Source organism: Chionomys nivalis, chromosome 8, assembly GCF_950005125.1.
Source record: "Chionomys nivalis chromosome 8, mChiNiv1.1, whole genome shotgun sequence".
In the NCBI taxonomy this organism is placed as follows: domain Eukaryota; kingdom Metazoa; phylum Chordata; class Mammalia; order Rodentia; family Cricetidae; genus Chionomys; species Chionomys nivalis.
In genome coordinates this window covers 68,443,033-68,587,211 of record NC_080093.1, presented here as the reverse complement: position 1 = coordinate 68,587,211, position 144,179 = coordinate 68,443,033, and the positions used below count along the sequence as shown (strand labels likewise).

The following is a 144,179-nucleotide window of genomic DNA, read 5'->3' as shown; positions in this document are numbered from 1 at the left end:
GGGTATTATGAAAACTCTTTACAGAGATATGATGTCAAGTCCAGAGACCAGTGGTTAGGCAGAAACCCACGAGGGACCTTCCTGAGAGAGAATTCTGGAAACCAGAGAAGTGAGGTAGAGATGGGAAGACACCAGGACCAAGGAGGTTAGGGATATAAAATGCAGACAAGTTGGTTTTGAGTGGAACTGATGAGGCCAAATCTGTTTTTTTCCCCCCATGAAACTGGACCAGAGTTCATGAGGCTCAGTTTCACAGGCTGCTTAGATGGCTCTTCGCCCTGCCACGAGCCAACATCGACACACGAGGGGTTTATTCTTTCAGCGAGTCCCAAGGGGGTTTTCCTTGGAGGGCTGCCTCTGAACTTCCCTCCCTATCTGTACATATGGTGTATTTTTTAGATGGCTCAGAGATGTCAGAGGACAGTTGATGACCACTGAGGAGAGAGGGGCTGAGAGGAGTCTGAGGATCTAAGGGCGCCTGATACAACTGATCTGCTTTCCACTCTGACCTCTTCAGACAAGAGAACTTGATGCAGGGACAAAGCACCAGCTATGAGAGCCGGTGACATCCAGACCTTCTCAGACTTAAAACAGGAGTCCTTTCCTCCTCCTGTCACTCACGGTGCAGGGGGAGACAATGCCCAGGAGGCAGGTGCCACTGCTGAAGCCATTGGTGGCACTGCCTTAAGGGTCCCTGCAGGCTGATGTCTACATGGTCTAGACTGGACCTGCCGAGCAACCCCAGGCCCTCACCACGCACTCCCTTTTTAGCCCATAAATCCTCTGTCTCTCTAGAGGTCCAGCTCTCATCTTACACTGCTCAGGCCTCCCTCTCCAACCGGTCTGTTATTCTCCCCTTCCGCTGTCAAGGCCACACTGTGGGGATGGAAGTGACCTACAGTGACTGTTCAAGTGGCTCCTCCGGCCTCCCATACTTTAGGACACAAGGCTGGCCCTGTGGGGTATCATCACCCTCTTCTTGGCAAGCAGTGCCAGAGGAACTCAATTTCTCCACTTCATGGGCTGCCTGCCAGACTGTTGGCCTTGGCTGAAGGGTGGAGGCTGAGCTGGGACCTGGCTTCCAGCTGCCCTCGGGTTTGGAGTCATCTGTAAGGTCATCAGGGGTGGGTGTGCAATTGTCAATGAGGCTGTGGGTGTGGGGAGCATCCTCATATGCTTCCTGGGTGGAATGCTGAGTAAGGGTCCCTGCAAGTGGCCTTATCCCAGGACACACCCCCCCCAACCTGCCTCAGTTCCCAAAATTCCCAGGCTTATCCTGTTTGAATTAAGCAATGAAGACTCTGTGAGACCATAGGCAGGGCTCAGGAGGGCCACGCAGTGCACAGTGCTGTGCCCAGGACACTGAGAGGATCACAACCCTTCCACATAGACTCTTGCAGCCACCAGCCCTTCCCCCCAAGCCAAGTGTGCACTCACCCCAGATCCATCGTTTTACCAGCACGCTTTGGGATCCCCTAAACTCTCACACAACCAGACTGCTACCATAACCATCTCCTCTGCACATTCTAAGGCCCGTTCACGGTGATTGCATCATACGTGACTGGCCACTAGCACCATGACTAAGCAGTTCAATGGCTGTGTTCCTAGTTGGCATGCTGAAGCTTAGGGTACATAGCGGACATCATAGGAGATAAGGATGAAAGAGGAGAGAGGCCTGGACAGAAATGAAGGGACTTTGGCCACACATTTTCAGGAACCTGCCCTGCTTGGTATGGCATAAGGGTTTGTGTTCTCTCTCTCTCTCTCTCTCTCTCTCTCTCTCTCTCTCTCTCTCTCTCTCTCTGCCTAGGGAGGTGTGCTCCCATAAACTCAGACTTTGGTAGCTATTAGGATCCCGCAGAATCTGGAGAAACCTCAGGAAGAGTAATGGATAAGGCAGAAAAGGCCGTAACAAGGACAGCAGGAGGGGACCCCAGGTGAGAGGCACAATGCCCTGGCATCTCTGACTCTCCTGAAGGGCTCAAGTTTTCCATCCAGGCCTATGCTGACCAGAAGCTTCTTGGCCCCTTCGTGTTGCCGTAGCTCTCCCTCCCTGGAGTCACTGGGGAAAGGATCTGGTTGGAGTCACCTAACCTCTTCATGTAGAACCAGAGGCTGAATTCAAAGCTGTGGTTGCCAAGCCAGAGGACATCATTATCTGTCCTTTCTGTGACTTCCCTGCCTGGGCTCTCTATCTGTGGACAGTCAACCCTGAGTGTGAGGATGCCCTACTGTTGTGAACACAGGTGTGTTACCTCCAGACTCTGGGTAGACCTGTTGTCCCTGAGCAGAGAACTCTTAGCTGCCCTCACCTACAGGGCTAAAGAGGATGAGAAGCCTCCAGCTAGGTCCTGCTTTGCCTCTCACTCCATCTTCCCAGGTGGCTTCAGTATATCCTGGATTTTTTTCCATCAACCTCTGACAGACTTCACAGAGACTTGGTCTCCACACTGACAAAATCTCAAGCAAGGGCTGAGGTCACACCTAGGGACCGCCTAGGAGATGGGCGAAGAGACCAGATAAACCATTACTTCCAGTCAGATCTCAACCCAGAATAACCCAGCTTGAGTTCAAATCCCTTCTCTACCACCCCTTGGCTAGGTGGTCTTGAGAAAACTACTTAATCTTTCTGAACTTTCTTTTTCTGCAGGATGTAGACACAGAGCCTCAATGTAGATTAAGCAGGATAATGTGTCAGGTGTTCCATTCAGTGCTGACCAGTGTTCGGTTTTAACATATGTAAAACGCTGTTAAAGGTTATTTTATTGCTTTTCAATGTTGGGTCTCTAGGTAAATTTCATTTGGAAGTAGAAAAAAAGCCAGGGGTTAAGAAAATGTGGAGACCATCAGCTCTGATCTTAGCCCATTTTGTAAATATCAAGGGACACTGGAATGTTTCCAGGCAGGGGGCGTCACCTGTGAGTCTCCCTGGAGAAAAGCCCTTGAGATCAAGACCAGACTGGCTCTATTTACCTTTTCCTCTCCCACCCTGCCCATGCCAGCTGCTGGAATAAGCTGGTCTTGTGTGGGAGACAAGAGACGGATCCTGACAGAACTCTGCACCCAGTTCAGACAGGTGGGCAGCGCAGGCCTCTGTGGAACCCAGAACTGTCTCGCTCTCCCCCTCTGTGGAACCCAGAACTGTCTCGCTCTCCCCCTCTGTGGAACCCAGAACTGTCTCGCTCTCCCCCTCTGTGGAACCCAGAGCTGTCTCGCTCTCTCCCTCTGTGGAACCCAGAACTGTCTCGCTCTCCCCCTCTGTGGAACCCAGAACTGTCTCGCTCTCTCCCTCTGTGGAACCCAGAACTGTCTCGCTCTCTGTGGAACCCAGAGCTGTCTCGCTCTAGCTCTCTGTGGAACCCAGAACTGTCTCGCTCTCCCTCAGCTCCCACTCTCAGAATCTCCACGCTGACTTTGTAACTCACACCTGACACTTCCACCTCTGTGACTGACACACACACCACGAGCAGCCATTGCGACAGGCACAGGCCCTCTCGTCCAGGTAACCCACCAGCCAGCTCTCTTCTCCTGAGGAAGACTTCCCTACAGCCAATGGTGTGTGCTCATGTTTCATTGCTCCAAGAGAGCCTGCAGTTTCTGGATCCATAAAGACTAAACTGCCAGACCCCCCCAAAGTTATTAATTCTTAGTGGGAAATTAAAAAAAAATCCATCAAATTTCAGAGTTCAAAGGCATCTTCAACATCTCGGGAGTAGCCCCCTCCTGCCACAGGAGAGGGTGGAGCCCCAGGATGGCCATGGTTCTGCTACAGTCTCCAGTGGAGGGAAAATATCCTTGTAGGACAGCAGTTGTAGGTTCTTAGAGAACATGGGGAAGACAGGGGTGGACCAAGCAGAGCGAACAGATTGCAGAGCGAACTGCCATGACCCAGGAGAGTCCACAGTGGAAAATGTGCTCCAGCTGGTGCTTAGTAAAAACAGCTTTGCGGTCACAGGCCACCCCCCTCAGGCTGGAGTGTCACAGGCTACCCCCCTCAGGCTGGGGTGTCACAGGCCACTCCTATCAGGGCTGGGGTGTCCCCAGTCATCAAAGGAGGGAGTCCCCAAGAGGAACGAGCCACACAGAGGGCATGGGTTGGAAAGGAGGTGTCTCAGCATTCAAAACTGTGGGGATCAGAAGGGGAGTCACTGACTCATCTCAGCAGGGCTGTGCCCCCCTTCAGTCACTTGTCAGGAGATCTGAGCACTTTCAGTGGCTACGAGGGGCAAAAGGTGGGATTGGGAGAGGCTATCTGGGGACAGGGAGAAGTGTGAGTCATTCTTGATATAGAGATGAATAATTTACATTGGTATGGATCTTGGTTTATTGATATAAATTTAAGATCAATTTTGTTATATGTATATGTATTTCTGATCTTGATTAAGGTATTGTGTTTGTGTAGCTCATTTAAAAATGTAATTTATAATTAAGAAATATAAGTTAATAGATATTCATCTATAATAGTCAAGCTTGTAATCATGTTAGTTAGATTTTTCTAGATGTATAGAGATATATTTCAGTTAGATAGGTATTCTTCAAATCTTTCAGAGACCTTCAGAATATGGCATTTAAAATGTTTAAGAACTTAAGACTTTTTATGACAGTGAGACACATCTGCTCCTGGCAGCACCAAGCTACTTCAAGAGGATGATGGGCATTGAAAAGGCTCCTTATGGAGTTGGTTAGCCATTTGGGCAAGAAATTGCTCTTGCCTGGACTGCTTGATTGGACATGCAGAACCCACAGAGAAATGACTGCTGAACTTACCTAAAGGTGAGATGGTCCTTCAGGGTTCCTGCTTCATAAAAGACCCTACAAGACATTCTGCAGGATACAAAAGAAAATGACTGACAAACTGCCAATATAGGAGTAACTGTCTTTAAAATTTCCTGCTTCATGCAAAAGTCTGATGGATACTATGAGCCTGTAGGCTGAAGATGGATGCCCCAACAGTGCAGAAGAACTTTGGGTGACTTTCTGGGCAGCGAAATGTCTCTATCAGTTCTAGAGTTTTAGAAGTTGCTTACAATGTACTTCCTATTTACTTAGGTGATATTATATCCTTCTTGAGTCTTTGATGGAGTTGAAGAATTTATAGTTATAGTTTTTCTTAGTTATGGTAAAAGATAAAGTAGATATAAATATTGTAACTGTAATTCTTGTTTGATACCTGTTTTGTTATATGTAATTTTACTATGTTAAAGTTAAAACCTTTTTTAAAAAAATTTAAACAGAAAAGGGGAGGTGATGTGGGAATCCTCTCTGTGTGATGTGATTACCATTAATGAACATAGAAACTGCTTTGAACCTATAGCAAGGCAGAACTTTGGTAGGTGGGGAAAACTAGACTGAATGCTGAGAGAAGGAAGGCAGAGGGAGAGATGCAAAAGAGAGGCGCCATGGAGCCTCCACTGGAAATAGATGCACTGAAACTTTGCTGGTAGGCCACGACCTTGTGGTGATGCACAGATTAATAGAAATGGGTTAAATTAATATGTAAGAGTTAGCCAATAAGAAGCTAGAGCTAATGGATCAAGCAGTGATTTAACTAATACAGTTTCTTTATGATTATTTTGGGTCTAAACTAACCAGGCTGCCGGGAACCAACAAGCAGCTCTTCCCCAACACATTCTGTCTCCTCCTCTCTATATCACAGTTTTAAGATCCTGAAGGAGGGAGCAGGAGTCAGTGGCAGTCACTATGACCTGACCATGGTGCTGCTCTTGTGCTCTCAGGGCAACCTGGCCTGTGCCTATGAGACCAACGATGTGCTCTTACTGACTGTTATAAATGGGAGTGACCTGAGGTTTCGCATCTACATGGGGAGCCCTGGCTTTGACGAAGAGTTAGCCTTGTTTTACGTGGCTGAGATCCTATGTGTACTAGAAGACCCGCACAATGAAAACATTGTCTATAGTGTTCCTAGCATCTGGCTAGGCCCTGGCACCATCTCCAGCAAGAGCTCAGGGCTCCCAGGAACCCAGCAAGGAAGACAAGCCACCCTCCTGAAGTATCACTGTCCTCTGATTAGGAAAGTCAAGCTCGGGAAAGCTATTTTCCAAACTCTCCCTCCACGTCCTGCGGGGTGAACTACACTGCCACCACGTCCTGCACCCAGCCACCATCGGCAGAGCCTGGTAGCCACCCTCTGGAGTCAGCCCCAGGAGATGTGGGGAAGGTCACTGTGCCAAGGCATCCCAATGCCATATGCCCTGACCCACCCCATCTTGAGCCTTCTCCCTCCGCTCCTCTCGCCTCAATGCCACCGTGACCAGACCTCCAGAGATCCCATTCCTAGGTGCTTCTCACAGAGAACGGGGCTTCACGTTGTCTTCAGAGCCTTCCACACAGGACTTTGAAAAGTTCTGTGTCTTTTCTGCTTTTTAAAAAGTATTCTATTATTAATTTTTAAAACTCTTGTGGGTATGTGTTTGTGGGTTTGTCTGAATGAGTGCATTGCCTGCTGAGGCCAGAATAGGGCAATGGATCTCTTGAAGCTAGGCTTACAGGTAGTTAGTTGTGAACCACCTTGAAGTGAATAATGGCAGTTAACCTCTGGTCCTCTAGAAGAACAGTGAGTGCTCTCAATCCTGAGACATCTCTTCTGCCTCCCTTCCTGCATTTTGAGTGAACACTGAGCTATTCCCTGATGTGTTCAAGAGAAGGGGTCAATGGTTTTGATATCACATTTCTGAAGGCACCCAGTGGAATCGAATCGCTGTAGCAAATACATCTCCACTACCATCTGTAAAAAGCTGTGCGGGGGAGGGGGAGAGTTCTTGAAAGGTAAAGGATGACGTCAGGGACTCCACACTGGACACTGAGCATCTGTGCAACCCTGTCAGCTCCCTAGGCACCCACCAAGGTCACCATGATCCTCTGAGTCCCTTGAGAAATGTGATGTCACTGGCCAATATCAAAATATGGTGACCTCAGACATCAATGGGCACCATACAATGAACTGTTGACTTTGTATGACTCTCTGGGTAGAGATTGTCTTGGAACCTCAAGACGTTTTAGAAACAAGAAAGAATGTTCCTGAGAGCCTCTATTCCAAATTCCAGCACCCCCCCCTCCCCCCCCCCCCCCCCCCCCCGTCTGTGTTTCTGTTCTCCCCTAAGGGCTGTAAACAAAGAACCTCCCTGATTGTCTTGATTGCCTATCAGTTAAAAGAGAAAGGATTGGGAACCCTGGAGGACTATTTCCTCGGCATCCTGACCACCTTGCTCTGGACTCCCTTTGGATTTGATTTTGGCGAGCTGTCATATCCAACCCACAGCCAATGGTTTCTTGAGAGGAGAGTTTTTGCCCTTATTTGGAGTTGTTAGCATATCAAAAGAAGCCCATGTAAATAACAAAGAACAGCAAAGCTGGTTTGTAATCAGGATGGGAATGAAAACACTCCTCTTATTTGATGAGACTGTCCAGGATTTGGGTGCATGAACTAATCCTCGAAAAGGTAGATGCTGTCTTAGGGTTTCTGTTGCTTCAACAAAACACCATGATCAAAAGGGAAGTTGGAGAGGAAAGGGTTTATTAGGTTTGCATTTTAGCACTGCTGTTCCTCACTGAAGGAAGTCAGGACAGGAACTCAGACAGGGCAGGATCCCAGAGGCTGGAGCTGATGCAGAGGCCATGGAGGGGAACTGCTTACTGGCTTGCTTCCCACGGCTTGCTCATCCCGCCTTCTTGTAGAACCCAGGACTGGCAGCCCAGGAATGGCACCACCGCCCCCATGGGCTGGGCCCTCCCCCAATGATCCCTAAATGAGAAAATGCCTTACAGCTGGATCTCATGGAGGCATTTCCTCAATTGAGGCTCCTTTTCTGATGACTCTAGCTTGTGTCAAGTTGGCACACACAACCAGCCATACAGATGGCATCTGTTAAAACCAACAGAACTAGCCGGTGCTGAACTGCATCTAGGTGTCAGCATTGTTAGCCCTGGGCACATTTTACCTTTACCCAATTTCCTCTGGGAAATTCAGTCTTCCGCCTGCCCCCTCCCCCCCAGAAAGACAGACAGTCCCCTTCGTGATCAACAGCCTGTCACTAAAGAGAGGAGATAGTGGGGACAGGGTGAGCCCCGCCGGCAACTGTGCCTTCTGCCTGAGCTTCTTCCTAGGCTGTGGCACAGCGGGACTTGGGTGATGTGACAAGCCTCTTGGGATATCATCCATTGGGGTCTCTCCTTTGGCCCATCCTTCCCTTAAGCAATGGTTGTCAACCTTTGTAATGCTGTGACCCTTTAATACAGTGGTGACCCCAACCACAAAAATTATTCTCATTGCTACTTCATAACTGTAATTTTGCTACTGATATTAATCATAATGTAAGTATCTGTGTTTTCTGATGGGCTGAGGCATTGTTTTTCCTCTGTGAGAAGATTGTTTGGCCCTCAGTGGGGTCGAGACCCACAGGTTGAGAATCACTGCTTTACAGCCTTCTTCCCAATTGTGAGATTGATGTTCTGGTCTTGGCGACTTTTCTTTATTTGTTTCCAGGGCTTGCTCTGCCTACAGGGAATTCTGTGATGTCAGGTCCTCCCAGACCCCCTGGGAGTCCCTGACCACAGTAGCCTGTCCTCTACCATCCGTGTGAGGACAGGGACCAGAACTGGCCTTTCCTAACCTCCTAGCCAAGAGCCATTTGTGTCCAATCTCTATGAGGATAGAAACTAACTCATAATGACCTTGGCCCAGAGAGACCAGACAACCTGAGCCCAGAGGTGGAGGCAGACATCCATGATATTTGTCTCACGGGTCTCCTGTGTGCTCCTCACCCCACCATCCCCAGCCTTGACAACCTATGTGTGAAGAAGCAGGGAACACAGGGTGTTTTGAGGGGTCTAGGCTATGGTGTGTTCACAGAACTACCCACACCGAGGTCCCGTGGCCCACTGTGGTTCACAGAACTACCCACACCGAGGTCCCGTGGCCCACTGTGGTACACACGTGCTCTTTTCCCCTTTCCTGTCAAGCATCCATGACCACCCAAACTGGGCAGGTGTCTAAGACCCAGGGCCATGTGGAAAGGCCTGTGCTCCTTCCTGAGTGTGAAATGTAGTCTTGACCCTTCCTAGGGGTGTGACAGAGGCAGAGGCATGACCTTCAGAGCAATGCAGTCTGGGCGTTGGGGTCACGTTGGACTCTAAGCCCAGATTCCAGAGCAAGCCTTTGCCCTTCTCATTTCTTTGAAGAAGAAAAAATAAACCACCTCCAAAGCCAATCCCTCAGGAAAGGAATGGCTTCCCAAACCACTTTACAAATTTTTCTCCTTAAGCAAATGGTTGCAAAATGTCAAGAACTTCATATTTTTCCTGTGAAACAATCCCACAATCCTCCAGGACATTTTAAATTGGGTGACCCCGGCCTTCCAAGGAGCCCACTGGGCATTAAATGTTGCAGGCCAGCCAGCGACCAGCCTCACCCAGGCACCCCTCTCTATCTTTATTGGCAACCCTCTCTAATGTGCAATTTCCACCCGTCTCACCTGCTGTCTCCCAGAGTCACACAGTTACCCTGAGAGGACAAACTGAGGTCACATCTTCAGACAGAAGCCTGTGTACCGGGGGCCCTGACCTGGTGGATTGTTTCTTTAGCTGCACGGATGCTTTTTTGTTTTATGAAGTCCCACTTGTCAGCTGTTGGCTTTAATTCTTGTGCAAATGGAGTCCTGTTGAGAAAGACCTTTCCTGCGCCTGTATCATAGGTTTTTTTGTTTGTTTGTTTGTTTGTGTTTGTTTGTTTGTTTTGTTTGTTTCTAGGAAGATGGGGATTTTGGATAGGAATTGCACTGACTCTGTAAACAGCTTTGGGCAGAACGCTCATTTTACAGTGGTAATTGCACCAATCCATTAGCATGGGAGTTTTCCATTGTAGGGTCTCTATCCCTTTCTCCAGTTTTCATTGTGGAGGTATGTGGTTGGTTTTTCTAACTCTTTAGTCTTAGCCCTTTGGGGGACCTGCCACACAGCTCCCCAATAAGCCACGCCCAGGCTTTTTCTTTCTTATAAATGACCAGCCATAGTTTGGCTTTTTCTAGCCATTTTTTCTTAACTTAAATTATCCTGTTTATCTTTTGCCTCAAGGCTTTTGTCTTTTTTTACTTCTTACTGCACAGCTGGCTGTGCAGCTGGGTGGCTACCCACCCCAATTCTTCCTTTCCTCCTTTTCTTACTCCTCAATCTTTTCTTTCCAGATTTCTCCTCTTCTTTATTCTCTCTGCCTGTTGGCACCACCTATCCTTTCTCCTGCCTTGCTATTGGCTGTTCAGCTCTTTATTAGACCAATGAGGTGTTTAGACAGGCAAAGTAACACAGCACGACAGAGTTAAACAAATGCAACATAAAAGAATGCAAAACATCATTGCATCATTAAAACTAATGTTTTACAGCATAAACAAATGTAACACATCTTAAAATAATATTCCACAACACAGGTCCTTAACTTCTTTGATTAGGTTTTTTTCTAAATATTTTATTTTCTATGGGGCTGTTGTGAATAAGATTGTGTTCATGATCTCCTCCTCTCTATGTTTATTGTTGTTTCACAGAAACTATTGATTTATACAAGTTGATTCTGCATCCTGCCATATTGCTGAAATTTCTATCATTATTAACCAACCTCAGCATTACATTATAAGGATAGAGAGGAACAGCACAAAGTTATCAAGCAACCAACCTTAATTTATCCATTTGCCTTACAGGAACAACTGCCAAAGGACAAATATCCCCAAAACTATGTAAGAGCTGATGGGATTCCTGTGGGAATGTTAGATCTAAGGAGATTTAAGGAAGTGATGGTCTCATATGGTGTGCATTCACCTTTTGTGAAGCAGATGTCAAATCCATGGTCAACTAGTAATAGAATTATCCCACAAGACTGGAGAGTCTTGGTTACAGTAGTATTGGAGGCTGGTCCTCAATTGCAGTGGAGGACCTGGTGAAAAGATGAGGCTAGGACCACTGAACAATGAAACATAACTAGAGGTATTGAAATTTCCCAAGATCAACTTCTTGGAGAGGGTGATTAAACTGATGTACAAAGACAATCTGTATATGATGATCACATGTTGGCTCTATGCTGTGCAACAGCTTTGAATGCTTGGGACAGAACTGAAGAAGTCAGAAAGAGAACTGAGTCATTTACTAAAGTTGTATAGGACCTAAAAGAAAAGTTCTCTGTTTTGTTTGTTTGTTTTTTTACAAAGACTGACTTCAGCAGTAAATGGAACAATATCAAATTTAGAAATTAGACAAATAATAATTAACTCTTTGGCTTTTGAAAATGCTAATTCACAATGCAAAGGGGTAATTAGACCATTAAAGGCAGGATCAGCACCCATTCAAGAACGGATCTGAGATGCAGTTAATATTGAATCTCATAACCATGATGATGCTTGGGTAGGAGAGGTGATTTCCAGAGGCATGAGGAAAAATAAGAATGTCAGGTGTTTTAATTGTGGCAAACAGTGTCACCTAAAAAGGGATTGTAGGCAGGGCATTTCTAGAAACAATATTTTTTTCTAAGAATAATCCAAACAGAAGACCCCTCCCTTCTGGAATATGCAGAAAGTGTGGTAAAGGTCAACATTGGACCAATAAATGCAAATCAACAAGGGTCAGGGTAGGTAACTCTTTGCCATCTGTAAATGCCTTGGGAGCCTCTCACAGGCCCCCATGTCAAATTTGGTTCACTCCTTCATCATGGGGGAAACTTCTCCCCAGAGCAATTAAAAGACCTAATGCCTATTGAAAAAACCATACTGCTCTGAATGACAGAACAGCTTTAGAAGATAAAGCAAAATTTCAGGAGAACCCATAAAGCAAATATTATAAAGATTAGATCTGAACAAGAGAGACTTCTTAATTAGAAGAGATGATATATCATCAAACAGCATGGCCATTCAATCTAAACTAACTTATAATACTAACAAATGCTTTCCATTGGGTCAGGTATAACTTGCCAAAAGGGAACCTCCCCAAAGTTAGGGTTGAGGCAGGGTTTTGTTTTTGTATTTCCAGGAGAATGAAGGCAGCTATGGAATCTGGAGACCACTGGACAAGTGAGACATCTGAAGAAAAAGGATGAATCATCCAGAGAAAATGTCCCAAGAAAGAGAGTAAATTGGCCTGTTGGTATATTACATCTCCAAGATAAAATTTCATAAATCTTCCCAAATGTTTGCTTCCGTTGTTCACTATAGACACTAGGGCAAATGGTCTTTTTGTAGTTAGTCCCAGTTTAATTAAAAATTAAAGCTGGCTTTGGAGTCGGAGTATGGTTCTCTCCTTCTCTAAACCCAAGTATGCTTGTCGAAGGAAAATTTGAAATCTCTATATCATGTTAGAAGAGCCACCTGATATGGGACAGAACGAAAGCTAGAATTTAGGGACTATTCTAAATCCACTAATCTTGTAATTCTTTCATCTTATTTTGACTCTATAATACTTTTATTAAGGTATAAATATTATCTCAAAATTTAAAATATTAATATATTTTTTAAACCTTTTGTCATGATATTAATGGTCATATAGAGTACTAACTAATTCTAGAATAAGGCTTTATCTAGTTTCCTGTACGTGATTTCAGGTTTTAATCTCTATTAGGTAACTAGGAATTAAGTTTTGTAATCTGGATGTGCATAACAAAGTATGGTCCTTTAACCTCTTGAGATCAGTGGCATATGACATTCAAAATGCTTAAGTTTTCTGCAGTGAACTCTTTGAAGTCTCCAAAAGGAGGATGGGATCCCACAATGACAATTCTACCCGGATTGTGGTAACACCACTAAACTGACAAACGCCACCTAAAGATTGACTTTGGACTACAAACTGCTCAGAACACTTTCAAGGTGGCTAGCTGTGAAGCTCCAGCCTCACAGACTACTCTCACCAGGACCCGGGACAAACCCTGCACTTTCCCATTACACAGAGACTGGACAACACATGATACAGCTACCTCTCCCAGGACTTGACAACTATCCCAATCTTTTTCAGGGTTTACTAAAGATGCTATCACCCCCATTCCCAAGAGATGGGGTGGGCAGCTTTTGGTTATGGATATTTATCATTATTTAGGGGGGGGGGTGACTACAAGTTGTTATTGTAATGGTTAATGGTCAGAAAAAAAAAAGCTGAACAAAGGAGATTAGATTCAGGGTTCCTGTTCTAAAAAGAAAAAGGAGGGATACAGATATGATAGGATAAAAGAATAGATTATTGAATCTACTTTTAAACCCAAAAGAGCAACTACTAGTCTTAATAGTATAGGTTCTTTTTTTTTTTAAGTGACAATGAGACATGTCTGCTCCTGGCAGCACCAATCTACTCCAGAGAAGATGATGGGCATCAAAAAAATTCCATATGGAGTTTACTCTCTTTGTGTCAAAAGCTAGCCACTGGCCAAGAAAGTGTCCTTTCCTTGACTACCGACAGTATGCTGTCCTAACTGGACAAGAAAGACACAAAAGAAAGTGACTGCCAAACACTGTTATGACAAGGAGGGACAGTCTTTCAGAATAGCTTACTTCACAGAAAAGTCTGTCATGTATTTTAGGCCTGTAGGCTGAAGATGGATGTCCCAACATTACAGAGGGCCCTTGGGTGACTGTCCAGGTAGCTAGCTGTTTCTGTCATTTCTCACATATTTTTGGAAGTTACTTGTTTGTACTTCTTGCTTACTTAGGTAATATGCCCATCTTGTGTCTCTGATGAAGTTGAAAACTAGATAGTTATAGTTTTTCCTTGTGCACAAATTCAGAAAATAAACTCATGTGAAGAGGTATAAGGTGTACAGGGTTGAGAGACATCAAAGGGTGGCGTTGCTCTGTCCCCGGTTTCCTTTTTGAGTAGTTTAAGAAGATTAACTGTATATCTTCTTTGAATGTCTGTTTGGATTCTTCTGATCTTGTCCTAGACTTTTTTTTTTAAGATAGAAGGCTTTTTATTACTATTTCAATTTCCTCATTTGTTATCCAACTAAATGGAGTAGAGGCTTTAAAAAATATTCCATTATACTATTCTGAATGTCTTTGATGTCTGTTGTAATATTTCCCTGTTCATTTCTTACCTTCGTTAATTTGGGCTTTCTCTTTTGGCTGGTTGGGCCAAGGGTCTGTCAATCCTGTTTCTCTCCTTAAAGAACCAGCTCTTGGATTCATTGATTCTTTGAGTTGTTTCTTTGTTTCTATTTCATTGGTTTCAGTTCTGATTTTTATTGTTCCTTGCTGTTGACTGGGTTCAGAATTAACTTATTCTTGGTTTTCCAACTTTTGAGTTGCATCACTAAACCATTTATTTGTGTCCTTTCTGAGTTTTTAGTGTAGACACTTAGAGCTATAAATCTCTCTCGTAGGACTGTTTTCAATTGGCCCTAGAGGTTTTGTTGTATTGTGTTTTCACTTAGTTCTGTGAAGACATTTTTATTTCTTTCTTGATATTATTTTACCCATTCATCATTCAGTAATGAGTTGTTTAATCTCCATGAATTTGTATGTTTCCTAGAGTTTGCCGTCAATGTTAGGTTTTATTGCACTATGGTCAGGTAGGATACAAGGAGTGATCTCAATCTTCTTGAATTTGTAAAGCTTTGTTTTGTATCCCAGGATGTGACCTGTTTTAGAAAAGCTTCTCTGTGTTGCTGAGTAGAATGTGTATTCTTTGCTTTTTGTGTTGAATATTCTGTGAATATCTACTGGGTTCATCCACTTGATGTGTGGTGTTAATTAACTCTGTCTCTCTGTTTAATTTTTGTCCAGAGGACCTGTCAACTGGGAAAAGTGGGGTAGTGAAATCACTTAATATAAATGGATTGTTGTCCCTCTCTGTCTTTAACTCTAAATGAACTGGGTGCTCCAGAGTCTGGTGCATGTATATTTAGTATAGTGTTGTCTTCTTGGTTAACAGTTTCCTTGGTTACAATGAAGTGTCCCTCTTTATTTTCTCTGATTAGTTTTAGTTTAAAGCTCATTTTGCTTCCTAGTCCCATTTGATTGGAGTACTTTTGCCCATCCTTTTACTCCAAAGTGACCTCTATCTTTAAAAGTAAGATGTGTTTTGTAGGCAGCAGATCAATAGATTTTCTTGATACATTCTGTCAGTCTCTTTTATTTGGAAAATTGAAACCATTGATATTTAAAGCTATGACTGAGTTTTGTGTTGATCCTGGTTATCTCAATACATGCAGTTCTCCTTTTTGTACTTCTGTGGTAAATCTATAAGTCATTTTGTTAAAGCGGTGGGAAAGATGAAGTAAGATTTTTTTAAAACGTATTTTTGTTTTTTATGTATATAGGTATTTTGTGTGTGTGTTTTTATGTATATGCATGCATCTGTGCATCATGTCTGCAGTGCTCACAGAAGCCTAAAAAGGGTGTTGGATCCCCTGAAACGGGGGCTCCCTACGGTTGTGAGCTTTCATGTGGCTGCTGGGAATCAAACCCTGGTTCTCTGGAAGAACAGTCAGTGAGGTGATCACGGGCCAGCTGCCATTCCAAAGCCATAAGGAGAAGGCAAGCTAGAAGGAGGTGGACTGCCAGGTGCTGGCGACTGCTTGGGCCTCCTGTTTCAACACTGGCTAAGGCCAAAGACTGCAGGAGGGTGGCGACATCCTTGGAGTCTTTGAGCATCTTCTAATTTTCCATTCACTGGGAAGATCAGTGAACAGCAGAACATTCATGCGAGGAGAATTGGACTGGCGGCGGGGGGGGGGGGGGGGGGGAGGGGCGGGGGGGCGGGGGGGGGCGCGGGGATGGACCAGGTCTGGATACAGGTCAGCCAGAGGGAGGAAGGAGTAGTAGTGACCGGCAAGTCCTCCCTGGAGTGCTGCACCTCTCCCAGCCTGGATGGCTGCTGCTGCCCCGGTGCTGGTCCTTGGGTCCTCCCTTTGATGCCATATGAAGTCAGCCACTTCCTGCTCCTGCCTGTCACCACAGGCATCTGTCCACTGATATCAATCACAACCACACGGAGACAGGGAGGCTCTGGGGCCCAGTTCCACCCCTGAGCAAGGCCATAGGCTACTTTTCCTTGGAGCCCCTACTGTATCTGGAGCAGCAGGTGAGCGGTCCAGCCTGAAAGGGACCCTCATCTTCCACCTCTGCATGCCCAAATGGCATAGGGCAGATCCAAGCCCAGGCTGGAACTTAGGGAGGGTCGGGGCTGAAAGTCTGCAGGGAAGCAGCTAAGCTTCTACACCAGAGAGCCAGAGAACCTGGGGCTTGGCTCCCTCATCCCCAGAGGCCTCTTTCATGCAGCCACCCCTGCCTGACCATTTCCTCTCACCAGCTTCATCCCAGGGTCATAGAGACACAGGAAGGATTTGGGGCTGGATCTGCCATCCGATTAAGTCTAGAAGAAGAGGAAGAGTCGCTCTGCCAGTGACGACGTAAAGGCATGGTGAAGAACGGCATGGAACTCATAACCCAAACCCCACCACCTCCGCGCCTTCAGACTGTCACTGCGGTACAGTCAAGGCAGGAAACGGAAGAACAGGCTGCAGAAGTCAGGGGAGTGGAGAGATGGCTGCAGCAATACTCGATTCTGTCATGGCCAGCTGTCTATGAAGTGTGACAAGCCTGAAGAACAGTGCCCCACAGCCACGATCGAGTGTATCGCGGATGTCTTAGGTCAGGGTCTCAAGAGACCTCAACACGGACATAGACATGGTGAGAGAATTAAAGGAAGATGACCCCACACACCTTCCTGTCTCTGCACCTCCCCAGGCCCTCCAACCCTCCCCTTCAATGCCAGGATTTGAGATGGAGTAGTGGGGCCAACAGAGACACTACTGTCTCTCTGCTGCCACCTTGTGGCCACTACGGGAATGGCAGAGGCCAGGTCTGGTGCTTTGGCACAGAGAAAGAACCACCGGAAGCCTCAAGCCTTGCTCTGCCTTTGGGGACTGTGGTCTGGACCTCCTCACCACAGCATCTTAATTGTACCTCCCTTCCTTGACCACCCCGCCGCCGCAGCCCCAGAGCCCGCAGTGCTGACAAATAGGTAGCGTCATCAAGGATGATAAGGTAAGAGGTACGTTGAGAAGCGGGACTGAGTTGGGTTAGACCCAGGCTACTGCTGTACCTGACCCATGAACCATGGCAGCAGCTACACAAGATCCATCTTGGCAACCTTGCCCCTTGAGGTCCAGAAGGTCACACATCTAACGGCCATCTTCCCAGGATCCAACCCTGAGACCCAGGCATGTTCCATCCTTAGGTCCCGGTTGAGCCCATCTCTGACCCCCATCCACATTTGATCCCACCCAACATCTGAGTCTCCCAGTCATTCCAGCTCGCATGTAATCCCCCACCTCCTGCTTCTCAACCTGCCTCCACCTTTTTCATCCTTGATGAGGCTACTGATTTGCCGGCACTGCGGGCGCTGGGGCTGAAGTGGCGGGCCAGCCACTGCAGTCTTGCATTGCTTGTGTTTGGGGAACACAACCCAGTTCCTCACATCTGGGAAAGATTAGCCCAGGGCTGAAGAGATGGCTCCATGGGTCAAGCACTTCTCTCATACCTGGTAACCTGCATTCAGCTCCTGGAACCCATGTGTAAGGTAGAGGGACAAAAGCAACCCCACGAAGCTGTCTTCCAACCTCCACATACATGCCGTGACACATACAGCCACGCATAACAATAAGTAAACATTAAAACAAAATAGAAAAGAGAAGCCCAGATGTGGGCACCAGCCTGAGCCGCTGACCTGTCAGGGCACCGTGGGGTGACTGAAGGTGTGACTTGGCATTTTACAAGGATGGGAGCTGGTGTTTGCCCCACTGGCCACCTCAGTTCTCCTATCTGGGGAGATGTCCCTCTCCAGACTGGGAGTTCTAGAAGGTGACGCTGGGGAAGCTAGAGGGGGACACCTGGAGGGTCACAGCCACCGGTGTTCCTTTGCCCTTCTGGCCTCTAGGCAGATGGAGAGGCCCAATCGCATGGTCTCATGGACTCTCCTGTCACAGCTGCTCACCAAAGACTCAAAGCAGAAGGCTGGACTGCCAGGAGGAAGGGGCTGCTGAGGTCAAGATGCACCTCTTCTTTGGGAACTTGAACTTGAGGTGCCTGGAGGCCAGGATGCTGGATTCTCCATTCATCACTGTGATGATGTCAGTAGCCACCGCTGCTACAGGAGCTTTAAAGTCATTGCTCCCGGCCCTGCTTGCCCACTACCCAGTGCTGGGCCTCCCCTGGCACCTAGATCAGCTAGCCCTGCTGTTGTGGGGTACCAACAACACCCACTGCCCCTCCTATACTCTGGTTCCTTTGTGGCAGAGCTATAGATCATGATATCAGAAAGAACAGGCGGGGTGTGAGCTCTGGAGGCCAGCATTGGTTGTGCGGAGACTTGGGTACTATCTCATGTATGGGGGACCTGGAGAAGTCCCCACTAACCTTCAGCTTCCGCATCTGCCAATGAAGCCCAAGACACCTCCTTCCCTGAGCCTGCGAGAGACATTGGAGGGTGAAATGAGACCTAAATGGAAAATGCTATTGGGAAGACCGAGGACCTCCACATTAGGTTCAGTTTAAATGAGCATCTACTGTCCAGTCAAATCAAGATGCTCCTCACTGGGTCTGTGTACCCCAGGTTCACAATCAGAGGTGCAAAAGAGCATCACCCATCGAGGGCTGTTTGTGCTTCTGGACCTCAAGTTCCCAGCAGATTGAGAACCCCTGGCCGGGGTTGGCAGATGGAGCCAAGCAATGGCCGTAGAAACCACATGAGCATGGGGAATTGGAAGTGACTTGTTGCTCATCAAAGTAGGAGGATGTGGTGCTCGTCTCTTTCCAGCCCTTGGCTCAGTCACTGGAGGACAAGAGCCTGCCACAGACCAGGATGGGGGTATTGACACCACGGCCATTGTCAGATAATGACAGTCAGATTTCCAAGACCCTTTGGTCCAGCTGCTAATCTGTTGTTAGAGCAGCACCGAGGACGTGAGGCCGGGTCCCTGCATCTCTTGCATGCTCTCATAGGTTAGTGATCTCTGATCATCAGGGTAGGAGACCGCAGCAAATGTGGGGAGCCAGGACTTCGGGCTGGTCCTGACCAGAGAAGCCACATCATGGGGCTGACCAGAGATTGCTTCCCGGCACTAGGAAGATTAAGTCAGTAAATACCGCAAACGCCACCTGAGAGGAGGCCCAGCAGGTGCTGCTGGGAATGCCAGTCAGAGCAGCGGCTCTCAAAACTGGCTGCTCATTTGCAATCGTCTCGAGAGAAAGAGAAGTACAGGTCCTGGGCTAGGGCTGCTCAGCTGGCAGAATGCTTCTGTAGCATGCATGGGGTCCTGGGTTTGGTCCCCAGCACCCTAGGAGCTGGGTGAGTGGAACACACCTGTAATCCCAGAATTTATGATGTGGAAGCAAAAGGATCAGAAACTCAAGGTCATCCTCACACACAGCGTGTTTGAAAGGTTAGTCTAGGCTACATGAAGCCCTGTCTCAAGTGGGGGAGGCAAGGCACAGCCAAGGAGACAGCCAGTAGAAGAGTGTTTGCAAGGCTGACATGTGCTTCTGAGTCCAGAACTCAACTCCCACAGAAAACCAGATGTGCCGGTGTGTGCGTGTAATTCCAGCACTGAGAAGGCAGACAAAGGAGGACCCCTGGGGCTCCCTGGCCGGCCAGTCTCACCTACTTGGGAGCTCCAAACCAATGAGAGGTCCTGTCTCGAGGTGAATAGTGTTCCTGAGGATGACACTCAAAACTGTCTCTGAGTACCTACACATACAGACATACTCACAGACAGGCAGACAGACAGACAGACAGACACATACACAGTACTAATCTTGTACCCAGGCCCCAGTAGTCTTGAACCAAGCCTGGGCACCAGGATTTGTCAAACTTCAGGTGATTCTAAGATGCAGCTGGGGTAGACAGCCACTGACTTAAAACACAGACCATCAGTTGGATGTTTGTTGTTCGACGGTTATTTTTTAAAATTTGTTGAGAGCTATGGGATGGACGCTGCTCTGTCTAGACTGACAGCGAGGGCACAACAGTGGTTTCACAGTTTGTGTGCTGTGCTGCAGTTTAGTTGGGCACCCAGTCTGAGGTTTGTCAAGGACCAGAGACATCCTCCTGGCCTTTGGGCTATCTGTTGCTATGGTGATCGGATGAGATCATGCATGACACAGGATGTATTTCTCAACCTCTCCACAGGCTCCAGGCTCTGTGCCAAGCCCCTGGGGATGATGAATAGGACTCTGGGTTATTTCAATCATGGAAATCTCGGCCTATAATCCAAGTGCCAGCAAGCATCCCGTAAGTAAAAGTGGGACCAGGAGCCACGGGGAAAGAACAGGCGGCTGTGGAAGGACGTGAGGTCGCAAGGCACCTTGGGGATACAGGGCTGGAAAAAGAACCCAGGTCATGGAAGGGAATATCTCTTGTCATCGATGCTCCTAGCCATTCAGACCTGGCCTGGCTTTAGCACTGAAAGTCTTAAGTCCTGATCAAAAAGAGACAGTTGGTCACCCTTAGTATGACCAATGCCTGCCAGGCGGACGAGCCCCTCAGCTGCTAAAGCCAGGGATTTCCAAGAGGTTTTTGAGGTATTTGGGGATTTCTTATGTTTTGGAGCTGCATACTGATGATAAGAACTTGGCATGGGTGCTGTCTGTCCCACACCATGGGACCACAGAGAAATGAGAGTCAGGGCCCATCCTGAGTGGACACCTCCATGTCTACAGAGAGGAAGGGAGTCTCGTCCAGGCACCGGCTGGGTGCTGAAGTGCTCACCAGATCGTGACAACTTCATGGGGCCCCACAGATGTGTTGGCCCATGTAACATGAAGGAAGCCATCTCTCTAGGCAAATGGAATGTCTGAGGAGAAACCCAGCTACCTGTGGAGTGTGAAACAAACTCACTGACATGTCCCCAGGAGAGATGGGCCAGAGGCAGGTTCTAATTGGGGTTCTCAACATATCAGACACAAGTCACCCCTGGAAATGGGCTTAACTGAACAGTGCTTGGGAGCTGCTGCACAAGCCCTAAAGACCCAGGAGGTGACAGGGCAGGTCTGCCATCAGCCCCTCACCAGGACGGGATCAGCCCCTAGTCTCGCCGTTTCCCTAGGCAGCTGGGGCCCTGAGCATGATTTTACCTCAACACTGGCCTTAGCAGTCAGGGTTCTCTAGAGGAACAGAACGTATAGAATATATATGTGAGATTTATTAGAATGGCTTACCGGCTGGTGTCCAGATAATCCAACCATTCAGAAAGGTGTCCATTCTGTCAGTGGAAGGTCCGAGAATCCAATAATTGTTCAGTTCCTGAGGCTGGATGTCTCAGCTGTCTTCATTATACACCAGAATCCTGAAGAAGCAGGCCCTAGTGCCTGTGGAGGAATGCGCCTGCCGGTGAGAGCAAGAGCAAGCAGGCAGAGAGCTAAACTCCCTTCTCCCATATCCTTAGAGAGGCTGCCACCAGAAGGCACGGCCCAGATTAAAGGTGGATCTCCCCACCTCAAAAGATCTGGATTAAAAGTGGGGTTTTCCACTTCAAATGATTTAATTAAGAAAAAAATCCCTCACAGGTGTTCCCAGCTGTTTGGGTTTTAGTTAATTCCAGATGTAGTCAAGCTGATGCCAAGAACAGCCACCACAGCCACCAAATATCCGGGTTTCTCATGGGGTGAGCCAGGTAATGCCTGGATCCACTCCTATTAAAATGCAGAGTCCTGGTCCACACCCCACACTACTTCTTGGTGATCTCATTATGTAGTCCAGGCTGGTCTCATACTCAAAATTCTCCTGCCTCAGCCTCCTGAGTGCAAACTGTATTGCTCCTCAGGGCCTCCTGAAGCTCCGCAGTGTGAGAGCCAGACCTATGGGGACGGTTATCCCAAGCATGCTTTTCTGAAGAATCTGAGAGCTTTGGCCCCAAACCCACCAGCCTCATAGCTTTGACTGCAAGCTCTCCCACAGACTTTGCTGGGATCCCCGGGGTCATTGCTAGAAAGGGACCTAGCCTTTGGGACTAGTCCTGGTGAGGCATTTAACCTTGGAAGAGTGGAAACAGCCAGGGCAGGTAACTTGAAGCCCTGTCCCCAGGGGACTGCCACACCTTTCTTGGGCTGAACACAATCAAAAGCAAATGTAGGAAGATAGGGGCTACAAGACCTAGAGATAAGTCAACCTGGAGTCAGCCTGAGGGCCTAGCAACAGGTGCTGTCCTGGTCCTGATCGTGCCTAACCAATGAGAAGCGACCCTACAATGTTAAGGAAGCAGTAAGCAGCCTGGGTGTTGGGAGGAGGGTACATTAGGCTCTTCCTATAGCTGAATAAACAAGTCTGCTGTGTACCTTTTACCTGACTAGTGGTGTCTATACCATTGCTGCCCTGCCTTCTCACCTTGTCCCCCAAGAGAGCCATTAGGACCTAGCAATACTTGTCCAAGTTCTACTGGGGAGCAGAACACTTGGCGCGTGGAGATCTTCACACTTTTGCTGATGCTTCTTCCGTGAGGAAAAGGACCATTCTCCTTCTGGGATAGTCTCCTCCCCACCACATATAACCTGGCCTCCTGCTCACAGGTGTGTTTCTTCTTCCCCATCCCATCCATTAGCCACTGTCCAGTGGGTAGCTGCTGGAAAACAGCTTCTCCTTTGGCTTCCAAGACAAGGCATGGTCCACATGCAGCAGAGAAGCCCCATTGAGTCAAGAGAGCATAAGTCCGGCTGCCTTGTGTTCCCGTCATGAGGTCCCGGCACAGCGCTGTGCTCAGATGAGAACCTGAGTGCCCATGGGAGGTAGAGGCAGTCATGTGATCAGTTCAGTTCTTCAGTTCCTTTTAATCCACTCATAACATCATAACAAGAGAACAGACCATGAAATCTGACCCTCCTCCCCCAGCGAGTCTTCCCCCACCTTTGTTTCTATAGTTGTACTTTTAAATGATATTTTATAATAATAATTTTAAAAACCCTCTCTGCCCATTCACCTGTCCAGCACAAGGCATCTGTGGATGGTGGATAGCACTGTGCCATGCATTTGAGCTCTTTGTAGAAGATCCTGTCTTGCTTCAAGTGGTTGGATCATACATCCATGGTAGATGATGGACAGATAGAGGGATGGAGGGATGAGCAAATGGATATTGCATGCATGAATGAATGGGTAGGTTGATGATACATGAATGAATGGATAGTGGATGATGCCTGCAAGGATGGATTGTGGATGTATGGATGAATGCATGAGTGTGTGGTTAGGTGGATGAGTGGATGATTCGAGCATGGATTGGTGGGTGGGTAGGTGGCCATGGTCCTAAGAACAAGACCTGTCCTAGCTGCACTCACCGTGGGGAACCTGTTGTTGGAAAAGCAGTGCAGACTTTCATCAAAGACTGTCCAAAATTTAATCTGACATCTTGCGACCCTACTAGTGGCACTGGTCCAGCAGAATCAGTGTGGGGATGGTCAGTTAATTCTGGTCCACAGTCATGGTGTGGGAGCCCGCACTTCCAAGCGCCTCTGTTTAGTTCTCTTCATCTCTAACATTTCAGCATTTATTCCACAAACAGTTAAGCCTTGATTGCCTTCCTCCTTATCATCTGTGTAACTGTGGACAAGTTTCTTAATCTCTCTGAGTCTGGGTCCTCATCATCTGGCTGCTCTCACAGATGTTCCTTTTCTAATGTGAGAAGTGTGAAGTCTTGGGCATGTGTGGTGGGCACCCCTAATCAGAGGCAGCACTGGTGTAGATGTGGGGCCCTTCAGCTCGCCAAGGAAACCCCAAGGTTCTCTCTGGGGTCACTCACATGGTCCTGGGCCCAAAGAAGACCCTTGCTGTGCATTTAGATGTGGAAGAAACTCAGAGAATTAGTGAAGGCCTGGAGGTTGGCACTTGTCTTCTGTGAAAGTGTACAAGGCCACCAGAGAAAATGCTACCCTCAATCATTTGCTTCCTCCTGGGATGCACTAGGGAGTGTGTTTCATAGTGAGTGGTACAGATAACTGAACCAGAGTGGCTGGCATCCCTGGACCTCTGAAACTGAAACCCTCACTGCCAGTAGCCTCTGGGGAAGACATAGGACAGGCAGGGAACCTCTTCCTTTTTCCTAGTGTGGACAGCTATTCATGCTCCAACCTGCCTCCTTAGGCTGATTCTGGGAAGAACATGGCCCAGAAGGACAGCTCAAGGGACTTATCCTCAGCACCTTTTTCCTCAGCTTGCTTGCACTCTCTCCTTCCCAGTTGCTGACTGTGTCCCTGTCTCTGTCTCCCTGGGGCTCTCAGACTCTGTGTCCTTCCTCCCTAGATAAACTTCCTTCACTAGCCCCCTTCACCTTGGAATTCTTCTCTCTGAAAAGACATCCATCCGCTGTGGGGTAATGTTCTTGTACTCTGTAAAAATGTATTATTCGTATTGGTTTAATAAAATGCTGATTGGCCAGTATCTAGGCAGAAAGTATCGGTGGGATGATCAGACTAAGAGAATTCTGGGAAGAGGAAAAGCAGAGAAGAAGTCACCATCCAGACACAGAGGAAACAAGATGAAAATACTGCACTGAGAAAAGGTATCAAGCCACATGGATAAACATAGATAAGAATTATGGGTTAATTTAAGTGTAAGAGCTAGTTAATAATAAGCCTAAGCAATAGGTCAAACAGTTTATAATTAATATATGCCTCTGTGTGTTTCTTTGGGACTGAACAGTCATGGGACTGGGTGGGACAAAAACTTTTGTCTACAAATGCCACCCAACGTGGGACAAAATTTTCCACATAAAACCTGAAAAGCTTTAAAAAAAAAAAGGATTCTATATGTTCAGCTATGTTCATAGCAGCATTATTTGTCATAGTCAGAACCTGGAAACAACCTACATGCTCCTTGACTGAAGAATGGATAAAGATGTGTTACTTTGGAGAAGAGGTTTTGCTTTTATTTCCACAGGAAATGAGAGGCTGTGGATTCATTCTGGGTTAACAAAAATAAGGTTTGATTGAGGAAGACTCCTGAAAAATCTCCAATGGGAATGGGTGGCTTAGATGAGCCAACATTCTAGAGCACCTCTGTTGCAGTTTCTTCTGAGTTCTGCATCCAGAACAGCTTCAAGACAGATGGCTGAGATGATCCAACCTCACAGAATACTCCAGTCAGGACTTGACCATAATTCTAAATTTTCTTTCAGTCCCCATAAGATTATCGGCACCCCCAATCAGCAGGAAATAGCCTAAAAAACTATACCCACATTTCAAAAAAAATGGATTATGGATGTTTGTCTTTGTTTAGCATGTTGGTTACAAGTTGTCATAGACAATGGTCAGGAAAAATAACAACATTTGTAGACAGAAGTTTCTGTCTCACCCCATCCTGCAGCTATTCAGTCCCAAATAAAAACACTGAGGCTTATATAATTATAAACTGTTTGACCTATTGCTCGGGCTTATTATTAACTAGCTCTTACACTTAAATTAACCCATAATCTTATCTATGTTTAGCCACGTGACCTTTTCTCAGTGCAGTATTTTCATCTTGTTTCCTTTGTATCTTGATGGTGACTATTTCTCTGCCTTCCTCTTCCCAGAATTCTCCTAGTCTGGTCACCCCAGTGATAGTTTTTGCCTGACTACTGGCCAACCAGCATTTCATTAAGCCAATACAAATGACAAATTTTTACAGTGTACAAGAGCATGACATCCATCCCCACCATATGCCAAGACGCAGCCCTTAGAGATGCCCAGGAAGGCCGTCTGGGAACCCAGAGGTCAAGGTCAAAGCATAGAGCTGCTAGTGAAGCTATCTGGGACCTCAGTTTGCCACAGCTCTGCTGACTCCCTTTGGACACTGAATGGATTTTCTCCTAAGATTCACTGCATGGTGTTAGTATGTGCTGCTGACAGCACCCAGCACCCTCCCCTCTCCTCCAACGTGCCTTCCTTCCTGCCTGCAGGATCTGGAGGAAGGCTGCTGTGTTTGGTGCACATTGCAGAGCTTAAATGTGTCATGGGGGATGAATTATCCAGGGACACAAGGGTGGTGGCCCTCGGGAGACCCTTCTCATCTATAGAAATGTCCAGACTTCTGCTGGGCTGGGGGCAAAAGCAGGATTTCTACCCAAGTGAGCTTGAGGCCAGCCTGGGCTACATGAGACACTAAAAAATAGGGAGGCATACATCCTTCCCTGTGAAGGCTTTGACATTTATTATAGGTCAAAATTCCTTCTACAGGACACAACACCAGTGGTGGTGGAGGGGATGGCCCCTGGAAAGTGCACGGCCTGATTTAGACAACAGCTGAGCAACAGCAGAAGAACATGGAGGGCTGCAGACAGGCACCAGCAGGCAGTTTTGGAGACAAACCCATTGAACTGGTGATACAGGAAAGCCTTGAACAAAGAGTACATGAGATTGAAGTGAGGGGTTTCAGAATCGCATGTCAGGGCCACACGATCACTGCAGGTCTCTTTTGAGGTAGAGAGACATGTCACATGACCTCTGCCCCTCAGCATCTGTCCTGAAAGAATGATGAGCTGGCCCACCCGAAACCTCCAGAACTAGAGACACAGTAACCTTTGCACGGCTAACGGCGTCTTGTGTTTTGTTCCTAATGGCATCTTGCGTTTTGTTCCTACGCCATGAGAGGAAAGGGCCCAGCAGACTGGTTTGATCTCTTAAGGAGTTGTGGTTCTACAGCCTGAACTTGAGCAAAACCAGCACAGCAGTCCATCCTTTCCTTTCGTCTCAGTTCACAAGGTCACCCAAAGAATGCTTAAAAATAAGCAAAGAGTGGTTATTTCCCTACGCTGATTTCACACAGAGTCTGAGGACACAGGTTAGTTCCTCACAAGGCTGTCTCAAAAACTGTTTTTAATGTACCCATTCCTCCCTTCAGCCTGTTCCATCACTCTGGCTTCCTTGGGTCAGTCAAGGGGTTCTTGTCAGACCGATTTCAGCCAGTCTTGCTCAGATGAACTTCCAAGTCAGTTTATCGGATTTTTCCTTTTCATCTAGACCCCAAATACTCCAGAACTGCACTTGCGACTTTTCCAAACCCATTCTTGAACAGGCCACAAGGTAAACCGTTGGCTTCATTTCTTAGTTGCAATTCAGGCTGCCTTCCTCCCCGCTGCTTGCTTCCAAGGGGCACCCCAGTCCTCCCCTCCAACACAACCAACACTGAAAGTGGAACTCCACAACACCACCCTTCCCCAGCTTGGGGTTCACACCGTGGAGAGAATCAGGGCTCGGCTGCCTCACCCTCCTCCCTCACGTCTGAGCTTGGAACACCCTCAGCAGCGACCATGCTGAGGCAGACAGCCGGGTACATGAGGACGGGACAGATGTAATTAGCAGCAGCGTCTCTTTGTGTGTGCAGAATAGAGAGCAGGATGCCACCACCCACACTATGTTTTGGCAGATGTACCATCACTCATTCTCACAAACAGTTCAATGGAGCTCTGAAAACTGTAACAAGCAAATGAAAGCGTGGAAAAAAACCAGACTGACGATTCAGCCCGAGTCCTAAAGTTACTTGAGAGTTTCTCTGAGGATAGCGCAGCCAGACCAATTGCTGGCAGACGGAGGCCGGTGTTCACAGCGCTGTAGCTGGGCATGATGGGAAGAGCACCAGGTGCCGAGTCAGAAAAGGGAAGCGCAGTGTGGGCGTCTTCTGCAGCTTCGCCCTTGGGAATCCTTTTCCCGGTCCACTCAGTGATCGAAGGGTCCCTGGGCTTGTAGTGGGTCTCGAAGGAGAGAGATAGTGGAAGCATTTGTGACAGGTAGACAGGGGTTCTCAGAAAACTGCTTAGGCGGCCTGCCACTCAGGGGACAAACGAATGAAACAAGATAGTCCACTCTGGTCCACACTCCACGGCAGCCCGGATCCATCTCTTGTGCAGCCCAAGGGCAAACAGTAATCATAAAACCCAGGACCAGTCTAGTATCTGACACCGAACAAACCTAGTCTGACATATTCTGCTCTCTCTTTCTCTCTCTCTCTCTCTCTCCCTCTCCCTCTCTCTCTCTCTCTCTCTCTCTCTCTCTCTCTCTCTCTCTCTCTCCCTCCCTCCCTCCCTCCCTCCCTCCCTCCCTCCCTCCCTCCCTCCCTCCCTCTCTCTCTCTCTCTCTCTCTCTCTCTCTCTCTCTTGCATGCGCGCGTATACACACATACACACACACACACACACATATCCCATCGCTGAGAAAAGTCAAATACCAAGTTCTGGGAACTAATTAGCAGCCCTTTTGTTTGTTTGTTTTTGTTGTTGTTTTTCCACAGTAACCCTCACCCAGGCAGTCGCCGTGATATCTCCTGCTGCCTCTGCAAACAAGATTTACTTTACTATTTTTATTCACGTTTATGCCTCTGTGTACACACACACACACACACACACACACACACGCACACAAGTAACACCAAGCCCAGAAGAGGGTGTTGGATCCCCTGGAGCCAGAGTTGCAGCAGTTCTGAGTCTCTGTGAGTGCTGGGATCCACACCCCGATCCTCGGCAGGAACAGCGGCACCGCATCACTGAGCCCTTTCTCCAGCCACACCCACCATCCATCACTTTCTCCTTCTTCCTGTGCAGCAGAGCTGAACCTGGCCTTTTGGGGTCATGCAGAGTCCTTCCACGGTAGTGAGACAGGTGGAGCAGCCAGCAATGGGGAACTTCAAAGCTGCTGGGAACCAGGAGACTGGTTCATATTTATCACCCCACTGCAGTTGTTTTGACTGATGCGCCCTCAAAAGCTCTCCAGAGCTCACGCTAAGAAATTGAGCCAAGACTGAAATAAATCAGGTCTTCAAGGGTGTTTTTTTTTTCTTTCATCAGTCTCCCTACTTAGTTCATTCTTTTCTTTTGTGTAAAATGAAAGTGTGGATTCCTATGTTTGAAAAATGTTTTTTTTTTTTTTGATGTTATGTGTATGGCTGTTTGGCCTGTATGGCTATGCAGCACATGCGTGCCTGGGGTCTGCAGAGGCCAGAGAGAGTGTTGGAATTCCCTGGACTGGAGTTACAGATGGCTGTGACCCACCATATGAGTGCAGAAAACGGAACTTGGAGCCTCTGGAAGATCAGCTAATATACTCTTAATTGTTGACCCATCTCCAGCCTGCCCCACCCCCCTTCAGAAAGGGTTTCCTGTAGCCCAGGTTAACAGAAAATAGAATATGTGGTTGAAGTTGCTCTTGGCCCCTGATTCTCCTGCTTCCATCTCCCAGGTATTAGGATCACAAGCACACACCATTTGCCTGGTTTATGCATAGCTTGTGCAAGCTAGGTAAACACACAAACTGAACTACCTGAGTTCCTGTCTTTCTTGAAAAGCATCTTCCATAAGTCACCTCTCAGAGTGGGAGAAGCCTCAGATCTGGAGCCTTTGGGGTGATGGACAGCTGGTGGTCCAGCCCTGTGTGGATGCTCTGGGTAGCTGGAGCCTTTGGGGTGATGGACAGCTGGTGGTCCAGCCCTGCACGGATGCTCTGGGCAGCTGGGACTCTGCTGCATCTTGAGGCTGAGCAGACAATGCATGACTTCCTCCTGAGTAAACGTCTTGGAAGGGTACTTGCCTCTGTGCCCCTGCCCCTGTCCCTACCTTTTCCCACCTTGACCCCTGTTCCCAGTGGGGGCTGCAGATGATCTAAGAGACGAAGAACAAGCATTCCCACACCATCTTACACAGAGCAAGTACCCAGACTGTGAGTGATAGAAACTGTTACAGAAAGATACTTTAACCTGATCGCCAGCTTCTTTGCAGATTAGACTTTGACACAGGTTTCTGAAAAGCACCACAGCTAAGGGTGTGAAGGCAGCAAGGGTCACACTAGACCAGGGCACAACTCTGCAGTTACGCACCACAAAGGGAAGTGAAGCAGCTCTCTGCCTTGGATCCACGCCAGCTAGAGGAGGGGGCTGCTCTGCAGGCCTCACCAGACACTTTTAGATCTGGGGCAAATGTGTGTGGAGTGGGGGAGTACTTCATACAAATGAATTATTATTAACTATTAAAGGATAATAAAACTGGAAATAACCCAACATTCTAAACTAGAATTTTAACAATTCATCAAAGAAATACTGGTATTTTCGTTGAAAAAAGAGCTCCAAACTCCTTCTACCTAATGAGATTTGACAAAAAAGGGCCTCATTAAATATGGGATTGGAAGGGGGCCTCATAAAATGACATCCCTGGAAAACTGCAATAACACTGTGAGATCCACCCCAGCTCAAGTTGGCTCTCATAAACACTCCATACCGGGGACTGAACCTACAGCCAGCCTCCTGCACGCAAATAGAGCTTAGCTTGCTACTGCTGAGCTCATCTTCAGTCTGGGGGACACTATTCCTGTCCACGCAGCTGCAGGATGAACTCACGGGCAGGACTGGGCTTGCTCAATTCCAGCAGCTCAGCTGGAGTTCAGTGCCTGTCCCATGCCCCCCATTTCAGCCAGAGTGCATTACAGCAAGCAAGTTAGCCAAGGTCGGGACAGCTGCTAAGCTCCAGGCTGGCACGGGGAGAGTGGGCTTTGTCACAGCTTTTTTCTTGTTTTCTTCCCCACAGTGACTTCTGTCTGAGGCGACCTAGAGGAATTGTCCTCATGCATCATGGGGACAGAAAAGATTCTGGATGGGGGTCTGGGAAAGTGGTTCTGTCAGTAAGGTGTTTTCCATGCAACCATGAAGACCCCAGTTTGATCACCAGAACCCAAATAGAGTTGGGCACAGAAGCACATATGCATAACCCTAGCACTGGGGGCAAGGAGACAGGAGAGACCTTGTCTCAAAAGCAAGGTGGAAAGCAACTGAGGAAAATATCCAAGAACTGCTGCCCACCCCCCTGCATTCACACACACACACACACACACACGAGGGGGTGGGGATCACAGATAATGCCTTGACATTCTAATGACCTCTCCCCCGCACACAAGATTTCTGTGTTACAGTGTGTATACAGAAAGGGACCGGACCTGAGCATGGGACTCCTGGCCAAGCAAAAGGCAATAGATCTGTGAGGCCTGATCTCCGTTGTCAACTTCACTACATCTGGAATTAACTAAAACCCACGCGACCGGGTACAGCGGTAGGGATCTTTTTCTTAATTACGTCATTTGAAGTGGGCTGATCCAGTTTTAATCTGAATCTTTTGGGGTGGAAAAATATACCTTTAATTCAGACCTTTTGAAGCGGGATGACCCAGCTTCTGCCGGCAGCCTGTTCTAGAGTACACGGATAAAGGGAACTTGCTGTCTTGGTCTGCTTGCCCCTGCTCTCTCTCTTCCAGCAAGTCCATTCCTTCACTGGCATTGGCCCTACATTCCTTCAGACGGAGTCATAGCTTTGAAAAGTTAAATTTTCATGTTGCTGTGACTGAAAGGAAGCACAACACAAAAGTATGTTATGTTTATGTATAAAATTGGCACAATGAAGACTGTTGGCCTGTATAATTAAAATCCATTAGTCTGTATAATTAAAATGCTGTAACAATAAAAAAGAAGCTATGAAACCGGAAATGAGCTGGTGATCTCTTTCTAGCTCTGAGGGTTTGAAAGGTTTTTTGGATGTTTCATCTATTCAATAAAATTACCCCAGCGAGCAGGAGTAGAAACAACCAAATTTTAGCCTCTTGTCTCTGAAGTTTATGAAATAACTATAGCTAGAAGGAACACTCAAAGCAAAAAAAAATTATTTATTATGTGTGCACCTGTATGTATGTATGGGAGGGCAGTATGGCCTTGGCGCCATGGTGTGTGTGTGGAGGTCAGAATATAGCCTGTCTCTTTCCACCGTGTGGGACCCTGAGATCCAACTCAGGTCTTCAGCATGGCGGCAACAACTTTATTTGCTGAGTCATCTCTTTGGCTCAAGATGAGGATTTAAATATTTGCTTTTCAAGTCAAGTAATGGGTAAGAGAGAAGTTTAATATCTCAACCATTTTAAGCCTTTAAACTTCTGTATACCCAGCCGGTCATTTCTTGATCTTTGTTAATGTAGCTTTAGGGTCAGGCAGTTTATTGTAAAATAAAATAAAATTAAAATCCTGCAGTTCTTTTAAGTAATAAACTTTATTGAAACAATGCTTCTGTTGTGTTTGATGATATATGTTTGTTATCTCAGCACTTGGGAGACTGAAGGAGGACGGTCATGAGTTCAAGGCCAGCCTGGGCTACTTGTGTAAGACCCAGTACCAAAAAGCAACAAAAAAAAAAAAAAATGCCATAAAATGTTGCTAACACACACACACCCCATTAAGAAATTAACATAAGCATCCTGCTGAAGGACTTCTGGGACTATGTGGGGTCTTTTGAGAGTAGCAGAGACCAAAACAGAGGACGAAATTAAAATCAAAACCAAGAGTTGTCATCATTCTGAGTGAGGTAACCCAGACCCAGACAGACATTATCACATGTACTCAATCATAAGTGGTCTTTAAACATAAAGCAAAGAAAATCAGCCTACAAATCACAATCTCAGAGAACCTAGACAACAATGAGGACTCTAAGAGAAACATACATGGGAAGTAGAAAAAGACAAGATCTCTTGAGTAAATTGGAAGCATGGGAACCATGGAAGAGGGTTGAAGGGAGGGAAGAGGAAGGGAACCGAGCAGAGAAAAATATAGAGCTCAATAAAAATCAATAAAAAAAGATGTGTGTGTGTGTGTGTGTTAATAAGAAGCCTGAGCTAGCTGAAGGGTGATGGCGCACGCCTTTAATCCCAGCACTTGGGAGGCAGAGGCAGGAGGATCTCTGTGAGTTCGAGGCCAGCCTGGCCTACAAGAGCTATTTTCAGGACAGGCTTCAAAAGCTACAGAGAAACTGTCTCAAAAAACCAAACCAACCAAACAAACAAAAAAAACCCTGAGCTAATAGGCCAATCAGTTTATTAAACAAACAAGAGTTGCAGGAAATCTCAGCATGCCAGAAAGTGCTTTGAGTCTTTCCCCTGTTCAGGCAGCACTGGACCTGGGGATGCAGCTGCTTGTCTTTTAGTCTGCATCTCAGCCTCTGCCACCTGCATTTGGTTGCCAGATCAGTGGCCCTGGTCACCTGGCACCGGACCTGGCAGGTCTTTGAAGATTAGTACATGAGCCTTCAGAGCCAGACCTGGGGAAGGGGCCTCTCACACCCTCTGATATAAAAGAATCCATCCAGGATGGTGACCCAGACTTGAGGGTCCTCTTTCCTCAAAAACTTCCTCTGCCAGGAGCCAAGCGGCTCTCTTCCTCCATAGCTCACTATCGCCCTCCTGAGGTAGAGCTGTGAACTGCAGGAAACATTCTGCAACCTTCCCTTCATGGGAGAGCGCTCATGTGGGGGCCAGAGACCATTGTCAGGTATCTTCTGTCACCCTCCACCTTACTTTCCGAGACAGGGTCCCTCACTGAACATGGAGCTCACTGATTGGCTAGGCTAGCTGGCCAGTGAACCCCAGGGGTCCCTTCTGACTCCTCAGCACTGGGATTTCAGGTATGACTACCGCACGAGGCTTGTCTTCATGTGGGTACTGTGTGCCCCACTCAGGTCTTCCTGCCAAGTGACACGGAGACCCCAGGGTCCCCTCTTCTTCCTTCGGATGCAGAATGTCTAGAGACTTCCTACTACAACCTTCCTAGCTACTTCCCATGGTCCTCCAAGCCCCTCCCACTCCCTTGTCTCGGCCTAAGGCCTTACCGCGCTATTTGATGAGGAAGCTGGCTTCAGGCTGGAAACTGAGCTATGTTGTCCCAGCTTTGGGAGCTCTGCCATTAGCTCGCTCTCCCCGCGGCCCCCCCTCCCCCCATTGCTCCTTCACTGGCTCTGCTCTGGGCCTCAGCAGATCCTGCTCTGAAGATGTGTTTGATTAGGACACTAATCATTTGAGTGACAGGCAGACCCAGCTCTGGCCCTGGGGCGCTTCCTGTGGCTGCTCAAACCACACCGGGAGTGGCTTTGTTAAGACTGCGGACTGCGCCGGTGACACCGGGAGTGGCGTGTGTTCGGGCTGCACAGGTGACACCGGGAGTGGCGTGTGTTCAGTCTGCACAGGTGACACCGGGAGTGGCGTGTGTTCGGGCTGCGCCGGTGACACCGGGAGTGGCGTGTGTTCGGGCTGCGCTGGTGGCAGTGACAGGAGCCAGACCAGTTACCTCTGTCCTTCCTCGTGTGGCCTCAGACAAACCAGGCGACCTCTGTAGCTCCATGATTCCCCAGTACACTAATACTTGTTAACCCCCTGTGTACCAGACACTGACTGTGTCTGGCACATGACATACATGCTCTTCTGAGCCATATGCAGTGCCAGGAACCTTTATGTCCCTGCAAAAGTCATGTGTTGGAACCTCGTCCCCAGTGTGTTCTGATTAAGAGGGATAGGTAGTCTTTGGGAAGGGAACTTAAGTCTTGAGAGTTCTGATCTAAGAAAGGAATTGGTGCCCTTATGAAAAGGACCGAGGGAGTCAACTTGCCAGGTCAGCATGTGGAAACACAGTAAGGAGGCATCCTGTGTGAGGAAGCCGGCCCCACCACCAGCGACCACATCGGCTTAACCTCGGGCTTCCAGCCTCTGCAGCGAATCTCTGTTGTCCGTAAGCTACTCAGCCTAGGGTGTTCTGTTAGAGGAGCTGAAACAGACTGAAGCATAGGTACCATGGTACCAACCGCCATCTAACAAGAGATGAGATGGGCTTAAAAAGATGTGGGACCCAAGACCACAGCTAGGATGTGACAGAGCTGGGTTAGAATTTAAGCAGTGGAACATCACAACTTGAGTGATCCAGAATTCTCACTGTCAGAGGGACAATGACATCTACAATGGTGGTGATAATGATGATGATGGCGGCGGTGGTGGTGGTGGTGGGGACCATGATGCCAATTATAATGATGGTGGTAGTGATAATCGATAGACTCTGGGGAAACTTGCAGATTTAGTAAAAGTACACACACATTTTGGTGTCTCTGTGTCATGACCTTGCTCACCTAGGAGATTTAAGAAGCGTCCTTCCTCTAAGATGGAGGGACAAGATCAGCCTCTTGTCTGTGTCTGTCTCCATCTGGAAGTGCAGCCCGAGGCCCCGTGTTTGCTCCCTCCATTAAGAGGGTGAGAGGGTGAGAAGATGCATATTTGCACAGTCACCCTCTGGAGACCAGAAGGCAACCAGCTATTTTCCTGGGAAACAGCTCTATCAAGCAGACATCTGTTATTCTGAGGAGATCTGTATGCCATAACAGTTTAAAACACAGAGTTTAGATGCTTAAATAAGAAGAAAACAGTTTGCCTACGTTGCAAAACAGTAATATAAACTGAGCTAGAATTAGCACAAGGGAAACATTTATCCCCTATCTAATCTCCAAACAAGACTTTGGGGGAATGGGGTATAATTACATTTATTGGCACGGAAAGGAATTCACTATATATCAGTAAAGAAAAGATCGGTTGTAAACACAAAACTGAACTTTTTGAAGGAGCATTGGTTTTGCCACTGGGCAGGGGTCAGGACCCCTCTGCATGTCCTGGAGACCAAAAGGAAGACAAGACCAAGACTGCTTGTCCTATAACCTTTTTCTTCTTGAGAAACAAGACGTGTGTGTGTGTGTGTGTGTGTGTGTGTGTGCAGAGGCCAAAGAAATAGGACATATTTTCTTTTTCATGTGTGTCCATGTGTAGAGGTCAGGGGACAGCTTTAGGTGACATTCTTCGGGAGCCATTTTTTGGTAGAGTCTTTCATTGTCTTGGAATTCCCCAGGTAGGCTAGGACCAGCTTTCCAGTCAGCCCAGGAATCTTCCTGTCTCCCTCCCTAGCATTAGGGTTACAAACATGCACTGAACCTGGATTTTTGAGGTGAGTTCTGGGAATCAAGCTCTGGTTCTCATGCTTGAGGGGGAAGCACTTAGGGAACAGAACCATTGCCCCAGCCTTTGGAGACATGCTTCCTGGACAACATAGGCCAAGATTTGTTCCAGCCGGAAGCTGCTCTGTTTTGGTGCAGGGAAAGGTCTTGAACTATCAAGGATTAGAAAAGCCAATTCTGGCTCTGGTGCTGCTGAGAACAGCCCCAGTGACCCGTGATGGTTTCAGTAACCCTGAAGGTCAGTGCCCCACAGGACCCTGGAGAATCACACCTGCTATGGCAGGTAGCGCCCCCTGTGGCGGGGGAGGAGAATGTGGGAGGCACAACTTTGTGGAACTGCTACACCAATGGCATGGGCTATGCATAAGACTAGCTGAGGATGTCAGCTTCCAGTCCTTCCCACACTCACACACTCAGCACACAGAGTGCTTTTCAAGTGTCTTCTGTGTGGCTTCTCTAGCCGAGCACCACTGTGCTCACCAGGAAACAGAGCGGTCCCCGGCCCTGGGAAAACAGAACCAGCAAAAGTAAAGAGAAGCCAGGAGAGGCCCCAAGCGAGGGCTGATTCAAGGGGTCTTCAGCACATGTTCTCCCTGGAACTAGCCATCAGTCTGAGGCTTGGTGCATGGGGAGGGACGGGCTCTGAGGTCAGGAGGAGGCTATCCTAAGCAGACAGCACACTAAGCAGAGGTGGCCAAATGTAGCCTGGTGCCTGCTTACAGAGTTGACTCCAGGTCCCAGAAGCTGTTAAGAGAGAGGCTGGGAGATTACAGGAACTGAGGTAAGCTGAACCCGGATCTCTCTGGCCCTGTAGACCCAAGACAACAGGTGTGACCTGAATCTTCATTCTGAGAAGGAAGGGGATCTGGAGGAGGAGGGGGATCTGGAGGAGGAGGGGGAGATGGAGGAGGGGAGATGGAGAAGGAGGGGAAGACAACAGAGTGAGTGCATCTGGCCAAGTCTGTGTTTCTAACAGATGCTGGGCGGAATGAGGGCGAGGGGACATTAGTGCAGTCACTGGTAGGAAGCAAGTCGCTTGATGGGAGCAGTGGCAGTGCAGGTGGAAGCAGGATGCGGCACTGTTGTGTGATTCTAGCTGAGGATGCGCTACATTCGTTTACATTTGTTTAGTGATGCAAAGATGTGCTGCATTCTTTTGTTTCATTTGCTGAACTCTGTGAAACTGTGTTACTTTGCCTACCTAAAACACCTGATTGGTCTAATAAAGAGCTGACTGGTCAATAGCGAGGCAGGAGAGGAATAGGCGGGGCTGCCAGGCAGAGAGAATAAATAGGAGGAGGAATCTAGGCTCAAGAAAGAGAGAAGAGGAGAGGAGGGAGGAACAATAAAAGAGAGAAGAGGAGGAAGACACCAGGGGCTAGCCACACAGCCAGCATGAAGCAAGAAGGAAAGAAAGACATAAAGAATAAAGAAAGGCAAAAAGCCCAGAAGCAAAAGGTAGAAGAGAAACGGGTTAATTTAAGCTAGAACAGCTGGCTAGAAACAAGCCAGGCTAAGACTAGGCATCCATAAGTAAGAATAAGTTTCTGTGTATTTATTTGAGAGTTGGGTGGCAGACTCCAAAGAGTAAAGGGGAAAAAAAAAAAAAGCAAAACCTTGAGCTGCAGAGACGGTTCAGTGGGTAAAGTGTTTGCCATGCAAGCATGAGAACCTGAGTTCAGATCCTCAGCACCCACACAAATGCCAAACATGATGGCTGTACCTGCAACCCTAGATCAGGGGAAGCAGGGACAAAAAAGACAATGTGGGGAACAATTGAGGCAGAATTTAATACACACATGCATGCACACATGAGCACATACACCCCCCCCAAAAAAAACCCTCAGAACTCAAGGTGAGTGGTGTGTCACATGGTACAGGTGGGAAAGAAGAGATGCTGCGAACACCCGGCTGCCTCTGTCTGGCTTTGTGAGAGTCTGCAAAGGGCCACCTTTCTCCCGGTGGCCACAGCTTTGGGATCACTGCTCCAGCCCAGCCCCCAGCAGTTACCACCTGCAAGACCCTCGCCCACAGGCTCCTACAGCTTTCCCCTGACTCTGGGCTGGCAGCATGGGTGGGAATCCTGTGAGAGGTCACAATGCCTGCTCAAGGGTTAGCGCTGATTTCAGCAGTGAAGTTTCTTCGTGCCCTGGCTAGCCATCGGCCTCTTTATAGCTTTCGCTGCCTTGTACTGAGCTAACCTTGTGGAGAAAGACAATTGGGAACAGAATCCCTGGAAGCTAACGGTACACGACCGTGGAGCACACTTAAACAAACGAGCAACCACAGGCAAAATGAAAGTAAACAGTAGCGGATATGAACCCAGACTGTGCTCGCCGGATAGCTTGCAGAGCTTATAAACAAAGAGTCCTCCCCAAGGCAGAGCTGGGGCCTGCGTGCTGGCTGTCAATTAATCAGCTTCTAACTCTGTGACATATGACACAATGCATGTCCGTGGCCCAGTCACCACGGCCATCGGAAGAAGCTTAGCTCAGGCCCAGCTCTTCTCCTCAGAGGCTGAAATGAAAGCTCACCCCCAGAAGAACAGAGCTCACCCACCATTGCCTGTCGCGGACTAGCACCCCCAGTACAGCCTAGCCTGCGAGCCTCAGGGCTGAACACAATCGCTCAGTCATGTCCATCCGTCCCTCTTTGGGACCATCACATCACCGCCTGCCCAGCTGCTTCCCCAAGACAGGATTCATGCAGCACTTTCCCCGGGGGCCGTTGTCATTACAGCCACTCCCCCACAGGGAACCCACAGCCCAGGATGTGATGTGTGTAGTTGGTGCTCATTTAATACCTGCTGGGTGAGAAATGAGCATGCCTGCTTAAAGACCAGCATTCACCCCAGTGTGGCCTTGCAAAGGTTCTATCCGATAAGGGCCAAAGGGTAGCTGGGTCAGAAGACAGGTGTGGCTCCAGCCTCGGATCCCCACTCACAAGTGTGCCTTTGTATTTACCATTCAATCTGGTGACCTCACCCCAATCTCTTTGGGTAGGAGGCTAAGAGAAAGAGCCCCAGTGGTTCCTGTCACCTCTAGAGAGGAGTCAGGCACAGCAGGGATGTGAGATGGCTCCTCAGACAGGACACTCCCTGCCATACCTGACCACCTACACTCAATTCCAGGACCCAGGTGGTGGGAGGTGGGAACCAACTCTTGCAAATTATCCTCTGACCTACACATGTATACACACACACACACACACACACAGAGAGAGAGAGAGAGAGAGAGAGAGAGAGAGAGAGAGAGAGAGAGAGAGAGAGCATAATTTTAACAATGAAAAGAAGGCAGACAGTGTAGAACCCCTAGGGAGAAAAGCACCGTGGCTTACTCATGGAAAGCCAGGCAGGGCAGCAGAGCGCATAGGGAAGAGGAATAAGTGACCATAAAGTCAGAGAAAAAGGTCCCCTGGGCTGTACTCTCTGCAGGTGGGAAATGGAGATGAGGGTGCACACTGAGAATGAGCCAGTAACAGAGGCCGGTGAGTGGCCCGAGACAGGGCGACGGCTATGGGAGAGAGAGCCTGTGGGCTACAGGAGCTGATGCCATTATCTGCCAGGGGCATCGGCGTAGCGCGATTTTAAACAGATGCCCAGGCAAAGACAGCAAAATGCACCCGTGGCCTGCAGGCTGAGTGCTGAGGTCCCTGGAGACACCGGACGGAGCATGTCTTTTTATTCTGCTGCCATGACATCTGGGACCTTGCTGACACTGGAGAGGGTGTTCCCCGCAGAGCCAGCCAAGTTCTAAGCCATAAGTCACTGGACTGTATCCCTTCATACACAAAGCAGCCACGTTAGAGCACACCAACTAGATTATACTTTTCTCAGGCTCTTCCATGCTGGGCCACGGTCCACCTACCCTTACGGCCCCACAGCCGGGTACAAGGTATCTGGGGACAGCCATATCCAGGAGCCTAGCAGAAATATGAATACCGGCCAATCCCAAACATCCTGGCCTTGCTCGCCTTACCCAGGAAATGACAAGAAGGGCCACTCCATGCCACCCTTTGTTCTGCCTCCCTTCGGCACCCTTGTACAACCAGCCCCACATGGCCCTGCGTGACTGTGTAACCCCCTCTTAGGAACTGAGAGCAATCAAGTCTCTAAAATAGGAACTGTATCCTGGCTGGCTAGCCTCGCTAGGCCTTAATAATAATAAAACTACATCTATAAATTTCGATGGTGTGTAACTTGTCACAGTTGTTTATTCTTCTGTTTCCCCACACACACTTCAGTCCTGGTGTCTAGTAATCCTCAGAACACGGCAGATTTAGCTTAGATACTAATCCGTGGGTGAATGAGTGGACCACGATAGGTGGATGAGTGATGGGTGAGTGAGTAGATGGATGCTGGATGGATGGATGGATGGATGGATGGATGGATGGATGGATGGATGGTGGGTGATGGATGGGTGGGTGATGGGCAGGTGAGTAGATGGATGCTGGAAGGATGGATGGAGGGGGGTGAGTGGGTTATGTCTCTGATCCTCCACATAGCCCTGATCCCTGCATACCCATGATTCCCTGCATACCCCATCCCCTGCATACCCCAATCCCTGAATAGCCCTGATCCCCTGCATAGCCCCGATCCCTGCATATCCTTGATCCCCCATCCCTCTGGCCAACCAAGCAAAGGTGGACTGGAGGACCTGCATTGTTAACTTTACTCTTTAGAATGTGCTGATCCACTCTGCTCACAGTGATCATGTGGCTTTGGTAACAGGATGCTTAGGGTCATTCTCATTGTCATGGCAGAGGGTCGACACATTGGAGACGTGTGCCTGAGGGGTGTGCAATGTCCTGGGTTTGTAGTTGTCAGCAGATACTCAGTGGTTGCTCTTTTTTCAGCAGGGAATCGTTCCCCAAAGGCCACTCCTCTTCCAAGACCAACAGGAAAGGACAGGAAGCAGCCAGCAGACTAGGGAGTCCAGATAGGGTAAGGTCATCAGAAGGTCATAATCAGGGAATCGGTGTTCATGCTTTATCAGAGATGTCAGGACGCCATAATTCTTTTTGGGTTTGTATTTTTTGAATATTTTTATTTTATTTAAGATTTGCTTTTATTTTATGTGTATGAGTGTTTTGCCTGCATGGATATATGTGCACCATGCGCTTGCAGTTCCCACAGAGGCCAGAAGAGGGCACTGGATCCCTTGCAACTGGAGTTAGAAATAGTTGTAGGCTACCATGCAGATGTTAGGAACTGACCCCAGGTGTTTTGGGAGAGCCGCAAGGGCTCTTAACCACTGAACCACCTCTCCAGCTCTTGACTGTCTGGTGAGACAAGTTCTCATTATGTATCCCTGGCTGGCCTGAACTTTATATGTAGACCAGGCTGACCTTGAACTCACTGAGATCAACCCACCTCTGCCTCCCAAGAGCTGGGATTACAACATGCCTGCCCATCATATTTTAAAATGTACCTCACATTGTCTCTCAAGGGTCCTGGTTTAAGCGGTAAGTTGCACAGTCATCTCAACGGCAGGGGGTTTTGCAAACGATAGAGCCTGATTCTGGAAGGCCCATAGCAGCAGAGGCTCATTGTGGGCACCAATGAGAGCTAGCAAGCATGCTGGAGACAGTCTAGCAACGGTGTTGCCCCCGCAAGAGGTGTGGACATTGGCTGAAGAAAGCTAAGTCTGATCTGGGGCCCTGCTGGGCTCCACTGTAAAAGAGGGGTACCTGGTCATCCCCAGCCTTTCCTCCCAGCTGCAGCAGGCTTCATATGTAGACCAGGCTGGCCTTGGACTTGAACATATGCAGACAGCACTTCTTTCCCCTTGCTGGAACGTAAAGCCAGAGTTCGAAAATGCAGAAAGACATTTTGAGAAGAAGGTACAGGGTTGATCTGTCTCTAGGTAGTCAAAGGGAAAGGGGGAACATCCCATCAACCCCAGGTCAGCACATCTTGGGCTGGGGTCCCACTGGATGCTACCACGAGCAGCCATCACCTCTAAACAAATTTTCTTTTGTTTTTTCCCTTGGCCGAGACAGTGTTTCTGTGAAAATAAACTTTAAATGTGTGCTGTGTGAAATGTCATGGATCAAGGGACCCTCATATGAGAAAATAACACCCCTTTGCCAATGCTATCTCTCAACTCCTGTCAATCAATCCATAGCAGCTGTCGGAGATTTGCTTTAGATATCTCTGAACTTCTCTCAAGAACTATTTAACCCCAAAGCAATCAGCAAGCAATGCCCACCACTCATGCGTTTGCCAAGAGAGTCTGTGGAGCACACAACCCAGGCCAGAGAGGCAGGATGAAGGCTCACAAAGCAGAAGTAGTGAAAGGCTTCACCTGTGGCCTCACAGGAAATTTAATTAGGATTAAAATGCTCTGAGTGTCCAGTGTTGGCGGAATCTCGTTTGTTTTGTGAACTGAAACTTCAAAGCTACTTTGTTTTTAATGGAAGATTAGTCATCATGCAAAAGTTACTGGTCAAACATGTAATAAAATACACATATCCCACGGGAAGGTCTGGCACACTTCAGTCCTCAAACGCGACAAGCGATGACAACCCTGCACAGTTCCAAGAGTCCATCCCTCTGCTCTTCTGGCTCTCGGGGCTCATGTGTTGTAAATTCTGGAAGCTCGTTTAGCTGCGGTTTGAGCATCGGGAGGATCTTCTTCCTCTTCCTCCGTCCTCTTGTGTTTCAAAAACAAGTCAGACTTCAAGAAGCGGCTGTAGCTGTCATACTTCATGAGATTGAAGATCTAAAGAGGGAAGAGAAAGAGTCTGAGGGCCACCACAAACTCAGACCATGAATCACCGTGTCAGACACCTACCACAGGCCAAAGAGTAACACCTTCAAGCATGCGTGTGAGCACACAGATACACACACGCACATACACACACAAAGACACACACATATACACACAGATGCATACACACATGCACATACATACACAAAGACACAGACACACACACATACACACAGACACATACATACATGCACATACACACATAGACACACATACACAGACATACACGTATACACAGATACACACAAAGACATGACACACACAAAGACACACATATACACACAGACACAACACACACACAGACACACGCACAAGCGCACGCACACACAACACATGCTAGTATAGGCCCCATGAAATCGCTCAGTAAGTAAAAGTACTTGCCATGCAAGTCTGATGACCTGACTTCCATCCCCAAGACCCAGTGGAGAGAGAACTGACTTCCAAAAGTTGTCCTCCGACCCCCACACACATGCCCACACTGACACACACATTACACATACACACACTGATAATAATAACAACAAGAACACTAGGGTAGGGCTGTGCTGGACAAGGCAAACACCCTGGACACTTTTGGTCATCATGTAACAGTCTCAATGGGCTCCGGAGAATCACATGCACAAATACATCTTTATTTCCATGGAAGTACAGATGCACACAGCCTGAGTCATGCCTTTGCCTCAAATGGCCCTTTAAGAATCTTCACTGGCCATGTATGGTGGCACACGCCACCACTCAGGAGTTCAAGCTCAGCCTTGGCTACATAGTGAGTGGAATTCAGCCTGAGCTACATGAGACTTGTCTGGAAAGCAAAAACTACTTTTTGAAGCCTCATATTAGGACCCAGAAGGTTTGGTGTTGGAGAGTTCAAACCTATTACCCTGCCAAGACAAAGGGAACATGTCTCATGGAGGGGACGGGGTGTTCGCACAGTCTGCATGAGGAGAGGCTGCAGGACCAGGTTCAGTTGCAGAGAACACAGAAGCCAGCAGCAGAGCAGACCCCTGTCAACCAGGCAGGCTGCAGTCTCTGGAACGCAGGGCTGAGTCCTTGGGACTAGACGGAGCGGCGCCTGCTGGCACCATACATGCACTGTGTGGAGGCCCGACATAGAAGCCCCCTGTCTCTGGGCCACACTCCCTGGACCCACTCCTCACCTCCCCTCGCCCTGTAACATGAGAGGGAAAGGAAGGAAGGACACATTTTTCTGCTGGTGTAGACTCATCTTTTCAAGACATTCTCTCTCTCTCTCTCTCTCTCTCTCTCTGTGTGTGTGTGTGTGAGTGTGTGTGTGTGTGTGTGTGTGAGAGAGAGAGAGAGAGAGAGAGAGAGAGACTAGCTCTGTGACTCTGTGTGTGTGTGTGTGTGTGTGTGTGTCTGGCTCTTACCTTCAGATTAAAGAGCCATAAGGCATACCAAGGTGCTTTTCCTGTATAGCAGCTCAAACTTGACTGAATGGAAAGTTCCAGAATGACACTCACTATCAGGCAGGGTTGCCAAGTGGGTGGTAAAATCCTGATGTCTTTTAAACCTGCCTTCTCCCAACACAAACAGGGGCTGAGGCCTCGGGACATCCGCTTGGAAGGCGGGAGGTGCCCAGGGAAGGGATGGGAATGTTTTGTCTTTCACCTTCACGTTCTCAGCAGGGCTGCGTGAGAACCAAATCACCCATTTTGCAGAGACCACACCCAGGAAACATTGGGCACATTGCGCTGCTCATAGCATCCACCCCGTGCCCACCATTCCCTGGGCCATTCCATTCTTACCCAAGCTCTGCAGTGGTTTACCTATTTTGTGCCAATTTTGTAATTTTGAAGTGAGCATAACTAGCTAAGGTTTGGATACATCACTTTTTATGAAAATGTAACACCCCAGAAATCAAGACAATAATCAACAGCAGAGGGAGGAGGCTGGGGATAAGAAACCTCATTCTCCTCTCTAGGTTTCCCACAAACGTGCTAAGCAGGCATCAATGCCCTCACCACTGGGCAACCTTCAGACCTTCAGGTACATGGATCCCCCAGAGGATCTAACAGGTGCCCGCCTGGCTCTGAGTCCGGAACAGATGCTCCGGGTGTGCCTGAGGGAGCCAGTTCTGTGAAGGCCTTTCCGGGCATGCAGTCCAACCCCCGTCACTTCCCCCAGGTCCCCAGCAAACCCAGCCAGCACCAGTAGCAGGGGTAGGGCCTCTCCTCTGAAGTCTCTGTGGCTGGGAGAGGAGTATCCTGTTTGCCGTCTGAGACTCTGAAGCTCACACTTCAGAGAGAAGAGAAAGGGGTGTGTTAGAGGCACCCAGGGTGTGCCGAGGTGAGAGGCCGAATCCGGAAGGCTGCTTCATTTGGGGATAGTACCCAAGAGCCCCAGAGACTCTGCATTCCTCTGCTCACTCTGCTCTGGGAGAATTGGCTCAGCAATTAAGAGCACTTGTTGCTCTTGCAGAGGACCCACGTTCGATTCTCAGCAGCCACATGGTGGCTCACAATGGAATTACCACCTGTAACTCCAGTCCCAGGGGATCTGATGCCCTTTTCTGACTTCTCAGGACACCAGGACACTGGGCATGCATGTGGTGCCTAGACATATATGCAGGCAAAATATACATAGATATAAAATAATAAAATAAATCTTTTTTTGGGGATTTATTTTATTATTGTGGGTTGGGGGAGGAGGAATGTGAGCATAGCGCACACATACGTAAGTCAGAGGACTCAGTGGGCAGCTTTTAGGGATTGGTTCTCTTCTTCTACCACAGAATCCAAGTAGCAAACTTAGATTTGTGGACAGATGCTCTTACCTGCTGAGTCATCTTGCTGGCCCTGCCACAAATTATTTAACAAGAGCACAGGGCCATTCCCTGCAGCGGGCAGGTGTGAAATGCCCAGTCAGACCCGAAGTCCTTAGGCTGTGGTTTCCGGATGTCTGGCTTTCATCACCCCTGGGTACTGGAGGAACTAGGAAGCAGCTGCGGGCAGCAGGCCCAGGAAGACTTCATCTTCCTGGATGTTCACAGCTCTGTGGCTCTGCAGGGAGTCCACGGGCCAGCCCCGCTGCTACTGACAATGGCTCCCTGGCATGGGCCTGAGAGTGTTGGGCCCCAAGAGTTTCCACAAACGGAGTCCCTCATTTGTGAGATGCAGCACCGTGACAGAGAACACGAGGAAGTTGACTCCAAATCCTTCACTGGCTACTGACCACAGCCCATCGCAGGACAAATGGCCGTGACGGAGCCTAGCATGTTTCCATGTGTTCAGCAGACCGTCAAGTGAGGACGAACATGGCTGAGAGATCTGGGGCCACACACTCCAGGCATCTGATAGAGCGCTCTCCCCGAAACCATGACAATGCCCTGGGGACTGTGGTCTCACAGAGGAGGAAAACAGGACTTAGGGCTAGGGCTTGGCAGGATGACGAGGGCTGCTCAGCTCTGTCTGGCAAAACAGAACCATGGACAACTTTCCCTCAGAGTTCCAGAGGCCAGAATCTGAGGTCAAGCTACCAGCAGGCTGACTTCTTCCAGGGCCTCTCTCTGTGTGTCACATGGCTGTCCCCCATGTATGCCTTAAAAGAACACCCATCAGGGGCCAGCAAGATGGCTCAGCGGGTGAGCGGGCTTGCCACAAGGGCCTGGGAACCAGAGTTTGATTTCCAGAATTCACATCAACGTGGGAGAAGAGAACCAGCTCCTCAAAGTTGTCCTCTGACCTCCACAAGCATGTTGTCACGCACATAAGCATAACCCCTTAAAACAACCAAACACTTGTCGCTTCGGATCAGGGCCCACCCGTGTGACCTGATTTAACTTAATTACCCTGTCTCCAGACACAGTCACATCCTGGAGGGCTGTAAGGGAGGATTCCAACACGGGACGTTGGACAGGTGTAGAAGGGAACGAGGAAGCCATCTGACGAGAGTGACAGAGACAGAGGTGACAGGATCACAGCCTACAGACTGCAAGGATGACAAGGAACTGACCAGAAGCTGGAAGGGGAAGGCAAGTTCGTCTTCTAGAGCCTTCCTCAGGAGTGGAGCCCAGACCCTGCCCACAGATGGTTCTAGGCTCCTAGTCTAGTTGTGCAAGAAGTTTTTGCTGTTTGAAAGCATGAGAGAGGCAGTTAGTACGACACTAGGAAATGGCTACTACGCGAAACTCCCTCGCGGTCCTGAAGACAGCAGTTCAAGGCCAAAGTGCCAGGGAATTTCATCCCCAGCAGAGACGAGCTGGGCCCCAGAACCCTAGCTGGTTCTATGAAGCCAGGGCTCTGACAAGCAAAGCCGACCCCACTGGCACAGCTGACCCGGACCTAAACAATGTGGTCAGAATTCTAGACAACTCAGACAGGGGAAGGAAGAGGTGGAAGTAGCCTCCGAGCACAGACCAGGAGTGATTTGTCACCAGTGGGCAAAGCAGAAACTGTGAGTAGGCAGCTGGGCTGCTATGGGGATTTTTTTTTTTTCCGAGACAGATGTGGCTTAGCAAGGCTTTCTGGTCTTCAGGCTCCACATCTGCACGCCTGTGCTATAAACTGTTTAGCCCCGTTGCCTGGGATTCCCTGCTACGTCCTGTGCCTGCGTAACTGTGCCCTGCCCCTTGCCTTCCAGCGCAGCGTCCCTGCATCACCCAGATGCCCACCATGCCTCCTCAAGTCCTGGATCGAGCTTCAAGGAGAAAAAAAAAAAAACAAAAACCAAAAACACCCTTGAAGTTCCCAACATGCTGTTCTAGGGGAGGAACCCGCCAGAAGCTCTCAGCCTCCGAGCAGTGGTTCCAGGTTAATCCGCTGCCTCCATCCACTGTATTTTGACCTGATAAATATTTGATCACCTTAAAGTCAAGTGCATGAGAAGGGCTAAAGGAAATACCTACCCCCCTTCTTTTCCAGGTCACTTCAACCCGCATAAGGAGGAAAAAATGAAATCTTTCAATGTAACATGAAGTTTGCTAATGGGATTTTGCTGATTTGTTGTTCTAGAGCATTCTCCCTCCCCCTCCCTCCCTCTCCCTCCCCTCCCTCCCTCTCTTCCTCCTTCCCTCCCTTGCCTTCATCCCTTCCCCTCTCCCTCCCTCTCTCCCTCTCTCCCTTTCTCCCTTCCTCCCTCCCTCTCCCTCTGTCTCTCTCTCTCCTTGTACCTACAGAACTGATATGCCCACTCTGTGAGATAGAAGTCCCTCTCCCTCTTCTAAGGAAGGAACGGGGTGCACCCAGGAGGTCTGAGGGTGGCTGGCAGACAGCAGGCTAGTGCCAAGCCGAAGAGGGCAGACCCTGTCCCCTAAGCATGACTGGGCCACCAGAAAGGTTTTGTTGACCTGGATATCACTTCTAGTTCACAGGCATGTAAATATGCCAAGGGTAGGATCAGGACCTCAAGAAGATCAGAAATCGAGTCAGAAAGACCCTCGGCATGGGGCAAAATATGCTTTCTCAGTGTGGACTACTCAGCCTTTCCCGGAGTCTGTGAAGCTCAAATTCGAAGTTCAGTGACAATTCATGGCACTTCTGCCGTGACAAGGAGTCTCTTATCTTAAAGTTGTAAGGTCAGTCTGAAAGTCCTCCGTGCCCCACCCTGCTGAAGACACCTGACCACACGGGTGTGCAACCCCTTTACTCTCCACTGGAACAAAAATTCATGGCCACCCTGGAAACTGCTCATTTCTGGGCTGGGTCTGATCTTTGGGAGCGAATGTCAACAGTATCCGTACAGAGATGGCGTACATCCTGACTCTGATTGCCAACCACGGCCCAGAAGGAGGGGCCATGGTGGTGCAGGGGAGCTCAGACCAAGGTCCTGTGTGGAGAAACAGGGGAGCTGGGGTGAACCCCAGGAGGCCCGGAGGCCCTTTGCATTACCAGTCTACCCTTGTCTAATGACGTGGAGGAAGATGACGGGAAACAAAGGGCCCAGACTTGGTTCCTTCCTCTGCCAAGGCTGTGACTAGGAACCTGGCACACTGTGGAGGCCATTTTGCTGTTTGACCTTGACTAGATAGTGGCATCACCCAAGGATGAGGGCATTCTGGCTGCATGCGGGTCTGCTGGAAGGGGCAGTATGAAGTTCCTTCTGGAGGAGGAGAAGCACATTAGCCTATAGTCTCCATTTTACACGTGGGGACACAGAAGCCACACTAAGACACAGACCTGTGTGGGCTCTGAGACAGGACGGGAATCACGTCAAGAGCCAATCTACCACATAGTGGTCATGACCGTGACTGAGTCCAGCATCCAGGAAGTGATGACCTGAGACAGGAATGGGGAGGAGGGCCAGCACCAGGCCAAGGACCAATAATTGGTCCATGGTTGTGAAGCTAAGGCCACAGTGGACCCTCTAAGTGACATCTGCACTCTCTAGTCCAGACAGGACGGGCAGGATAGCCAGGGCTGGGCACCAGGGCCAAGCAGCCTAGCCTTCAAGATCAAACTTTCTTAGTGCAACCAACCTACCTGATAAAAAGGAAAAAAAAAGCTAAATTTCAAAATCCCCCCATTAACCCACAGCCCCAGGATCACTTGCTGCCTTGCAGGACTCTGGCCTCTCCAGGGACCAAGAGACCCCCAGGAGTCCCTCCCAGACACTCAAAGCCCATTTCTTGGCTGTTGTGTTTCCTTCTTGGTCTTTATGGACAGACAGGAGCTGGTTTCTTTGCATCACAAATAGCTCTTAGCACAGTCACAGAAGAAGCCAAGTGACCTTCCTTCCCGCTTCACACAGGACAACCTCCAGCTCTCCCGATCAGCCACCACTGGGCGTACAGATGAGCCAAACTTATAAATTAAATCGGAAGTCATCTCTCCCCTTATCCCAAAGGGGATTTTCTCAGATTAAGAGCTAAGCCTTCACTTCTCTCGCCTCCATTAAGATGCTCACTGATGTGCACAATGCACTCTTCACACAATAGACTGACCATGGCTAGCTTCTGCTTGGTATCTTGAGAGCATCGTTAGCTCACCAATCAAGTTACCATCCTGTAGTACGGAGAAGCCCGCCCATACCGCGGTGTGTGGGAACATGGGCCCCGTGTGTTCTGGCCTCGCATCACTGTGCGGTGGTTAACGTTCAATATCATTGCCTGCCTGCTCCTGGGTGTAGGTTAGCAGGACCTGGGTAAAGAACCTCAGAGGCTCTCGTAAGGGTGTAGGGATGCAGGGCCATCTAATCTGAGCTTGAGATGGTTTGCTGAGCTTTATGCTCCCACGAAAGTCATGCGGCACCACCATACTCCCCGAGAGCCGCGGAACGAGGACATGTTGTAAGTGGTTGACCACCTGGAGCTTTTTTGGTAACAGTGGCTGAAAGCAAAAGTTGGTCATGGTGAAGCCGAAGCTGTGACTGAGGCTGAGACCTTGAACTTAGAACCAGGGACGGCTCAGTTAACCAAGTGCTGGGCACACAAGCATGAAGACCCAAGTTCCAACTCCCAGCACCCACCTAAAACTTGGGCAGGGTGACATGCATCTGTAATCCCAGTACTGGAAAAGCAAAGACAGGTTATCCCTGGCTGGCCAGTCTAGTCTAATCTGTAAACTCCATGCCAAGGAAAAAGACTCTTTCAAAAAATAAGATGGGAATCAATTGAGGACACTCAATATTGACCTCTGGCCTCTACATGCAACACACACACAAGTGCACACACACCAAAAACAAACAAACACACAAACAAAAATAGAAACATTTGGAAATCTTGGGGTCTCCATCACATTTTCCTCTAACTTAACACCCCTCATTTAAGAAATCAGGGTCCTCAGAGGAGCTTTTTGAGAGTGCAGGTGATGCTGAGACCCTTTGTGTCTAGGCCCCTGACAGAGGCTCCCAGCGGGTGCCGCCAGCACTCCCCACCTCCAGGAAATCAGCAGATGTTGCACAAGGGGGCAGTGCTGGGCATCATGGGAAAGCAACAGCTGAATGTGTGCCGAGCGCTCCTCTCCCGGCACGATTCCCTAAGGAACAGAAGGTGACTACAGACACGGTACCACGTCAGACCAGATTTAAACCATGTGGGAAGATGTGTTTAGATTACACACCATCTAGCCCTGCTTGATAGGGAGACCTTGGGCATGGGGTGTGGGTATCAGGAAGGCTCCTGCAACCAGACTCCAGGAATACTGAGGGATTGGATGGCTACGACTTTCTCCCAGCCACCCACCTACACCTTAGAACTGTTAGCCTCCTCTCTCTCTCTCTCTCTCTCTCTCTCTCTCTCTCTCTCTCTCTCTCTCTCTCTCTCTTTCTGTCTCTGCTTCACAACAGGATATAAAAGCACTTCCTTTACAGTCAGACTTTGAACCGCACTGGTAACGAATGTGGGGGCATGCGTTATTTATAGAACACGAAAGATGGGCATCTCAGATGGAATGTTGCTTAGTGGCTATCTCAGGGTGAAATCATGGTGGTGGCGGGGGCGGGGGCGGGGTATGCCTTCAGTAGATTTCAGTTCCCAGGTGCCTTTTACTATCAGGTAGATTTTAAAAAAGTATTTTTAAATTTTTTGTCATTTAGCCAGGTGTGGAGACACACACCTGTGACCCTGGCATTTGTGTGGCAGAGAAATGAAGTTTGAGTGTGAGGCCAAACTATGTCTCAGAATAACAACTATGCTGTCATTCAAGAAAGAAAGAAAAAAACCACCCTTTCTGTCACGCCTCCTCTCTGCACCAGCCATGGCCCCCAGCAGACACTTGCCTGGGCTGGGTGCAGGTCGCAGCAGCTGTCTCTATTTCTTTGGCACCACGTGCAGGCCGCTGTGTAGAATCCCACCAACATCTCTCCTCTCGTTCCCACCTTGGTCTCTGGAGCACCCATAAAGCAACTGCCTGTGTTCTCATGATCTCTGCACTCCCTCTGTCCTGAGGGTATCCTGGGCCTCTGCCAAGCAGAGAGAAACTGCCCTTGAACTGGAAGACAGGGGCGGCTATGAGGGATGCAGAGCGGCCATGGTTTTGGGAGGCAGGAGGATGGAATATCAGCTTCTAGCAACTTTTGCTATCTGAGTGACTTTAACTACTGAGCCACTACAACTCCTTGAGCCTCGCTTCTGTTGTCAACAAAACGAGGAGAACACTTGGAGAACGGACGAGAGTCCATGCCAAGTGAGGCAACAGCTCTCGGGGCGGCTCAGCACGAGTGGGCACTGTTGCTGCAGATAATCCAGAATCTAGTAGCTGGCCAAGCTCTCAACACCGGATGCATTTTAAAGCACCCGGCAGAGCCTTTTAGAAGATCCTGAGGGCCAGGACAGGCAGGTGTGCCCATGCGGCTACAGTCACAAAAACTGCCTTTCCCTGTCTTCCTCTCTCTCCTAGATCTATGCCCATACCGGCCTTAATCAGCCTCTCCAGAAACCCAGGCAGAGACCCTTCAACACCCAAATCCGGTTCGGAATTTGCGTGGAATCTACGCTCACCACTGTGTCAGGTGGAAACTGTTCTCAAAGCACTTCTGCTTGTGTTTCTGCCGGGTGTTTTGTTTTCTATCAGACGATGAGCAAAGACGAACCTCATGGACGCTGGGACATCCTCTAAGGCAGTGGCTCTCAGCCTTCCTAACGCTGTGGCCCTTTAATCCAGTTCCTCATGCTGTGGTGACCCCCAGCCACAAATTTATTTCGTTGCTACTTCATAACTGTAATTTTGCTGGTGTCGTGAATCATAATGTAAATATCTGATACATAGGATATGTGACCCCCCCCTCAAAGGGGTCATGACCCACACACAGGCTGAGAACCTGTGCTCTAGGCATTATGTACCAGGTGATCAAAAAGTCCCTCTCGAAAAGCAAAAGCTCAGCTCACACAGAGAGAAGTCTCCACGGTGTGTAGCCTCAGAGCTACAAAAGTAGCTTCCCTTGGGAACATGGGGAGGTGGTCCCACACCATGTATGATCTACAGCTTCTGAACAGCTAACCCTGGGAGTGGGACCCACCATCAGTTTGAACACACCCTTCATGTGACTGGTTTGTTCACGTTGGGGGGCCTCTATGTGAGTGGCCTCCTCCGGACAGGCAGTGAGGAAGGTGCTTGTGTATTTACTCAAGAACAGTTGCAGCTTCCCTGAATCTTCGAATCCTCGTGGCTGTTTCTGGACTCTTCTCTCTCTACCTTCAACAGCTGTTCCATGTAACTTCTTCAGCATGGCTCCCTCAACCTCGATCTGCCTTTCTGGCAGAAGCACACCCCTGACCCAGTGTGAATATCACATTTCCCAGCAGAGTGCAGACATGCGTGCATACACATTTATAAGTCCAGGTCTGAATTCAGGTCGCATCCCTTTTGTCTAGTGACATTTACTGAATATTCCTCATAAGAAATCCTGCCAGAAAACTTATGGTTTGCCTCTTTAACGTGTCCATTTTTAAACTTACCTCTTCAGGTTCTAAGTGGAATGAATGTACTGTGCAAAAATTTCCCATTGTCATTATGACCTCCAGCAGCAAGGGAGTTATTGAGAAATTTGTACAAAAACAGCCTCAGATTCCCCACTGCTCTTTTGAGACTTCCCTAACTGTCTCTCCCTTCAATGACTGCCACGTTTCTTTAACCTGTGTCCCTCAGAAAGACCCAGTCCCTCATCCCATCTGGGTGGAAAAGGCTGAGAACCCCAGTGGTTCAAACAGCGCACAGCACAGGAATCAACACGGTCCAAAGTCACAAGCCAGGGTTCCCCATCCTTCACCAATCAGGGCTCAGGAACCTTGGCCTGCATAGCGGGATGAGGTACTTCCTAGGGAATGTGGCATTTCCCTGAAGAATTCTCCCAGGCCTGGAGAGAACACACATAGCTTTTCAGAGCAAGGCACGGGCAAGGAGGTCGGTCACTTTACCTGGTCCTGGAGCTTCTGGAACATCAGAGGGTGTGGTTCTTCCAGAATCTTTTCACTGAGCCGAGACTGCCCCTCCACGTTGACTTGTGAAGAAGCCTTGTTGGACAGGAAGGTCATGTAGATCTCCTTGGCCTTCTCCTGCATCTGGAGGAGACAGAGGAGCTGGACTATTACCCACCAGAACAGCCTTTCCTGGCCTGAAGCCAGCTCCACCCTCCAGCCGGCCCTGGAAAAGCTGCAGCTGGGAGCTACTGCCGCCTCCAGAGCGCAGCTCCCTGAGAGGGCCTACAGCACCCAGCCTACCCCATACCTACTAATTACATGTGCAGCCAAGTCTCCTGAAACAAAACTGCCAGACTAATCACTCAAAAACACTGAACATGGGACCCCACCATGACTCGGAACCATCCCGTGAGAACCGCAAACTCGGAGCTCACGGAAACCTTAATCGGCCTCGACGGGGAATGAAGCACTCGCTAGTCAGAGTTCCGCCCTGAATGAACCTTGGAACGGCTGAGCTACATGAAGGAAAGCAGACACAGAGACTGCATACTGCATAATCCTGCTCATGGGAAAGCCTAGGATGTGCGGACCCCCAGAAACAGAAAGATTAGTAGCTGCTCGGGGGTCGCAGGAGGAAGAATCGGAAACGGAGTGAAGAGGGCAAGCACCTGCGCCTTCACTCAGTTTGGGCTGTGCGCGCATCCTTCTTCCAACGCTGCCTTGGCAGCCTAGGGCTGTCACCTGCCTGTACTATATGTGCAGGTACCACCATCCTAACAATGCACCTAGGACCCCCCCACCTGCACTGGGCTACACAAACAGCCCACCCCTCTCCTCAACAGCCACCAAACACATTCATGTCCCCAGTCACAACCAGGTGCTTTGTAGGGGCCATTCTGTCCAGAACTGGTTTGGGGTGGATGAGCAATAGGACAAACTGAATCCTCTATGTGAAGTCGTAGGGAGAATCCTCTGTCTACCATCTTATAACTATGTTCATCAGAGTGTGCTTATGATTCAGATCAGATGCATTATGGGAAGGGATAAGCACAGTAAACGTTGTATCGTAGACATGTCAATCAAAATAGAGAACCATCCAAGGCATAGCCTTTAGTAACCAGCCCTTCCTCTAGACCCAACACAGTAATCCCATTCAATAACCTGAGGCCCCAGTATGTTCTCACTCATGTGACCCCCATCTATCTCTCTCTCTCTCTCTCTCTCTCTCTCTCTCTCTCTCTCTCTCTCTCGTTGGTTTGGGGTTTGGTTTGGCTTTTTTGAGTATTTTGAGATGGGGTTTCTCTGTGTAACAGTCCTGGCTGTCCTGGAACTCACTCTGTAGACCAGGCTGGCTTCGAATTCACAGAGATCTGCCTACCTCTGCCTCCCGAGTGCTGGGGTTAAAGCATGTGCCACCACTGCCTGGCTTTCTCTCTCTCTTTTTTTTTTTTTTTTTTGGTTTGGTTTTTCGAGACAGGGTTTCTCTGTGGCTTTGGAGCCTGTCCTGGAACTAGCTCTGTAGACCAGGCTGGTCTCGAACTCACAGAGATCCGCCTGCCTCTGCCTCCCAAGTGCTGGGATTAAAGGCGTGCGCCACCATCGCCCGGCTGGCTTTCTCTTTTTAAAGACAGAGTCTTCCTCTGTAGTCCTGGCTGTTCTGGAACTCGCTCTGTAGACCAGGTTGGCATAAAACTCACAGAGATCCACCTGCCTCTGCCTCCCGGGTGCTGGGGTGTGCACCACCACATCCGGTCTCTGCTGCAGCTCTTGAGCTGCATGTCTTTCTGAGCATGTCTTTCTGAGCTGTACTATGGCTTCTCTGTTGAGTAGTTTCCTTGCTACTTTACAATCTCTCTGCACCTTTCTTTCAGTTCCTTGCCTGAGAACCTGGAGACACCTGGACCAGACTCTGACCACGCGTAAGAAAGGTGTGACAGTCACGAGGATTTTCTGTTCTGTTGAGAGAATCTGGATCTCACAGTGGCAGCGTCTACACAGCACCGTGACTACGCTCAAATGAAGTTTTTATTATGTGTGTTTCACCAGGACAAACGAAGTCCCGTGAAACCACACACACGTGCATGTCTCACGGCCAGTGCCTGCCGTACCGCAGACACACGAGGCCTTTTCCCTTCCCTTAACCTCTTGGTCTCTTTCCCTGTTAATGTTGGTTTCCTGGTGAGAACCAGGGCCAGTACAGGTGATATCAGAACTGTCTAATTCCAAACTTCAAGCCCACTCAGGTCCCATGAGAGTCACTGAGCTCTCCAGGTGCATGGCTCCTCAGTCTTCCTGAAGAGGGTATTTCCCTTCAAGCAACCAAACGCTAAGAGTAAGAAAAGCAGCGGGCACTCACTGTGTGCCTAGAAGTCCCTAGTGCGGCCCTGCTGGAAAGCATGGAGGTGTCCCAGAGACAGTGCCAGCAAGATATTCACTCAAGTGTAGTCTCATTGCACTGAGAACTATGCCAGGGCTGTGACATACCCCACGGCAGGAGCCATCGAGAACCGTGACCGGCTGTGACCTTCCCTGATGGAAGAAGCTAACTTTACGCTAAGTGCAGTCTTCAAAGTGCCTCAGGCAGGGCAACAGACTCAGCAGTCTTGCAAGAACTTCCCTTGAGGCTCCCTTTCTTGAAAAGGAAGATTTGTATGCACCTGCCCCCCTGTAGCAGAGACGATTACTGTGTCAACCTCAGGTCTCGGGCCCCTTCTGACCCCACGGTTCGGAGCGAGGCAACGGGGAGATGCCTTTAGCGTAGTGAGCACAGCTGTGGTTTGTGCAGGAGATGATGAGGTCAGAGGCCCTAAGAAAACACTTTTCTCCCAGAGAGGCCCTCAGCCTCTGAGGATGCTTGCAGAGCTTGGCTAAGGGAAAAACGGGCTCTGAAAACTTCTGGTCTTAGGAAAATCCTGGGAAAGTTTCAATGAACAGAGCTCGACAGCAGAGAAAATGAGCTTGTTTCACGCCAGAGACTAAAAGGTAGAAGACCAAAGGAGGCGGAGGCCTGACTAGACCCCTGCTGTTACAGGAACAGTGCCTAGGTGGGGTCACCACTCAAAACCCTGCGTCTGTTCTTTCTTGACTACAGGAACAATTAATTAACGTCAAGCCCAAAGACATAGGAGCCTCTTAAGATAAATATGACTGTTCCTAGGATAGGTCTGGGGACCATGACGAGGTCCAGAGCAGCCAGCAGTTTGGAACTTCACATCTCTCAAAGGCCCACTGGCTCCACAGAGCCATGAGCCTCTCCCACCACCGCCATTTTGTCAGAAGGGAACATTTTTGGAAACCCACTTCCTGTTTTAGTTACTTCATGAAAGTAGAATTTCAGTCAGCCAGACGAGCAAACTGCACGCCTGTGTGCAGCCCTGCCCCCCCTCCGCGAGACATCCATCCACATATATGCAAACGCTCTGTCGTGTGTATGCACACACGTGGCCCACATGAACTCAGGTTATCTTGAGTGGTTCTGAAAATGAGACACGCAAGTGAGCAGCTTGAGACGCTAATGTGGGGGCAGGTGGCCCAGGGGAGAGGAAGCAGGTGCCAGGGCTGCAGATGTCCAAACCCTGGCCCTCAGCCAACCCTCTCCCTCGTCAGCCACCCTTCCCCAGCCTCTGAGAACAGGATGAGCCCCTGTGCTGACCCAGCGGGGGCAGCGGAACGAGTGAGCAGCGGAGTCTCTCTGGGTGAGGATAGGAAGTGCCACCGAAAAGAGAAGTCCCGGGACTGCTGACCACAGGCCGGTCACGGGAAGAAGGCCTGGTGTCCAGGCTGAGAACACTCAACAGAAAAGAAGAACTGGTCACTTGAGCTATTCTGGTAGGTTCTTCCAGAGCCGTGTTAACCCTGTTCTAGCTGCTGTAAGAACAGACGTCCTTTGATGGAGTCGGTTCTAGGTCTGTGAAGACACTACCAGGCATGTCCAGCCGTCGCCCACACCACAGTCGTAAGAAATAGATGTGCCAGTTTCTGGTACCTAAGTGCTCCAGACACAAGCCAGGGCCTTGCCTTCAGGTACTATAATTCCTGGTTTGCAGCAGCACTGGGTAGGAAGTCAGCCCTCCCTCCATTCCTGCTCCCGACCAACACAGGTTCAAGAGAAGCGAATTCACTTCGCTCACAGAGCCAGACACCCATCTGCTCAGAACAGCAAAGTAATGGGCTGCCCAGCACTTAGGAGGGTGCAGTGTGGTCCGTTCCCCACCCCCATGCCCACTTAGGGCACACGCTGATGTTCTGCCACCTTAAAAGCTTTTACATCACTTCCCCGTGGCAAACAGCCTCCTTGCTCCCAATTTCCAAGATGCGTCTCAGAGAGATGCATCCTCCGGTGGCTCCCCCATCTACTCTTCCACCTTTCTCAGCTGAATCCTGCACCTCTGACCATAGTGCCCAGGGGGATCATGCAGCTTCCAGTCGCTAAGCCCTTCCAGGGGCCTCTGGATGCCTCTCTGGCTCCAGTCCTGTGTACCTTGCCTGCCTTCTTCCTTCACCCTTCTCCCTCACCAGAGGAGCCCGGTTCTCTCAGGATCCTCAGACCCTGTCTTTTTCCTTTACCAGGTCCGGTGCCCTCCTAGCCCCTCCCTAAACTCGAGTCCTGCCCTGGAAGCTGTAACTACACGTTCCACCATGCAGCCCAACAGTCTCCCAAGCCGCTTCTGCATGAGTCACCCGACCGCTGGCAACAGGGGCAGGTATCCCAGAGACAACCTGAGAAGGGAAGTCACCTCCTGGCCTGTGCTGCTTTAGTCTCTCCTCTAGGACAGTGGGACTTCAAGTCCCCGTGACACCTCTTCATATGGCCCACACCCTGTCTGCTGCATGCTTGACTCCAGAACACTTTTCCCACGAGCCCCCTCCTCTCCCTCCTGCTCCTCCACCAGAGGGGGGCCCAGGAGAGAACACACAAAAACAGGACACGATCGTGTACGGACTTCGTTCATATGTGTTTGTGTTTCATAAAGAGAATGGAGCGCAGACATAGCAAATGAACACAACGAGGGACCTAGGGAGGTAGCTCAGCAGGTAAGGGCACTTGTCACCAAGCCTGGTGACCTGGGTTTGAGTCCCAGGACCCACAGAGTGGACACAGAAAACTTTTGGAGAATTAGCTCAGGAAATGGAAAACAATTGGCACAGGCACAAAGGGGAACACAGTAGGAGGGACAAGCCTAGGCACCCATGAGAGCCTAGAGAAGGGGTGGAAGAGACATGTCCAGAAAGATTGGGAGTCTAGGCACCTCCCTTGAAGGGAGTCGACAGAAGGAGGCTGTGCCCTCAGTACCTAACCCCAACCTTGAGCAGTTAAGAGACCCTAATCTTTTCCAAGTGGTAGTGGAGTATGTTTGTATATAACTCCCCAAAAACTTGTCCTCTGCTTTCCACACGTGTTGAAGCACCTGTACATCCTCATTCATAACACACACACACACACACACACACGGCATATACTCACACAGACACACAGACACACACACATGGCATATACTCACACAGACACACACACGGCATATACTCACACAGACACACACACATACACACACGGCATATACTCACACAGACACACACACACGGCATATACTCACAAAGACACACACACACACGGCATATACTCACACACACACACACGGCATATATTCACACAGACACAAATTCATATGTATACAGAAAAAGAAATTTTAATCCTACATGAACGCTCATAACAAATTTTAGCTCCTAGTCCAGGGATGTGACAACCTGTGCTTCCATGAGTACCAGATATACACATGGGGCACAAACATACATGCAGACACACTCTCATGCAGACACACTCTCATACACATACAACAAATGCAGACACACATTCACACACAGACAATAAATGCAGACACACACTCATACACATAAAATAAAAATAAATCTTTTTTAAATGGGGGAGGGGTGCTGGAGAGATGGCTCAGCAGTGAAAAGCACTTGTTCGATTCCCACCACCCACACGGAGGCTAATAATTACCTGTAACTCCAGTTCCAGGGGAGTCTGCTGCCCGCTTCTGACCTCCACAGGCACCAAGCAGGCACACCACGCAATTGCATGTGTGGATGCAAAACATTCACATGTGAAATAAAGTGAACAAATCTAATAAAGATAATTTGAAAGATGGGATTTGGGGTTTAACTCTCAGCTCCGCAAGTAAAAAAATAAATTGGTTGAGGGAGGCTCCAGAGGAGCAAGAGCAAGAAGGGGTTGCCAAGATGAATCCACGGGTCAAGGTGAGTTCCAAACACAGACCCCCAGCAAAGCCTTCCCAGCCAGCTGAGTGCCAGTGTGTCCAGTTCATGAACACTCATGTTTGCAGGCCTCTCTGAGAGGCCCCTGGCAGGGAAAGTCCAAAAGGAGCATCTAAAGATAAAGTTGGAATATTTTAATAAATAAATAAATAAATAAAGTAGGAATCAGAAGTCAAAGAGTAAAGGGCCCTCACAGGGAACAAACAAACAAATCAACAAAGGCAGGGTTGAGGCAACAGCAGGAAGGAGGGTCACTTGAGACCAAGAGGTCAAGGTCAACTTGGGCAGCGTAGCAAGATCTTGTCTCAGGAAGATCCTGGGCCTCGCGGTCCAGCCAGCCTAGCTGGAGACCATGAGCTCCAGGTTCGTGAGGGACCTGGTGTCCCCCTCTGTCCCACACGTACGTCACACAGACCACCACAAGGTCCTGCCTCCAGTGGACGAAATGGGGGAAGGGAGGAGAGAGGAGCCCCAGGCCTCCAGCCGCCAAGTTCACTTGCCAAGTTCGCCAAGGCAGCGGGCAGGGAGCACAGCGGCCAAGATCACACTGAGTTCCTGAGTTTCACCATGGACCCTGCTACTCCCACGGTAACAATGGATTCAATGGATTAAAATTTCACACCACAAGACAGTACCCAAACTAGATGGCCCTGAGTTCCCGAGGGTGCTGAGGGTGAAGGCCACGGCTGCCCTTCTCATGCAATCCACTCGCTCATGGAGAACAAACTTCCTTTAAGAAACATTTTAGGGGGCTGGAGAGATGGCTCAGAGGTTAAGAGCACTGACTGCTCTTCCAGAGGTCCTGAGTTCAATTCCCAGCAACCACATAGTGGCTCACAGTCATCTATAATGAGATCTGGTGCCCTCTTCTGGCATGTAAGCATACATGGAAGGAATGTTGTATACATAATAAATAAATAAATCTTTAAAAAAAAAAAAAAAGAAACATTTTAGAACTCTTTCAAAAAATCACACCCAAATATAGCTAGTTATGAGAGCAAGTTATAGTGTTAAAATATACCAAAATAATAATAATACCATAGACTCCCGTAACTGTAAGCTTTGAAATACTATTAAAATACAGGGACTGTCATTTAAATGCTGGCACAAAGGCTGGCCCAGCTCTCAGAGCTGTGAACACTGGAAACCGGTCCCTACTCTACTTCCCCGCTCCATTCTCAATATGGTCTGTACAAGGTCAAGTACTTTTCAATACTTGCCACATAGTAAACAGGCTCGATGTATAAGAGCTGATGGATGAATGAATGAATGAGTGAATGAACGAAAAAATGAACTCAGGGTTAGCCAAAAATGAATGCCTTGTTGGAGCTTTCTCTGGAGTTCTCTTTAAAGATTTACTTCCATTTTTAATTATCTGTATATTATGGGGGTTGTGCACATGTTTGTGTTGGAGTTACAGGAGGTTGTAAGCCAGCTGGCGTGGGTGCTGGGAACCAAACCCTGGTCCTCTGGGAGACTAGCCTGGGCTCTTAACTGCTGCGCCATCTCTCCAGCCCCGTCTCTGTGGTTTTGCAAGGTGTGATATTGAATTACCCTAGAAGTTAGACGTACATCACGGGCTGACTCACGGGAGAGAATAAACCATAGAGCAATGAAAGCTGCGGACTACAGATACATGTGGACGGGAGGCGAGAAGTGTCACTTTCCCCGGTTTCCCAAAGTCCCCAGCCTTCCCTTGACACCTGCAATGTCGGACCTCCCTAAGCCATGGCCCTGCTTGGCCCAGTGGTCTGCCGGGTCACAGCAGAACACAGACCAGGGAAGACAATCAAGACACGGGCTGTTCCGTTCTTCCAGGCACCTAAGAATGAAAGTCTCAGGAGGCTAGAATGTACTAGAATGTACGCTCGTCTTCCATTGTCATGGCCAGGGTTTCAGGACAAGGTGAGAGTCCAGCCTGCCTGGAGGGCACACCTTCATCCCACGGGGAGGAAGGACCACATTGCGTGCTTGGCACGGGTCTAGGTGTTTGGATACCATGGAGAGGAAGAAACACAAAGATGCCTGCGCTGATGAGCATGAGAGGGAGAAAGACAGGCTACAGAAGGTGGAGAAGTAAATGGTACAAGATGCTCAGGATCAGAGAGTGTGAGATACTCGCCGAGGAAAGGCTCGGTGGGGAAGCCCTTGCCACACAAGTGTGAGCACCAGAATTCGGATCCCTGGAACTTACATAAGGTGGCTTTCCCTGCAATCCCAGTCTGGGAAAGAAAGTCAGTGCGAGCTGGCTAGTGAGACCAGCCGTAAGAACAAGCTCTGGGTTCTGTTGAGAGACCCTGTGTCGACGACTAAAGTGGAAGGGTGATGGAGGATGATAATTCTTTACATCAACCTCACGCCTTCACATGCATGTTCTCACATGTACATGAACACCCACACGTGTGCCCACACACATACAAAAAACTTACGCACACATGCACACACACATGCACACACACACATACATGCATGCACATGCAAACACGCAAACAGAAAGAGAAAAACAATTCAACAAAGTTGTCCTTAAACTGGAAGAGGTTTGACAGCCTGATTTGCGCCAAGCTCGCAGCTGCCTCAATTGACTGCAGGGAGAGATTAAAGCCTCCCACGCTCCCTCTGGGGCAGATGTGGTAAGTCTGATTGTGAAATTCGGTTAGGTGCCTTCTGCGGGGCCTGCCTCTTCCTACACTCCTGAAAACTAGTAACTCAGAGCTGATTGCCTGGTTTTGCCTCCCCAGCAGCAGGACCCCGGCGAGCCTGTGGGCGGGGAGCCAGAGGTTGGTTCTATGCGCTGATGCAACACGCGTGGTAGCCTAAGATGGGCTGCCGCTGGCCTCTCAAATCACACCCCTGATCTGCGAATGGGAGCGCATGAAGGCTCGACGCTGTGACCCAGACCAAAACACAGACAAGCCTGTGTCACCAATGACTCCACTGTTCCCAGCAGCATTATGCTGGCTAGTTTTATGTCAAGCAAGCTAGAGTCATCTGTGTGGAGGGGGTCTCCGTTGACAAAATACCTCCTTAAGACTGAGCTATCGATAAGCCTTAATTTTCTTAATTAGTGATTGATGGGGGAGGGCCCAGCCCATTGTGGGTGGTGCAAACCCTGGGCTGGTGGTCCTGGGTCCTATAAGCAATCCAGCTGAGCAAGCCATGATGAACAAGCCAATAAGGGGCACTCCTTCACAGCCTCTGCATCAGCTCCTGCCTCCAGGGTCCTGCCCCGTTTGAGTTGCTGCCCTGACTTCCTTCAGTGATGGACTTTGATGTGGAGGTGTGAGCCAACGAAAGCCTTTCCTCTCCAAGTCGCTTTAGCTTCATCCCAGCGATAGTAACCCTAACCAGCACAGAAATCGGTAGCAGGAGTGAGGTATTGCTACAACCACCCTGACCATGGAGTTCTGTGGGGGGTTGGAGAAGGGCCTTGGAACTTTGGGCTAGAAAAGCCACTGGGCCTCCAAATCTTAGCGAGCTGTTCTGTGGGAGCTTGGAAGACGGGAGCTGCTGAGAGCTGCAGACGATGGAGGCCTGGCTTGTGAGGAAAGTTTGAGACAAGCATCTTTGTTCCTTGGGCAGAGGGGGGAGCAACGCAGCACTCATTCTACCACTGTGAAATGTTCCAACCGTAAGACAACCATAGGGACTCAAGCCTTCCAGAGCCCCGTGATAGGCGCTGGGCATGGGGGTGAAGAGAAGGGCTGCTGAGTCTGTTTCCACAGTATGTAACAGAACAGTGCCACCCAACCCTACATCTGCTACACACAACATTAAGGTCCTGTAGGAACTTTCCAAGGCCACGGCATGAGGTCCCCTTTGTGTCATGTGCCCACATTCCTAGATCTGGCTACACCTACCCTTAGCTTCAGACACAGTCCCGTAGGGGCTCCACCTGGCAAACGGGACCCTCCCACCCCTGAGCTGATCTTCCCACAGGTTGTTCCTGCTCCTAGAGTCACTAGTTCCCTCTCCTCAACCACCACTGTAGGGTTCAGGCTACAACTCACTTCCCAGTCGACCTTGGGGACTCCACTGCCCGAGAGTCCTTAGGCCTCACACTTCCCACGTCTACAAACATCACACTTGCAGAGCTTTGAAAGAAGCTTCTCTGCTTGTTCATGAGGTGGATGTCTCTCTCCATGGCTTTTCACGATGCCTGGCACTGAGCAGGCGCCCTGCAATGACTGGGCACTCCGTAAGTACAGACACACACAGGACAGATGTGCAGGGGGATGGCTGCCTAGCTCCCGAGCACTACTTAAACCCAGCTCTACTCAGGGCCTTGACTTTCTGTCTGGGCCACAAGGATAGATCTGTTCTCTGTGGTCCTCCCCACGCCTGACCTTCAAGGCCACCCGACCCTGAGATGCTCGGGGCGTGATGCTGGTGACACCAGATACACAAGGCCAGCAGACAGCTGGGCTTCTCCCAGGGCTGTCTTCAGCGCTGGGGACAGAGAAGAATGGTGTGTGTTCCTTCCCAGGGGACCTCAACCCGGAAGCCAGCTTTCCAATGCTGGTGCCACTTCCCACTTCCTCACTAAGTCCCTTCTCCAACCAGGATGTTCTAGGGGAAGAAACGGCACAAAGACACAGACAGAAGCCACAGTCATTCCTCACAGAGCCACGCCAGCTTGGCAGACTCAAGCCAGAGGAACCCATCTCCGAATCATTTCTCACCCCTCCTAAAGAGGAAGGCAACAAGCCACTCCCTCCTAGGAAGAGAGCCTTGGAAGTGTGCATCTTCCAGGCTGTTGTCTGCAAACAGTTCACGGCTACTGGCCCTGGAGATTCTAGCTTCTAGAGACAGAACCTCCAGACCTGGCATCCTATAAGCTACAGCTATCTGGAGAGGTGTTCTATCTGGAGGGCAAGTGTGGTGGATTGAATGAGCTTGGCCTTCATAGGTGCATCTGCTTGAATGTCTAGTTCCCAGCTGGGGAATGGTTTGAGAAGGATTAGGAGGAGGTGTGTCCTTGTTGGAGGAGGTGTGTTACTGGGGAATTTCAAAAGCCCATGCCAGGGACCGGTCTCAAACTCTTCTCTCTCTCTCTCTCTCTCTCTCTCTCTCTCTCTCTCTCTCTCTCTCTTCTCTCTCTCTGTGTGTGTGTGTGTGTGTGTTTGTGCAAAAGCATACTTGCATGTGCCTTCCACCTAAGGACCAGGATGTAAATTCTCAGCTACTGATCCAGCTCCATGCCTGCCTGCCTTCATGCTATCATGCTTCTCATATGATGATCACGTACTAACCCTCTGAAACTGCAAGCTACCCCCCCCCCCCCAGTTAAATGCTTTTCTGGTCTAAGTTGCCTTGGTCATGGTGTCTCTTCACAGCAGTAGAGCAGTAACTAAGACAGTGAGGTTATAAACTTTATAAACTAAAATTAGTTCCAATATCGACAAATTAGATGGTTTCTCCTTAGAATGACAGGCACAGGCCTGTAATCGTAGCTACTCAGATGCTGTGGCCTGTCAGGAGTGAGTTCAAGGCCAACCTGAACAACTTAGTGCGCTACTGTCTCAAAAGACAGTACAAGGGCTGCTCACACGTCTCAGTAGTAAGGTCCTTGCCCAACATGGACCATATCCTAGATTAAATCCCCAGCACTAGTAGGCAACAAAGAAGAATCCAAATGTCCAATCGTGGAAGAAGTCTCTATGAGAAGAAAGGTCCTCCAGATCTCAGAGACAGAAGTACAAGGGTCATCAAGCTGAGGCCCCGAGCACTCCCAGCGGTGAGCTGGAGACGGAAGCAGACAGATAGCACAGCCCTTAGGCCCCTCAGTGAACAGTGCAGGCTTTGGAAGCAGGACAGGACATTCTCTGCCAGCCCCGGCCCCTCACTTCCAACAGCCTTGCCCAGATCCCAGACTCTTTCACAGGACTTACGGCCTTTAGTAGCCCTTTAGAAAGACAGAGAAGTAACTTCAGAACCCCACCCGGCCACCGGTCGCAATCCATCCTTCACGAGGTGCACGGGAACTAAAGGCCACCCTGACAAAAGACCAACACCTGGGAGAAGTCAGAAACTTCCTACACAGAATACCTGCCGGCTACCGGAGGGTCACAGACGGGATCTACCTGATGAAAGGCCACTCGTCTGCTAATCCATTGCTGGGCTCTGACAACACCAGCGTCACCTTGGGGAGCACACTCATGACTTATTCATGGAGGAAACCGTCAACAGAAGGACAAATGTTTACATCTACTTTGAATATTGGCCTGCTCAAACAGTTTTCTTTAGAAATGGCTAACGTGCTCTTAAAAAAAATTTACTAATATCTGGTCAGCACTAGGTACCAGTTGGGGAGCTGAAACCGCCCCTCGGATCTAGTATGAATCAGGACAGTCTGGATAGTTCCCAAATCTAGGCAACAGACAGCTGTGACCATAACAGGAGGGAAAGCTCATGGCAAAAGCAGAAGGCAGAAGGTACCTGATTCTTGTCCTCCATTTTCTTGAAATCTTCACACGCTAGCCAAAACAAGACATTTTCTTCACTGAATTCCTTTTTCAAAAATTCCTATGGATAAAGAAGGGGGAAGGGAATCATACGGTGCTCGGCGCTGAGAAAACCCAAGTTTCCTTTAGAAGATGACAAGGCAAAAGCGGACAGAGGAGCCTGGTTTAATCATCCCTCGAAAAAACTCCACCCGGAAAAACAAAGAACGTGTTTAATGTTGAAGCAAGAATTCCTTATGCATTTCACCTTAATGGTTTTGACACTGCAAGGCGGAATGGAAACGAAGCGGGGAAGCTATTCGCATTTCTAAGCTGACAATAAATTACCAAAAAGTAAATTAAAGTGGAAGATATATCGGCCCCTTCCAGACACTGTTTAAACAAAGTGCATTCCTCCAGAGCCAGACCCTTTTTTTTTTTTTAAACAAAAGAAAAGAAAACATATTAAGCCTGTCCAAATCAGTGATGGAGACCATTTGAGGTGTGCCGTCCTGGGACTGCTGGCCAAGTCAGCACATGGTCAGTTATGGCTGCATCCAAACCTCCCTGGCATCTAGATGATGCTTACAGTTCTCCTCCCTGCCCCAGGAGCTCCACGGGGACCAGCGGCATCTCAGCCTTTCACTTAAAAAGTCAAGTTAGCAAGGGTCAGTCCTGGAATCCACGTGTGACCCTCCAAAGGGCAGCAGCAGTCATAGTGGCAGGGAAAGTTATTTCTTGATGGCATCAGTCCTTCCCTGTCCATCAGCCCTTCCCTGTCCATCAGTCCTTCCTGTCCATCAGTCCTTCCTGTCCATCAGTCCTTCCCTGTCCATCAGTCCTTCCTGTCCATCAGCCCTTCCCTGTCCATCATAGCCCTCCTTTGGGAGATTCCCTCCCCCTGTTTCACTTTGTCAGCTACTACCCAGCCTCTCTCACCAGTACTGATGCATCCAGAGAGGCTCTGAGACTGGAAAGAACAAACCTTCATGCCCGAGAGACCCAGATCATCCCTGCCAGTCCTGGTAATCCTTCCAGAAGCCACACTAGTAGAGCATCCTCCCCTACCACTCCACTCTCCCCACTCCCAATATATGAAAACCAGAGACAGGCTGCGTGTCCCTTTGGAAGTCCATGGTGGTCATGAAAGATGAGCAGTTCTTAGTCTCTAGCTGGAGCAGACCGTGATAAACATTGTCCTGGTCCCTGTGCCCCCACCCCCATCGTACGCATATCTAAGTTTTTCCTATTGCGTCAGTTCCGATGAACAATGAAAAGACAAACCCTGAATCTCTTCACGCCTTCTGGGTCTTCCAGAAGATTCTCCAAGGAGGTTGCCCACTTGGCCGTGCTCTTGAGGCCTTGGTGGCTGCTGCTGGAGCTCCCGTCACCATCATGGATATCTACGAGACACGGTTCAGACAAGGTCACCACCCAAAGAGTGTCCGGTGCAGACAGCGCACGTGAGGCTATCACGGTCAATCTGTACTGCAGGGTCCCCACCACTGTCACCAAACCGATGTGTGCTAGGGACTATCACAGAAGACTCTACTGAGGTAGGTGGGGCCACTATTCCCTCTGTGGTTCCGGAGGGAAAAAAAAGGTTAAGACAAAAAAATGAGGCTCAGAGCAAGGGATTTGCCATTTCTGTTAGGTCCTGTGACGTCCCAGTTTGTCTGTCCACTGGCCCTTGCATCTGTCTGCAACCCACCACCCACGGACCCCTGACCCAGCATCGACTCCTTCCTCTCCCCTTTTGCACAGTTATGGTGACTCTATGGATCTGAAAGCTCCAATGTAGCAGTGTACATTCCATAGTATATAAGGAAGAGTGTGAAGCAGGGACAGGGTGAGGACGATCACACCCAGAGGTGTCAAGAGACGCGGGCATCAAGATAAACATCTTCATGCACTTTTTTAAATTCAAAATTAATGCTCAGAGAACCCAGAATGGGTCTAGGGATGTATGTGTGGGGCAGAATGCCTGCCTAGCATGTGCAGGGTCCTGGGCTCTATCCCAAGTCCCAGAACAAAGAAAATCCATGATAAGCAAACGCCAACATTTTAAATAACGCAGCAACAGTCCCCATGTTTCCTTCCATCTGGACCCCAAGCATGGTTTTGCATCATACTTCACCAGTTTTTATTTAAAGTTCTGATGTCGGGTTCATCGCGAAGGGCTCTGCATTAGTTCAGTTTAGTTTCTTTAAAAAAAAAAAAAAAGTCATATCTCTAAAAACATAGCTGGGGATGTGGCGCAGTTGGGAGTGTGCTTGCCCAGCACACACAGAGCCCTGGGCTCCTTCCTTACCTACACAAAGCAGCCACGGTAGCACCTGCCTGGGATCCTAGCCCTGGGGAGGTACAGAGATCAGGAGTTCAATCATCCTTGGCCCCATAGTGAGTTCAAAGCCATCTTGAGAAACATGAGACGCTGTCATGAATGAATGAATGAATGAATGACCTATCACCAACCCGGAGGCAGCCCCCTAACCTGGTGGTGCACAGGGTGAATGGGTGACTGCATGGAACATCTTACATGAACAGGGTTGACATTGAACATCCTCTTTACCAAAGAAAGAGTGACAGAGAGTCTCAGACTATCACACTGGGGCCACTCGACTGAAGGAGAAAGCAATGCATAAAACATGTCTACGGCCCTGACTCAGCCCTAGAACTACGGGAATCATGGGAAATCTGCCGGCATGCACTTTGGTTGGGTCCAAGTTCAAAGCCGAGCTTGACTGGCTTGAGACACAGAAGGTTGTGGTAAAATTCGTGCGTGCATTGAAGAAGAGCCTCTGAGCTCAAGGTCATCTGGGGATTCAAGACAGACAGCGTATGTTCTCCTCAGCAGGCAGGAAGATTTTACATGTTCCCAACACAAAGGAATAAGGAGACTCTGAAGTGGTAGATACGACAACTACCCTCACCTGATCCTGATATGACATTGGTTTAAATGTCTCACCATACCTACCAAATATATAGAATTATTATGTCTCTGTAGAAGAATGAAAATATCACCGTGCATAAAACTCAAGTCCAAATAGATCAAAGACCTCAACATAAAGTCAGCCACACTGAACCTCATAGAAGAAAAAGTGGGAAGTACACTTGAACTCATTAGCACAGGGAATCACTTCCTAAATATAACCCCAGTAGGACAGACACTGAGAGAAACAATTAATAAATGGAATTCAAGAAATTGGTCATCAAAAGAACAAATAATCCAATAAAAAAAATGGAGTACAGACCTAAACAGAGAACTCTCAACAGAGGAATCTAAAATGGCTGAAAGACACTTAAGGAAATGTTCAACGAGAAATACAAATCAAAACAACTCTGAGATTCCCTCTTACACCTGTAAGAATGGCCAAGATCAAAAACACTGACAACTTATGCTGGAGAGGTTATGGGGAAAAAGGAACACTCCTGCATTGCTGGTGGGAATGCAAGCTGGTACAGCCCCTTTGGATATCAGTGTGGCAATTTGTCAGGAAATTAGGAAACAACCTTCCTCAAGACCCAGTAATACCACTTTTGGGTATATATCCAAAGGATGCTCAGTCGTGCCACAAGGACATGTGCTCAACTATGTTCATAGCAGCTTTGCTTGTCATAGCTAGAACCTGGAAACAACCTAAATGCCCCTCGACCGAAGAATGGATAAGGAAAATGTGGTACATTTACACAATGGAGTACTACACAGCGGAAAAAAATAATAACATCTTGAAATTTGCAGGCAAATGGATGGATCTAGAAAACATCACTTTGAGTGAGGTAACCCAGCCCCAGAAAGACAATTATCATATGTACTCATAAGTGTTTCTTAAACATAAAGCAAAGAAAAACAGCCTACAAATCACAATCCCAGAGAACCTAGACAACAATGAGGACCCTAAGAAAGACATACATGGATCTAATCTACATGGGAAATAGAAAAAGACAAGATCTCCTGAGTAAATTGGAAGCATGGGGACCATGGGAGAGAGTTGAAAGGGAGGGGAGAGACAGGGAGGGGAGCAGAGAAAAATGTAGAGCTCGATAAAAATCAATAAAAAAAGAAAAATCCCTAAATAAAATCAATTTAATTACAAAAAAGAATTATTATGTCTTCATTGGGCAGACAAAAAAAATAGGAAGTCCACCTGAGAGCAGCACACTGTCTGTCCCTTTCTCCTCTTTCTGGAAAGAACAACCTACCGAGGGAACTGTGTTTACAGCTAGCACAACACTAGAGACAAGGTTATATTAGAAAAAAAAAAAAAACTTGAATCTAGGAGTCTAGGAGAAAGTAAAGTGTCAATTAAGAGACCAGCAAAGTAAATTACTTTTAAAGCACGGTTGGAAAAAAAAAATCTTATACCTTATTAATCACTAAAAATAGCTGAAATGCTTTTCTAAGAAAATTCATATCAGAATACACTAAACTTGGGCCCAAAGAGTTGGCTTGACTGATGAAGTGCCTCCAATACAAGTGTGAGGACCAGGGTTCGATTCCCAGCACCCATATGTGAGCCCCAGGCCACTGAGAGACTCTGCCTCAATAACAAAGTGGACGGCTACTAAGGAACAACACTCAAAGTTGTCCACTGGCTTCAACACATATGTACATACACTTACATGCATATCTGTGCACACACACACACATGCATACACACACGCGCACATAGAGAACACTAGACTTACTAGTTGACAGCTGCTATTTGTTTAGGGTGCAAAACAACACATCCTAACCTTGATTTTGCCTGGCATTTTGAGAGAGGGTCCCACTATGTAGCCTATACTAGCCTGGAACTCACAGACTTCTGCCTTGGTCTTTCCAGGACTGGAGTTGCCTGTCTGAACACCACACGTAGCTCCACACCTTAACCTCTTAATTTTCTGGGGCTCCATCTCCTGCACCCCTAGAAAACAGCATCGGAGGCCTAGGGACAGTGTGTCGATGCTTGCCGTCATGACAGATACTCATAATGGTGTGAGAAATTATTTGTGGCAGCATCGTTCCTCTCCCCGTCGAAGCCAGTTCCCCAGAACACCTACCAAACACCCTGCTGACTTCCCGAAGCGACTCTCTCTAGTTCATGGGTAAGAAATGAGTCCTGGCTCCTATCCGTCACGGAATGTCAAACTCTGGACGCAGTTTCTCCCCACATATCAGATTTTTAAATCATCATTATAAGCGGTTTCCTGAAGCAGGCTCATTCAGCCAAGCATCCCAGATACCTGCCTTCTGTCTTCTGCCTCGAGAACACGGCTTGAGCATTGACTCCACTGCCCTGGCAGATCCTCGTGAGCAAATAAACAGCAGGACACGAGTCCTGTTCTAGGAGCGACCTCGGGACGCCACAAGTTCTCTTCCGTGTTTTCAGCCCTGGCCTGAAAGGATGCCATAATTCTTGGCGCTCTCTTAAATAATCAATCTCACCATGCTCTGGCAAATGAATGAATGCACTTGGTGGGTTGCTCTCAGGCCACTGAAACCTGGATCTACTGCTGGGGAAATGCAAACACCCCTTCACTGCTGATGCTACCCCAGATCTGTGGATTAGCTTTTAGCTGAACAAAAAGTGAGATGGCCCCTTTGGTACCTGCGGCCAAACCCTAGCACCCACATACAGCAATACCTAGATAAGCCCAGTGCTCGGGAGGCAGAGATAGGAGGACTCAGTGGCTCACCCACAAGGCAGTAAAGCCAATCACAGAACCCCAGGTTCAATGAGAAATCGTGTCCCCAAATAACAAGATGGAAGTGATTGAGGGAGACACGTGACATCAGTCTCTGGTTTCCACATATACGCTATGCTCATGCACACATAGACAGAAGGCATGTACACACGCACACACATAAACACAGAGTTGAACAACTCCAGGTCCACTATTCAGACTTCCTCCTTAGACTAGAAACAGAAGTGCAAGAAAACGACTTGTCCTGGATGACACGTTTACAGAATCACCACATGGAACCAGCGGGACCTATCTATCCCCATCAGGGCTGCTTCCATACAACTCCGGAGTCCTTGGAACACAGGAAATGGTAGCCTCTAACCGGTACGCTCCAGAGCTCTCATCTCCCTCGTGTCAAGACATAACAATAATACTGGGTGGTTTTTCAGGAGACACTTAGAAAGGTATTCTCAAAAGTCCTGGTTCCTGGTGTTTTGACTTCAGAACTCCGTGTGTGTTTAATTATGTGTATGTATAGGAGGGGTATGTGCACATGAGTGCAGTGCCCAAGGAGGCCAGAAGAGGGCACCAGAGCTGGAGTTCCAGGTGGTTGTGAGCTGATGAACCAGCAGACTGAGAACCAAACTCAAGTCTTCCCAGAGTGGTCTGCATTCTTAGCTGCTGAGCCTCCTTAGGATTTCAGTTCTCTTAACTACAAGAAAGCCTTCCCTCTGGTCCACCTCTGTCTGCCACTGGAACTTTCCCAGAGGCGTCTTCTCCCAGCTCCTGTCATGTGTTTTCACTTTCCTTGGATATTGGTTTGGATCTTTTCCAGGACTTCAGATGGACTTTAAGGGTTTTGTTGTTTGTTTTTCAATACCGGGGATTGACTCCAGGACCTCGCACATGCCAGGCAAGTGTTCTACCACTAAACTGTGTTCCCACCCACCCCTCTCCCTCCCCCCTCCTCCCCGGCCCTCTCCTCTTCTTCATTCAGAGAAACGGTTGCCCGGGTTGCCCTTGAACTCACTCTGTAGCCCAGATAGGTACTGAGCTTGGCAGTCATCCCTCCTCAGCCTCTTGAGGAACTGGGATTATAGGTCCATGCCTATAATCCTGACTTTCAAGTCAGATTAAGATTTTTGTTGTTGTTACAACAGATCTCCAACATCTGCAAAGACGACTCACTTAGTGGCATCTATATTTTGTCTATCTTTTCATTTCTGTAACAACATGCCTGAGGCAGGCTACTTTATAAAAACAGGAGGTTTGTTTTGGCTCATTGATTCAGCTCCCAGAGGCCCCAGGTCTAAACAGCACATCTGGTAATATTCCTTCCACTTTCCTAAGACCTCACAATGGGAACTGGACTTCAAGACAGGGACTTTGAGACAGAGTCAAACTGCACCCAGATCACGGCAAGCCATCACCCCCAGGCTCCCGTAAGACAGATCACCAGCCCGCTCCATCAGGTGTCACCCGTAAAGACACCCTGAAGTCACGGTAGTTCTTTGACTCAGTGTCCCTGACCAGAAGACTTAATCTACGTTTTGGTATAGACTGAGGACGGGATCCTATGCTATCTTGGTTCACTTTAAACATGATATTCACCTCGTAACACACAAGAGAAAGAAAAGTTTTTCTCAGTAGCAAGCAAGCTTACTTCTAAGCTTAAGAACATGGTGGCACATGTCTGTAACCTGACAGTTGGAAGCGGTGGTAGGAGGATCCCTGGAAGTTCAAGGCCAGGCTGACCCACATAGGGAGGTCCAGACCAGCCATGGCTGTGTGGGGAGACCCTCTCATAATACTAATAATGACAATAAAAACAGAAGAAAGTCAAACAACACCAAGATTTCACAGCTGCCCAAACCTTGTCCTAAAATCCTCAAAATTCAGGTACTCTCTCATTCATATGGGTGGATGTGTGCATGCGTGCCTCTGTGTGTGTGTGTGTGTGTGTGTGCTATGCTGTGCACTGGCCACAGATCCATCTCCAGTGTCAATGTCAGCCACTCTCCACCTTGCTTTTTGAGTCTGAGTTTCTCACTTTTACCCAGACCTGGCTGGTTCTGCCAGACTAGCTGACCATAAGCTCCGGGGATCCTCCTGTCTCCGCCCCCCTCCCCAGGACTGGGATTACAATCGCAAACTACACTGGTTTCTTCTACCTGAATCTGGGATCACACTTGGGTCCTCATGCATTCAGGGAGCAAGCACTTGACTGCCCGAGCCAGCTCGGCAGCCTGTTCATCCTTTTCCATTGTAGATGATGAGGCAAGAAAGCAGGCTTAGGATGCCCAGGTTGGGGCGGGAGATACATTAAATGTGCTTTTCTAAGCAGCGTTAAGATTTCTCAAGCTATAAGAAGCAAGTTGCAGTAATATGAGTTTGTCTCATTTTTTTTCTGTTCCCATTTTGCAATGAAGAAAGGGGGTTGTATGGTTGCTCGGCTGTTTTCTGTTTTCTTTTCTTTTCCTTTTTCCTCACAGCTACCTCTTCTCAGATCTTCACAGTTGTGCATGCCTGGCCCTGGTTTTTCAGTAAATTCCTCTTTAGCTGATGACAATGCCACTTACAAATCGTGCGCCAGGTGTGAGGCTGCAGGCCACACGTTCCCGGCTGTTGAATCATTTCAGCCTCACAGGGCAGTCTTGTGTGACATTTACAACATCCCCATTTTACGGGTGAAGAAGCCAAGAGGTGAGACCTGTCAGGGTCACCTAGCTGGGAAGCGGAAATTGTGGCCCAAAGGCAGACGGATAGTTTGGGTTCAGGGCACCTGTCCTTTCCCACAAGGCTCCATCGCTGTGTTAAACTTTGACTTCTGCTCGTCTTTATATTAAAAGACCAGGAAAGAGCAGCTTGAAGGAGGCTGACAACAGCAGAATGTGGTGGCACACACCTTTAGTCCAAGCGTTTAGGAGGCAGAGGCAGGCACATCTCTGAGTTCGAGGCCAGCCTGGTCTATATAGCATTCGGCCAAAGCTCTGTGGAGACTGAGAGACTAATAACAATCACAGTATGGGGAAGATTGAGAAACTTGCGGTCAATTCCATCCTGAGTGAGCTGGGGTAAGGGGGAGTCCTGTGAGACAGAGGGAGAAGCATCTAGCACACAGACGGCACATGCAGTTTCTTTCCTATCAGTGCTGTTCCGTGTGGTTTTTGACTGACTTCGCTAAAAGCCTGTCTCCGAAGAGGTGTACAGCATGGCCACGCAGATGACTGGAGCATGTTGCTTGCGATCCATTTCGTAATACATTATTTATAGTAGCTATGATGTCAAGGCTAATCGAGACTTTGTCCAGACAGGAATTCCCTAGAAATCCATACTCAAAAGGCGTCTGCAGCACTCAACAGACCTGAGTGCTTGCGGCTTCGCTCTACGCTAGCGCTCTGTAGGGAGAGCTATGCAATGACCGTAAGTGGACAATTTCCCCCATCCAAATAATATTTTAATAAGCTCTCAACATCCAACTTCCTCAATAGCCGAGGCAACTTACATCTTCACAAGATTTGCCCTAAGTACCACCAGCTCACGGCACATTGAAGGAGACATTCACATCCAGGAAAAGACAGAGATGTTAGCCCTAAATTCCAAAGCAGTTAGCGCACTCCCTTCCTTCCAAGCACTCTCCTCCAAGCCCAGTGCGGTGGCTCTCATCTATAACCCAGTACCTTGAAGGCTGAGAGGCAGGAGTAGGACCAGGCCGCCTCAGCTACATAGCAAAGTTCCCAGACCAGTGTGAGCCCCAAAAGACCCTGGCTCATAAAATTAAAACAAAAAAAGAAGAGGAAGGTGGGTACAAGAAAGAAAGAAAAAGGAAGGAAAACAAATACACTCCTTAGCATGAGGTTTCGAGTGAAGGCTGCACCCACAAAACTTATTCAAAAGCTCATATCTCCCATACCACATGGAGCATAATACGTTTTTTTAAAAGTTATATCCCAATATAGAAGCAGAGACTCTGTTTTAACTGGTGATCTGCTTAAGGCTCCACAGAAACTGGCTCATGGAAATCCTGTATCTAAATATTACTTTACATATTTATCACTCCAGTGTCATCTATCCTATGAGAACCACCTTACAGGCATGCAAGGGCCAGCTGGGGAGACAGCAAAGTGTGGCAGTTAGCAAAAAAAAAAAAAGAAAAGAAAAAGAAAAAAGGAAAGAAAGAGAAAAAGAAAGAGCAAGAAGAAAGAAAGAAAGAAAGAAAGAAAGAAAGAAAGAAAGAAAGAAAGAAAGAAAGAAAGAAAGAGAAATTTAAAAGTTTTAAAACAAGCTTACTAAGAACCGGCACGTTAGACAAGAACGAGAAAACAGGCCGCAGAGGGTGCACAGCTCTGAACATGCACTGTGACATTTTGATCAGAGAACTCGAGACTCAAAGGAAGGCAAGGGTGTACAAAGTCACCGGCACAACACTCTCTATGTGACAACCTCCTCCCTAAGCCCCGCTCCATCCCTCAAGTCAAGAACTGGTTCTGAAGGGGCTGGGGGTAATCCTTACTGTCCATGCTCCGGTCCACCTAAACGTTCCACGCAGATCCAACCACTGCTGCCTTCTCAAAGCCTCTCTGTAGGAGAAAGGCAGGAGCTCAGGGCACCCTGACGCCGTCAGGTCCAAAAAGAAAACAATACTCAACATCCTCTTTTGGGTGGACTAAACAACAGATGGTCAGGGCTTTCAGCACTGGCTAGAGGGAAGGAAATAAGATGCCACGGTCTCACACTCTCACTTGCACCCTCCCAAGAATCCCCGCTTTCTAGGTGGCAAGAGGTCCAGGAAAAACAATAACAGCACCCAGGGAGGTGGGGCCAGCCTGGGCTACAAAGTGAGTTCCAGGACAGCCAGGACTGTTACACATGGAAACCCTATCTCAAAACAACAACCACAATAACAATAATGGTCCCGAGGCCCTGGAAAAAAGCGACAATCGCCCCAAGGGCCTGTCACTGACTTTCCTTGTCTTCAAGAACAGGGCTTTGACATTTATGCATAAATGTACCTTTCCTCCCCCACACTGTCTTCCCGGTCTCTTCCTCACTTCCAGATAAGGGACTTCTGGGCTAGGGGTGTGGTTCAGTGGTAGAGCACTTACCCAGCATGCACAGGGCCCCGCATTAATCCCAAACCCTATAAAATTGTCAGAATCAGTCATGCTGTCTTTGCGTGTGCGGGGGCGGGCAGTTTTAAGGCAAGGTAGCTCTGGCTGGTCTCAGACACCTAACAACCCCAGCCTGGATGTCATCCATGAATTAGCCCATATCTTTATTTTCTTTCTTGCTTGATTGGTTGGGTTTGTTGTTGTTTTTTGGTTTGTGCATGTGTGTGTGCATGCGTGTGTGTGTCTTGGGGGGGGGGGCTCCATGTAACTCTGATCGGCCTTGACTTGCTATGCAGCCAAGGATGATCTTGCATTTCTGATGCTTCTGGTGCTAGAATCCACCATGTTGTGCTGCAGATTGAATTCAGAGCACTCTCTTCACTGAGCTACGCCCCCAGCCCACACCTTTCTCTTTGTGTGTCTCTTCCTGTGTGTGCTGGTGTGTGTGCACAAGTCCATCTGAAGACTGTGGTGTTCCTCAGGCACTGCCCACCTTGCCTTTTGATACAAAGTCTCTCGTTGGCCAAGAACTACTAACCAGGCCAGGCTCGCTGGCCAGTGAGCTCCCGGGACCCATATGACTCTACTTCCCCAGTGCTGGGATTACAAGCGTGTGCCACCCTCAGGGTTTTGGCGATTGAGGCCTGGTCCTCATGCTGAATAAGCAGCACTTTACCAATTGTGTGCTCTCTCCTGGCTCCAGTCCACACATTTCTCACGAACAAAGGTGATGTGTTCCTCGGGGGGTCAAGCCCACATCTGGCACTCCTAAATACAGTTTATAATGATCAATCCTTTCAGAGGAATGAGCTGAGCTGAGCACTGATCCAGAGGTCGAAGGCGCTGAGAGGAAGAAGGGCTACTGAAAACCGGTGACAATCACTGAGACTATACAGTAACCAACAGAAACAAGGCACACAGAGGTGAAGGAACTAACTTACTACAAAGAAGAAAGCAACAGGATGGAGGGGGTCAGGTTCTATTTCAGAGTGGCTGGCTGGAGAAGCCGGGAAGAAAACTGCAGTAAAAGATGCAACAAGTGAAAACCTTTTAGTCACAGATTTACTGTGAATGGAGAAAATAAGCCAGGAATTCCCAGATGGCAGGGAAGGAGACAGGGAAGAAGCCATCAACTCCAGACTGGGTCACTAAATAGTTAACAAGCTGAGTGAGTAGATGTGTACACAGGTAGCCCTCGACTAGGGTCGGAGACAGGTTATCTTGTCTGCTCCACTGGAAATGAACGCCTGGAGACCCAACTTTCCTTCTTCCAAGAAAAGCTACTGTCGGGTGCCAAGGATCAATCAGGCTTAGAGGAAGGACACCCTCAGGAGGTAGGAATACCCAATGTCTCTATGGGTAGTGTGAGGAGTGGGAGGATGGTTGATAAGAACAGCCCGGGGGGAGGCAACAAGGCAGCCCGGGCACAAGACATGGCCCTCAAGAGATGGGAATCAGATTCGAAGAGAAATTTGTCCCTGGAAGTCTGCAGGGGCTGTTTCACATGGTGGACGCCTCCTGACAGCCCTTATCAAGGGGCTGCTGCTACTGCCTGTCTGAGGCCCCTCTTGTCTGACTGCCACCCCCAGGCTGCCACAGAGGACAGCTATCTGGGGGAAGCAGAAGCGACCAGAATATATTTAGTACAGTATAAACAAGTTCTTAGAACACAGCATGAGAAGGCCAAGGGGGATCACTCAGCTCAAGGAGGGAAGTGTCTGGTTCGCCATGAAAGCTTTGGAAACAGCCGCCCCAGACCCTGCCTGGGCACTGCATCTAAGTCTCCTCTTCTGAGGAAAGAGGACAAACAAAATATGGAGAAGCGGCTGCTCCTGAAGCCACATTGCACCTCCTGCCCACCCATCTTGTCTGCCCGCTGCTCTTGCTGGGACCCAAGCAGGCTGAGCTGATGCCATCTAGACAAGAAGAGCATCTTATCGTATCCTTTTCATGCTTGCAGACTAGCCTTGCTCTCCCCCAGCCCCAAGGCCCAGCCCATGAGTTCCTACAAAACTAAGTTTGCCCAACAACTGAGACACTCCACTGTTGAGTTGTTAAAAACAAATACGTTAAATTTCTGTGCGGATTGTCACCTTCAAATAAAAACTTAAGCCCAACAATAACTCTGAAATGTTCCCAGGGTTTAATGAGATAATGTAAAAAGAACTCTGACAGGCCACGAAGCTAGCTGGCTGTAGGGTGTGGCTTTTACTTTGGTTCTGAGGTAGGATCTTGTCGGTTATTAGCAATGCAGTTGTGAGTAGGGAACAGGACCCTCTGAGAAGTCCTCACACTTCAGCATAAGATCCACTGGGGTACTTGGCTGAAAATGCAGCTGATTTTTCCTGCTCTTCTTTGATCCCCAAGATTGAACTGGGGTCTGACTTTTATCAAGGCCCCACTTCCCCCACCTGGTAGGCAAAACATACTTTGAGAGACCTCAGAAATGAGGCAAAGGGCCTCCAAGTATGAACCTTAGAAATGGGCGGAGCTTCCAGCCCTCAGCTTATGGATACCGTCTTTGATAAGACTTAGCTCTTTGGTCACACATAAAATTCTCTGGAGGAGACAGGCTTGCCGTCAAACTCCAAGTCCAGACTCTTCCGGGTGCATCCAACTTCAGTGGGGTCCGAGTTGGATATTTTAGGAAAACTCTTTAAAAGCAAAGGTCAGGTGGGATGTCACTCTGGGGCAGACCACTTGCCTCTGTGTGCAACACCAACCCCTACAGTTTAACTTCTGGCCTTTCCCACAGCGGTGGGCAAGCAACACCAGCGGTCAGGTCTGTGGCCCTGGAACAGGTACATTGCTACATTGTTTCTAAAGCTGCGCTCCAGTTTGGGAATGCAGGGTGGCCATATGCAAAAGTATCCCAAATCCATGTGTCCGTCATGATTCAGGGTTCTGTTTGTATTATATTCGGGCCAAACTGAATTCAAAGCCACAAGCGGGCTATTCGCCACTGCTCTGTAGAGCATGACAGAGAAAGAAAGGAAAGCTAGTCACTCCTACACCTTTATCATATCCAGCATTGCATCTGGAGCTCCTCATGTTTACTGCTGGCCCTACCCGTTAGTAATTTGAACACATATTTATTGGAATTAGAGTCTGTAGTTAAGGGCCAGCAAAAATGGCTCAGTGGGTAAATAAATATGTCTGTATCTAAGCCTAATGGCCTGAGTTTGATTACTGGGACCTGCACTGTAGAAGGGAGAGAACTGATTTCCACAGGTTGTCCTCTGATTTCCACTGCAAGCTGTGGCATGCAGACAGACAGACAGACAGACAGAGACACACACGATAAATGTAATTTAAAATTTTTAAAAATTAAGTGTGTAGTTAAGTCCACAGCTCTCTGAAATCTACTATACAGAGGTTCATCAAGTCTGGATGCCTGACATGTTTTGTCCCACCACAGTTAACTTCAGCCCACCTATGACTTAGCAACCAGTTCCCAGATATCCTGACTATTTAGCAACTGGCTCTTGTGAGCCACACTGAGGCAGCACCCGCACAGGTCTGTAACACAGAGAGGTCCAAGGACATTCATTATTCAGCGTCTCTGAATGAGGGAGTCAGGGTTGGAATCAGAAGTTCAACCCCAGTGCCTAGAACCTGAACACCGTCCCGTGGCATGTGTCAGCCATCCACGCTCAAGGGAATCCGACCATGCGGGCAGCACTAACGGAACACTTTCATTCATGTTAGGCAGCAGTGCAAACTCTACAAATAATTCCATGAAATCTGACTTGTGTAGGGTCGTCTTAAATATTTAATGAAATGATTTGCATGAGTTGACGGGTGGAGGGCAGGCTCCAATTAAGCACTTAGAGCTCCACTTTGCACAACCCGATGCCTCACAAAGAAGTTACACAGCTGGTGAGCCACCGCCGTGGGATTCAGTCTGTCTGACTGCAGTCGCTTAACCACAGTTGACGTTTAGGGGTAAAGAGGAAACCGGCTGACACGTAATGAATCTCAGGGCGACAGGGAAGCAAGCCGGTGAACTCCGAACCAAAGTCAAGCAAGCAAACAAGCGTAAGTTTGAAAGATCCACCAACTAAGTGTGGCCCAGGTTACCCAACACCCTGGCTTCAGGACCCCACCCCTCCGACGCGGCTATTCTAAGAGTGAAGACAGGAGGAAAGCAGAGAAGACATCAACACAGCTCCTGGCCACAACATAAGCCATCAAAGTGTTAGGTGTTATGAACAAAAAGGATGACAAGATTCGAATCACCATTTCTGCGCTGTGGGTTCTTTGTCTTGCCAACTTGCCCCAAACTGTGGGTCGGGTTAGTCCAAGGCGTAAAGTCAAAGTGACCCTTCCGCCGTGTCACACAAGTACCTCCCCCGCCCTGGGGTGCAACCACCTTGGGACTCCACTTTTTGGCGCCGCGGGGCCGGGCCGCTCCGGGGGATGCAGAGGTCCGGTGGAGCATCCTTCCCACCTCGACCCGCGGTGGAGGCTGCACACAGGAGGGGAGCCTGGCTCCCACGCTGCCTCGGAGTGTGAGGCTGTTCTGTGTCTCCCGTGCCTCCAAGATCTTCTTCAGAAGAAAAAAAAGAAAGAAAGCTGCTGTAGCTCCAGCTTCAAGCCTAACTTCCTCCCGGGGCGGCTCCCCGGCTCTGCGCTCCCGCCGTGGCTGGGACAGAGCGAGTGGGGAGGAGCGCGGCTGCTGTCCGGGCGGCACGGCAAGCCGCGCCAGGAGACCCCAAGACCCGACCCTTCCCGCGCCCCAGCGCTCACAGCCGCTTACCAGACGGCGGCCGCTTCCTGCTAAGTCGGCTCACGGCGCGGGTGAACATCGCCGCGGGCTCCCGGAGGACGGAGCAGCCGGGCGGTTCGGCTGCTGAGCCCGAAGAGGGTAAAGAGGAGGAGGAGCCCGCGCGACGCCGCCCCTCCAGGCCCCGCCCGCCGCCTCCTCCCCGCCGCTCTCCCTGCCCACCCGCGCCCGTGGGCACTGAGTCCAGCCCCCAGCTCCCCGCGCAGGGTAGGGCGCGGTGGCCTCGGGTGACCCTCAGCTCCCGCGCACATCCCGGTCCCTCCCCTCGCGGCCTGGGAGAAGCACAGCATTTCTTGTCCCTGCCAGGCCCGACAGAGTCACCTCCCAGGATCGCCACCCCCCATCCCGCCCCCGGGTCTACCCGACTCCGAGTCCGTGGGTGCGCGGCCTGCTCACGCCGTGGATGCCAGGGAGGCGTCACCAGAACCGTGAGCCAAGCTGTGGGAGCCCACTCCGGCCCACGCCACGCCTTGTGCCCCGGCTTCGAGTGTCTGGAACAGACAGACCTCGGAGAACGCTGCCTGAGCCTCTGCGATTCCAGCGCGTATCGGAGCGCGCCGGCACATTTTTAACTTGGACGACACTTGGGAACAGTCTCAGGAGAACCTTTACGCTCAACTACGGGAATCCTGTTGGTCCCAGCGCCAGGCTTATCGCTCCTCTCCTGGTGCCTGTCACCTGCTCAGCGCCGCGCTCCACGCTCATCTAGCTTCTCGTTTCTTCTACAGAACAGCCCAAGAGGTGGGGTGTCATTAGCCCCATTTTCTTGAGCATTTGATTCGCAAGGAATTGTTTTTCTGGCGAGTTTTATTTTTCTCCTTGTGGATCTGGCTTTGTCTCGAAATTGGTCTTTATTTTTAGCTGTGCTAATTGCTATTTTTCTAAACCATTCTCCCCAGTCCGTCCGTCCCCCCCCCCCCCCCCACCACCACCGCGCGTTCTTTCGCAGGATTTTCACTAGTTGGCACTTTCCTTTATATCTTCTATTCTGAGCTTCCCATATTGCTCTATTTTCCTCTCTTTTTGTCCACCCTGCAGTCCGAACGCCATCTCAGCTCTGGTCCTCTGTGGTTCGTCTCCCTACCCTTTTCCTCTCCATCATTTCCAGACACAGCCGTTTGTGCTACCCAAAGAGGATGTTCGCTCCCCTGAAGGCTGCCGAGGTCTTCAGCTGCGTCTTGCAGGTGAGCACTATCAGAGAGTCTAGCTTCCAAGCGGGGATTTCTGGGTGTTTCCGGCTGCTGTTGGCGCACTCCCGGGACAGGCTTCCCGGCCATTGAAATCGCTCTTCAGTAATATGCAAGCACTCTGTTAGAGCTGAACCTAAACCGACAGGCGTGGCGGTGCATTCCTTTAATCCCAGCAGTTCCAGGACTCCGAAGGCAAAGCAGGAGGATTTCTTTGAATTAGAGGATAGCTGGTCTACATAGCAAGTTCCCTGACAGCCAGGGCTACATAGAGTCGACAAAGAGATGATAGGTAGGTAGGTAGGTAGGTAGGTAGGTAGGTAGGTAGGTAGATAGATAGATAGATAGATAGATAGATAGATAGATAGATAGACAGATAGACAGATAGATAGACAGACAGAGAGATAGGTAGAGAGTTTAACTATCTCAATAAGACCATTGCCTTCTTAGAAGAGTAGCAGAATTTTCCAGACGAACCTCCATTGAAAGTTTCCCCAAAGGCTAATCACAAATACGCCTAAACTAACACAGGAAACAAGGAAACTAACACAATGGAGTAGAAGCTAGACACAGCCAGCCAAACCCAACACTAGGAGCCAGGTCCACCCCACCATGCCCTCAACAGTCCTGGTGTGGCTTAGGATATGCTTTAAGGCCCCGCTGAGCTAAGAGCTTCATGCTTCCCAGACAATGGGGGGGATAATGGGAAAGGCGAGCTGCTCAGACCCCCTTCCTCTGTCCTGCAAGCTTGTCAAAAGACGAACGTACAAGTTTGTAAACAGTTTCCTTTTCTTTTGTTGTTGTTTGCTTGTTTTTGTTTTGAGACTGACGACACTGCTGCCCGGGTCTGGAGAGGAGCTCGGGGTTAAAGATCAGGGGTTAAAGATCAGGGTTTAATCCCCAGCACCCACATGACAGGTCACAGCCATCAGAAACTCTAGATGCAGGAGATCTGATGTCCTCCTCTGCCTTCTTCGAGCACCAGGTACACATAAGGTACGCATACACACACGCAGACAAAACACTCATATATGTAGATCCAAGAGCCAGTGTTCACATGTCACAGAGACCAAAAGTAGCATGCCTATGGTGGCCCACACCTTTAATGCCAGCACTTGAGGCAGAGGCTGTTGGATCTCTGTGAGTTTGAGGTCAGACTGATCTACATAGAGATTCAAAAACAAGCAGAATAAAAAAAAAAAGTAAGCCACCTCAAGCTGTCAGAGCTGAGTCCCAGTGAGCACACAGGTGGTTTATGGACACAATCAGACTCCTAACTGAAGACGCTCCCCTTCCAACAGGGATCACTCCTCCAAGTCTTGCCCCCCTCTGCTGCTCCTCTCAGTCAAGCTTTCTAAAGAAACCACGGCAGCTGATTGACCAAGAAGGCAAATAGGTCAGGCACCATTCCTCCCCCTGCTGGCTTTACCTTTAGATAAAGGACCACCTATCACACAGACCAGAAGCAGCGGTTCTGGAGTTCTTCAGGTAGATTGGGATTTCAGAGAGCTGAGCTTTATAGGCCAGCGTGGCTCACCCAGGAATTTTAAAACCTTAGTAGGGGACGGGTGAGACGGTTCAGCAGGTGCTCACACGGTGGAAAGAACCAACTCCTGCAAGTTGTCCTCTGACCTCCACGTTCACGCCATGGTTCAACGTTTTGTTTTGTTGAGACAGGGTCTCCCTATGTAGCCCTGACTGCCCTGGAACTCACTGTGTAGATCAGGCTAGCCTTGAAACTCACAGAGATTCACCTGCCTCTACCTCCCTAGTGCTGCGATTAAAGGCGTGAGCCACCTTGCCCAGCCCAATATGTACACTGTTAAGCACTTATAGACTAAAATAAGTGAATGGGGGGGCTGGAGAGATGGTTCAGTGATCAAGGGACTTGTTGCTCTTGCAGGGGACCTGCATTCAATTCCCAGGACCCACATGGTGACTCTCAACCAGCTCCAGAGGAGCCAAATGGCATGTGTGGGGGATATACACGTGTGTGCAAGGAAAACATCCATACACATAAGGGAAAGTAAAAATAGCTAAACAAATAAATAAATGTAATAAGACTTTGGTAGACCTGGTTGCTGATGTTGTTCAGTTGCTAGGCAAACCCACCAAGCCATGGGGTTCGCTCCAGCACTAAGGAGAACAGGGTATGATGGTGTACACTTGTAACACTAGCACTCAGGGGGAGGCAGAAGGATCTGAAACTTAAGATTGTCCTTGGCTACACAGTGAGTTTAAAGCCAGCCTATACTACATGAAACTATGTCTAAAAAAAAAAAAAGCTGGTAAGCTGTGAATGTTAGTCTCCATCTTATGACATACATTATATACATATAATCACATGTGATACATGTACATACATTATGTGTATATTTCATATAGACATATATCATGTGATGTTTACTATATATGTGTGTATATAGATCAGATCCACTTAATTCCTTTGAAGTAGGGTTAAGTACACAAATAGATTCATGCTAGGTTTCATGCCAAATGACCTGGTACCTGCCTTCACCATGCAAACTGATCAGCACTCTCTCCTCAGCATGTCACAGGGATATGGGACAGGATAGCACCTACGTTCTGAAGGTGTGGTTGCAGCAGTAATAAACAAAAAAAAGCACCTGGCATGGTGCCTAGCACACGTAGGCGCACAAAGAAATCACTGGAATCCAAGTTACCCGTGGTCCCGCCGCACGCTGCTTCCATAAATAGTAAACTTCAGCCTACACACAGTCAGAAGGGTCTGGGGAGTGTTTGCTCTGCTGATGTGTGGTGCTGGGGATGAAACCTGGAGCCTGGCACGTGCTAGACAAACCCTCTACCACTGAGCTAGATCTTGGCCCTGAATTTTTTTTTTAATTAGAGGAAGTTGGCATGGTACTAACAGTGAGGTACGCACAAGGAATAATTACTAAAAGTAATTCTTACAAGACATAAAGCCGCCGGGCGGTGGTGGCGCACGCCTTTAATCCCAGCACTCGGGAGGCAGAGGCAGGCGGATCTCTGTGAGTTCGAGACCAGCCTGGTCTACAAGAGCTAGTTCCAGGACAGGCTCCAAAGCCACAGAGAAACCCTGTCTCGAAAAACCAAAAAAAAAAAAAAAAAAAAGACATAAAGCCGTGCGGGGGCAAGTCCTTCCAGCTACTCAGTTAGCTGGTCAGGGAGGCAGGAATGGCTAAATGCTATCTGGCATTGTGTGGAGAGTCTGAAGTGTTTACATCCATTGAGCCAGTGGGTGATTTGACAACCAGTCACTTCCGCCAAAAAGTAGAATAATCAGTGCAATTGTTTACATGTATCATGGCATGGCTCTTTTCGGTGTTATTTATGGTAGCTAAAAATGCCCACTCAGGAAACTACCAAGCTATCACACACTCCTATGACAGACTGTTTAGCCCATGTGCTAGCAGGCAATGGGATGCAGTTGGTAGAGCACTTGCCTGGCATGCAGGAAGCCTGGATTCCACGCCAGCAACACAAAAGCTGGGTGTGGTAGCTGCTGACTTTAATTCTAGCATTCAGGAGGTGGAGGCGGCACCTCAGAAACTCAAGGTCATTGTTGATCACACGGTGAGTCTGAGGACAGCCTAGATTAGTGGGAGTCGGCTGGAAAAACCACCACCAACCACAAAAAAGACCAAATGAAGCGCATGCGGCAGTGTATGAGCAGACTTTTATCAAAACTCTCACAGGAAAATAGAATCCCCCCAGATCCGCAGAGTGGAAGGCGAGAACTCAGCCCTGCAAGTTGTCCTCGGACCTCCATACACATACACCATGTGTACAACCATGCACATACACGATAGATAGATAGATAGATAGATAGATAGATAGATAGATAGATAGATAGATAGATGATAGGTAGATGATAGGTAGATAGATAGCTAGATAGACAGATAGATGATAGATAGATAGATAGATAGATAGATAGATAGATAGATGATAGGTAGATAGATGATAGATAGATAGATAGATAGATAGATAGATAGATAGATGATAGGTAGATAGATAGATAGATAGATGATAGGTAGGTAGATAGACAGATAGATGATAGATAGATAGATAGATAGATAGATAGATAGATAGATAGATGATAGGTAGGTAGATAGATGATAGATAGAAGATAGATAGATAGATAGATAGATAGATAGATAGATGATAGATAGCTAGATGATAGATAGATAGATAGATAGATAGATAGATAGATAGATAGATAGATAGATAGATGATTGATGATAGATAGATAGATGATAGGTAGGTAGATAGATAGATAGATAGATAGATAGATAGATAGATAGATAGATGATAGCTCAGGTGGTAAAGTCAGCTCTCGACCATGGCACATGAGCAACCATTACATAAACAAATTAATTAATTAATTAAAGTTTGATGATCCTAACTGGGGAGAGCTCAGTTGGTAGAGTAAGCCCTCAGTTTTTTGAATGGATGAGGTCCATGTTTATGAGCACAAAGCTAACAGTTAACCACACTAAATATTACTAAAATTTATCTTTGGAAAATAGGCTTTTGGGTGACTTATATTTTCATTATTATATGTATTCATGTTTTTTCAAGATGGCTACAGTTCATACACCATATTTTTTGTTTTGGTTTGGTTTAGATTTTTTGAGACAGAGTCTCATTGTGTAGCCCTGGCTGTCCTGGAACTCACTCTGTAGACCAGGCTAACCTCTAACTCACAGGAATCCACCTGCCTCTGCCTCCCTAGTGATGATACACACTTTCAGACCAGAGAGTCAGAAATCAGAAATCAGAACCTGGCTCAAAACTCCATTTGAGTTTAAGGATACAAATATGTAAGACTTTGTTTTTATAAAAGTTTGCTTCATTTTTAGTGAGTGTTCAAAGTAATATATTGTATAAACGTTAAGTAATTTGGTGGTTTTCTTATGACATTTTTGTACACATATATCATTACAGTTTGCTCAGGTCCCCCATCCTCTTCAGGGTTGTCACTTTTACAGCGCTGTTTCTTTTTCCTTTCTTAAAACTCAGTTTCCCGTGGAAGGATCAGGCAGACAGCGTCTGCTCTTCCCAGCTTTGATCTCCCTTGAACGTCACCCCACGCGTTCCTGGCATGCCACAGCTCAGAGATCCTTGGAGGCCAGCATCTAGGGTTGCCAATCAGGAAGCTGAAGGCCGGACAGCTGCAGAACCTAGTTTCGTTACTGACCATGTTGGGAGCACCTTCCCTGAGCTACCGCGAGCACCCTCCTCCAGTCGCATCCACAGAGAGAAAACTGAAGATTCTGGACAGCGTTTCAGGGGCATCGGCAGACTGGCAGGGCGTGGTGGCTCCTGTCTATAATCCCAGCAGTAGACAGGCCATTTAAGAGGGTGACCAAGAGGTTTGAGGCCAACCTGGATTACAGTGTGAGTTCTAGGTTAGGCTAGGCTACAGTGAGATTCTGTCTCATGAAAAAATAAGATATAAGACCTATTAATTCTATCAGCTTGTAACTAGGCTTGTATTTTTCCAATTTCAAAAGCAAAACAGTCCCAAGAAGGAAAGGAGATACTGCTGTTCCCGACACATTGGGCAAACTTGAAGGACATTGGACTGAGAGAGGCCAGACACAGAGCGATAAATGCTGTGGGTTCGCCCTGCAGGGGGACCCAAGGCAGCAGCATTTGTAGAGCCTCCAGGGAGAACCGTGGCCGCCTGGGGTTGGGGCTGTGCGGAAGTCAGAAACTGGGGCTCTCAGGGCACAAATGTCAGCTGTATGTGTGTGCCTCCTATTGGAGGGTGTATGAGAATGTAGGTGTGTGGGAGGAGGGCAGAGGGGGTGTCCAATCCCCCAGAGCTAGTTACAGGCAGTAGTGAGCCACCCAGTGTGGGTTCTGGAAACTGAACTTGGATCCTCTTCGAGGGTAGTATACTCTCTTAACCACTGTACCAACTCTGTAGCTCCCAATTAAATATTTTTTATTAAATAAGTAAATAATAAACTTCTCTTTCTAATGCAGTAGTGTTGTGTGTCTGTAATCCTAGCAATGGGGATGCTGAGGCAAGAGGATTATGAGTTCAAGGCCAGCCTGCGCTACATAGGGAAACAGGTCTTCAAAGCAATTTTTAAAAATTCCTCACTTCTCCATTTATTCTATTGCCCAACTTCATCACAGCATTTTTAAGAAAATACCTGAGGTGAACTAACCCTCTCTCAGCGTGCCTGGTCCCTCTTCTCCTAGTCTCCTAACCCTCCCTAGTCCATTTCCTATCTCTACCACCCAGAAGATTGACAGTCGGCCCTCCCCCCGTCTGTCGACATTTGAGTCTGTTGAGGGGCACCGCTTTCCAGGACTGGCCCCTTCCTCTGACCCCCGTTGCTCCTAGCCTTTACCTGCTTGCATACACTTGTGGGTAAACCGTTTGCCTAGGATGCCTGGATTTAATCCCTAGTGATGCATACCCATAGTGACCTATCCCTCCTCTGCTGCTGGGCCTGACCCTCGGAGCTGCCTTCTGTGTATTATTCTCTTTGCTATTCCATCAAGCTTCGTGGCTCTGAACAGCATTTTCTTTTTTAAAAACAAAAATCAGCTTTATTTCGTGGAGAATTTTTAGGTTTATAGCAAAATTAAACAGAGCTTTCCTATGCTCCCAGACCTGCATGTGGGTAGCCTCCCACACCGCAGAGGCTTCTGTGCTCCTGTGGGGAAGCCCACACTGACATGCCATGGTTACCCAGAGTTCATAGCAAGTGTGCTCTGCAGATCTGGAGTGCTCACACTTGTCTCTTCAGCCCCACCTGAGTGCTCACACGTGTCTCTTCCGCCCCACCTGCCTCCTCAGCTTCTCCTTGGGCAGCCCTAGTAAGACATTTCAGATGCAATGTTTCTGGAACAAATTTCTTCCTTCCCACACCTGCTTTCTTCCAGCTAAAGTAACAGTACCTCATCAGCCACTCAGACAAGTATCTGCCAGCCATTGTTCCAATCTTGTTTCTATTCTGTCCGATAATCCTATAAAATCTGGAATTTGACGTTTCTTGCTTTCCTTTTCCGTCCAAGCCACTGTTTCCGCCCAGATAAAGCCCTTCTTCCCTCTTCGCTGTGGGCTGATGTAGAGCTAGCCTGAAGGGACTGCTCCATCCAGGGAAGTCTTCCATGACAACCCTCTGTCTGACACTGCTTCGTGTCACCCTGAGAGGAAGTCGCAGGTTACATAGAGACCTGTGGGGCTCCCGGTGACCAGTTCACCTCCTCGGGACTCCCCTGATGTCTCTGCCTGTGCCCTGCCTGTGCCCAGTTCCCGCTGCCATGTATCCAGAGCACTCTCAATACCAATGTGGCTCAGGGTCATTTCCGCAGGTCCTCTCTCTCCTCTTACAGGTCCCCACAAATCATGTTCAAGATGGCAGAGCCAGGACTACAGATGAGGGTAAGTAGGTAGACTGTTTGCCTAGGATGCCTGGATTTAAGCCCTAGTGGTGCATAACTAGACTTTTCGGCGCTCGCCTGTAATCCTGGAGAAGGTGCTGGAAGAAGGATCAGAAGTTCAAGGTCATCCTTGGCTACCTTGAATTTGAGGCCAGCCTGAGCTACAGGAGACCCTGTCTCTAAACAGCAAGCAAGCAAGCCCTTTCATGCCTCCTTTTTCTCTATTCTTGCTACCTGTCTTACAGTAGGTCCATCCTAACACAGTATAATTTACAGGTTCTGTTCCTTGCTGGCCCTGCCCTTGAGCTCCCTTGAACAGGGCTCAGTGGCTCTGCTTTCTTCATGTTGTCCCAGCAGTGGCAAAGGTGTCTGATATGGGAAACAGTCCACTTAACACTGGCGGATCAAAAGAAAGGACACAGCTCTCCTTCCTCCCAAAGGCCACTGAAATGGCCGAGAGGAGCTAGAAGATGAACACCTGAGAACAGGGAGCGCATAACCAATTGAGAGTGGGCCGAGGAGCAGCAGTTGCCATAACAGGAGGAAGGACCTGAATGCCAGAGATGCTCCGGGAAACACAACCTAGTGCCCCGCAGAGCACAGAGAGCTCCTGCCTGGAGAGCAGAGACTGCAGGAAGCAGGAAGCCAGAGCAGGCAAAGATTAGCATCTCGGATAGACAGGAGAGAGGGCTGTGTCAGCAGGCCTTGAGCCTCTCCCAGCCACCTAAGGAACAGACATATTAGGGGACAAGTGCTTGGGCTTGGGGCCCGTGGGCAGGCAGAGGCTGGAGGGGCAGGAATTCCAGACCACCCTGGGCTATATCACAACAACCTGGCTTGAAACACTGGGGGATGGATGCAGCTCATTTAGCAGTGTTTGCTCTGGGTCCAGTCCCCAGCACGTGAGCCACATGCAGGGGGTGTGGTTGTCATCCAAGCACTCAGGCAGCAGAAGCAGGAGGATCAGAAATTCAAGGCCATCCTCAGCTACAGTGAATTTGAGGCCAGCCTGGGGTACATGAGATAACCTTTTTAAAAAAAAAAAAAAAAACAGTTAAACATATGTTGTTTAATCCAAACACTCCACAGAAAAGTGGAAACATATGGCCAGCAAGATGGCTCAGCATGTAAAGGCGCTTGCTGCCAAGCCTGAACGACCTGAGTTCAGTCCCTGGGACTCACATGGTAGGAGAGAACCACCTCCTGAAAGTTGTCCTCAGACCTCCACACACTGTGCCACGTGCGCACAGGCAGACATACACACACTCAACTCACGCTCACAAAATAAAAAAAAAAAATAACAAAAATTTTCATCGGAGGTGTACGTAGGAGCCTAGTGCAAAATGTCCACAGCTATTTGAAACAGCACTCATTGGAAACACCAGACGCCCATCAGTGACTGGAAGGAACAACCCTGGTGTATGGATATAACAGAATACTGCTTGTCAACTAAAAAAGAATGCCCCCACCTTCTGCAAAAGCATTCTCCAGAATTTTCTATCTTGTCAAGCTGATGTTCTACCTATTAACTATTCACTCCCCACTCTTTTCACCTCTAACACTATAATTTGTTTTCTTTTTTTTTAATTTGACAGCCTTAATTAATAGTGTAAACAATCTAGCTTACTTCACTTAGCAAAACGTTTTCATGGCTCCTTGCAGGGCAGGAGCCTTCAGCTTCATGCCCCCCTCCTGCCATTCTTTGCTTCCATCTCTTCTTTCCCACTTTTATAAGACAAGGTCTCAATATGTAGCCCAGGCTGACTGCCAAGTTAAGGTCCCCTTGCTACCGGGCGGTGGTAGTGCACACCTTTAATTCTAGCACTCAAGAGGCAAAGGCAGGCGGGTCTCTGTGAGTTCGCAGCCAGCCTGGTCTACAGTCAGTTCCAGGATAGGGAGGGCTACACAGAGAAACCCTGTCTCCAAACAAAAACAACAACAAAACAACAATCAATGCCAAGAAACAAAACGATCCTCCTTGCCTTAGCCTCCCGAGTTATGGGATCACAGGGGCACAATCGGCCATTTTAGTTTCAATTGAAGGCCGAGCGGTGTTCCATTGTGTGTGTAGAGCACATTTTGTTTTTTCTTTTCTTTTCTTTTTTTTTTGGTTTTTCGAGACAGGGTTTCTCTGTGGTTTTGGAGCCTGTCCTGGAACTAGCTCTTGTAGACCAGGCTGGTCTCGAACTCACAGAGATCCGCCTGCCTCTGCCTCCCAAGTGCTGGGATTAAAGGCGTGCGCCACCACCGCCCGGCTCACATTTTGTTTTTTCCACTCGTCTGTGTGTGAACATTGCCGCTTCTCCCACCTCTGGTGATTGTGAATAAAGCTGCTACAAACTAGACACAAACCACTAAGAATCTGCTCTCAATCCTTCTGGATATACACCCGGGGCGGGGGGACGTGACAATTCTGTTTCACAGTTTTGAGAAGCCTCCATTCTGCCATCCATGGTTGCTCTGTTATTTTATATCCCGCTAAACGTTTACAAGAATTCCAAGTTTTCCACATTCTTGCCAATACTTTCATTAAAATGGTTGTTTTGAGACAGGATTTCACTCTGCAGCCCAGGCTAGCCTGGACTCACTCTGTAGCCGATGCTGATCTCATGGGCAATCCTCCTGCCTGAGCTTCCTAGGTCCTGTGATTATAGGTATGAGCCACCAGACTTGGCATCTCATTATATCCTTTTAATACCCACAGTAAAGTTGTCAGTGTGTGTTACTGAAAGGTAGATAATGAATGGAAGCTGGGCGGTGGTGGCGCACCCCTTTAATCCCAGCACTGGGGAGGCAGAGACAGGAGGATCTCTGAGTTCGCGGCCAGCATGGTTTACAGAGTGGGTTCCAGGACAGTCAGGGCCACTCAGAGAAAACGCTGTCTTGAAACACCGCCCCCCCCAAGGAAAAAAAATATGTAAAAGTTTCATGTACGAAACAGTGAAGTTGGGGGGCCATGGAGATGACTCAGTTGGCAAAGGTGATGGCTACCAAACTTGACAACCTGAGTTCAATCCCCAGGGCCCACAAGGTGGAGGGAGACGACTGACTCCCTAAAGCTGTCCGCTGACCTCCATATAGACATCGTGGTGCTTGTTCCGCTGACCTCCATATAGACAGACATCGTGGTGCTTGTTCCGCTGACCTCCATATAGACATCGTGGTGCTTGCTCCGCTGACCTCCATATAGACAGACATCGTGGTGCTTGTTCCACACATGCACAAAATAAAGGATTGATTTTTGTTGTTGTTGTTGTTTTTCATGACAAAGTTTCTCTGTGAAACAGCTCTGGCAGTCCTGGAACTCGGTCTGTAGACCAGGCTGGCCTTGCAGGCAGAGACACTTGTGCACAGGCCTGATGACCAGAGTTTAATTCTTCAATGTCTTAGTATGTGCACCTGTGAGCTCTCTCTCTCTCTCTCTCTCTCTCTCTCTCTCTCTCTCTCTCTCCTCTCCTCTCCTCTCCTCTCCTCTCCTCTCCTCTCCTCTCCTCTCCCTTTTTCTCCCCCTCTCTCTCCCACACAATTTTTAAAATGTGGTTAATTAGGTCACTGTTCCCAGAATACAAAAAAAATTTGTATTATTTCAAAATCGTTTAAGTTTAGATTTCCACATCTTGTACACATCCTTTCTTTATTCTTGTTACTAAAACTCTGACAGAAACTATTCCTGTGGAATTTATAGTCTGGAGAGCACCATTAAGCAAAGAGTTAGATCCACAGAGCCATCATTGCAAGGGCTATAAACAATGAATGACATGGCAGAGGAAAGGCCGAGCTTCCTATTTCTATATAAAATATTACAGCCTCATTGTCAGGACAGGTTAGAGGTAACATAACCAAAAATATGGGGTGGAGGTGTACATTGAGCTGTAAATTAAAACATTACATTAGGTCAACGAGATGGCCCGGCACTAAAGGCAATTTCTCCCAAGCCTGAAACCTACGTTCCATCTCTGCGATCAACATGGCAGAGAGAGTCAAACCCACAGTTGCCCTCTGATATTTCTGTACATGCACCATGGTTTGTATGTGCCCACACATGACAAAAATAAACATGTCTAAGATGAAAAGAATAAAAACAGTAATTTATGAACAAAGGATGAAGGAGTAATTGAAAATGTAACTGGAGAAAAATTTAATGTGTATGCGTGTAAATGTGTGGCGGCCAGAAGACATCAGGGGTCACCCTCAAGACGCCACCCACTCTGGACGGTGGGGGCCCACACCTTTAATCCTCGCACTCGGGAGGCAGAGGCAGGTGGATCTTTATGAGTTTGAGGTCAGCCTGGTCTACAGACAGGCTCCAAAGCTACAGAGAAACCCTGTCTCAAAAAAACAAAAACAAAAAACAAACAAAAAATAAAAAAAAGAAAAAAGAAAAAAAAAGAAAAAGAAAGAAAGAAAAACTATCGGGCAACAGTAACCCTAACTAAACACATATTCTAATACAGAATTTCTGTCCTAAGTGTACACTCTTACACACTATTATAAGATATTGGTAAAAATTCCTGCTAGGTGGTGGTGGTGCATGCTTTTAATTGCAGCGCTCCAGAGGCAGGCAGATCTCTGAGTTCGAAGCCAGCCTGGTCTACACAGCGAGTTCCAGGACAGCCAAGGATACACAAAGAAACCCTGTCTCAGGGGTCAGAGTGGGGGATGGGGTGGGAATCCTGATAGCCTCTAAAAGCCAAGGTTCAACCCAGAGTAAAATGGATAAATTGTAGTACGTTCACCCAGCACTGAAAAGCTCAGCAAAATGCAGAGAGGGGACCCACAGGATTAAGTAGAAATACACCATATAGTTCCACTCCACTTACTAGTTAAAACAAAAACAATAAGACCAGCTCATCTGTGGTCATGCAGATCAGGCTAGTGGCTGTCTAGGGAAGAATAATGTTGCATTTCTTTAAAACAAAGTGTGTATTTTACAAGTGTGTGTATTCACGTGTGTGCAGGTGCCCTCTGAGGCACCCCCTAGAGCTGGAGTTACAGGTGGTTTTGGGCCAGCCCATGTGGTGCTGGTCTCCTGGTAGAAAAGCAAGCATTTTTTTTGCCTTTTATTTTTAATTGATTTTGAGCACTCATTTTTCCTCTGCACCCCTCCCTTCCTCTCCCATCCCCTTCAACCCTCTCCCAATTTACTTAGGAGATCTTCTTTTTCTGCTTCCCAAGAAGCAAGCATTCTTAACTGCTGACCTCAAGCCCTGAGGTCATATTTCTTGATCCAACTGCCATTGATATGAGCATATTCACTTTTTGAAGATTCTGGGCTGTATACACACGATATGGACTTCCCTATGTGACATTTTAAACTGAGTGTTCATCCAAGAGTAGGATGAACCACCTGTGTGTATGTGTGTATGCACTTGTATGTGTACAAAGAAATCCTGCTAAGGCAGTAAGTTGGGGGTGTGCACTCAGTGGTTGAACCTTCGGTAGCATGCATGAGAACCTGCCCCAACCTAACCCTCAAATACTGCAGATATTAAGTATCCATCAGGTTCATAGAACTAGGGATATAGCTCAATGGTAGACAGAGGTGCCCTGGGTTTCATCCCCAGTACCACCCTCCCCGCCCTACAAAGAGATCTATTTTTGTTGCTTTTTAAAAATTTTATGTATTATTAATTTTATGTATCTGATGCCCTATCCTCACGTACATGCGTGTACACATAGATACCAGAAGAGGGCATCAGATTCCATTATAGATGGCTGTGAGCCACGATGTGGTTGCTGGGAATTGAACTCTGTACCTCTGGAAGAGCTGCTAATTCTCTTAACCACTGAGCCATCTCTCCAGCCCCCTTTTGGAGTTTCTTATTTTGCATTCTGTCACTAGTCTAATATGCATAATAAACCCTCCCTCAGACCTAAGGTCAAAAGAGCATTTGCTTGAGAGTTAACTTCAGTAAGTCAGCAGATTATCTGTGAGCAAATGCATGTCACCTCCAGATATGTCAGAGAGAAAGCCTTTGTTTGATAACACTAGATTCAGGGTACACATTCAAGACCCAACCAAACTAAGAACAGAGCACAGCAAGCCCTTGATAAACATGGAGCCTTCACAACAGCAGGGCAAGTCAACTTTAACTAACACACTGGTTTGATGGTGGCATCCCATGGGGGATGTCAAGAAGGAGACTAACTGTGAAATGCCTTCTTTCCTAGGACTGACTGGTCTTTCAAAGCTTATCACCCCTCTCCCATGTCTCACAATTAAGACTTTCTCATATGATGGTGCACATCTGTAAGCCCAGCACCAAAGAGGCTGAGACAGGTGAGTTCCCAGACAGGATGGGCTATACAGTGAGACCATGCCTTAAAAAAGTGAAAACTATCTCCAGAAAAAAACAAAGTACAAACTTTGAAACAAAAATCATCTCCCCTGCTAACCAACTTATCCCAGATCTTGAGGAACTCTCTAGATGTCTGTGCTGTACTTAAGTGCCATTTCAAGGGTCCCAACTGTCACTTTCATGGGTTGGCTCGGATGTCTCCTTTCTGCTGTATTGGCAGCCCCTCTTTCTAAAAGGCAACCCTCCCTAAACTATCTGGCACTAACATGCAGTCTCACCCAGGGACTCTTTAAGGGCAGTGAATAGAAGCTGAAGCTCTTGGTGTGCACACGGGCGTGTTTACACACGCACATGTTCCTCAGGAGCTGCTCACCTTGTTTTTTGAGACATGGTCTCTCATTGGGACTTCAGTTCATTAGACTAGGCTAGGCTGACTGGTCAATGAGCCCCAAGGGTCTGCCTGTTTCCCCACCTCCAGCACTGGGATTACAAGTAGGTGTCACCATCCCAAACCTTTCTCATGCGTTCTGTCTTGAACACAGATATGTCTTCGTTGCTTACAAATCAAGTTTATGGACCAAGCCATCTCCCCAGTCCTATTTTTTTACTGTATGTGGGTGTTTTGCATGCATGTATATGTGCACCATGTGTGTGCCTGGTACCTGCAGGGACCAGAAGATGACTTTAGATCCCTTGGAACTGGAGTTACAGATGGCCATGAGCTGTGATGTGGGTGCTAGGAATCAATCTTGGTCCTCAGGAAGAGCAGCCAGCATTTGTAACCACTGGGTCACCTCTCCAGTTGGTCTAGCTATAGTTTTTAATCAGTTTATTATGAAAATCTGGAACGTACGCTTATCAACTATCAGAATATCGCACACAGCTACTTAGTGCCATTTTGCCTAAATAAGTTTGAATTTCTGTTTATATGTATACTCAAATTTAATGTCTTTAAAATGGGGGGAGGGGTGGGGATTTGCAGCATTGTGTTATCTACCGGCTATATATATACTAAAACCTGATCTATCTTTAAAATATCCCAATTCTACAGTGCCAGTTAATGACCAGAAATTTTGGAAAACTTTTCTCAGTGGAAAGAATGAAAAAAAGTCAAAGTGAAATCCACAGGTAAGCAGAGACCCTTCCTTTCAGCACAGGATCACCTGGCTATCCAGTGCACTAGCTGGAAGCATTTTGTGAAAACTTCCAAACAACTTCAAGACATATGAAACCAAGCAGAGTGGTATAAACCTGAAGTCCCAGGTATTCCAGAGACTGTATGTAGCAGGAAGATCCCTTGAACCCGACAGTTGAAGGACAGTCTGGGCACCTGATTTACTGACTTACTGTGTTGTGTCTATGTAACTGGGTGGGTGCATGTGTGGAGGTTAGAGGATAACCTGCACAGGTCAATTCTCTTTACCACATGAATGCTGGGGATGGAACTCATGTCATCAGCTTAATGGCAAGTGTCCACCAATGGTGTCACCTCACCAGACGGCCGCCATTTCCTGACACCTTTCACTGTAACCTAAACCCTCCATTTCAGCTAGACTGGCTGAGCAGTGAAGTCTCAGGATCTGCCTGTTTCTGCCCCCACTGTAGGTGCCAGGCTTCCAACAAGTCTTCCTGTTTGCAGAGCACTTTACCAACTGAGCCATCTCCTCAGCTCCCCCTTTCAGTGGGGTGTTCCCTTTACTCTCATCCCTAAATTTTCTCACATTTAGGTTCTTAGTCAAATTTGCCTAAACAGAGTACCTTAATTAAAATGCAGAGCCTAGCTCAAGTCTTTCGAATAAACCCAACTTCAGCAGAAAAAAGGAAGCAAATTTCATTTTAACAAGGCATTTAAACACTGTGGTGTGGTGGCACACACCTGTAATCCCAGCTCTAGGGAGGCTAAAGCAGGATGATCATGATTTCTGGGCTACATACTGAGATTTTTAACTTTTCTTCCCCAAATGGAGCCAGTCTCCTAAGAATGTAGCTCCACAGTAGAACATTTCTCTAGTATACTCAAGGTCAAGGTCATCCCTAACTCTCTGCCCAACCTGCCCCACTCCAGACTAGTTACCAATCTTCACTCAGGAAGAGGATTACTAGGGTACTGTTTTACTAAACATAGCACATACCCATTGGGTGGCATGGATTTTTTTCTTGGGGGAGGGTGTTAAAGCAGGGTTTCTGCTTCGTAGCTTGGGCTGGTCTGGATCTTGACACCCTGTCCAGCCTCCAGAATACTGAGATTACAGGTGTGTGCCAACCACTTCCAGAGAGTGAAGGCTTTTTTAAAACTGGAAAAGGTTAAAGGTTCTGCATCTTTGCGATCTACACCATAAATACAAGTGAGTGTTTAATTTGTAGATGCCTGTAGTTTATGTGTCTAGAACCCTCATATTTACTTTTAACATTTGTGTTTCTGAGTGATGCTTACGGAATCCAAAACAATGAAGTTCTTACTATATAACACTTAACAGAAATATACTTTTTAGAAGGATGAGAATTTCTTTTTAAAAGCTGTATTACATTCATTTGTCAATTGTAATAGTGTATGCCTTTAATCCCAGCACTCGGGAGGCAGAGGCAGGAGGATTTCTGAGCTAAAGGCCTGCCTCATCTACACAGTGAGCTTCAGGACAGCCAAGACTAATAACATAGAGAGAACCTGTCTCAGATAAATAAATAAATAAATAAATAAATAAATAAATAAATAAATAAATAAAAAATAAGGAATAAAAGAGTGAGCCTACACATATGCCAACGTGCACAGAGATCAGAATCAGTTCTTACCTTCCACCATGTGGTTTCCTGGGAATGGAACTCAAGTCATCAGACTTAGCAGCAGGTACCTAAACCCATTAAGTCATCTTACTGACCCCATGTGCACAAATTTCTATCCCTCCATATTCAGAGCTTAAATTTTATTTAACACAAAGAGTCCAAGTCCAGAGACTATAGGTATGTCTTACTCCTTGCTGATAAAAGCAAACTGCTTAATTCATGGCAGCCTGGAACAGTTACACAATAAACAACAATAGGAAAAAGCCACTTACATAGTCTAGTCTTTATTGAAAGACTTACTTCAACTGTGGTTTACAGCTTTGGCTTTAGTTGGCCTCTCACTGCCGGCAGACATAAAGATCAGACGGACTGGCATCGAGGAAATGCTAGCAGAAAAGGATTCAAGCACAGACAATGGCAGGCAGAAACACACCAAGATAAATCTCAAGAAACTATGAAGAGACATTTCCTTGCATGCCAAAGAGTCTCTCTGCTGTTCTTACGAACACAGGAAGGGAAAGGCAACAGTTCTTAGGCTTAAAGTGGACCAAGATGGCACAAACTCAAATCTGCGTAGTAAGACAGTCTGAACCTGTGTTAGCTTGATCACTGTACTTTCAAAAATAGTGCATTTCGTTTGGACATTTCCCTTTCTATCTTCAAACTATTTGCAGTGAAATGACTGTGACTGACTTATCAAGAAAACCTTTTTTCTTATCCAAATTAAGACTAAAGACATGTCAGTCACATGCTCACTATGGCAATGTAACTAGTATGGATAATTTCATTAAATCATAGAATATATAACAGAAAAGGCTACACTAGAGTTAAGCCATTAGTTATCTCAATAAGCTACTTAATATACTGGCAGAGGAAAAAAAGGCAAATTGAAATTTTAATTCAATAAAAGCTTTTATCAATTTAGAAAATCCTTAGGGTGTTTGAGTTTCACAAAGGTTAACAAAAATCTTAACTCAGGGGCAGAATATTAGCTTATTGGTTTCTTCTTATAAAATATAAAGTACCTTTTCCAGAACATCCCCCAAAGGTAGGATGATCAGAAGAAACAGGGGTATTTCAGTCATAGACAAGTATAACACAGGACTGTTGTGGTTAAAAAAAAAAAAACTAAGGTACATAAGATTTTGGCTCAAAAATGAATTTCAGACCCTGTAAATTTCTATACTAAATATATTTGGCTGTATTTTTAAGTGAAGGAGGAAAAATACCAGAATTTTTGTGGTCACCAACATATAAAACCACATTATCTTAATCATTAGACTTCAATGGCTAAGCGCGGCCACCAGCTGCATCTTACCGACCTTACCACTGAACTGTTAGGGGTTGTTTGCTCTTGTGCATACACAGGCCAACAGGTTTAATACACTGCCAGAACATTTGCACCCCCTAGCTGTCACAACTGAAACATAGATTGTTTTCTATTTCACATTCCTGTTTTATGGAACTATGAGGCAGACTGTATCCACAAAGACTGAAAAATGCCGTGGAAGCACACCAGGAACTCCTGCATCTTCCCTATGGGTTCATTTACAAACTGGACACATACAACTCAGGCCTCTTCAGGCCTGTCACCCACACACTCCCCACAAGGAAAAAGAACAAATTAGGAATAAAAGTCACAACTTTGTGTTTGACTTAAATTGAATATCCAATTATAAATAGGTACATCAAGCTGTCTAAATAAGATATTTTAGCAATCTTGTTAAAAAAATTCTTGGGCAAAATATATCTAATTTTTAAAAACATCCCAAGATTTTTAAAAAAACATTTGTGCTATACAACTTATAGGAAATCTGAAATCATTTCACTGGTTTTAATCAAGGTATTTTGTACCAAATAAAGCAAAAAAAAAAAAAGAAGAAGAAGAAGAAGAAGAAGAAGAAGAAGAAGAAGAAGAAGAAGAAGAAGAAAAAAAAGTCCAGAACTAACTTACTTCCACTTACAATTTAGAATATACTAATGCTTCAGGATCTATATGAAATTAAATTAAGGCTTCTTCTGTGTAGTCACCTGTGTCATCTTCCTTTACATGGCCAACCTGGAAACGGCATCTGAAACATTGTTACCGAGCACTGCGCTCTCGCTGCAGTGAGAATGGATGTCACTTGTCACCTCGGATAAGTACACTGCTGCTACTTCTATGTTGAAGCATGCTTTTGGAACACTGTAGTTATTCAATATTTACAATGTTTATCATTTAAACTCCATGTAAAAGCACAAGTATGACTGTCTGACTTTAATATAAACACCATACTTGGAATTTCCCCCCAGAATGAAATGCAATATACTACATTTTGATAACCAACACTTTGAAAGTTTTAAAAATATGTATTAATGTGAACCACCAGCATTCACTCAAGGGACTTCTACGATGCTGTTCCTTATTTAGGTTGCAAGCTTTCAGTCTGGCTTCAGTTTCTTTAATAGAGAGAGAAACAATATTTCTTCCACAGCGATTCCCACACATCACGTATTTCTTCTGAAATCACACTTTTCCTGCTGACTTCAATGTGGTCCACCTCAGGGATGGGAGGGGAGTATCAGAATTCAGGCCGCACTGATGTGATTCTCAGTTTTCACGATACTCCCTTTTTTGCTCTTTTAAAAACACAGTGAGTTAAAATACTGAACAGCAAGATAAAAATGGAATAGTGTCTAAGAATCAAAATGTATTACCCATTTCTCCTATTATATCAAAATTTATAGTCAGAATTGTCTTTATTGACTTTATTTTAGTTTTTGTACACAAAGAAAAATCATGTTCATCTCCATCATGAACAAAAACTTAAAAAGGCAGAACTAGAAGACACGTGTCCTTCCCCGGGCAAAGCTGTGCTAAGGGTTCCAACATTTCAATTGTTAAAATAAATATTCTCACTTCCGATGTTTACTTTTCATGTCTTCAAAGTGTCATACGAAATTGCAGCCTATGGTGAGTTACAACTGTGTTTAGAGTCCCAGCTCATTGTGTTGGGAAACTGGCCATTCCATAACCAGCTTGGTTTGGAGGAGGTATTACAGGAGGAGGAGCTTGTCCTTGAGGAGGCTGAGCACCAAATCCACCCATCCAAGCAGCAGAAGGTGATTGACTTGGAAGAAAGTACGGAAAAAAATTTTCAGCAAACACAAAGAGATAATCTATACAGCTATACAAAACCAGGCAGACTCTAAGCACAAAGATAAACCACGAATCCCCAACAAACAGGACACACACCATCACTACATCTTACAGCTTTTCACTGCCTTTTACTTTTGTGCTGTGCTAGGGATCACGCCCAGGGCCTTGTCTATGCGATGTGATGCCCCACACTTCGGTCCAGCTTTGTTAAGATAATCACAGCTGGGGGCTGGAGAGATGGCTCAGTGGTTAAGAGCATTGCCTGCTCTTCCAAAGGTCCTGAGTTCAATTCCCAGCAACCACATGTTGGCTCACAACCATCTGTAATGAGATCTAGTGCCCTCTTCTGGCCTTCAGGCATAAACACACACAGACAGAATATTGTATACATAATAAATAAATAAATATTTTTTTTAAAAAAAAGATAATCACCGCTAACCTAAAAGCAGACCACCTAAAAGCTGGTTCTTAAAAAACAATAAATGAGGGCTGGCGTGGTGGTACACACTTTTAATTTCAGTACTTGGGAGGCAGAAGCAGGTGATCTTTGTGAATTCAAGGCCAGCCTGGTCTATATAAAGTTACAGGCCAACCAAGGCTTATAGCTATAGTAAGACTGTCTCAAAAAACAAACATCTAGGACAGCCAGGGCTACACAGAGAAACCCTGTTTCAAAAATAAAAATATAATAATGATAATAGCAATCCTAGGTGAGCCAGGTATAAGGCTTCCTATCTGCATCCCAGTACCTGGGGGGGAGGGGTTGAGACAGAACTGCTGGGAGTCAGTAATATCCAGGCCACCCTGGCCTAGAATGAAACACTGTCTAAAAAATTACTTAGGAGGCAGTACTCTTGTTACAGCCCTCAACTCTTGTGACATTTTTAATAAACCTGTGAAAATAAAGGTCTAACTCAGCCTAGGGGGAAAACTTCACACAAGGCAAACCACACTATGTCATATCAGCTCCCAAGGTGTCTTAGGATAGGTCAAACAACCATAGAAACATCATCTTTCTGAGCATATCTAGGCAAAGACCTTACACACATAAAATTAAATAAAACTGCTATTATAAATGAGTTAGCTAGCTGCTTAGAGAGAGGTCTGACTGCACCCCACGGGTTGCAAACCACACTTCCTGAGATCTGTTGTGTTCCATTTCTGGCCCAAACGTCTGGACATAACATCATTTCAGTAGACTCTCCCCTAGGAGAGCACAGATTTCTCTTTCCCCAGAACTCATCAGTTTCTACAATGGAAAAACCTAAACAACTCACTCTACTCCGAATCCTTGTTGGTTCCATGGCTGCCCATAGACTCCGTAGGGAGGCACTTGCCACCCATTTGCCATATACTGCCCATACTGCTGTGGGTTTCCATACACTTGGCTCCACTGGCCCCACTGACTGTAGTCAACCTAGGAGAAAGCAAATTCTTGTTTTAGGGAACAAGCAAGAAACACCGTATTTGAAGAAAGAGTGGGAGACAAGGAAGAGAAAAACTAAGTAAGCACCCTTATGTGAATAGGACTCTGTTATTTATCATTGTCTAAGTTTATTGGGGTGGTGACACCTGCGAAAAGAAAGTATTAAGATTCAGTTAATACCGCAGAACAATTTTGAAATAGCATTTACACAATCAACTGATAGCAGCTATATGTTTTATTTTACTGTTTATTTTACAATGTCCAAAGCTCCTATGTAGGTATGTAAGATGGAAACCTCAGAGAGTGCTAAGGAAAATCGAATTACCTGTTGGAAGTTTTTAGTCATATCAGGAGATTCTTTACCCCAATAGCATTTAACCACATGTCCTTCAATTGTAGTACCGTTAACAGAGACAATGGCATGGGCTGCACTTTCATGAGTTGAAAATCTAGGAGGAGAAAGACAGTGAGGTTTTGTCTTCACTCTTTAAGAACTTGGGCAAATAATACAGGAACTCATTGGCTGACACCTTTCAGCTGGCATTTTTCTTAAGCTACATTCTGTAGGCAAACTGCCATCTAGTAAGAATCCGCTCATGTAAGTGGGAGGAATAAGCAGTAAGAGAATGGCTTTCCAGCTGGTGTGTTACCTGACAAACGAATAGCCCTTCTCTGGAAAAACTCGAATTTCCATAATTTGTCCAAATGGTGAAAATGTTTGTCTCATAAGCTGATCTATACAAAGAAAAATATACAAAGAAAATATTTACAGCTCATGCCAGCCATGAAATTTATACTAATAGTGCTGAAACACCAACAGAGAAGGTGATTAGGAAGCCAAAGACTATACCTGTTAGCCCAGAAGCAATTCCTCCACAGTACACAGTACAATTTTTTGGACTTGACTGGTTTACTACATCTTCAAATCTCAACTGCTTAGTGTTAGCTATATGAAGAAAGTAACAAAATTTGGACTGTTAAACAGTATTATAAAACTAGTTTTTGAGCTGACCTTAAAGCACATTGCATATGTAAGGTCCCGTGTTCAATCCCCAACACCACACACATATACAATCTTTTGTTCTTATATACCATTTTTAATTTTTTTTTTTTTTTAAGACAGTATCTTTCTATGTAGTCCTGGCTATCCTGGAACTATGTGAAAGAGGCTGGCCTCTGCCTCCCAAGGACTGGGATTACAGGCATGGGCTACCACTCCCAGCTACATACTGTTAAGATACACTCCAGTAGGAGAAACAAAACTTTTTTCTTCCTTCTGTGACTTAACAGATAGGGGGTGAAGTCTCGGGTATCCCAGGCTAGGCTCAAACTCACTATGATGCTGAAGAGGTCTTTGAGAATTTCTGTTTCTGCCTCCACTTCCCATGTACTGGGATGAGCCTCTATACCTGGTTTATATGATGCTGGGGACCAAATTCAGGGGCTATGTATGTTAACGGCAAGCAGAAGCACTCTACCAACTGAGCTATAGCCTCAGCCTTAAATATAGATCTCATCTATAAATAAATCAGTTGGTTCTTAGCCTGGAACGTACTTATATCTAAAGTTCATATGATGAGATTCATGGTAAAGCTTACAGTAATTTAAATACTAAGAAATTAAGACATAAGGGTACATGGTGTAATCACAATCTATACTTGCTACATACATGCAGATTTAACTTACTTTCCTGTGTACTTTTAGGGGCAGGTGGTTTACGTGTGGCCCAATTGGTTCTGATCTGTCGACCTCCCAACCACTGGCCCCCCATGTGCACAATTGCATTTTCTGCATCCTATAGAGAAAAAAAAAAGAGCAACTAGAAAACAAAACAGAACCAGATGTAAAAGACCCAGTAAGACAAAAATGAAAGCTGATACTGCTGCATCTAATATATCTCATCATCTGTGAGTCCACTCAGCACAAAGATGTTACCAATAAAACAACTTGAATCATAAAAGCTGCTTTTTATTTACAGGGTTCAAAATACTAATATTTAAATTTAAGAATTATATTTCACTAATATAAAGAAAAAAGATAATCTTATTCACCACCCCAAAATCATTTTCCTCCAATACACACAAATGAATAAAAAAAAAAAAAAAAAAAAAAAAAAGAGGCTGGGTGTGGTGGCACACACCTTTAATCCCAGCACTCCAGAGGCAAAGGCAGGTGGATCTTTGTTAGTTCGAGGCTAGAGCAGTCTACAAAGCGAGTGGACAGCCATGGCTACACAGAGAAACCCCGTCTCAAGTAAATAAAATATATATATACATATGTGTGTGTGTGCGTGTGTATTATGAAAATATAGTTTTGATGAAAACAATTAAAATAGAGACTTTCCTTGTTAAAACTGAACATAATTCTCATATTGACTCACTTCTACTGGTCTTGGGTTTTACTTCTAATTCATTCTGCCTTCACCAACGCACAAACGCATTTTCATAATCCTCCTTCATCATTATCACCCTAGCCTTTTCTAGATATTTTCAAGTTAATAAAAGAATTATTTTCTATTATTAATATAAATTATATTCCTAAATTAACATTCAAGCACATTAAGTTTCAATCATTAATCGTTAATTTTAATAAAGCAACTAAATCCAGAATTGAAGACTGAGTTGATTGAAAGGACGTACCAGTTTGTTATAAAAAGATACAAAACCATAGCCTTTGGACTTTCCGGTTGCCATGTCTTTAACTACCCGGGCATCCCTGTGAAAAGAAGCACAGCTAAATGAGGGAAGTAAAAGTCACCCTCAAAATAAAAACTAAAAGGAACCACACACACTGTATTGTGAGCATTTTAAAAATAAACTCCAGTTAGCCCTAATTAACTACAGCCATTCCTGAACTCTCCCTAATGCTTCTTTACCTGTTAGAAAAAAGCAGTAGGACAAAAACATGTAATAAACATGCAACCTAATCACATAACCTGTGCTTGCTAACTAGATACTCAAAGCTCAAGATTAATAGGAACAACAGTTTCCTTTTCTAATATTCTATTTGCTAGTGTCCTCTAAGATTTACTGATTCTATAAATTACTGCAACAATGCTAACTACTTTACCATGCAATATCTAAATAGTTAAATGTCTTCTGCCTAGTGATACAAAATATATGAAATATTAAAAAATTGAAAAAGAGGAAAAAATAGGAATTAAAAAGGCATACATGGCCTGTTAACAGATTTCTTTATTTTTCTTGGTCAATTCTCTATCATCATTTTGGAGTTTGGGCAGCTGTAAATTTTGAAAAATTGACATTTTCAGAAATTTAAGAAAGGAGAATAAAAAACTAACAACAACGCTAAGCACACCAGTACGAAAACAACAAATTTACACAGAAATTTTAGTGAGTAAGTTAAAATGATTGGAAATATAGAACTCCACTGAATATAGAATGTTAAAATGTAAATACTAAAATATGTATATATAAATAATGTATAATAAGAATAAATAGAAATGAGAAAAAAAATCTACAACTGAGTTCCAGTGTGCACAGTTCCTTGCAGTTAGCCTTCAAGATCCTGTCCATTCTTATGAGCAATTCTGCAAAATAACCAGAATGCTATTACTTTTAATTGTGACTTGGACTGTAGAAAAACTGCAGGTCTCAGGTATAAATAAAGATCAAAAACAGCAACCTGTATCATTTTATACTATTTTACAACAGTACTACTTACCACACTTAAGATTAAAAAGCAAAGCAAATATCAAAACAGAAAATTAAGAATTAAATGTTTCTTACAAATAAATCTATAGAACAACAAATCATATAAAAGTTAATAGAAAAGTTGTTGTTCTTAATCAAAACATTTCTGTAGTCATACATTTAAATTGACAAATATATAACAAATTCATTTTAATTAAAGATAAATTGACATTTTATAAAACTTGCAACCATTTTCTAAAATTTGAATCAAATAACAAAATTTGAGCATATATATTTTAAAAAAAAATCAACCCATACTTGTCCCTTCCCTAGCAGAATTAAATATCACTAACAAAAATCAAATTAATCTCATATTTATTATCTAGACAAGAAAACATTTTAATATTGCAATAGTATTCTTTTTCTGAAAGCTAAATATCAAAATACATTTATCATTATATTTAAACACGAACATTTCCAATTTAACCATAATTATACTCAAAGATTTGCTTAAATTTCCCCCACTTATAAACTCCTCCAATAAAAGTTTAATACACAATATAAATCACATTTAGTTTTTATTAACCCAATATTCTTAAGCATTAAGATTTGAAAACATTTGACAAAAAGCTGGAAGCTTCAACATTCGAATATTTGCTATAAATATAACCAACAGAATCACTTAAAATTTCAAACATTATACACAGGATTATCTGAAAACAAGACCCTAAACATTGAAATGACATCAACATTTGCAACAACATCTACTCAAAAAACAAAACAAAACAAAAGTGAAAACCAAAGAAAAACACACTAACTAGAGAAAGAAAACCTTGATTCTAATACAAGTTAATCATATAGTTTTGCCTATCACTACTGAGTCTGATACTGATTATGATACTTACGATATTTTACCAAAAGGGGCAAATGCTGATTTGATATCTTCTGTTGTAATTTCTGGACTCAAATCCCCAACAAACACATGGAAGTGATCTGAAATCAAAGCATTTGGTAATCAAATACTTAAGAAATCAGGCAACACTAAAGGAGGAAAAACACCTTAGGTAAGCTGGTAATGCTGCCAGGACAACGTCAGGCTTCCACAGTAAATGCAGCAGGAGTACTTACTGGAAGTATCTTTTTTCTGGCTACTTGGTGTTGTTGCCCAGTTTACTTTGACCTCCTAAAAGCAAAGATTATATTTAATACAATTATTAGGCATGCCATTGTGAGCTGTTAACACTTACCACTTAATATATCATTTATCAAGTTGGATTATGTGTGTAAAGGCACTAGGCTGAACAGAGATCACTCAGTAGCTGATTGTCTATTTTAAATCTTGCTAAGAAAGAATGCAGAGTGATTTAACATGCAAACATACATTTACTAGATGCCATCATCCCATTGTCTTACCTTTCCCAAAATTTTTCTGCCATTCATAGCAGCTAATGCAGCAGCTGCATCTCTGTGTTCATAAAATTCCACAAAGCAATATGGATCATTGCTTGTATGCTGCAAAACAGAAAATCCAACAGAAGAGTTGACCCTTCTGCTATCGGGTTGCTGAGAAGAAAATCCAGGAAAAAACATTACTGACAGCTAGGAATGCACAGGTGAGACTGTACAAGCTTATGAAAGCCTAACACTTAAGACTTAAGCTGAACCTCAGAATACTGTTGTATTCCAGCAGAGCCACACGAATAGTAAAGAACCGTGACTGTGAGAATTAAAATATACAAGTCTGGTGAAGTATGTTTAATACTAACCCTAACCCTCCACCTCAGGTTTAGTAAGAACTGTTCCTAATCACTGCTCTTTTCTTCCAACATTATTTTTCTTATTAGGTTTTGGTTTTTCAAGACAGGATTTCTCTGTGTAACTCTGGCTGTCCTGGAACTCGCTATGCAGACCAGGCTGTCCTCAAACTCAGAATCTGCTGGCCTCTGCCTTCCTAGTGCTGGGATTAAAGGTGTGCTCCACCACCACCTGGCTCCAACATTATTTTAAAAGGCTGATTTCTACTTATGTTTTATAATCCTTCATATACTATATTCCAGACTTATAAAGGTAAAAAAAAAAATGCAGCTGGGCATGGTAGTGCACACCTTTAATCCTAGCACGTGTGCAGCAGTCGCAGGCAGATCTGTGACTTTGAGTTCAGCCTGGTCTACATTGAGAGCCCCAGAACAGCCAGGGCTAGTTAGAGACCCTGTCTCAAAAAACAAACTAACAAAATATATAGAAATCAATCCATTTTACCTCTAATCAAAACTAGGGCATTGGATACTACAATATGCAGCATTTTGTATTGCTACACAGATTGGATATAATGCATTTGTCTAGAAGAGGAAAGAAAGAATAAAAATAGACATGATAGCAAGGCAGGATCACACAGACCTGTAACTCTAGCACCTGGGAAGCAGAGGCAGGAGGATCAGAAGACTGTAAGTTCAAGGTCAGCATATGTACACACATATGAATGACACAGCTTTACGATGAAAAATTTTTAAAGGCCCAATATACTGGAGAGCAAAGATATTTTGAATATGTCTTTCGGTATCCAGAAAATACACTAGGTAATCTAGCTTATGATTGGTAAAAATGTATTTACATATTCTGGCATGGTGGTACAGCTCAATCGTAGGGCAAAATTGCCCAGCATGTGTCAGGGCCTGGGTTTGCTACTCAGTATCATAAAACCAAGTAACTAAATAAATATTAAGTAAATGTAGGGCAAAGCTACAACTTTGCATCACAAAATACCAAGATAAAAAACAAAACAAAACTTCACTAGTTGGCAAATACATAGCTACCAAGAATGCTAAGAAACTAGAGCTACATAAAAAACACATATATTTTTATAAAACTGAAACCTATACTGGCCAGCAGCTCAGCTGACATATTCTTTATATTTGATTAAAAACATTTAACACTATTTAATGTAAAACGCCCCAAGAGAATAACACACGGACTATATGCTTTATGTGAACTCACTAGGAATAAAAATTTCAGATAAAATAAAAGATATTTCAACAACTACTGTTTCTCATCCCAGAAAATTTTTGTAGAAAAATCCAAAAAAATGCAGCAACCAGTTAGGCAGTAGTGGTGCACACCTTTAATTCCACACTTTGGAGGCAGAGGCAGGCAGTTTTCTGTGAGTTCAAGGCTAGTCTGGTCTTCAGAGCTAGGGCCGGGACAGCTAGAGTTGTTACAGAGAAACCTTGTTTTGAAAATCAGAACAAAACAAAAATAAAAGATATAGCATCTAGAGGCATTTCTTTGGGGGAGAGGGAGGGATTATTAGCAATGAAAAGAAAGTATGGGCTCTCACATAAAATCCTATTCTCATATCCATATGCAAGAGAAAGAGGTAGAGAAAGAAAAGGAAATAGGAGAGATGACTCCAAATAAAGTTTTCTCCTGTGAACGAGTGAATGTTTACCAGACACATTCACTAAAGACTGGCAGACCACAAAAACAAGCAAACAGAAAACCAATGTGGGCCAGGCTTGGTGGTGTACACATTTAACCCATGCAGTGGAGAGGCAAAGGCAGGTGGGTCTCGTGATTTCAAGTTCAAAGTCAGTCTAGTCTTCATAGCAGTTTCAGGACAGCCAGGGATATATAGTGACAGCCAGGGATATATAGTGAGATCCTGTCTAAATAAGATTAGAAAACTAGTATATTTATGCACTGTAATAGCAATTTCATATAACTAGTAGCAGACCAGCTCCTATACGTTCATACGGGTATTTTCATATTCTGTTTGTGGGGATTGTGTACAGTGGCTTTCACCTGTGGGAAAAACTTCTAAGATCCCATGGATGCCTGCGATCTATGATAGCATCAAGTAAGTCCTCTACTGTTTCTTCTTTTCTTTTTTTTTCTTTCTTGGTTCTTGGTTTTTGAAGACAGGGTTTCTCTTTGTAACCTTGGACCAGGCTGGCCTAGACCTGCTATACTGTTTTTCTTATAATGCCTGCTTCATCTTTCGTTTGCTTTTGAGACAAGGTTTCCCCACAGGACTCTGGTTGGCCAGGCACGCCTATCCATCTTTACACCTAACACACTGTGGCCAGCACAGGCTAAGTGGAGTTTTAGGTGTCACAGAAACACTAGGATTAATTTGTTTTCCATTTTTGACACTTTCACAGAAGATTCTCTCCTATTTCTAATCTTTACAAACTCAGCATGTAGTTTTCTGTAGCGATATTTCATTTGTATTTTAATAAGTAAAGCTCGTCTGAAGATGAGAGAGTAAAACAGCCACACTGGTCAGCTGTACAGACCAGGCAGGGGTGGCACACACCTTTAATCCCAGTCACCACACTAGTGCGCCATAGAGGCTGGCAGCAATGGTTCACGCCTTTAATCCCAGCATCAGAGAGGAATATAAACTGGGATGAGACAGGAACTCAATTTTTTTCAGTCTGAGGAATTTTTTTTTTTTTTTTTTGGTTTTTCAAGACAAGGTTTCTCTGTAGCTTTGGAGCCTGTCCTGAAACTAGCTCTTGTAGACCAGGCTGGCCTCGAACTCACAAAGATCCACCTGCCTCTGCCTCCCAAGTGCTGGGATTAAAGGCGTGCGCCACCACCGCCTGGGTATTTCTTAGAGGTAAGAACTCTCTAGTAGCTTGGCTGCTTTGTTTTTTGGACCTTCAGGCTGAACCCCAATATCTGTCTCTGGGTTTTTATTATTCATGCTATAGTTTTCTTTTCTTATTAACTTCAGAATTTTCACCCTTTCACTTAAAGGAAGCACTTTTCGTCTTATTGTTGGGATTTCTGAACTGCCAGCCTTACTTCACACTGAGGCCATTATTAAGTTCAAGCTCCTGGAACATGAGCACTAAATAGATGCTTCAGTCATCTGATGACGTCACTAAGTGACTAACAGGTGGGCAGCACGCACAACCTCAACATGTTGGATACAGAAATCCTTTGTGCCTCATTCTCAACACTAAGGGATTTTTACCACGCCACTTAGATCTGTATCTAAAAATATCTGAATTGAGCTGGGCATGGTGGTGCACACCTTTAATTCAAGCACTCAGGAGGCAGACGCAGGTGGATCTCTGAGTTTAAAGTCGGTCTGGTCCATATAGCAAGTTCCAGAACAGTCAGGGGTACATAAGACCCTTTCTCAAAAACCAAATTTCTAAATTGTTCTCTTATCAAATGTCCTATTTTCATTCATATTTTGAACAGAGGATGATCCAAGCTAAGGGAAGACCATTGTATTTAAATATCTATATCACATTGTTTGATCCATGTTTTTTTTGTTTTTTTTTTTTTTCTCGAGACAGGGTTTCTCTGCAGCTTTTTGGTTCCTGTCCTGGAACTAGCTCTTGTAGACCAGGCTGGCCTCGAACTCAGAGATCCACCTGCCTCTGCCTCCCGAGTGCTGGGATTAAAGGCATGCGCCACCACCACCCGGCTCTGATCCATGTTTTTAAAGTGTCAAATCTTAACTATCAGCTGTTAAAACTTTTAATGCTTGTCTTAAAATTAGAGATTATATGGATATGCATACTGCATATCATTACATTATAAAAACTAGAATCTATGATAACATCTGATAAAGAAAAAAAATCCAAACAGGTGCAAATGGTTGCCCAGGCCTGTAAGCCCCAGCACTCAGGGATATCCCCCATGTTCAAGGCCAACATGGTGAGTTTCAGGACCACGTAGCAAGACCCATCTCAACAAAAAGGCCAAATAAAAAGAAATCATAAAATAAAAAACAGGTCAGGAAAAATTGGTCAAAAAAAAAAGGGGGGGGAAAAACAAAGCAGGATTCTTTGGGGGGCTGTTTATTTGTTTGTTGATTTATTTGTTTTTCGAGACAGGGTTTCTCTGTATAGCCCTGGCTGTCCTGGAACTCCCCAGTAGACCAGGCTGCCTTGAACTCAGAGATCCACCTGTCTCTGTCCCCAAATGCTGGGATTAAAGGTGTGTGCCACTACCGCCCAGCTAAGAACAGGGTTCTTTATATAACAAAATCAAATTTATAAAAGGAAAGATGTTAGGTATTCCTTCCTAGAACCCATGTCCTTTAGAAACTTCCTACCTAGACCACTGCTCTAGCTACACTCTTAACAATCAGTTGAGTCCTTACCTTAATTAGTCTGGTCACCATTACTGGATGACATAAATGTCAAGTCAGAAAAATGAGAGACTTTTAAACTAAAGTTCGAATCTAGGAACTGTAAGACATGGCTAAGCTGTAAAGAGTGCTACTCCTCATGGCTAAGTCTGTATGCACATAGATTTTTAAATATTTATCAAATGTCTCTCAAAAACATTCTAATAGCCGGGTGGTGGTGGTGGCACACGCCTTTAATCCCAGTACTCAGGAGGATCTTTGTGAGTCTGAGGCCAGTCAGTGTGAGCTCCAGAACAGGCTCCAAAGCTACAGAGAAACCCTGTCTCAAAACACCGAAAACAAACAAAAAAACAACAAAAACATTCTAGTGACTCTTTCCACTTTTTGCATCCTCTGCACCCTGAAGTCACTTTGCCTGCATCTTAAATCACCAGTGGTTTCTCCGCCACTACCTGACCCTCCTTTTTGTTCTTCCACACATTCAAAACATCTGACTCCCACCCTCCCTCCTGTAAATGTTCTCTTCTGTTGATGCCACAGCATATCTGGTGTCCCCACTTCCTCTCTGCAAGATGTTTCAGAAAGTCGTTTGTCCCTTCTTAACTTTGACTGAACTCTTGAATGTTTGTTCCAACTAGCAGGCCTCAGATCTCAGTCCGTCCATCCCCCATTTTCTACCACCCCTCTCTAGGTGATCTTACTTACATGGCTTCAAATATTACTGTACACATCAGCACTGGTCTCTCCAGAATTCTAAACTCATTTATCCAACTGCCTACATATAACCTCCATTTGTACAGCCAAAGTGTATCATAAATTTAACACTGCCAAAACAGAAATCTTGATTGCCACCACTCCTCCATCCATCCTGTGCCTTTCTCAGTCATTCCCATTTTAGTAAGTAGCATGTTAGCACCCACACAATTGCACTGACAAGAAACTAAGTCTCCCTGTTTCTTACACTCTAGTCCTATTGCTCTTACCTCCAAAATAAAAACTCAACTTATCTACTGTCTTTCTTCACCACCATCCTAAAACTCAACAACCTATAACCTCAGTGCAGACTAGCAGAATACACCTGCCTGGTTTCCCCTGCTCTTGTACCCTACAATCCTACACAAATTACTCATTTACACATAGAACCATCTTTAAAATACAAATTAAACCCTGTCTTCTCTTTGGCTAAAAAAAAAAAAAAATCTCTCCAACAACCTGGCATTTCTATCCCAGCTCTGTCCAGGCCCACACTGAATCCTCCCTGTCTTGCTGGACTCCATCCCCACCACCACCCTCTACCACCCACTAGATGCCAGTCATCTCTTTACCACTGTGAAGCCTTTGCTACTTGCGCTCCTCTGCTCCAGTCCTTAACACAGACGGGACCATCTTGGTATTTCTGTCTAGACTAAGGGAAGTGACATCTTCCCTTACATGTGGCCTCAGTCTCATCAGCCACTTGGTCATCACAGAACACTTATTCTCACCATGGCTCTTATCTCTATTCTTCTGAAGCTTCATTTGCTTTTCCATTGCATTCCCAGTGCCTTCAACAGTACCCATGAAAAATATTATTTCCCATTAGTGAAAGAATAAAAGTATAATCAAAGTTAGGAATGAAAAGAAGGAAAATTATATACCAGAATAGAAGGTAACTATTGGCAATTAGATTAAAAGGCCAAAGCTCGTCACAGATTTTTAGTTCTAGGTTAGAACACCAGCTTTAAACACTCTTGCCTCATCACCTGCTGGCATCTCTATGACTAATTCTACTTCAAACTCTACTTATGCATCTACTGAAGACAACTGTCAGGAAACAGATCTCTGGTTTTTCTTTTTCACAAGCACTCCTGTTCTGCCATAGACTCTTCTTCCTCAGACTTCATACAGAAGAGTTATCTGTCACCCTTTAGGCTTCAGGCTGTACTGATTCCTAGTAGAAACATCTCATGAGCCACAACCACAGTGGCTATTGTCCTGATGCTCCCACAGCAGTTTAAGCTATCTGATCCTCTAGCACTTCTATTCTATTTCCTATGTGAGGGCTGACTTCAGTCCCTACAAGCCTGTAAAATCTTATGGGGCCAGGAACTCTTTTATTCACCACTGAATTCTTAGCACTTACCATAGTATCTAGTACACAGCAGTCAAAAAAAAAAAATGATAAATAATCAGAAAGGAAGAAAAAAGTAACTGAGACACCGGGTACAACTAGTCTTAACTGAGAAAAGTAAAAATTTTTCTTTGAAAATAAGACAAAACTTTTGGATTTTGGTACTAGGGGTTGATGAACCCAGAGCCTTGCATATTACAAGTGCAGATTTTACCACTGAGCTACATTCCTAGCCCAAATAAAATTATTATAACAGTTTAAATTCCTATGTATAAAAAGTTGTTCAGACCTTAGTATTTACTAAAGATACATGAGATGCAAACTGCTCTGCTGAGCACATAATAACCGGATGTTGGCTTCAACACTTACCAGTCCCTTCACTTGACATGTAGACTGAGCTATCGGCGCTTACACTGGAGAATGTGAAATACTATCGCCTTACATCTTTCCCAGACGGGCTACTTATGAGTTAAACACATTATGGAGGACAGGCTATGATAGTGCAGAGTCTTTGCCTCATCCCCTAGCTCACTGGCCAAATCAATGGATTAAGTCAATACCACACACATGAATCTCTCCCACAGAGCAATCTGAGGTTGAAGATGAATTTTTAAATGGTGTTAATCAACTCATGTATCAACTACAAATGTTCAACATCAGGCAAGGGATGGCACTCCTAACCAGGAAGATCTTACCTCTGTTATCATTTTACAGCTTTTACAGGGTCCGATCTGACTGAATAACTGGAGTATAAGGACTTCTGTCACATCTCTGGAGAGGTTACCTACGTATCTGAATGAGAGGAAAAAAACACTATCAGCAATGTTTCTTTGATTACAGCTCTGATGTGTTATTATTTAATTCATCTTTTATTTCAAGTTCCCGTCTATGATAATTTTTTTAGTTAAGCCTATGATAGCTATATTTCCAATTTCAGAATTTGTAACATAAATATGACAAATATTGATTTACTAAAACATCTTGATGATGAAACTAATACTGGACAGCAGTTGTTAGTGGGCTCATCTCAACACTGCCAACCAAAACAATTTCATGAACAATGAAGAGAGCGAGAGTCAAGTTGTTCTAGCAGAGCAGAGGGTGGGTGGGTGGAGGAGCTGAGGTCTGCTTCAGAGTTTGGGCTAAAGAAGACTGTTAGTGATGGCATATCTTCATTGCTTTAAGAACAATGGAATTAATAATTTATACCTTCTATCAGCATCAACAAAACAATCTTTAGATAACAAATAAAAGAAATTTAAGAATTCTTTAGAAATTCAGAGGAAAAGATAGACCCAAATATGCTTTTGACTGGATATTTAAAGGTTCGAGCTTTTTTCCCTAATTAGCAGTTGATTAAAAATTTCAATGAGAAAAAAGAAAAATCAACACCTAACCCCTCAAAGATGATTTACCATGGTTTATGAGTTACTACAACTTGATTTATGCCTTACATTCTCAATAAACTGCCAAGATCTTTCTAGTTCTCAACAAATAACACCTGAAGTGTACATTTGTCATGAATCACTTTATAAACCAAAACATTACTTGTAAAATGTGACATAGTTTCTTCTGGGAAGTAAAAAGATACCATTTTACTTTTCTGACCACAACACAACATCAGGAACCAGTGCTGAGACCAAAATAAGGCTTGCAACAGTTGCCACGTTAAATGCATACAAAGCTTTCAAATGAAACATGCTAAAAGAAAAAAGGTTGGAGAAAGCTAAGCTTCAGAAAAACCTAAAATGATTGGTTAAGAATGGGTAGGAACTGGGGCTGGAGAGGTGGCCCAGCCATCGAGCATGCTTGCTCTTCTTGTAGGGGACAGAGTTCAGTTCTCAGCACCCAAGTCTGGCAGCTCACAATTGCCTGTAACTCCAGTTCCAGGGAATCCAACAACCTCTTCTGGGCTCCTCCAGCACCTGTGTGCCCACATGTATACACATGTAATACATGCAGGGGGACACACACAATTTTAAAAAACAAAAACAAACAAACAAAAACAAGAAAAAAATGAGTAGCAACTTCCCAGCTTAGTTAAGACTGTCACAGCAGTGGTTACCAAGAACCTCAGGGTACATGTTCTCAGGCTGAAATACAAGTCCAGTGCTATTGAAATAAAGAATAAGCTAGCTGACAAACTGGTTTAGGTCTAGTATGCCATCTTTTCCTTATAATTTAATGGAGCTGACCCACTGTAGGCCATACGGTGATTTTTTTCCCCCAGCAGTAGAAAACAGTTGAAGGATTACGAATTAGCCATAAATGACTGCTTGCCCCTTTTCACTCACAGGGACTTTATGAGCCTGTAACTATGGAATAACCTCCTTTGTAAAAAAGACCCAAGTATAAAGAAAATGAGCAAGTGAACTTGATTTTCTAAATACTATGTTCACCTGACCAGTCTAGCCTGCAGAGAGCAAGGGATAACAGTGGTTTTAAAAATGAAGCTAGCCAGTAACAAAAATAAACAATAGAACATCATTTTACCATGTACATTTTTGATGATCATACAATTTTAAGATTGTGTTCATGTTTAAAAACATTAAATGTTACTTTTCACAGCTAAGTCACAATAAAAGCTATTTTTTGTTTAACAAGACTTTCATTCTAAGTCAACCCATTTTCAATCAGCTAGGAAACTCCCTGGTTCCAGAGGCACACTGATGTATATAATTAATTTCTGTATCTAGCAGTGTCAAAGATTAAAAACTGTTAACATTCTAGTTTAGAATGTCATGAAATATTTACAGAAAGTCCAGTGCTAAGGGATCCTATTTTTCAAATACTTCCAAGAGTTAACAGCTAAAGCAGCAGACTAAAAGTTTTTTTTTGTTTTGTTTTGTTTTGTTTTGCTTTCAAGACAGGATTTCTCTGTGTAGTTTGGAGCCTGACCTGAAACTCACTCTCTAGACCAGGCTGGTGGAACTCACAGAGATCCACCTGCCTCTGCCTCCCAAGAGCTGGGATTAAAGGAGCATGCCACCACTGCCTGGTTTAGTAGACTCAATTTTAAAAACATAGAAAGCCTGGCCAGGCATGGCAGTGCACGCCTTTAATCCCAGCACTCAGGAGGCAGAGGCAGACAGGTCTCTGTGAGTTTGAGGCCAGCCTGGTCTACAAAGCGAGTTCCAGGCCAGCTAAAGATATACAGGGAAACCCTGTCTTGGAAAACCAAAAATATACAAAGCCTTCTGGAACAACAGAGAACATCTTCAATTGTCAAGATGAAAAGGATACAATTCAGTATATAATTTCACCTACATTTATCCAAATTTTAGACTGACTTTTCTACTCAAGGTTCTATAATTTATATATCTAACAAAGGCAGAAGTTATATTTTTAAAAATACTATTGTGTATACTGTGCCTTTTACATTATCAAAAAATCATCTATCACAGAATAACTCTAACAACAGTGTTTAAGACAAAATTCAACATTCAACGTAGTATCATCTTTCATAGCTTACTGAATGTTATCTGTTTCTTTCAAACAGTATTTTCTATACTTCACCTTCTGCTGCAGCTAAGTAGTATTAAATATATTCTAAAGTTCCAAGTTTTTAAATATGCAATTTTTACCTGAAGGAGCATGTGCAAAAACAACAAAGACAAACGGTCTGAGTTCTTATAGTAAATAGAAACACTTAGGAAATTCCAAAAATGACTTTTAACTCAAGATAAAAATAAGGAAAATGCATACCTTACAGCCTATTTTGTCTTCTAAGAACAGGAACTGTGGGAACTGAAACATTAATAACTGAAATGATCCCTTTATCCCTAACATTGGGTCTAAGATCCAACTGGAGACTAGAAAACTTGGCAGTTTCACAGCAGGCAGAAGTTCACAGTGCAGTGAACTACTACTTCCTATGTCCAACTGGGCAGAAATTAAGAACATCGTGCCTTGCAGAAAGCTAATGACAGCTTTTCCACTGAATGTGCTCTCATTCTGAAAAGTGACCCTACCAAGGCCGAAATTACCAGCACTTTATACAAAATACTGTTGGGCTAAATTTCCATAAAGGTTGTTGTAGTTTTCTGATCATTCTTAACAAGTTCCTATACAAAATGAGATTTCCAACAGTAACCCTGAACAGCCCTCTAAAGGGCTGTCTGAGCTGTTACTACGGGATTTTCGGAAGGAGGCAAAGCTGTAAAGGTAGAGTATGGTAACTAACCTGACCAAGGACCTCTAAAGGATGGTCCCATACAAGCTTTAAAGAAACAAAGATGACCAAGTTGAACCAGCTTGATTATAGCCACAATATAGCTAAATCAATGGTGCAGCCAAGTCTATGAGATCTTACACTGTTTTCTTCTGTTTTGTTCACAGATGTTCAGAACACACTTTAAAATCAAAGGCTTATTGCCTCCTTTTTACTGAGTATCAAGGAAGAATAAATAGCCCTATAGCGTTGAATCCTAGATGTACAATTTCTAGGGTTTTGGTACACCAAATAGATGAACAGACTAACTACAATTGACTGCTAATATAATTTAGTGCCACACTGTGGGTTCAGATACCACAGACCAAATCACTGCACTGCAAAAGACACAACCCAAGGCGGAAACGTCCTACAAGGCTGGTCTAATTCAAACACCAGTATCACATATTGGGATCTCATTGATTTGTTTTTAAGATCACTAATACATAATACCCCAATTTAATGTCAAATGAAAATGAGGAACATCAGAAAACAGACCTTTAAAGCAACTATATGGCAAATAAGATCTCAGACGAACATCAAGGCAATTCTATACCACTTTAAATATCATCAGATAAATTAGTAATACTGTAGATAATGAATATTTAAAGACCTACCTAGGCTATAAACACCATATTGTTTTCTGAAGATAGAACCATATGTCTTAGCTTGTGTGTGTCTGCAGGAAGAAAACCTTACTAGTAACACACAGGCATTTGAAAGTAAACACGTTAAGATAAACTTTATTTAAAGTACATTGTTTTAAAACATAGTAGTCACTTGAGAAACCTAATCCATAGATCACAATGCAAAATACAGGTTCTTCATAAACAAAATCAAATCCTATTAAACATTTGCTTTGATGTTAAGACTTTACATTAGATATATATGTATATAAATCAACAAACTTCAGAAAGTATGACAATGTCTGCCTATAATTTAAGTCAATAAGAACTTCTAAAAACAATGCTTAATACTAATTTAGCCAAAGAAGTACAGCTTTAAAATATTTATTGAGTACCTCTTACGTTCCAAGGAGTGAACTAAGTGCAGGAAGGGTTAAGACCTAGGAAGCAGTACAGTTCTTGCATTTAAAAACAAGGCAAAAGCATAGTGGTGGTGGCGCAGGCCTTTAATCCCAGCACTCAGGAGGCAGAGGCAGGCGGATCTCTATGAGTTTGAGGCCAGCCTGGTCTACAGAGCGAGTTCCAGGACAGGCTCCAAAACTAGAGAAACCTTGTCTCTAAAAACAAAACAAAACCAAAATAATAATAACAATAATAAATAAAAACAAAACCAAACCCACTATGACTGTCCATGAAGAAGAGCGGGAAAAGGAAGACATAACAAACACACGGTGCCGTCTAAAACAGAGCTTAAGATGTTTATCCCCTCATATGTATATATCGCAGTTTAGCTAACCAAACACTGACAACTGAAGTGCTTCAGGGGAAAAAGACAAGTGCTCGAGATGGAAATGTAGGAAATACTACAATTTAGCTCTGGTCTAGAGTTTGAGCCCTGATAGCGATGCAAAGACAATTTACAGGAATAAAAGAAACAGAAAAAGGCATACTATGTAACAGACAAAGGCAAGAAACTTGTTCTAAGAACAAATAGATGCAGTTAATGAGACATGAGAATTTACCAAGTAAGCACTAGCTATTATGATGTGATGCAATGATGACATTTCAGGTATTTTAGATACAATGTAACTGTCATCTTCCTTGAATATATGCTTGCCAGGCCTTAAATCTAGTTTCCCCGGATGCTTTTATATAAGTACACACTGCTAGCTATTAAATGCAAAGCCATGGCTTAAACAAAGATTTAAGAACAAATTTCAAGTTTTGTCTTAATTATAATTTTTCTGGAAAACAGAAATGGAAAAACACACACACAAAAAAAATTTACCAAATTTCTCATTCACAGGTATATGTTTAGGTTGTTTTCAAATTTGCCAAGTAAGATGTTAAGAGAAATAAGAATGAAAAATATAAACGATGCTTTAAAAAAAAGAGAGGAAGAAAAAGATATCAACATTGAATATTTACTGAACATCTTTTCTGTGGTAAGAATGAAGCTCTGAGAAGCTAGTCAGAGATCCTGAGTATCCACCCACCGTCGTCCATTCCCCAAAAAGTACTTTCCCCATCAGTTAACCCAGCCAAGTGGACTCTGATCATCATAGCAATCAATACCAGGCAGAGCAAGGCAAGAGAGACAATGCAGCAGGCTGACTCTGTGTACTTACTCCAGGAGGAGTAGCAGGCCTGGAGAGGCTGGGAACCCCAAGGTGCTCACTTTAAACAATGAATTAGAAATTACTCAGACCAAGGAAAAAAAGAGTGCCACACTATCTGGAAAGGAATACAGACGCTGAGTCATCACTCTGCATCGGGGAAAGGAAGGAAACGCCAATTAAGCGGTTGGAAGATGCAATTCATTCATTAAATTGGGCATCAGGTGAAACTCAACTGCTAGACCGCGGAAAAAAGCTCCCAAAAGACACGCATCAAATAGCGGGAGAAGACATTCTTTTCTCCAACTCTGATGGTCCTGACGCACAAACCGATTAGGAAGCGGCATCGCCAACTGAGCGAAAGGAGTTTAACTGGTTGTCAGTTTGGCGTAGTGAGCGCTCAAAGTAAACTTCGCTATCCAAGGGACAGAGGTGGTGCACGGCGGCAAAAGGCAATCTCTTTGGCACTTGAAAAGCAGCGGGCGATGGGCGGGTGTTTCTGACAGCGTGGGGCACGTGGGGCAGAAAGAGACAAGGGGCTCCTCTGGTTAAAGAGTGGTAGGCTCGGGAAAAGGACCCGGAGGCTGAGGACGTGGACCGCTGAGGACGTGGACTGAGGCTGAGTACTCACGCCAGAGGATGCAGCAGCGGTCCCACCCCCGCCAAGCCCTGCCCCCGTGGAGACCCACAGCTCCCGGTTCAGCCCGGAGTCCCCAAAGCACTGGGGGAGCCGGAGCTCTCCCGAGCCTGACAGCCTCAGCCGTGCACAACAAGACCGGTCTAAGAAGGGTGTGCAAAGAAGGGATCGGGAGGAAAGGTCGAGACGAGCCCTACACCCTAGAAAGTAACTGTGTTCAGGGGGAAGGGAGGGCTTCCTTCTCTAGGAAAGAGGGACAGATGAGGAATGCACTTCGTAGCGCTCCACCGGGACGCCGGGCTCTCAGCTTCGGGGTTCCGGTCTCCTGCTCCCTCCCTCAGCATCCCGCGTGCCCGGGCCGCTCGGTGCCTGGCACCCCCGGTCTCGGGTACTCACAGAGTCCGGGGCTGTCCGTCGTCTTCCATCATGGTGGGTGCGACGGAGTGATCCCGGGACAAGGGGGAGGGCAGGGCTGGGGAGGGGAGGGGGTGGGAAGGAAGGGGAGGGGGGCTCCGGGCTCCGGCTGGGGACAGAGGAAAAGGTACTGAACCCCACTCTCGGTCCGCTCCCCCCAGCCCGCTCCGGACACTGCGCTCCAACCAGGAGGAGCAGGAGGAGGAGGAGGATGAACAAAATGGCCGCCGCCACCAGACAGGCAGGAAACGCTTCAAGGCGCAGGCGCGGCCCGCCAGGTCACTGCTCAGGCCAGTTGCGACGGCCTGTCCGGCAAAAGTGGTTGAAAGAACAGAAAGCCTGGCAAAAGAGTACACCCTGACACTGGATACGACGCACCACGTCGTCGCTGTGGGCCTAGTGGCCTAGCCAGCTCCAAGAGACACACGACACACAGAGAAAAGCCGCGAAGTCAAGTCTCTGGGAATTGTGGTCCCGGGAAAGCGGGGGAAGCCCTTCTCCAGTGGCCTTCTGGGAACTGTAGTCCAAGGAAGACCCGGAGCCTGCCTGAGCGCGAAGGAGAGATTTCTGGGTAGTGTAGTCGTACGTGAGGACGTGCCGCGATAAAATAGTTGATGTGCCGGGAGGAAGCGAGGATTAAAAGGCGACCGGCCGAAATGAGTGAGGAGCTTTCCGGGAAGTAAACTACAAATCCCAGAGTGCCTCGCGCCGGGGACCGCCCTAGGATCGCTTCTAGCATTTTAAGGCTCTTCTGTTGGTCCAGTGTGAGCTTCAGCTCCGCCTCCGTCCAGCCCCAGAGCGGTTTCTTCAACTGCGGATCAGGCGGTGTGCTGGGTCCGCGTGGTTCCCCAGCTTGCCGGCCTTTCTGGCTTCAACCCATAGAACTGCTGGTCTGTGTTCAGTAACCGCCGTCTCACGCGACGGACAGGAGAGAGGCAACTCTGAACTGGACCCGGAGGGGCTGTGGCGGACATCGGGGCTGTGCCAGAGCCAGCCTCGTCTTTGAGTGTGTTTCCCTGCAAGATAGGCCTTTCTAGCCTATCTCGCTTTACAAATTCCGGAGGGATCGCTACTCATTATCTCATCGGATTAGTGGGTAAGGAGGCAAAAGAGCAATCCCTCATGAATGTGACTTGTGCCTCTACCAAAATCCTAGTTAAAACAAAAACATCGCGTGGTGGCGCATAATGCTACTTCGCAGGAGGATAATAAATTTAAGGCTAGCCTGGAATTACATGTCAAGATCTCATCAAAAACAGAAAGAGGCTCGAGACTGAGAACTGTGCTAAAACTTGGTCTGGATTGGACATGGAGTGCTAGTTTTCAGCTGCCAGAGCAAGAGAGGAGGTGGAGCTGGCTGGGGTGGTGTGTGAGTTCGAGGCCAGTCTGGTCTACAGAGTGAGTTCCTGGACAGCCAGGGCTGTTACACAGAAACCCTGCATGGGGGATAGAATTACATTAATCATAACCATAATTCAATTAACTGGCCCAAGCCTAACCCAATATATATTTCTTGTTGCTATTGTAACAAAGTATAAATTTAAACCAACATGCATTATCTTACAGTCCTAGATGTTAGAAAGGCAAATTCAGCCAGGCATAGTGGTACATGTCGGCAAATCCAGCTCTCAGGAAGATCAGGAATTCAAAGCCAGCCTTGGATACATAGTGAGTTCGAGGCCAGCCTGAGCTACCTAAGACCCTGTCTCAAAAAGGGGGTTAGGATGAGAGAAACTGCAAAATCAAGGTGTTGCTGAACTGTTTCGTTCCTAGGATTGACTTCTGGATGTGGCCAACATTATTTGGCTCTTTGAGCCTCCATCTGCAGAGGCAGCACTATATGATTTTTCTAGTCTCTTTCATTTTCTTTCTGACTAATCTACCTTTTTTAAAACTTACCTTTTATGATTAATTTGGCCTTTTCAAGATTTATTAACACACGCAAAGCACCCCCCCCATATTAAAATGGTCACATGTTCTGGGGATCCTTGATTTCATTCAGTTTACACAATTAGTGATTTTTAATAATGTAATAACATTAATTTATCCCAGTCTTCCTTCACTTCAGATATATGACCCTAAATCCTGTCTTTACCATTTCTTGCTTTGTTTTTATTAAGTTTTGTTCTACATACATATGCTCCTTAAAGGTATGCATGCTTTCAACACAATGCAGCAAAATCCCAGCAAAATTCTTCAAAGACCTCGAAAGAATGGTACTCAACTTCATTTGGAAAAGCAAAAATCCCAAGATAGCCAAAACAATCCTGTACAATAAAATGCCTTCTGGAGGCATCACAATCCCTGACTTCAAACTCTACTATAGAACTACAGTACTGAAAACAGCCTGGTTTTGGCATAAGAACAGACAGGAGGACCAATGGAACCGAATAGAAGACCTGGATATTAATCCACACATCTTCGAACACCTGATCTTTGACAAGGAAGCAAAAAAATATCAAATGGAAAAAAGAAAGCATATTTAACAAGTGGTACTGGCATAACGATATCAATATGTAGAAGAATGAAAATAGACCCATATCTATCACCATGCCCAAAACTCAAGTCCAAATGGATCAAAGACCTCAACATAAAGCCAGCCACATTGAACCTTATAGAAGAGAAAGTGGGAAGTACACTTGAACGCACTGGCACAGGAGACCACTTCCTAAATATAACCCCAGCCTTAGCCAGGCAGTGGTGGCGCACGCCTTTAATCCCAGCACTTGGGAGGCAGAGGCAGGCGGATCTCTGTGAGTTTGAGACCAGCCTGGTCTACAAGAGCTAGTTCCAGGACAGGCTCCAAAACCACAGAGAAACCCTGTCTCGAAAAAACAAAAACAAAATATAACCCCACCAGCACAGACACTGAGAGAAACAATTAATAAATGGGACCTCCTGAAACTGAAAAGCTTCTGTAAAGCAAAGGACACGCTCAACAAGACAAAACGACAGCCTACAAAATGGGAAAAGATCTTCACTAACCCCACATCAGACAGAGGTCTGATCTCCAAAATACACAAAGAATTCAAGAAATTGGACACCAAAAGATCACATAATCCAATAAAAAAAAATGGAGTATAGACCTAAACAGAGAACTCTCAACAGAGGAATCTAAAATGGCTGAAAGACACTTAGGAAAATGCTCAGTATCCTTAGTCATCAGAGAAATGAAAATCAAAACAACTCTGAGATTCCCTCTTACACCTGTAAGAATGGCCAAAATCAAAAACACTGATGACAACTTATGCTGGAAAGGTTGTGGGGAAAAGGGAACACTTCTGCATTGCTGGTGGGAATGCAAACTGGTACAGCCCCTTTGGATGTCAGTGTGGCGATTTCTCAGGAAATTAGGTAACAACCTTCCTCAAGACCCAGTAATACTACTATTGGGTATATACCCAAAGAATGCTCAATCGTACCACAAGGACATGTGCTCAACGTTCATAGCAGCTTTGTTTGTCATAGTCAGAACCCGGAAACAACCTAAATGCCCCTCAACCAAAGAATGGATAAGGAAAATGTGGTGCATTTACACAACGGAGTACTATACAGCAGAAAAAATAACAGATTGAATTTTGCAGGAATATGTATGAAGCTAGAAAACATCATTTTGAGTGAGGTAACCCAGATACAGAAAGACAATTATCACATGTACTCACTCATAGGTGGTTTTTAAACATAAAGCAAAGAAAGCCAGCCTACAAACTACAATCCCAGAGAACTTAGATAATCTCTCATGAGAACACCCAAGAGAAGCTTACATAGTTCTAATCTACAAGGGAAGTAGAATGTAGAAAAAGACAAAGATCTCCTGAGTAAATTGGAGCATGAGGACCTTAGGGAATGGTTGAAGGGGGGAGGGGAAAGGCAGGGAGGGGAGCAGAGAAAAATGTAGAGCTCAATAAATATCAATTAAAAAAAGTATGCATGCTATTTAAATCATTTTTAATCATTAAATTTTTTCGATTCCTCTCCTGCTTCCTCCCTGTGAATGCAATGTGACCACTGCCTCACACTCCCGCCACAACGCCTTGTCTTCCATGACAATTGTGGCCCAGAACACCCCTTCCTTCAGTTGCATTTGTAGGATATTTTGCACCATCAACAACAATGAACAAAGTAATATCATACCCCAAACCTACATACATAGTTGTCCGCGAGGACAAATCAGTCAGTCTGCTGTGGTATGGAAGCGTTCTGCCACCAGTGTAGACACATCATTTTTTTTCAAAGATTTAATTTTATTTCATGTGTGTGAGTGTATCCTGCATGCATGTTTATCACGTGTGGCTGATGCCCCTAGAGGTCAGAAAAGGGTGTGAGATCCCCTGGAACCGGAGTTACAAGTGGTTGTGAGCTGCCATCTGAGTGATGGGAACCAAACCAGAATCCTCTGCAAGAGCAGCAAGTGCTCTGAGCCATTGAACCATCTCTTCCCCATGCCTCCAGTAGCTTAGTGCTATCTCTGTACTCAGTGTCTCACTAGGGGAGACAAAAGTCAGTGGCAGCCTATAAAGTTTTGGCTCATCCCAAATTTCAGAGTGGCTCGTAGATCTGCTGCGTAGCGGAATACTGGAACCCTACCGTCTCTACACGAGCCTTACGGATACAAGGGAAATTGGAGGCTGCCTCTGTGTGAGCCTGTGAAGGAGAGAGTCAGAAGAAGAAACAGATTTTATCCCAAAGAGAGAAAGGAAAAGCTTCAGAGATGTTCTAAGGTGAAAGAAAGGGACCAGAAAAAACAACCCGACTGCATGTGTCTGTGGCCGCCGCAAAGCTCAGCCGCAGCCATACAGTTCCCTGGCAGGGCTGGGGAGGAAAATAGAAGCCACTTCCAAATGTAAGTCAGATGAAAGCCAGGCAGCCCTATATCCAGGACAAGCCCACAGCCCTCATAAGCCTCAAACCCAGTTGTGAGGTTTGATGCGACAGTAATTACCCCAGCAGAAAACTAAACAGCAGAGAGAAATCCCATTTTGTCATGCTGTATGACTCAGAGGGCAGCAGCCAGAAGCTATCTTAAAGGAGACTCTGTTAAAAATCAGCTTCCTGGGAATTGAGATCGGGGAGTATCCACAGAGCCTTAATTTGACCTTCAGAGCCCCCAGATAAAGGGAGGTCCAGAGAGGCAGTTGTGGCGGGCAGGGGAGCCAGTCGCTGACAAACTAAAGGATGCGGGTGGCAGTATGTTGCTCTCAGGCTGGTACAATCATATGCAGAAATTATTACGTAGGTTTGAGACCCATGGGTGGATCAGACTCTAGAGTCCTCTATCTGTTACTCACCACTGGTAATGCTTGAGAACGCTGAGGTTCCGAGGGGTGTGAGTGATACCCACTCCTGTATCCTTCCAGAAGGGTGATTAGCATTCAGGAACCCTCGACAGTAATAAGACAGGGCTTCTGCTGTACCTGTCTCTGCTATGGCTGCTTCTCATACCCCCACATTGCACTTAGGAGAGACACCCACTCAGCTAAAACACCAGTTCCCCCCAGCGAGGTGATTTAGAGAGTCATGGCAGAGTAGAAAACCTGCCCAGTCCGCAGGACCCAAAACTTGACCAGCACACATCCCTGTTTCACAAATAAAGGAAGACAGCCAATTTGAAAGACAGATCTGGGAGACAGGCACTTAATCAGTAGAGATTCAGCAACATCATAAGCCGTAGGAAAGACCAGAGTCCCCAGTTCAACTGACATCCTTCCTCCACCCTGCATACACTGACAATCTTTAATTTTTTCTGAACTTTTCATTTTCTAGAGATTTTAAATGATGTGCATCTGTGTGGGTATGTGCGAATAAACAGTGGTTCCTTTGGAGCACAGAAGCATCAGCCACCCCAGGAGCAGGAAATACAGGTAGCTGTGAGCTGCCTAACAACACAGGTGTTAATGCTGAAACCCAGGTCCTCTGCAAGACCACTGAGCCATCTCTCCAGTGGAGGAAATTTGTTTTTCTTTTCCTTTTCCTTTGTTTTTTTTTTTTTTTTTTTTTTTCGGGACAGGGTTTCTCTGTGGTTTTGGAGCCTGTCCTGGAACTAGCTCTTGTAGACCAGGCTGGTCTCGAACTCACAGAGATCCACCTGCCTCTGCCTCCCGAGTGCTGGGATTAAAGGCGTGCGCCACCACCGCCCGGCTTTTCCTTTGTTTTGTCTCAAAGCCCACGCTAGCCTTGAACTCCTGATCTTCCTACCTCCCCCTCCCATTTGCTGGGCTTACGGGCCTGTACAACCATGACTGGCTCCTTGGTTTCTTTTTTATTGTTTTGTTGCACCTGTGTTCCTTTACCCCACCTCAGTATTTGGTAGTGTTTTTTACTGTTTTGTTTGTTTGTTTTTTATTTTTTAAACAGAGTCTATAGCCCTGCCTGTCATGAAACTCACTATGTGGATCAGGCTGGCCTCAGGTTCACAGAGATCTGCTCCACCTTCCAAGTGCTGGAGTATAAGCGTGCACCCCCACTCAAGTTCTAGCTTCTCACTTCTTTGTTTAATACTAACATATTTTTATTGTTTATTCCCCTTTACATTTATCTAATTTTGGTTTTGAAATTTTTCATTGTTGGGAAATCCTTTCTGCTTTTCCTTTCTAAAGTCTTGATTTTGGGGGGAGATTGTTTGTTTGTTTGTTGGCTATATCATTCTCCACTCACCTTTTTTCTCCTTTTGTGTATTTAGCCTTGTTTCCTCTTCATTTCCCCACCCTGTCTCCTTCCTCGATCTCATTTTCTAGTTGCATTGGTTTCTCTTCTCATTGCTGTGATCACTTACCTGAAAGAGCGATGTAAGGAAGGGTTGATTTGGGCTCACAGTTTGAGGAGGTGCAGTCCGCAGAAGGTGAAATGGCTTGTCACATGGGACCCACAGATGCTGTCTGCAAAAGGGGAGGTGGCTCCTCACATGGGTCCCACAGTCAGAAAACAGAGAGAGGGGCATGTCCATTGATGCCTCTCTTGTTTTCTCTATTTTATTCAGTTATAAAACTCAGCCCACAAAGTCATGCCATCTACACTGAGGGCAGGCTTCTTACACCCCAGTTCACCCAGTCACAGAATTCCCACGTAGACTCCCGGGAAATTCCAGCTCCTGCTAAGCGATCAACATTCATCTCCACATCCACTACTTCCTAACTGATTTGTAACTTCTTACCTCATTCTACAGCGGTTTGGCTCTCTTCAGGGTTTTGGTCACTGGTGTTGTGTTATGGGATGTAGCAGATTTTAAGTCTATAACTCAGGGTTTTTGTTTTGTTTTTAAAGACAGGGTTTCTCTGTGTAGCACTGATTGTCCTGGAACTTGCTCTGAAGACCAGGCTGGCCTTGAACTTATAGAGGTCCACTGGCCTCTGCTTCCCAAGTTTTGGGGTTAAAGGTGAATGCCACCACTGCGCAGCTTTATCTCAGTTTTCATTTGAAGAGTTTCCAGTGACAGTCTCACTCCCTCATTCTGTTCCTGTATCTTTTCAGTTGGTTCTTGTGTTCATACTTTCCTACTTGGCATCTCAGTCACTGTTCTATTGCTGTGATAAAACACAATGAGCAAGGCAACCTATAGAAAAAAGAGTTTGACAGATTCAACACAATGCCCAGCAAAATCCCAGCAAATCTTCAAAGACTTCGAAAGAATGGTACTCAACTTCATTTGGAAAAGCAAAAAACCCAGAATAGCCAAAACAATCCTGGGCAATAAAAGAACTTCTGGAGGCATCACAATCCCTGACTTCAAACTCTACTACAGAGCTACAATACTGACAACAGCCTTGTACTGGCCTAAGAACAGACAGGAGGACCAATGGAACCGAATATCAATACACACATCTTCAAACACCTGATATTTGATAAAGAAGCAAAAAATATCAAATGGAAAAGAGAAAGCATATTTAACAAGTGGTACTGGCATAACTGGATATCAACATGTAGAAAAATGAGAATAGACCCATATCTATCACCATGCACAAAACTCAAGTCCAAATGGATCAAAGACCTCAACATAAAGCCAGCCACACTGAACCTTATAGAAGAGAAAGTGGGAAGTACACTTGAACGTACAGGGAACCACTTCCTAAATATAACCCCAGCAGCACAGACACTGAGAGAAACAATTAATAAATGGGACCTCCTGAAACTGAAAAGCTTCTGTAAAGCAAAGACAACAAGACAAAATGACAGCCCACAGAATGGGAAAAGATCTTCACTAACCCCACATCAGACAGAGGTCTGATCTCCAAAATATACAAAGAACTCAAGAAACTGGACACCAAAAGAACACATAATCCAATAAGAAAAATGGAGTATAGACCTAAACAGAGAACTCTCAACAGAGGAATCTAAAATGGCTGAAAGACACTTAAGGAAATGTTCAACATTCTTAGTCATCAGAGAAATGCAAATCAAAACAACTCTGAGATTCCCTCTTACACCTGTAAGAATGGCCAAAATCAAAAACACTGATGATGCTGGGCGGTGGTGGCGCAAGTCCTTTAATCCCAGCACTCGGGAGGCAGAGGCAGGCCGATTTCTGGGAGTTTGAGGCCAACCTGGTCTACAAGAGCTAGTTCCGGGACAGGCACCAAAAGCTACAGAGAAACCCTGTCTCGAAAAAACAAAACAAAACAAAACAACAACAAAAAAAAACCACTGATGACAACTTATGCTGGAGAGGTTGTGGGGAAAAGGGAACACTTCTGCATTGCTGGTGGGAATGCAAGCTGGTATAACCCCTTTGGATGTCAGTGTGGCGATTTCTCAGGAAATTAGGAAACAACCTTCCTCAAGACCCAGTAATACCACTTTTGGGTATATACCCAAAGGATGCTCAATCGTGCCACAAGGACATGTGCTCAACTATGTTCATAGCAGCTTTGTTTGTCATAGCCAGAACCTGGAAACAACCTAAATGCTCCTCGATCGAAGAATAAGAAAAATGTGGTACATTTACACAATGGAGTATTGCACAGCAGAAAAAAAATAATGACAGCTTGAATTTTGTAGGAAAATGGATGGAGCTAGAAAACATTATTTTGAGTGAGGTAACCCTGACATAGAAAGACAATTATCATATGTACTCACTCATAGGTGGTTTTTAAACATAAAGCAAAGAAAGCCATCCTACAAACCACAATCCCAGAGAAGCTAGACAACAATGCAGACACTAAGAGAGACTTAATAGATCTAATCCACATGGGAAGTAGAAAGTATAAAAAGACAAGATCTCCTGAGTAAATTGGGAGCATGGGGACCTTGGGGGAGGGTTGAAGAGGGGAGGGAAGAGGCATAGAGGGGAGCAGAGAAAAATGTAGAGCTCAATAAAAATCAATTGAAAAAAAGAAGAAAGAGTTTGATTTTAGCTTACAGTTCAGGGGGTTAGTCAATGACTACATGCAGGGAAGCATGGAGCTGGAGCAGTAGCTGAAAGTTTATATCTTGACCCACAACATGAAGAAGAGAGAGCTAACTGGGGATGTTATGGGCTTTTGAAAAGTCAAAGCCCAGCCCTAGTAGAACACCTCCTTCAACAGAACCACACCTCTTAATCCTCCCCAAACAAGTTCACCAACTGGGGACCAAATATTCAAATATATGAGCTGCTGAGGGGCCGTTCTTATTCAAACCACTACATTTGGTAAGTATTGTAGAATAGTCCTTCTGTGCATTGTAATATATATTACTCTCATTGGTTAATAAAGAACCGACTGGGCAGTAGCCAGGCAGGAAGTATAGGCCGGACAGCCAAACTGAGAGTACTGGGAGAAAGAAGGGCAGAGTCAGTAGAGACACAAGCCAGACACAGAGAAAGTAGGATGTACAGAAAATGAAGTAGCAAACCATGAACTACATGGCAGAGGGCAGATAAGAAATATGGGTTCATTGAAAATGTAAAAGCTAGTTAGTAATAAGCCTAAGCTATTGGCCAATCATGTACAATTAATATTAACCTCAGTGTGTTTATTTGGGGTCTGCTGGTGGAACAGAAACTTCTGTCTACAGGTAAGTCTTGACTTTCCAGGACCTTTTTACAGGCTTTATTCAGTTTTAGCCTGGTGGGTTGCTGGGATGAATGTTCCCATAGACAGTTGTGCCACCAGCCTTTGTCACTGTGCTTGTTCAGTGTAGATGACATATTTTTTCCTGCAAACCTGATTGCTTTTGCCAAACTGTTGACTTTTATAGTGCCTTTGCACAACTTGAACTTTCTCGTCCTTTCGGATGGGTGTAAACGGAACATTGAAGTTCTGTCTCAGCACTCTGGAAAGAGGGGAAGACTTTATCTTCCTCTATATATGAAAAGGTGCAGCAACATTTCTATTATGGTTCTTTTCTCTGTTGCTCCAACAGCTGCAAAAAGCCAAATATCTGTTAGTGTTTCTGCCTCTGCTGCTGTAGCAGTTTCTTTTCTACTCATTGGTGTTGTTTTAACTTCAGCACGGTAGCTGCATCTTAATCTACTGCTACCTCAGTCAGCAACTGCAACTCCACAGTTATGAGCCCGCTTCTCTGGCAGCAGCCCGGCCACTCGGGGCATAGCCTGGAGAGAATTCTCCCACAGGCACCGACTCTGTTGCTGCCACTACAGGTAGCTTTAACTAAATCTCTACTGTTCTAATTACACATAGGATTCAAGATTCAAAGGTTGGGGTGAAAACCTGTGAGCTCAAAGAGGCTGAGAAGCAGCTAGCTAACCATCTCTTCTCCTTGCTGGCATCCATGGCAGACCCATGCTTCCACTTTGCCAAACCAGAAAAACCTGTGCCAGTCCAAACCCCACCCGACTACTTCCTGTGTCTATCTCTCCTGGATGCCCTCTGAGACTCTATGGTTACTTTCTGTCAACTTGTTACTAATGCGACCTCCTGACCCAAGCTTAGTTTTATTTAATTAATGCGAATGCAAACTTGGGATTCACAATGTGATAGAATATCCCCCAACATACCGCTGGTACCAGAGTTGAGCTTTCAAGCGTAAGCTGCTCTATAAAAAGACCCAGCAACGCAAAAAGGAACCGCCTAAACCAGGAGATATATAAGTAGCAATACAGATGTGTAAGAAACATGAAAAAGCAAAGCAACATGGCTCATTCAAAAGACCATGCCTCCTCAACTACTGAGATCAAATACACTGAAACACATAAAATGTCAGGTAAAGATTTTTAAAGCTTGCTAATGAGCATGAGCAATGACCTGAAAGAGAATTAAAACAAGGAGATTAATTCAGCCCAGAACCAGGAGAGGAAAGCTAAGCGAGAAAATGAGCAGTATGAATGAAAAAAAAAAAAAAAAACAAGGAAAAAAGAATAGCTAAGAAATTGACATTTTGAAAGAAAATAGTAATGTTGAAAATGAAAACTCAGTCAATCAGCAATGGACTCAACTGAGCAGAGGAAACATCAGGGATAGAGGACAAAATGCTGCTTGCAAACACCAATAAGTGAAAGTTTTTTTAAAAAAGCATGACCATAATAACATCCAAGAACTCTATGGAATATGGTCAAGAGTCCATACCTGGAGCTGGGTGGTGGTGCATGCCTTTAATCCCAGCAGTCGGAAGGGAGGCAGATGGATCTCTAAGAGTTTGAGTCCATCCTGGTCTACAGAACAAGTTCCAGGACAGCCAGAAACCCTCTCTCTCTCTCTCTCTCCCTCTCTCTCTCTCTCTCTCTCTCTCTCTCTCTCTCTCTCTCTCTCTCTCTCTCACACACACACACACACACACACACACACACACACAGAGTCCATACCTGGGCTGAAGTGATGACTCAGTAATAAAGAGCTCTTGCTGCTCTGGCAGAGGTTCTAGGTTGGGTTCCCAGCACCCATATGGCAGGTCACAAACTGTGACTCCATTTCCAAGGTATCTGGCACCCTCTTTTGACTTCCCCAGGTACTGCATGTATTTGAAGCACCAACCAGCATACATGAAAGCAAAACATTCATACATATAAATTGAAATGAGAGAGAGCACACAAACATGAAAATTTATGGTATAGAGCCATGTAAGGTTAGCAGTAAATCATAGTGAACCTATTAAAGGAAATATCAAAAAGTTTCAAAATCTTGAAGAATTAGGCACAAGAAACATTCAGCACCCCAGACAGACATGGCTGGAGAGCAACTCTGCAGTATATAACCAATATGACAACAATACAAACCAAAAGCTCTGGGGCAGCTCATTTGGTAGTATGCTTGCCTAACTACTTCAGGTCATGAATTCAGTCTCCAGTGCAACAAAAAATGGCTGCGGCCATGCATGCCTGTCATTGCAGCACTTGAGAGGTGAAGGCAGAAAGAGCAGAAATTTGAGATAATCCTCAGCTATATAGTGAGTACAAGGATATACAGGGATAGGTGAGAATCTGACTTAGAAGAAAAACATACATAAAAGCAGTGAAGAAAAGCATCAACTCATCTATAGAGACAGAAAATCAGACCTCTCATTAGCAACCCTCAAATCCAGGGAAGCGTAGTGTGGTATATTTCAGTCCTGAAAGAAGTTGCCAGTCACAGTCAGTAAAGCTATCTTGGAATTTACAGAGGCATTTCAAGTCAAACACAAGCTAAATACACTACATGACCACCAATCAGACTAGTGCTGCAGAGATACTTAAAAGAATACTTGAGGAGAAAGAAAATTTCAGATATAAGAGCACAAGAAATAATGAATTTCATGAAATAAATAGCTGAACAAAGAAGACCTAAGAAGTAATTGACAAAAGCACAGTGGTTAGTGTGTATTTCCCATATAGTACCCTTGAATACAAATGACCCCGCCTCAGCACTAAAGAGATGCAGACTGCCTGGGTGGGTTATAAAAACTAGATCCAGGCCAGCCTGGTCTACAGAGTCATTCTAGGACAACCAGGGCTACACAGAGAAACCTTGTCTCAAAAACAAACAAACAAACAAACAAAAAACCCAAAATCTAGATCCAGCTGTCTGTTGTCTACAAGAAACATACCTCACTTATGAAGACACTAATAGGGGAAGGGTTCGAGGATGGGAAGCCATCTAGCAAGCAAGGAAATTGAAAACAAACTGGCATAGCCATTCTGATATCTGGTACAGTATATTTCCAACCAAAATTAAGAGACAAAGAAAGCCTCTACATATTAATAAAAAGGAAAACTGCATAAAGAAGACATTAAGCAAGTGTGTGTGCGTGCATGCACGCATGAGCACTCTCGCGTACATGTGTGAGTACGTGCATGGGTTCTGATATTGAGTGGCTTTGGTGCCCTACTAAATAGGTCACATAAACTAAAATCAGATCTCAGTTAAATGTCATCAGAGCAAATAATCTTAACCAGTATCTTCAGGGCATTCCATCTAATAGAAACAGAACACACATTTTTTTCTTAGCAGCTCATGAAACATCCCATAAAATAGACCACACTCTAAGCCATGAATTAAATCTTATCAAGTGCACAAAAATCAAAATCTCTCCCAGATTATAGTGCCATCAAACAAATCAATAATGAGAAAAGCTACAGAAACAACGCAAATACATGGAAACCGAGTAACACATTTTTGAATGAGCAGTTAGTCATTGAGGAACTTAGGGAGGAAAGGAAAGCTCCTCGAAGCCAGTAAAAATGAAAGCAGCATCTTCCACAACCTGTGGGATACAACGTAGGCAGCTCCAAGACAGCATATACATTATGAGTGCTTCCATCAGAAAAAGTGGAGAACCCAGTATGCAGCTCACATTCTTAGAGAAACAAGAACAAGGCAAACCCAAAGCAGCAGGGCAAAAAGAAGTAACAGAGCATAGAAATTAAATTAGGAGAAAAAAAAAAGCATAGAGCTCATCAAACAAGCATATGGCTCTTTGGAAAAACAAACAAGACTGAAAAACCAAAACAGTCAAAAGAGAAAAGATACAAATTCATTAAATTGAGAAATGGAAAGGAAGGAGGTTGCTACAGTTTCCAATAAAATGCAGAGACTGTTAGTATTTTGGAAACATTCCAAGAAACTAGGATAAAATGGATAAATTTCTAGCTACATATAACTCTCCAAAACTAAATCAGGAAGATCTTCACAGCAATCAGTAAGGCTGAGGAAGTGGTAAAAAGCTTGCTGACAAGGAAAAGCCCAGAAGCAGACGTGTCCCTGCCACATCCCCCACGTGTTTAGAGGACCTAGCATCACCGCACCTCAAGCTCTAGCAAAGCAGAAATGGGAGAAGCACCACCAAACTCATCCCAAGAAACTGCTCCACTCTGAACTAAAACCAAATAACACAACAAAAAGAAATCTATAGACCAATTTCCCTGGTGAATATCGATGTTAAAAGGTTTGCAAATTGAATTCAAGAATAGATTCAGGAGATCATACACAGGAGAGAAATAGTTCTGTGGTTAAGAGCACTTGCCGATCTTGCAGAGGACCTGGGTTTGGTTCCCAGAACCTACATGGTGGGTCACAACCACCTATTATTACAGTTTTAGGGGATCTGATGACCTCTTATGAATTCTGTGGGCACTACATATATGTGGTGCTTTTGTATACATGCAGGTGAAACACCCATAGACATAAAAGAAAAATATATCACAAAAGACACACCATGACGAAGTAGATTTCATTCCAAGGGTGCAAAGTTGAATCAACATATGCAAATAAGTAAGAGTAATTCTGCATATAAATAGACTATGGACAGAAATCATATCATCCAAATTGATGCAGAAAAGGCCTTTAACAAAGTTCACCATCTTTTGTTGATTAAAAAAAAACAAAAACAAAAAAAACAACAACCAAAAAAAAAAAAAAAAACCTTAAAAGGGTCTTCCAGGACACCAAATTAAAAAAAAATGTAATATCAAATTGTTAAGAGCCTCAAACCAGAAATGAAATATCAGCATGATAGAGACAATATATAATAAATATATAGGCCATTATATTAAATGCCAAATGAGCATTTACTCTAATGGAATGAGACAAGGGTGCCTGATTTTATTTTATTATTTATTTTTATTTGTGCTTCAAGACAGGCTTTCTCTGTGTAGACCCAGCTGTCCTAGAATTTGCTCTGTAGAACAGGCTGGCCTCAAACTCACAGAAATCTACCTGCCTCTGCCTCCCAAGGGCTGGGATTAAAGGTGTGCACCACTACTGCCTGGCTTTACTCTTATTCAATATAGGACTCAAAGTCTTAGCTAGAGAAATAAGACAAGAAGAAATAAAACACCCAGAAATTATCTCTATTTGAAGATGATATGATCTTATACTTAAAAGACCCTATATACTCCACCAGAACACTCCTAGTTCTGAGAAACACTTCCAGCAAGGTAACAGGATACAAAACTCAGTATCTATACACTGGTATGGAAAGTCCTTCTGTATATATGTTGCTTTTACTGGTTAATGAATTAAGAAGCTGTCTTGGGCCTGTGCAGGGCAGAATAGAAGTAGGTGGGGAAAATTGAACTGAATGCTGGGAGGAAAAAGGCAGAGTCAAGGAGAGGCCATGGAACCGTCAGAGGAGAAAGACATGAGCTGCCAGATGGAACCTTGTCAGTAGGCCATGAGTCTCGTGATAAAATATAAAATAATGGAAATGGGTTAATTCTAGATGTAAGAGCTAGCTAGCAATACACTTAAGCTATTGGCCAAACAGTATTGCAAATAATACAGTTTCTGTGTGATTATTTTGAGTCTGGGCAGAAGGGAACAAACAAGTAGCCTCCTACAGCAAATACAGTTTCTGTGTGGTTATTTCAGGATTGAGCAGCCAGGAACAAACAAGTGGCTCTCTTTTAACAATACACCAATAACAAACTTGCTGAGAAAGAAATCAAGAGGAAAAATTCCATTCCCAATAGCCTAAAAACAACCTTCCAAAAACCTAGAATAAACCTCACTAGGGGGTGAAAGACCTCAACAATAAGAGATTTAAGACCCCAAAGGAAGAAATTTTAAAAATACGAGAGGATGGAAAGTTGTCCCGAGCACCTGGACTGGCGGAATTAGTATTGTAAAATGGCTATTTTTGAGAGCATTTTACAAATTCAATGCAAAAACTACCAAAAATCCCAATGACATTCTTCACAGAAGTTGGGAGAGACCCTGAAATACATATAGAATCACGAATGACCTCCAAATAACCAAAGCATTCCACAGGAGAAAGAACAGCCCTTAGGGTGCCACAATATCCAATCTCAAATTGTATCACAGAACAGAGACATAGTTTGTTTTTGTTTTGTTTTGGTTTTTTTTTTTTTTTTTTTTTTTTTTTTGGTTTTTCGAGACAGGGTTTCTCTGTGGTTTTTTGGAGCCTGTCCTGGAACTAGCTCTGTAGACCAGGCTGGTCTCGAACTCACAGAGATCCACCTGCCTCTGCCTCCCAAGTGCTGGGATTAAAGGCGTGCGCCACCACCGCCCGGCTTGTTTTGTTTTTTTAAAGGCATATGGGAGTGGTGGCTCAAGCCTTTAATCCCAACAGAACTAGGGATCAGGCAGAGGCAGGAGGATCACTGTGAGTTTGAGGCCAGCCAGAGCTTTGTAGAGAGACCCTGTCTGAAAACAAGCAGAAAAAGGCGTAGTCCTGGCACATGAAGAGACACATAGACCAGTGGGGTAAAACACGTTGCTGCCACCTGACTTTGACAAAGCTGTCTTAAAGACGCACACTGAAGGACAGGAAGCCTCTTTAACAAATGGTACTAAGAAAATTGGATTCTACATGTAGAAGAATAAAACTGTATCTATCTCTCACCACACTCCCCACCACAAACCAAATCCGTTCATAATGGGCCAAAGAGCTTACTGTAAAGCCTGAAATTCTGAAACTACTGAAGCAAAACATTTTAAGACATGCATTGAGCCGTGCAGCGGTGGCGCACGCCTTTAATCCCAGCACTCGGGAGGCAGAGGCAGGCGGATCTCTGTGAGTTCGAGACCAGCCTGGTCTACAAGAGCTAGTTCCAGGACAGACAGCCAATGCTAGACAAACTCTGTCTCAAAAAAAAAAAAAAACAACAAACAAACAAAAAAACAAACAAACAAAAAACCAAGATACAGGCATTGAACAAGACCTTCTGAAAATGATTCCAATAAGGGCTTGAAAGACGGCCCAGTGGTTACTGCCCTTAGACAGCCCAGGTTCAGGTCCCAGCATCCTCATGGCAGGTGTATATAACTCTTGACCTCCAAGGGCTCCTACATACATGTAATATATATGCATATACATAAACAAATAAATATTAAGAAGAAGCTGATTTCAATAACACAATATATAATTCTCAAAATCGACAAATAGGATTATATGAGATTGCAAAGTGGCTCAGCCAAGGGAATAATCAACAGAATGAAGAGACAGTCTAGCAGGGTGCCCATCCCATGGCCTATGGGCTGTGGGCATCCAATGGTGACAACAAGGGAAGCCCAACACAAAAACATAAACCTATTTAAAACACTAAATATTTTCGGCATAAGTTTATTTTTATTTTCAAACTTTGTGTTGATCCTCTGGCAGCTTTTCTCACACATACAGATGGATTTTGATCATATCCTCCACCCACACCTGTCTTTTCCCACTTCCCCCCAGACCCCCTGAATGTGTCCTCATCTCCTCCTCTTCTCCCTCTTCTTTTATAGCCTACTGAGTCTAATTAGTGCTGCCGACATGCGCACGGGCAACCTACAAGTGATCACCCCCACAAACAAATGACTCCATCAACTGCCAATAGCTCCTCACCTGTGTTCAGTGTAGACTCGGTTTACTTCCAGTTACTTGTAGATCAAGATGTAGATCTCTCCGTTCCTTCTCCAGCACCATGTTTGCCTGCATGCTACCACATCCCACCATGATGATAGTGGACTGAACCTCTGAAACTGTAAGCCACTCAGATTAAATATCTTCCTTATAAGAGTCACTGTGGTCATGGTGTCTTTTCACAGCAATAGAAACCCCGACTAACACAAGTTCTCTGCAGTGACTACTCCCTACTTGGTTGGGGAAGCACCTTTGATCAGGGCTGAGAGCAGCACTAATCTATGGTTATAAGCATGAATATTCAGAAGACAGTTTGACAAGATGTCCATTTTACAAAATAGTTAGGTTCCCCCCTACAGCCTATGACCTGCCAGCATGAGCTTTTGACCAAGTTTATGGTACCATGCTTGGATCCCCTCCTTTGGAGTGGGCCTCAAAGAAATCAGAAAGTGGCTGGTTACTCCTGCAACAGTCATGCTATTATACCTGTGGACACGTCTTACCGTTATATGATCTGTGTGCGTGTGTGCGTGTGCGTGTGTGTGTGACTTTATTCATTCACTTATTTGTAATTTGATTGAGCAGTTTTTGAGCATGGACTTTGCAGATGTTAATGCTATGTCTCAATGTCACTAAAAATATCTGTTTGCTCTAACAACCTTGAAAGCTGCATGCTGGACACTCTGCTAGAATTTGAGAAAATTCTCCTGCCAAATACATATCATACAGAGGATTATCATCTAGAAGAAAGGGTTGGAGAAAGGACTCAGTTGTTTTTTGTTTTGTTTTTTGAGACAGGGTTCCTCTGTATAGCTTTGTTTTTTTAAAAAATATTTATTTATTTATTATGTATACAATATTCTGTCTGTGTGTATACCTGAAGGCCAGAAGAGGGCGCCAGACCTCTTTACAGATGGTTGTGAGCTACCATGTGGTTGCTGAGAATTGAACTCAGGACCTTTGGAAGAGCAGGCAATGCTCTTAACCAATGAGCCATCTCTCCAGCCCCAATTTTTTTTTTTTTTTTTTTTTGGTTTTTCGAGACAGGGTTTCTCTGTGGTTTTGGAGCCTGTCCTGGAACTAGCTCTTGTAGACCAGGCTGGCCTTGAACTCACAGATATCCACCTGCCTCTGCCTCCCAAATGCTGGGATTAAAGGCGTGTGCCACCACCGCCCAGCAACGAATCAGTTGTTAAGAGTATTGACTGCTCTTCCAGAGGACCTGGGATCGATTCCCAGTACCCACATGGTAGTTCACAACTGTAGCTCCAGATTTAGGGGATTCAGTGCCCCTTTCTGGCCTCTGTGGGCACTAGGCACTCAAGCAGTACACATGTATACATGTAGGCAAACACCTTAATCATAAAATGAAAATAAAATACCTAGAATATTCAGAGAACTACAAGAAGTAAACACACATCCAGGTATTCTCCCCTGGGCTTCCTCCCACACTTGAGAGTTTCCACACTTTCCCTGAATAAATCTGTTTAATCTGCTTTAAAAATAAATCAGGGGCAGCAATGGTGGCTTATGCCTTTAATCTCAAAACTCAGGAATCAGAAGAAGAGGATCTCTGCGAGTTCCAGGGCAGCCTGTTCTACAAAGTCCCATTGTCATTCAAGGGCCACATAGTGAAAACCTGTCTCAAAAATAATAAATAAATAAATAAATAAATAAATAAATAAATAAATAAATAGTGCCAGGTGGTGGCGGTGCATGCCTTTAATCCCAGTACTCTGGAGTCAAAGACAGGTAGAGCTCTGAGTTAGAGGCTAGCCTGATCTATAGCGCAAGTTCCAGGAAAGTCAGGCAAAGTCAGAATGTAGTGGTGCACACCTTTAACCCCAGCACTTAGGAGGCAGAAGCAGGCAGATCTCTGTGAGTTCAAGGCCAGCCTGGTCTACAAAGCAAATTCCAGGACAACAAGGGCTGTTACACAGTGAAACCCTGTCTCAAAAAGAAGAAGCAGAAGAAGAAGAACAACAACAAGAAGAAGAAGAGAAGAAATAAGATAAAAATAAACTAAATGAATATTTTTAAGAATTGGGTGGGGCTGAAGAGATGACCCGGGGGTTTAGAGTACTTGCTTCTGTTACAGAAGACTGGGTTCTTTCCCAGATCCACACGGCACCTCATAACTGTTGTCTGTAACTCCTGTATCAAGGAATCTGAAGCCCTCTTTTGGCCTCTAAGCTCAAGGTCAGACTGATCTACATAGAGAGTTCCAAGTCTGCAAGGGCTATAGCCGTAAAACTCTGCAAAAATAAAGATTTGGGAATGTTTGTTACACAGCAGCTGAAGATAGTAACAGCTGTGATGGTCCACTCTTCTCCACTAAAGAGATGGAAGGTGCCTCCTACAGTTATTCTCTGTATCCTCCAAAGGCCTATGCGCCTTTTGAGTGCTCCAACATATGTTTGGAATTTCCCCCATATTTTTTTGTTAGCATGTAATTTCTGTCTCCTTGCTGTAAGGACCAAAAAACAGAGGCTCAGAGAGCTTAAGAACTATACCAAAGGTCACGGGTTCCTCGGAGTTCCAGATAACTCGTTAGCCTCTACCACACTCCTTTTTAACACTGTTAATTAACTATTAATTTTTCTTCCCACTTACGAACTTATTTGAGGGTGATGTCCCTGGAGAAATGACCAGCAATCTGAAGGCTCCCATGCATGGGCCAGTAGGGGGAGCTCTGTTCCTAAGGAGCCACTTTCCACTACCCAGCAGGGGATAAGCCAATGTCTTGGTGGAAAGGCATTCTGGAGATGGCAAGCTCCTTTAGGCGAAGGGAAAAGAAGGAAGCATTGACTAAGCTCGAGATTTACCGTGTTAATTGTCCTTCTCTGGGCTCCTCTGTGCCGCATCTGATTCTATTCCAAGCTCTAGGACAGATCTCCGTGGAGGCCATAGAGTTCCCAAGAAAGGAGATCTGGGATACCGGCACGGTTGTGTTCCTTAGTTCTTCATCCCCTGGCAGGACACCGGAGAGCCGCTCTGTTCCCTCCCTGGAGCACCTTGTCTCTCCGTGTCCTTTCCTCCCTAGACTTGTGCCAGCCCTACACTTAGCTCTAAGAGCTGCCTTGTTCTTGCACTTTGGCAACATTCTCCCTGATGTCGATGGGTGAGGGAAAAAAGGCTTTTCTCCCCCTATGGTAATTAGAGATTCAAGTCAGCTTGGGAGATAAACAGTAATCCTTAGTACTTCCCAGGGTTTTATAGTCGGG

At 45.9% G+C, this 144,179-nt stretch overlaps 2 protein-coding genes and 1 long non-coding RNA gene across 12 annotated transcripts; 1 reads left to right on the top strand and 2 right to left on the bottom strand.

The window, feature by feature from the left end:
- Positions 1-40,851: 40,851 nt before the first annotated feature.
- Positions 40,852-81,707, bottom strand: Rgs10 (regulator of G protein signaling 10). 2 transcript variants are annotated; one of them, XM_057778497.1, is made up of 5 exons: positions 81,609-81,707; positions 67,356-67,474; positions 66,067-66,153; positions 53,353-53,496; positions 40,852-42,494 (listed from the first exon to the last, which is right to left on the bottom strand). In XM_057778497.1, exons 1-5 carry the CDS (start codon positions 81,655-81,657, stop codon positions 42,348-42,350), a joined length of 546 nt encoding a protein of 181 aa, XP_057634480.1. In that variant the 5' UTR covers positions 81,658-81,707; the 3' UTR covers positions 40,852-42,347. The 2 variants fall into 2 exon arrangements, with proteins under 2 accessions (XP_057634480.1, XP_057634481.1); XM_057778498.1 differs by lacking the exon at positions 81,609-81,707 and adding an exon at positions 76,252-76,358.
- A 240-nt stretch (positions 81,708-81,947) lies between these two features.
- LOC130880592 (uncharacterized) lies at positions 81,948-88,506 on the top strand. The gene is made up of 3 exons (XR_009057613.1): positions 81,948-82,376; positions 82,744-82,819; positions 87,845-88,506. It is a non-coding gene; the product is annotated as an uncharacterized LOC130880592 (long non-coding RNA).
- An 11,087-nt stretch (positions 88,507-99,593) lies between these two features.
- Positions 99,594-123,735, bottom strand: Tial1 (TIA1 cytotoxic granule associated RNA binding protein like 1). Of its 9 annotated transcripts, none has more exons than XM_057777698.1 (12): positions 123,232-123,731; positions 116,442-116,538; positions 108,941-109,090; positions 108,656-108,710; positions 108,433-108,520; positions 106,514-106,589; positions 105,561-105,669; positions 104,725-104,820; positions 104,525-104,609; positions 104,200-104,323; positions 103,726-103,865; positions 99,594-102,419 (listed from the first exon to the last, which is right to left on the bottom strand). In XM_057777698.1, the coding sequence occupies exons 1-12, from the start codon at positions 123,261-123,263 to the stop codon at positions 102,293-102,295; spliced, it is 1,179 nt and encodes a 392-aa protein (XP_057633681.1). In that variant the 5' UTR covers positions 123,264-123,731; the 3' UTR covers positions 99,594-102,292. The 9 variants fall into 9 exon arrangements, with proteins under 9 accessions (XP_057633681.1, XP_057633683.1, XP_057633689.1 ...); XM_057777700.1 differs by lacking the exon at positions 123,232-123,731 and adding an exon at positions 120,574-120,630; XM_057777699.1 differs by having other exon boundaries at positions 99,595-102,419; positions 108,941-109,039; positions 123,232-123,730.
- Positions 123,736-144,179: the final 20,444 nt, after the last annotated feature.

Bases quoted from the DNA above. Each gene is read 5' to 3' on its own strand.
- Rgs10 (XM_057778497.1), bottom strand. From the start codon at position 81,657: ATGTTCACCCGCGCCGTGAGCCGACTTAGCAGGAAGCGGCCGCCGTCT. The intron at 66,154-67,355 runs GTTTGTCTTTTC...CTTTATCCATAG, and splicing joins AAGGCGTGAAGAGATTCAGG to GAATTTTTGAAAAAGGAATT. The intron at 53,497-66,066 runs GTACCTTCTGCC...TGTCTCCTCCAG, and splicing joins AAATGGAGGACAAGAATCAG to ATGCAGGAGAAGGCCAAGGA.
- Tial1 (XM_057777698.1), bottom strand. From the start codon at position 123,263: ATGATGGAAGACGACGGACAGCCCCGGACTCT. The intron at 116,539-123,231 runs GTGAGTACCCGA...CCTCTCATTCAG, and splicing joins GACGGACAGCCCCGGACTCT to ATACGTAGGTAACCTCTCCA. The intron at 105,670-106,513 runs GTACGTCCTTTC...TTTTCTCTATAG, and splicing joins TATCTTTTTATAACAAACTG to GATGCAGAAAATGCAATTGT.